The 117432-nt window shown below is 33.1% G+C and overlaps 2 protein-coding genes across 5 annotated transcripts; both read right to left on the bottom strand.

Moving 5' to 3' along the window:
* Positions 1–1123: 1123 nt before the first annotated feature.
* LOC139524913 (nephrin-like) lies at positions 1124–90816 on the bottom strand. 4 transcript variants are annotated; one of them, XM_071320080.1, is made up of 22 exons: positions 90751–90816; positions 52445–52579; positions 46553–46684; positions 24775–24960; positions 23417–23749; positions 22491–22781; positions 21363–21653; positions 19111–19236; positions 18388–18555; positions 16714–17019; positions 15725–15994; positions 14081–14362; positions 13659–13777; positions 11715–12090; positions 11005–11103; positions 9853–10011; positions 8338–8495; positions 7000–7179; positions 4823–4982; positions 4429–4511; positions 1906–2119; positions 1124–1387 (listed from the first exon to the last, which is right to left on the bottom strand). In XM_071320080.1, the coding sequence occupies exons 2-22, from the start codon at positions 52491–52493 to the stop codon at positions 1275–1277; spliced, it is 4095 nt and encodes a 1364-aa protein (XP_071176181.1). In that variant the 5' UTR covers positions 52494–52579; positions 90751–90816; the 3' UTR covers positions 1124–1274. The 4 variants fall into 4 exon arrangements, with proteins under 4 accessions (XP_071176181.1, XP_071176179.1, XP_071176180.1 ...); XM_071320078.1 differs by lacking the exon at positions 90751–90816 and adding an exon at positions 72180–72369; XM_071320079.1 differs by lacking the exon at positions 90751–90816 and adding an exon at positions 72082–72193.
* LOC139525338 (serine/arginine repetitive matrix protein 2-like) lies at positions 82761–83414 on the bottom strand. Its single transcript, XM_071320545.1, has one exon. The coding sequence runs from the start codon at positions 83412–83414 to the stop codon at positions 82761–82763; it is 654 nt and encodes a 217-aa protein (XP_071176646.1).
* Positions 90817–117432: the final 26616 nt, after the last annotated feature.

Raw genomic sequence — 117432 nt, forward strand, 5'->3', positions numbered from 1 at the left:
ACAGACAAACGTACAGATGAATGTACAAACTGAAGGACGCACAGACCAGAAAACATAATGTCCCTCTACTATCTTAGGTGGGGCATAAAAATGTATTAAAAATAAACATACAAAAACTGGAGGAAGCTTAATCCTTTCATCCTTCAGTGTTATTACAATGACTGAATCATCATCCATAATAATATATATATATGCTTAAAACAAATTCAAGGAAAAAAAGATGGATGTATCTAAATCATTTGAAGAATTCAAACAAGAAAAAGAGTATCATAAAAAAACCACTTATTCCAAATTTTGTCTTAAATTAAAAAATTAGCAAGTATGAAACAAATAATGCATTCAAACATTAACAAATCTGATATACTTAAAAAACAAATCAACGTTCAAAGCAATCAAGTGACCACATTGTTTTAATTATGATACTTAATATAACAACTTTAACAGAATCTACTAAGCAATGACCAACAGATCTATGATATGTTATACACATGATTGACTAAGGTAAATAATAAGGTATACATATGACAAGGTGGGTGTTTGGGTGTAAATAAGACAAGGTGGGTGTAAATTGGACAAAATTTGTATAAAGGAGACAATTTCATAGCATATCAATGAAATAATGGTTTTATTGCTACTCTTCATCAGGAGGTTAACCTTAAGGGTGATAGCAATTTCATTTTCTAAGTGTTTGGCAATATTTATAGAAATCTAATGGACAGTATGATATGAAGTGATAAACTGCTAATTACACAAAACATAATAAACAATGCATAATAAACTCTTCATCACAAAGATACAAAAATAAATGTAATGCATAGCACCATAATAATGTAAATAATGGTGATGATTATACTGACGTGGGCAGTGATAGTTCAGTATAATAACTGTAATACCCATATAATAATACGGGAATTATTGTCAATTTGATGAGATGGTGAACATATTTCACAGTACTTATTGAACACTATAATCACAGTCCATAGTCATTAATACTGGTCAATATATTGTTTTCTCTGTAATTATCATGCCACTAATTGTTTGGACAACAAAGATCTGTTTACAATTGACTCACAACTTTATACTGTTTCTTGTTATCATCATCAAACTAGTTCTATCGAAAAACAAGATCTGTATATAAGCACCTCAGATCTTACTTTATTATATATAAATCCAAGCCTAAAAGATAATATTGAGATGGTTTTTTGGAATGATTCTTGTAAATACGCTGGTTCTACCAGAACTAAATCACAAAGGCAAGAATCACAGACAGACTGCTACACAAGATGGCCTCTCATGTCATCTTCTTGATATGTCCGAGAGGGGGCTCTAGATATTGGTCCATTATAGGAAGGATTTGGTATAATGTTTGTGGAATAATTTTCTCCTCCTGCAAACAGAAACAGATAATTTCAAATATCAAGCAATCAAAAGGTTATACTATGTTTAATATTCAATGAATAATTCTCTCAAGAAAATAGAAATTATAAATACATGTTTTAATTGTTATAATAGAAAAGTTATGTGATATTACCTTTACTAAAGCTGATTTATTATTAATAACATACATAAAGGATTTCCCCACTGAAGTTCTTAAGTTGTCTTATGCACAAAACAAAGGTATAGTATCTCTCAAGGCAACATGCCTGTTTAATAGTTGACTTTAATTGGGAACCAAATGAAAGTTTAAACTTTCCCAAAAATGAGCAAAACTATACCCTCAGGAATATTTTCCACTTGACTTGATATCATTCAGTGAGTGTTTAATGTTAAAAGTTCTGCTAAGTGTCTCATGCTATCCACTCTGAGTTATATCCTGATATAAAAGAGGTATACTTTAAAGATAACATCATTACACTTTAATCAGTGTTTTGATTTTATAAGTGACATCAGTTAATATTAACTTACCTGGTGGGCGAACATATCGTTCATCCTCAAAAGGTGGAGGTAACTCCTCCAAGTCATAATTTCTGGCTGGTAGAGGCGGGACTGGTGATTGACAATAATGATTTGTAGCCCCTTTACTGGATGATCTGATAGGAGGCTGAGGGGGTGGAGTTTTACCGCCCAGTCTACTACTGGATGTTGTCCGACTAGATCTGTCTGAGAAATCTGTTGTACTCTACAAAAGAAAATAATGATGTCATCACCAGAATATACACAAAATATAACCAAGTTTATCAAATATTTTTTTTATAATTTATCAAGTTTTGATTAAGAATTTGAGGAGAAATGATACAGCAACCAATGTATGTAAACTAATGAGGGACACCTACATGTCAAAAAACAGTCTACTGTTAAACATGTTTAACCCCGCTGCAGTTTTGAGCCTGTCCCAAGTCAGGAGTCTCTGGCCTTTGTTAGTCTTGTATGATTTTTAATTTTAGTTTCTTGTGTATAATTCAGAGTTTAGTATAACATCCATTATCACTGAACTAGTATACATATTTTTTAAGGGGCCAGCTGAAGGACACCTCTGGGTGTGGGAGTTTCTAGCTACATTGAAGACCCATTGGTGGCCTTTGGCTGTTGTCTGCTCTAAGGTCGGGTTGTTGTCGCTTTGACACATTCCCCATTTCCTTTCTCAATTTTACTATAATGGACACTAAAAAACAATGCAGTGATTTTGATTTTGATTTTTGGTGTTTTAAGCCACTTTTAAGCACCACTTTTGGCTATTTCCTGGGGGCCAATTTTTATTGAAAGAGAAAGCTAGAGTGTCCAGTGAAAACCCTACCTTCGGTAGGAAAACTGACAATCCTAGTCAAACAAGACAAGAGTTGAGTGAACCCGCAAAAGTTGGATTGTTACTCATGCTGTTTTCTGCATTATATGTGGCATTAGGAGTAAAACAAAAGATATTTGTAAAGGGCCATAACTCTAGAACAGTTCAGGCGGAAACCCAGTTGAAATAGAACAAAAGAATCAAAGCTCTTTGTTAGAGATTAAGGCCATAAATGCTTACTGTAATGTTTACTATAGTAACAAAAATTTTAAAAGTTAATAGAAACTAAATAAAACGACAATTTTCTTCTCAATTACAAAGTGTTTTATTTTAAAAACACCATTTGTATAAGTTTTCAATTTATCTATTACATAGTAATGCAGAACAATTAGATATCAAGTCGACGACATGGGTATCTATCAAGTTGGATGTACAAATGCATAACCTCCGATCTAAAAAAAAAATTACCACTGACGGAGAACATACCAATTTATTATTTCAGTAATTTTTTAGTCTGCCCTTCCATTATGTGACTCAAGAAAAAAATCCAAAAAAAATGGTAACAATTGTATTGAAAAGAGAAAATCGAGTGCACCTTTTTATGTTAGGGCGTGTTTGAGGTGTATATTTTGTCTTTAAAACTTACAAAGCAAGAGTATTTGACATATCATTTCGCTTCAGATTCTATCATTTTTATATATCAAAGCTACAGGTTGACTTTATAACATAAAAGAATCACAGTACAAAAAGATGAAATATATGGGTCAAGTGAGATACCTATCTTATGAATCACAAAAACAGAGTAGGTGTGTTCGAATAGCTATTTTTTTACTGAAAGTACTTGACGACAGTCTTGTAAGTTGGATGATGAAAATGCATATCTTCGAAAAATATAATTTTTTGTGTGTGATAACTAGGGTTTATAATCTTTAACCACTGCCCTTCTACTTATATTTAATTAGAACTTTTTTACATGTTTAAGAATTTTTGAAAATTCCACCTGACAACAGATCAGACAATAGTTTTAAGTTGAATCAATGCAGACAAGATCATTAACCGATGATCATTAGCTAGTAGATACATTTGTCTTTAAAATAAAACTGACATATTAGGATTGTATTGGTGCTATGTGGATAAAGTTATCGGTTTTCAAGAGCAAAATTGGCAGCACGTCATCCCTACAATAGCTTCCATTTCTATGATTGTGAAAATGAACTTGGGTAATGGGGAGATAATTTAGACGAAGTGGAATCCTGACTGAGTTAAAGTAACACCCCAAAAATTCAAACTTGATCTGTGTTTTGTGGTAATAAGCATAGTGTATAAGTTTCAAAGCGTTTGGTTTAGGCATACTAGTTAGAGAATGGAAAAGAAAAATTCAGCAATTTTTCACTTTGTAAAGGGGCATTACTCTAAGATGGTTGATTGACGCCACTGAAATTTAAATTTGATCTGTGTTTTTTGGTAATAAACGTTGAGTTTAAGTTTCTTAACATTTGGTCAAGGCAAACTAAAGTTAGATAACACACTAGTATTTAAACTTGATCTGTTTTTTATGGATATAAGCATTATGTATAAGATTCATAACATTTGGTTGAGGCAAACTTAAGTTGGAGAACAGAAACCAATTTTGGGACGTACCGACGGACAAGGGTAAAACTTAATGCCCCCTCCACTTCAGCATGAGGCATAAAAACCATACTTACTTTTGGTCGAGTATCATCATCATAGCCATTGTCTATATAGTCGTCAAATGAACCTTTACCTCGACTATTAATCTTATATGGATCTGTAATATCAAAATGATTGATTGTTTAAGGATATTATTATATAGATCTCATCTAGAATATCAAATAGTTAATATCTTTAGAACAATATTATGAAGATCTGGAATATCAAAATGGTTGATTGTTTAAGGACATTATTATATAGATCTAATCTGGAATATCAAATAGTAAATTACCTTAGAACAATATTATTTGGATTGGAAATATCAAAATGGTTGATTGTTTTAGAACAATATTCAATGGTTGATCAGATGAGGTGTCATGTCTTTAGTAGAATATTATGTGTTTGTTTGTGTGTATTTTATAAACTGACCTTCATATCTCCATTGTTGTCTGTCTGGCTCATCTAAATAGGTTCTAGAATCAGAAAGGAATGTTTTATGGTTCATCATTGGAGATTCAGATTTACTGGGTGTGTATGGCCTACTCTGATAAGCTGGCGGAGGCAGGAATACACGCTTCACATCCTCGTCCTGTAATACACAATATATTGATGAATGTTTGTTCTCTGACCATAGTTATACTCCACATTATATAAAGGCAGATATCTACTCTATAATCTTAGCTTTAAGGCAAAGTGCAGAATTTGGTATAAAAGAAATAATTAAGCCATGTGCAGATTTTCTATTAAAATATACTTTACTAGTGCATTATGTATACATGTACATGTATATATAAAATATATGTATAAATATATTCTTAAATTTATCCATTACCAATAAGAAAATCATTTATTTTTATAAGACGTTTCACTCAATTACTTATTTCATTCTCCAAAAATGGTAAATTTATGTTCCTTTTAAAATTAATCCTATATGTAATAATATATAAGGGAAAGATATCAATGGACTAGATGGAAAGGAAAGGATGAAGTGTTTTAATTCATGACACATTTGAATTATCAGCTTTGCCTGAAAACATTTGTTTTATTCTGAATCCATCTCATAGATAAACAGAATGGATACATTTTTGTATGATATAGATGCTGACTTGATGTATTAGTAGTTTATTTTAATTATAGGTTACAGACTTGTAGGGTGCCATCTCCATATATTACCCCTATGTCTGAACGTTCTTCCTGTGACTATTGCCTTAGAAAATCTGTATATATGAATCTTTCCACTTATAATCTTTTCTCCTGTAAATCTCAGAACATAGACAAACAAGTATCTATCCCTTAATAACCTTCACCCAGTGACCTTCACCCAGTGCTGCCGTGCTACCTTTCCTGACAATGCAGTTATTCATTATCTGTACAAAAGAGGACTTTTAGGGTGCTACAGCCATCTTAGTTCATGTAATTACTTTTAATTATTCATTTAAAACAAACATTCATTATAATTAATTGATTATTTCTATATCAACAAGAATGTGTCCAAAGTACACGAATGCCCCACTCGCACTATCATTTTCCATGTTCAATGGACCTTGAAATTGGATAAAAAATATAATTAGGCATTAAAATTATAAAGATAATATCAATAAGAACATGTGTACTAAGTTTCAAGTTGATTGGACTTCAACTTCATCAAAAACTACCTTGACCAAAAACTTTAACCTGAAGCGGGACAGACGGACGAACGAACAGACGGACGAACGAACAGACGGACAGACGAACAAACGGACAGACAGACAGACGAACGGACGCACAGACCAGAAAACATAATGCCACTCTACTATTGTAGGTGGGGAATAAAAGCTATACTTTTACTAAAACTTTTCTAAAGCTTTTGAATGATATACTGATTCTTTGACTTCTGTATTTAAAATAGTATTAATTCCTATCCAACAAGCAGATAAGAGGTACACATGGCATTATGATAAAAATGTCCTTTGAAAGAGTCCTTGAAACCGATGATTAAGGAAAAGCATTGTTGACAATTAATGTAAAAGTAAAAATTATGATAAACAATGAAGTTTCTTCAAGATTTTCACAAAAGTTCCAATGTAATTTACTCTTGTGTTGTATTTGAAGCTAGGATGACTTTGTACATTGTTAGAGCAGATAAAAAACACAGACTATAATATTTACCTTTAGGATAATTTATTCTCAATTTGAATGAATTTTTTTTTCCGGTGTTATAGTGAATATCTTTGAAAAAGATTTTTTTTTAAATGAAGGTCCAGTGATGGCAAAAGCTGGAATGGCCTTTTACTTTTAGGCTGGGTGAACAAAAAAGTGAAAAATATTTTTTTTCAAATTAAAAAAAAAAAAAATCCTTTATCATGAAATGCTTTTGATAAAAAAAAAAGAAAAGCATCAACCTAAATTATTCATTCCTGATGCATATTATGGATGCTTTATGGATTCTTTACAATACCACAAGTGTATAGAGAGATATATCAAAGTAGTGGGGAAACTGGTGCCCTGTATATGCTGACAAAGATCAAACACTCAATGGACAAACTGGTCCCTTGTATATGGTGACAAAGATCAGATAACTCAATGGAGAACTGGCACTCTACATAAGATAATATTGTACAGTTTACCCCTGATGAGTCGTGTGGATGGCACCCTACATTAGATAATATTGTAAAGTTTACCCCTGATGAGTCGTGTGGAAGACAACAGTTTCCCTTTATCCCTCGTACACTTGATCTTACTCCGACCTTGATCTGGTAACAATTACAATGAGAACTGTTTGTACTTGTACTTTTACCATCATTTTGCTATGGAAACAAAAAGTTCAAGGTCATGCAAGTCATGCTGAACTACATGCAGGTAAAACATTGAACAGTGCTGTTTGATTCACCTGTCAAATTCTTTTTCATTTGGGCATATTTTGTTTTAACTCAACAATTCAATTTTAAAAGTTGTGAAACAATTACTTCATTCTTGTTGTTAATGTAAAAAAAAGCTGTTAAGCCAAAGCTATACTACTGATAAAATTGTGCAATCAAAGCATATAATCCAGATCGCTTGAAAAAATCAACTTTCATTTATGTCAAACATTTACATATTGTTCTAAGTTTTAAAATTGTAAAAATTATTTTAATTATTTCATAATTTAAACTCGAAATCAAAACCCTCTTTTTGTAATAAACAATCAAACAACACTGTAAATTTTGAATATTAACAATTTTGTTAAAAAAGACAAAAAAACAGGGGAGATAATTTTCCAAGGGAGGTAATTTCAAATTAAACCATGCTAGGTATAAAATTGGTAATAATTTCTTATCTCAAATATATTGGCTTCAGATTTATCATATTTCAATCTTATTTTAATATTTTTTTTTTTAAACTATTACATGAAATTTTAAGCTGGACAATTTTTTATATGAAGTCAACAGTGTATTTGTCAATAAATGAACATGATGAACCAAATACTGTGCGGATCTCTTAGATGGACATATTAATCTGAGGGTCTCCAACACAGAAATCCTTGTAAACAAATAAAGAAAATAACAAAATTAAAACACTCAGTACCTTTCTTTTTCTCTAGATAACAGAAACACAAAATTATTAACAATATGTAAACATGCTTGAAAATTATCTTTTCTAATTCTGAAACAATTCTGTAGCAAATGTTTTTTTCTCTCCCACACATATCTATAACAACTAGCATGTCATTCATGCAACAAAATTCTGATACTTTGTATAATAACATTCCTTACAGAAACTTATGATTGAAATTGATCATGCAAAATATATGGTTAATTTCAGACGGGGAACAGGTAACAAGATTCACAATTATTATAACAATGCTGGACAATATTGATATTAGCTCAAAACTGACACAATCCATTATTATATAAAACACAGGAAAATCTCACACCAGGCTAACGTCTAAAACTTCTAAAGAAAAGTGAATACAGGGAAAAATTTACCTCATAATTACTGTAATCATCAGAAAAGCCATCCATATTCTTCTCATAAGTTCCATAACTCCTACCGTCATCTGATGGAGTCATGGGATACATACTGGCTTCCTTATTTGGTCCATATAACTCTATAGTATTAGTATGACTAGTTGTATCACTGTTACCTAGAATAAATAAGTTACAATTATAACATGAAGTTATATGATTGTGATACAGATATATTATATGAAGATATAGATGTTTGGCTGTAAAGGATTCACATATCTGTACAGTATTAATGTTATCTATATAGTTATTTTTCTCTTCCTTTTATAACAAAGAACATTACCAGTCTACTGTTAACCCTTAGACTGCTGCATTCATTTCTATTGTACTTTTGTGTATTGCTGAATAAAATTTTAATCACTGATGAAATAAACATGTTCACTTACAATTGCTGTATCTTTGTAAATATTGAATATTCATCAATAAAAGTTATATAAAAAAGTATTGTTAGATTCTGTATTTTTTATTTATTTTATTTTTGTGTGAGTCTCTGGTCATTTTTTTACCTGTACAGGTGCAAATAGAGGTAAACAAAGGTAAACTTATTTTTTTCATGTTTTATTAACAAATCCATCAATGTAAAAGTATCCATGACTTCAGAATTGAACCAATATATAAAAATCTCTTTTAAGAACTAGTTCCATTGTGATTATCAAAACAAAAAAGTTTCTTCTAGAACCAACAGCCTTTTTGATGCAAATATTTTCCGGTATTTTCCTCCGACTTTCACTGCGCCGACTTTTACTTCCATGTACAAATATATTTATACGACAAGTTCATTGTTATAGCTTTCATCAATAAATAATCTTGACAAACTTAAAGTTCGGATCTATCGATGTCAGTCAATATTGATTCACATTTGAAAGGCGAAATGATAAACATCGCAAATCCTGTTTCATGTCATCCATTTTGGACAAGGTCTGGGAATCCCGGTGGTTCTCGCTTTAAAAGTCTTCTGTTCGCAGTTTTGATAGAATATTTCTATTTCCATCTATTATATCTTCTGTTCTCGTCCAAATCCTTTTTATCGGCCGCCGCTGTTAAATCGTTATCATTGAAATACTTCTGAACGTGTTGGCCATTTCTCCAAATAATATCCGCCATTTTGTCACTTTTTTCATCAAAAAATTTCACTTTCAGTTTTATCACTTATACCTGATTTAAAGTCAAGAGACACTCGAAAGAACGTAGATTTTTAACCAATCAGAATCCATACAAGTCGAAACTGCCGCAATCTCCTGAATATTGACTCCGCCCATTCCATGGTAACTGTGTAAACAAACAAGTTACGGAAAAGACTATAGTCGCGCGTAGCAGTAGCGGACTGCTTTATCGGAACGACAATAGTCGCGCGTAGCAGTCTAAGGGTTAAGAGCCAGTTGAAAGATCCAAACAATACAGACAACCAGTTCAACTAAAACTGGTTACTTTCTAATCTCTAAATCTGGTACCCTATACTTACTACCCTATACTTACTTTCTAATCTCTTTTTTCTCTTCCTAACAAAGAACAGTATCAGGCCAATATTCAGAGCCAATAGAAAGATCCCAACAATACAGACAACCAGTATTATTATCACTGGCATGTCATCATCGTCCGACTGAGCTAGCTGATTATCTCCTTCCTGTGCGGACACTGAAATGTAAATAACATGTCCTCTTCAACTTAATAAAATAAGAATACATTTCATGATTGATTAACACCTTAATGGTTCATTTTTTTTTTAATAATGATTTATGGTCACCTAGAAGTGGTATTCCCTGATTAAAAGGACATACAAAATCAGTATCTTGTTTGTGGGAATTGAAGATGTAAAATTTCCATTTGTTTTTTCAGTACAGAATTTATTTTCAGTACATTTTTTAATGTCAGTTTACAAGGAGGTTTCTGATTTGTATTGAAATGAGAAATTTTAGTTGATAATTTACAAACTATGTTGTTTTGATTTAATTACGTTCAATTTCTATTACAGATTTGTATATTAAAGTTTTCCCTTGTAAGGCCTTTTCTAAAATCAATTGTTGCTCTATGAAATGATAAGTAATTTCTTGGTACCTCTTATTAATGTCAAAAAACATAAAAGTTTGAAGAACTCAACAGTCACTTTAACACTTACAGAGTAAAACATTTATTAGGGTGGTAAAGGGCTATTTTCATGCAACCTGTTTTGCTATATTTATCAAGGTACGTTATTCACTGTGTTTTGTGAAATCCGTAAAAAGATCAAAGTGCAAGACATGTTAAATTGTTCGTTTATTGTGAAATAGCAATTTTATTTCGGATTCATCCGTGCAGATACCCCCCCTTTACGCCCCTCATTTATAAATGACAAACAAGAACACAATAGAATCTTCCCAATGCTGCTTTATATCAATTAAATGAATGATTGAATTTTTCTTAATTCCTTCTGATATTTGTACAACCTTCAACGACCTTCAGTAGGATCTAGTGTGGGAGATTATGTCTTATTATTTCTGGTCCATTTTTTGATTCTGTAATAACCTTGATGGTCCATAGAATTTATACAAATATTGACTTTTATTGGTGCAGGTTACATGATAAAGTCTTAACTCAGGTAGTTTTTAATTTGATTTAACAATTGACTTTGCTTTTACAACATGTACTTACACAAAGTCTTGGCTTTTATAGGTACAGGAGAAGATGAGGCTGGACCATGATCATTCTTGGCCTTTACTGCAATGGTGTATTCTGTAGCTCTTTCTAAACCTAAAAATAGTCCAACATGTAAATAAAGATTAGTCATAAAATAATAGCAAGACTTCCAATGTAGTCTGCATTGTACACATTTTATCTGTCCAAAGGTAATAACTAATTAAACTTTTCTTTTTTCTTAAAAATTCTTATAAATTTTTAAAGAAAAGAAGGCTGGAGAGCAAATGCAATGCAATCTCTGATATATTCATTATTTCAAAGAGGCATATCTCTTTTAAAATATGTGATTGGCACTGATTTTCAAACTTGTTCGAGACAATGATTGCATAAACCTATGATATAAGTTTCATAAAAATCTTGGTGACCATTTTCGATATTTGTCCAAGACATTGGTGATATAAACCTTTGATATTTCATAAATATATGACAAGAATACATGAGAGTGCACTGATTTTAAACTTGTCTGAGATGATGTTGATATAAAGCAATTATAGTTTGATAAAAAAACCTGTCCAGAATTGTACACGTTAGAATGCTAACAAGACTGGAAAGATGGCTGATATGTCTATGCCTCCTGCAACACATCGCAAGGGGGACAATTAAATAGTTCAGCATAGTTATTGAGATGAGTACTAAAATAATTTGAAAGTTCTTTGATTGCCTACCTTTGATTGAATAGATAGTACCATCCTCCTCTTTAAGCTCTATTGTTGTCTTGGTATTCATGTTAGATTTACGTATTATGACAATAAAAGTCTGTGTTAATCCCCCATTAAATCCTGGTTTCCATGCCACCGTTATACTGTCATGTGTAGAGTTAATGAACTTTAAGTCGTACGGAGCATCAGGAATACTGGTTCCATCAACATTTATTGTAAACATGTCTGTGACTGTCATATTTTTATTGGCCACTTCACAAATGTAACTTCCATAGTTAGCTTTCACTACATTCACTATCTTCAGTTCTCCTTGATAGAGGTTACCCTCTAGAAATTTACTGTAAACTTGAAACTGGCCTCCATTAGAAATTTCTTCATTATCCTGTAACATATCCGGATTATCTCAGATTATAGAATTCTTAAATTTAACAAAAACAGTAAAGTTCACAAATTTTAAATAAACAAAGTAATATTTCTAATGATTTTAAATACAAGTTTTTTAAAAACAGTTTTTGCAGCTATATTTACCCCTGTGTGTTTGTAATAGTGCTGTCCCCTTTGTATTTGCAGTAGGACTACTCCCTTTGTGCTTGTAGGAGTGCTGTCCCCATGTGTTGTAGAAGTGCTGTCCCCTTGTGTTGTAGGCGTGCTGTCCCCCTGTGTTTGCAGTAGGACTACTCCCTTAGTGCTTGTAGGAGTGCTGTCCCCTGTGTTTGCAGTAGGACTACTCCCCTTGTGTTGTAGGAGTGCTGTCCCCTTTGTATTTGCAGTAGGACTACTCCCTTTGTGCTTGTAGGAGTGCTGTCCCCATGTGTTGTAGAAGTGCTGTCCCCATGTGTTGTAGGAGTGCTGTCCCCATGTGTTGTAGAAGTGCTGTCCCCATGTGTTGTAGGAGTGCTGTCCCCATGTGTTGTAGGCGTGCTGTCCCCCTGTGTTTGCAGTAGGACTACTCCCTTTGTGCTTGTAGGAGTGCTGTCCCCTTGTGTTGTAGGCGTGCTGTCCCCTTGTGTTGTAGAAGTGCTGTTCCCATGTGTTGTAGGAGTGCTGTCCCCATGTGTTGTAGGCGTGCTGTCCCCTTGTGTTTGCAGTAGGACTACTCCCTTTGTGCTTGTAGGAGTGCTGTCCCCCTGTGTTTGCAGTAGGACTACTCCCTTTGTGCTTGTAGGAGTGCTGTCCCCTTGTGTTGTAGGCGTGCTGTCCCCTTGTGTTGTAGAAGTGCTGTCCCCATGTGTTGTAGGAGTGCTGTCCCCTTGTGTTGTAGGCGTGCTGTCCCCCTGTGTTTGCAGTAGGACTACTCCCTTAGTGCTTGTAGGAGTGCTGTCCCCATGTGTTGTAGGAGTGCTGTCCCCTTGTGTTGTAGGCGTGCTGTCCCCTTGTGTTTGCAGTAGGACTACTCCCTTAGTGCTTGTAGGAGTGCTGTCCCCTGTATTTGCAGTAGGACTGCTCCCTTTGTGCTTGTAGGAGTTCTGTCCCCTTTGTATTTGCAGTAGGACTACTCCCTTTGTGCTTGTAGGAGTGCTGTCCCCTTTGTGTTTGCAGTAGGACTGCTCCCTTTGTGCTTGTAGGAGTGCTGTCCCCTGTGTTTGCAGTAGGACTGCTCCCTTTGTGCTTGTAGGAGTTCTGTCCCCTTTGTATTTGCAGTAGGACTACTCCCTTTGTGCTTGTAGGAGTGCTGTCCCCTTTGTGTTTGCAGTAGGACTGCTCCCTTTGTGCTTGTAGGAGTGCTGTCCCCTTTGTGTTTGTAGTAGGACTGCCCCTTTGTGCTTGTAGGAGTTCTGTCCCCTTTGTATTTGCAGAAGGACTGCCCCCTTTGTGCTTGTAGGAGTTCTGTCCCCTTTGTGTTTGCAGTAGGAATTACCCCTATTTTTGTAGCAGTGGTGCCCCCTTTGTTTGCAATGGTTATGACCTCTTTGTGTTTGCTACAATGCTGACCCTTTTCATTTGACTGACCTTTTTCCATTTGAAATGAACTTCTGGTGATCCTTCAGCTTTACACATCAATTCAATTGTGTCTCCTTGGTCCCCTGCAGCCTTGGCATACTGTGGTGACTTATCTATCTTAGGGTCAACTGAAATAGAGAGAATATACTGTGGTGACCTATCTATCTTTGGGTCAACTGAAATATAGAGAATATACTATGGTGACTTATCTGTCTTGGGGTCAACTGAAATATAGAGAATATACTACTATGGTGACTTATCTATCTTAGGGTTGAATAATGGCTTTCATAATTATCATTGATTTCTTGCTGTCTTTGCTTTATTTGTTATTTTTTATATAGTTGCATTTCCTAGTACAACATGAGACTGGGGTCACATGTGTATTCATCCTATATCATATCTTTTTATAAATTATTTCTCTGTTAACTTACAAACAACAATAAGTTTGGCCTCTTTGGTTGACGGAGAACCTATTCTGTTGTCTGCTGTACATGTAAACATCCCTGAATCCTCTTTCGCTAGCTCGGTCACGGTCAGGTAACTTTTACCAGATGAGTCATATGTCTGCTTGGTTTTAGTCATATCAAAGCCTTGTCTAGACCATGTAATCATATTAGGGACCAATGGATTAGCTTCAGCCTCACATTCAAAATAAGCTATTCCACCAACACCTTTACTGACTTCTTCTGTAATAGTGGTAATAGAGGCAGGATCTGAAAACAAAATGACAATTAGAGTTTTACAACTTATAACAAGTAAAAGGGAGGTAAAGAGTGGTACATGTAATAGAGGCAGGATCTGAAAACAAAATGACAAATTAGAGCTTCACACCTTTTAACAAGTCAAGGGAGGTAAATATTGATACAGACACCTGTCTATTGTAATAGTTATAATAGAGGCAGGATCTGAAAACAAAATGACAACTGATAGCTTTACATCTTATAACAAGTTAAAGGGAGATACCTATCTATTGTTAATAACTTATGTTGACCACTTAATCTTTAGGCTATATGTGTTGTAGGGTTGCCATTTCATTGTCATATAACCCAAACCCACATCTCACTTTAAGCATACTGAAAGTGTGCTTGGTAGAACACATGCTAACATATGCTAATATATTACGGATTACAAATGTGTCGAGGTTTGGGATTGGATAACAACACAGAGATGTCAGTATATATTGAGGAAACTGCCGGTGTATATACGACGTTTTTTTTACCCCAATTGGAACCTAAAAAACGTCATCATAACAACCGTTACTATGTGACGTAGTCAAAAGCTATACAGAACACTAAGGAATGTCAGAGGCTCACAGAGGGAAAATACTGATGTGCTTCAGTCAATAATACATTTTTAATACAAAATCACGCAATTTACACTTTTAATACTTAAATTTAATGTTAAAGGTGTTTTTATAAATTATTACATACACGATAAAATCATGTTCACAGCAAGTTAGAAAATCCATCAAGTATGCCAAAAATATATATCAAGTTGGGTTTTTCTATGTGTTGCAGTAAAAAACAAAGCCACACACACACATACAAACACAAAATATGATATCTAAAAACCTTTTTTGAAACTATTTTTTAACGGAAAACAAATTGTCAAGATAAAAAAGGTGCATTTAAATGAATTTCTCAAAATATTAAAGAAACAATACACATGTAATGAATATACATGCTGCCTTGTGAATGTTCAACAAATACCTGCACTGGAAAATAACATTAAATCAGGGCTAATCCATAATATATGTGTAATTCAGGTCTCAGACAGGGTATATACTGTGACATTCCTGGCTTAGGTCTTATATCCCCTTCGCCTTTGGCTCAGGGGATATAAACATTAAGCTGGGAATGTCACAGTATATACCCTATTTGAGACCGGAATAACATATAATATTCATGGGCAAATAAGAAAAACAAGTTCTGTTTACTTACATGTTACATTTATAGTAAAGTTGTGGTATGTTGCCCCTTGAGTGTTTTCTGACTTTAGTGAGTAGGACCAAGAATCACTCTTAGCTATACTAGACAGTTTCAGTATACCATTACTGATGTCCACAGCTTACTTACATGTTACATTAATAGTAAAGTTGTGGTATGTTGCCCCTTGAGTGTTTTCTGACTTAAGTGAGTAGGACCCAGAATCACTCTTAGCTATACTAGACAGTTCCAGTATGCCATTACTGATGTCCACAGCTGAGGAGGAAGCCTCCACACCATCCTTGTATAAACTGTATGTAAGGTCAATAGGATTTCCCAAGGCTGTCATGTTCAAGGTCGCACTCTGACCTTCTACTATCTCTATGTGATGAGTGGCATAGGCATTAAATACTGGTTTAACTGTAAAAATAAAACATAGGCATTAAATACGGGTTTAACTGTAAAAATAAAACATAGGCATTAAATACTGGTTTAACTGTCAAAATAAAACATAGGCATTAAATACGGGTTTTACTGTAAAAATAAAATATAGGTTTAATATAATGGTTTGACTGTATATATAAAGCAAAAATATATGAAATGCTTTGCTGAGCACAATCTAATATGACTGCAGAGGTCTAACCCTGAACACAATATTCAAGCTTGATAATGTCTGAATTTTGATTGTGATCAAATTTTTGACATACTATTGGTTTCTGACACAAATTAAATGTGGTCAAAGATCTTAAAAATCTATTGCACAATACTGTGCAAATGAAGGTTTCTTCTCATGGTACAATGTCAGAGATATCCATACACTTACACACAACTCATTGTCTGGAAACTACAAAAATGCATCTTTGTGGTCCCTTTTTGACCCCATATTCCTAAACTACTGGTACCATAATCCCCCAAATCAATCCTAACCTTTCTTTTGTGGTATTGAACCTTCTTGATAGATTTTATAGATATTCATTCACTTAAACTAAAGTTATTGTCTGGAAACCAAATGTGTCTTCAGGCAACGACATCAAACCATTATACGAACCAAAAACTATTTTTGTGGTCTTGAGAAATTAAAGGAATTGCAAGAAAGGCTTATAAATAATAACATAATACTTTGATTTTTGTGAACTTACATTTAACATTGAGTGTGACTGCATCTGACCATCCTTTGTCCAGGACCAGGTTTTTAGCTTCACAGAAGAAGGCAGCTCCGTGATCGTCATAAGAAGGACTTGCTATCTCTAAGATATTTGTTGTTGTATATCCACCATGGTCTGATGGAGTATTCCCCTGGTTAGTCCCTCTCATTCTTGTACCACTCTTCACCCAGATAATAGAAGCTGCAGGATTACTTGGTCCAGAGGTACATGTCAGACGTAAAACTTGACCAGATTTAGGTTCAGGAGGTGAAAACGTAATATTTACTGACATGGGTGGAACTGAAATAATAATTTAAAACATTTAGATTTCAAAATAATCGTATTTAGTATTTTTTCTAAAGCAAAATTGTCTACAGAATTTGACTTTCTACAAGACACTGAGGAAGGTGAATCAGACATAGGGCTGAGCGAGGTAGCATACTTATTAATTATATCTCTTTGGAATAATTCAAAACTTCTTGTTTCACTGACACAAGAATAAATATTAGAATAAGGAGATGTATAGCGATTGTCATTTTATGATAATGATACACCAGAGACCAAAGAAAATAAAATGTCTGTTTTTACTATAACTCAGACTTACAATACACAGTAATGGTCAGTTTTCTTTATAACTCATAAGATAAGTATCAGACTTCCAATACACAGTAATGGTCAGTTTTCTTTATAACTCATAAGATAAGTATCAGACTTACAATACACAGTAATGGTCAGTTTTCTTTATAACTCATAAGATAAGTATCAGACTTACAATACACAGTAATGGTCAGTTTTCTTTATAACTCATAAGATAAGTTTCAGACTTACAATACACAGTAATGGTCAGTATAAGATAAGTATCGTACTTACAATACACAGTAATGGTCAGTATAAGATAAGTATCGTACTTACAATACACAGTAATGGTCAGTATAAGATAAGTATCGTACTTACAATACACAGTAATGGTCAGTATAAGATAAGTATCATACTTACAATACACAGTAATGGTCAGTATAAGATAAGTATCATACTTACAATACACAGTAATGGTCAGTATAAGATAAGTATTGGACTTACAATACACAGTAATGGTCAGTATAAGATAAGTATCGTACTTACAATACACAGTAATGGTCAGTATAAGATAAGTATCAGACTTACAATACACAGTAATGGTCAGTATAAGATAAGTATCAGACTTACAATACACAGTAATGGTCAGTATAAGATAAGTATCATACTTACAATACACAGTAATGGTCAGTATAAGATAAGTATCAGACTTACAATACACAGTAATGGTCAGTATAAGATAAGTATCAGACTTACAATACACAGTAATGGTCAGTATAAGATAAGTATCATACTTACAATACACAGTAATGGTCAGTATAAGATAAGTATCAGACTTACAATACACAGTAATGGTCAGTATAAGATAAGTATCATACTTACAATACACAGTAATGGTCAGTATAAGATAAGTATCGTACTTACAATACACAGTAATGGTCAGTATAAGATAAGTATCAGACTTACAATACACAGTAATGGTCAGTATAAGATAAGTATCATACTTACAATACACAGTAATGGTCAGTATAAGATAAGTATCAGACTTACAATACACAGTAATGGTCAGTATAAGATAAGTATCGTACTTACAATACACAGTAATGGTCAGTTTTCTTTCCAAAGGAACAGATGTAGCTTCATTGGATGCTGTACATTTAATTTCTGCTTGGTTATCTGAAGGTTTGGGAACATATATCAAATCTGATGTCACCACATTGCCAACATTCACCTGAGGTTCAGAGGTCAATTCTTCATTACCTGGAAAACAGAGAGCAAAGCATATCTTTAAACCAGAACCATTCTCCTTTATATTTAATCATATAAAACTATTTCATTATGGCATTTTGATTTTATTTAATACATTAATAATGATAATAATAGATCAGAGACAGTTGTTTTTACTTCATAACAATCAAATATGGCAGGCAGATTTTATTTTGCATACCTTTGTGTTTTTCTATGTTGTAATGCTACACTACTGTCTCAGGTTAGGGTGAAGGTTGGTGCCTATTAAAATGTTTAGACCTGTTGCATTTTTATGCACTTGTCCTAAGTCAAGAGCCTGTTGTTCAATGTTTGTTGTTTTGGTTCATACATGTTTCTCATTTTTATATAGATTGGACTATTGGTTTTCCTGTTTGAATTCATTTTGGTGCCATTTATAGCTTGCTGTTCGGTGTGAGCCAAGGTTCTGACCTATAATTGTTAATCTTTTATACATTGTGACTCAGATGGAGAATTGTCTCATACCACAGATTCTTATTTATATCTTTAAATCACTTTAGGGAAGCAAGTAAATTTTATTTTATATACCTTTGAACCACTTTAGGGTAGCAGTTGGATTTCCACCACTGGATACACATTTCAGGCTTTTGGCAGAGCCTGCTGCAATAAAATCATTGGGGTTATAACCCTCTATAGCAGGTCTTCCTGGGGGATCTACAATACAAAACAAATTTACTATGCTATACCTATGTTCCTTATCTGTCCTTCATGGTCAATGTTATTTTACTAATTTATCTTGGTAACAGTCAATGGAAAAACAGCTTCATACTTGGTTATATGTAACAACCAATGGTCATCGGGTAACAGTCAATGGAAAAACAGCTTCATACTTGGTTATATGTAGCAATCAATGGTTTAGTGCAACAGTCAATGGAAAAACAGCTTCATACTTGGTTATATGTAACAACCAATGGTTTAGGACAACAGTCATTGGAAAAACAGCTTCATTCTTGATTATATGTATCAACCAATGGTCATCGGGTAACTGTCAAAGGAAAACAGCTTCATTCTTGGTTATATGTAACAACCAATGGTTTAGGGCAACAGTCAATGGAAAAACAGCTTCATTCTTGGTTATATGTAACAAACAACCAATGGTTTAGGGCAACAGTCAATGGAAAACAGCTTCATACTTGGTTATATGTAACAACCAATGGTCATCGGGTAACAGTCAATGGAAAAACAGCTTCATACTTGGTTATATGTAACAACCAATGGTTTAGGGCAACAGTCAAATTATGGTAAAACAGCTTCATACTTGGTTATATGTAACAATCAATGGTTATAGGGCCACGGTCAATGGAAAAACAGCTTCATACTTGTTTATATGTAACAACCAATGGTTTAGGGCAACAGTCATTGGAAAAACAGCTTCATTCTTGGTTATATGTAACAACCAATGGTTATCGGGTAACAGTCAATGAAAAAACAGCTTCATACTTGGTTATATGTAACAACCAATGGTTTAGGGCAACAGTCAATGGAAAAACAGCTTCATACTTGGTTATATGTAACAACCAATGGTTATCGGGTAACAGTCAATGGAAAAACAGTTTCATTCTTGGTTATATGTAACAACCAATGGTTTTAGGGCAACAGTCAATGGAAAAACAGCTTCATTCTTGGTTATATGTAACAACCAATGGTTTTAGGGCAACAGTCAATGGAAAAACAGCTTCATTCTTTGTTATATGTAACAACCAATGGTCATCGGGTAACAGTCAATGGAAAAACAGCTTCATACTTGGTTATATGTAACAACCAATGGTTTAGGGCAACAGTCAATGGAAAAACAGCTTCATACTTGGTTATATGTAACAACCAATGGTTTAGGGCAACAGTCAATGGAAAAACAGCTTCATACTTGGTTATATGTAACAACCAATGGTTTAGGGCAACAGTCATTGGAAAAACAGCTTCATTCTTGATTATATGTATCAACCAATGGTTATAGGATAACTGTCAAAGAAAAAACAGCTTCATTCTTGGTTATATGTAACAAACAACCAATGGTTTAGGGCAACAGTCAATGGAAAACAGCTTCATACTTGGTTATATGTAACAACCAATGGTCATCGGGTAACAGTCAATGGAAAAACAGCTTCATACTTGGTTATATGTAACAACCAATGGTTTAGGGCAACAGTCAATGGTAAAACAGCTTCATACTTGGTTATATGTAACAATCAATGGTTATAGGGCAACGGTCAATGGTAAAACAGCTTCATACTTGTTTATATGTAACAACCAATGGTTTAGGGCAACAGTCATTGGAAAAACAGCTTCATTCTTGGTCATATGTAACAACCAATGGTTATCGGGTAACAGTCAATGAAAATACAGCTTCATACTTGGGTATATGTAACAACCAATGGTTTAGGGCAACAGTCAATGGAAAAACAGTTTCATTCTTGGTTATATGTAACAACCAATGGTTTTAGGGCAACAGTCAATGGAAAAACAGCTTCATTTTTGGTTATATGTAACAACTAATGGTTTTAGGGCAACAGTCAATGGAAAAACAGCTTCATTCTTTGTTATATGTAACAACCAATGGTTTAGGGCAATGGTCAATGGTAAAACAGCTTCATACTTGGTTATATGTAACAATCAATGGTTATAGGGCAACGGTCAATGGAAAAACAGCTTCATACTTGTTTATATGTAACAATCAATGGTTATAGGGCAACAGTCAATAATAATGACTCATCTTACTATCATAAACAGACTGAGGTTGATTCAGTGACAGTTATTGTTGTCTTTATATAAAACATACTTACACAATACACTAAGTTCTATGGTGCTGACAACAGTACTGTAGTTAGCTGCCTGGCACATAAACAACACAGTAGGCTCCTGGTTTGTTAGGGTAACAGTTAATGTTGATGTAGTGATGTAACCTCCCTGGTCAGAAGCTTCTACCTGTTCATTAGCTCCAGCCACGGTCAGTCCTTTAGACAGCCATGCTAGATTAGTTGGAGGGTTAGTATTTGAGGATGTACATTTGAGTTGAATCTGCTCTCCTGCCTTCCCTAACTTTTGTCCTGTGATGGTCACAGACTTCGGAGGAACTGAAACAAACAAATGTCATTTATACTCAAATCAGTCATCCTAGTGGTGGTAATTTACCACTGGACTGAAGGAGGACTAGTCAATCATTTTATCAAGGTGAAAAAAATTCATACAATAATTCATTGAGTGTTATTAAAAATATCTATTTGCATATAAGTTGGCAAATGATTTTGTTAATTTGACGAGTTGAATTCAGCTTTAGGTAATTAACTCTGCAGTTTTAAAAACACTGAAATGGTCAAATGTAAGCTCTGACCAGTTGAAGCCATATTTTAAACGTGACAAGTTTAAAACATAGATGAAATCTACAGGTTAAAAAACACTGAAAAGGTCAAATGTAAGCCTGTTTCCTGTTTCTTGTTTCTCTTTCTTTATATAGGTTAGTTTGTTGGTTTTCCGGTTTCAATGATTTACGTAGGTCATTTGAGAGGCCTTTTATAGCTTGCTGTTCGGTGTGAACCAAGGCTCTTTGTTAAAGACCATACTTTAACCAATAATGGTTTACTTTTACAAATTGTGACTTGGATAAAGAGTTGTCTCATTGGCACTCATACCACATCTTCTTATATCTATTGGATGGAAAATTGTCTCATTGGCACTAAATTATACCACATCTTCCTATATCTATTGGATAGAAAGTTGTCTCATTTGCACTCAGACAAAATCTTCCTATATTACTGACCTCTTGAAGTCAGCTTAGGTAATCTCTGCAGGTTGAAAAACCTTGAAAAGGTCGAATGTCTGATAAAACCATATCTATTTCTGGACCCTTGGTCATGGTTCTATAAATGTGGAAAATAACAGAAATATTCCTAATCATCATACAGAATACTTACAATGGACAACAAGAGTGACTTGTGTTGTCAGAGGTAACTGTGTTGCCTGATTGGACGATTCACATCTATAAATAGCATCATTGTCTAATGGATCAGCCGTAAATGTCAACTCGTTTGTAGATTTACCATGACCAATACTAAAGGAGTAGTCTAGCTTCTTATCATTCTTGAACCAAACCACTTGTGGAGCAGGATTCCCTCCTACAGACTCGCAGATCATACGAACTGTATCCTTGGCTCTTACAGGACTCTTAGACTGGTACCCTGTTATAATAGGGATGGCGGGGGGATCTGCAAAATACAAGTAAATGAAAATATATACCCTATTGGATTTTGGATTGGGGATATATTACAGTAATGTGAAATGCAGATGAAAAACTGAAATTGAGGCACTTTGCCTTTGCTTTTGTTTCATTAATTAATATACCATCACATAAAGCTTTCTTTTGCATTGAACTAAGAGTATAGTGTCTGGATAAATGTTATCAATAGATCACACACAAATTACTTGATCAAGGCTTTTCTGCCCCTGGTATGAGCAGATTACTACTAGCTCTATCTATTAGAACCTATACAAAACATGGCATAGACATTGATCTATATCATTAAGGAATTTTCATGCCATAAATAGTGGTATAATGGTAAATCAAAACTATTCACCTCTATCTACCAATTATTGCAGAAGAAAGTTACCAAACAAATATTTTTTCATAAATTCAACGTTGAGAACCAAAGCCATACAAATTAATGAACATTAAAAAATTAATCTTAGTAAAGTTTTCTTGGTGTATGTTCCTGTTTAATGAACAGCAACAAACGCAATGTTTCATCATTATATATAAATGTAATGTTGCTTTTCCCATGTCCATAGTTATAATCTAATGTTTACTTTGAGTTAACTGACTACATTTATAAATCAGACTTACAAAGAATATTAAGTGTAACCATGGTCTGTAATGTTGAGATTGTGATAGCTTCATGTGTAGCTCGACATGTGTATACGGCTCCTTGTTGCTCGTTCCTGAGATCTCCTCGTATTGATATAACACTCTTAGTATTCTCCCTTTTATCACCTGTGATTGGTTCAGTAATATTAACAATATTTGTGGTAACAAGTCGTCCATTTTTATACCATTCTATCCCAGCACCAGGTCGGGCATTCTTAGCGTGGCAAGTTAACTGTAGTAGCGGTGTGGATTCATTAACATCCACTTTTGTACCATTACTATAACCATCAATCTCAACAATGTCTGGTGGAACTGAAATTATTATTATTAATTAAATATGGAGTAAACCTGTAAACTTAGATCTCAACTGTAGTATATTTACTGTTCTTTTTCAGATATATCCAAAAGGTTTGCAATGTAGTTCACTGTTAATAGTGAAAGCCTTACTAAGAAAAAAATCACCTGTTATTGTCAGGGTAGTACACTGTAGCTCTGGACCATGAGCCATTTAATTTTCTATTAATATAATCAGCATAGTTTAAGCTCTGAGAGAAGCCTCGGTAGCTGTGTGGTCTAAGTAGTTGAACTACTATATCAATAGTCAGTCAACACTGAGGTTGTGTATTGGAACCCCATATTGGTCAAGTGCACTCGACTCTAATCTCAATTGACTATCAGTCAGTCAACACTGAGGTTGTGTATTGGAATCCCATATTGGTCAAGTGCACTCGACTCTAATCTCAATTGACTAGGATTGTTAGTTTGTTAGTTTTCCTATCAAAGGTCAGATGTTTTCTCAATGTACTCTGGGTTCCACACAAATAAAAAGCTGATCACCATGGAAATAGCACAATAGTATTGAAAGTGGCTTTCAACCCCAATCAATCAATCAATCAAGCTCTGAGTGGAGGTAACTAAGGCTCTGTACTATATTCATCAACATAATATCTACCTTATTTTGTCAGGGTAGCTCAAGCTCTCATTATGGAGGTCACTAAGGCTCTGTACCTATCTTAATCAACATATCTACCTAAAATTGTCAGGGTAGCTCAAGCTCTGTACCTATCTTAATCAACATATCTACCTAAAATTGTCAGGGTAGCTCAAGCTCTGTACCTATCTTAAACAACATATCTACCTAAAATTGTCAGGGTAGCTCAAGCTCCGGTTATAGAGGTAACTGAAGTCCTGTATCTATCTTAATCAACAGAAGCTCTGTATCTTTATTTAGCATTACAATTACATGTACCTAGTATTGTCAGGGTAGCACTAGCTCTGTGCCTATCTTAATCAACAACAGAAGCTCTGTATCTATGTTTAGCAATAATTACATGTACCTAGTATTGTCAGAGTAGCATAGGCTCTGAGTGGAGGATTGCCATCACTGGGTAAAACCTGGCATTCAAAACTTCCATCATCTGACAACTGAGTATTGACAATATGTAGATTAAACTCATTGATGTCCCCATCTGTGTTGGTTATAACAGAATACCTGGTAAAGGCAGGAATACTAGGATCAAATCCTGAAAAATAAAAGTGTGAGTATACAGATCACAGGATACTATAAATTCATTAGGTAATAGATATATAGATATAAGTTACATCTAGAATATAAGGTCAAATCCTGAAAACTCAAAATATGTAAATTTGGATGTCAGATGATGACGAGTAATATACATATTTGTTGTTACATGATAGTGGATTGTAATATTTGCAAATTGAAAAACACAAACATCAATATGAAGGTCAAAGTGGGAATGTTTGGAAATAAGATGTGTGCTTTATCAGTCCCAACCTGCTGCCTAAGTTTTCAATGAATATTTGATGGAATACACCATATCAATCAATTATTAACAAATTTTCTAACCCAAAGTGTGTTTCTGCATTGTCATTTCACTGATCTAGTATTAGACTGTATACATTTTAAGGGGGCAGCTGAAGCCCATCTTTAGGTGTGGGATTTTCTCACTGCGTTGAAGACCCATTGGTGGCCTTCAGCTGTTTTCTGCTCTTTGGTTGGTTGTTGTCTCTTTGACACATTCCCCATTTCCATTTTTAATTTTATAAGCAATATGAAATCATTTGCAGTAGTTATGGGGGTCAATACAATATGGTTTAGATATGCAGGGTGACTAGGTTCAAAGTTTTTATGCATTTCCTTAATTATCCAGTGATAATATACAGAATGTTGACAATTTTTTCTAAATAATAAAAAGACGGACTAAAAAATCCACTTTGTTTAATTCTGAGACATCCATTCTTGTTTAACCAAGGATTGGATTTGATTGTAAACACCATAAATATAATTCCTTTGAATTCAATCAAACTTTTAAACATTTAATATCACTTCACCTGACGGCAAGATCGAGGGTCAAATTCCATTCAAGGAAAATTATCACCTTGGTTACTGTGAAATTTTTCAATATGTAGTATTTAATATCTTCTTGTCCTAAGGGCTAGCAAGGTTATATGTTTGATTAGATTTCAGGGGCGAAGTTAAGATTTGAAGTTTTTTGTTTTTTGTTTAATACTGAAAATATGCCAGAAGAAATGAAATGATTTAATTCTGAAACCATCTACTGTCTATTCACTTTTATTTGTGGAAATCTAATTTAGGTTGATATTGTCCGTAAAGATAAACCTAGATTTACATGTTCAAAGAGTTGTATACAAATGTACAATTTTCCCTCAATTCCAGAAAATGTGTACTTACGAAAACTAATGAATGTTAAGTTATGAAATCATTTATATAGTTATACCAACATTTTCCATATTATCATATAATATAATTTTCCATATTTTTTATAGAATAACTAATCGAAGAATTCAAATAGAGAAAAATATTCAACGAATGACCGAACAACACATTAATTCACGAATGCGCTATGCGCATGAGTTAATTATCAGTGTTGTTTGGTCACGAGTTGAATATTTTTCAATATTTGAATTCTTTAATTAGGTCTTTCCACTTTTCTGTGGAAAGACCTATTGTTTTTCTTCTGATTATTTTTTTTTTCTTCCGCCTAATTTTGTTCTTGCGATAAATATTTGTTTCGCAATATGTCGCTTAGATATTTGGTATATGATATCGAACAGTTTATGCGCTTTTGAAATTTACCCTGCGTAACCGAATACTTTTCTTTGTAGGAGTTATCTCCCCAAACACTGTTTTCCTTGTGATCACGACTCCTTCGCAACTGTAAGAGATTATGACAAATTTATTTTATAAAATTGCTCGTTATATCCTTCGTATGATTTGTCCAATTTCGACCGAAGCAATATGAACGCTCCATATGAGAGTTATTTCCCCTTTTGGATTTGAAATTTTGAAATGTATTTTAAACTGGAACACCATAAGTGATAGAGACCTAGGATCTTTTGATTTGAGGTCCTTGGTCCAAAAAAATGAAAATTAGGTCAAGGTCAAAGGTCAAGGTCATATTCTAATTTTTTAATTAGGCTTATTTCCACTCATTTCCAAAAACCATATAAGATATCGACAAATTATTTTGACTAAATTGTTAGTTGCGACATGTCGTAACTTAATAATTTTAGTTAAAAGGGTGTGTAGAAAATGAATGGGAGTTTTTGCCCCTATCATATCTAAAATTATGTGTAAAGTGATATAACTTATTAACCATACGTATTAGAGACCTAGGGTCTTTTGATTTGATATACTCAGTTTGTGACCTTCAAATTGAGGTCAAGGTCATAGGTTAATTTGACATTCTAGATTTTGACCTTTGCTTTAAATTCATATTTATACATCATAAAGCCATATGAACTGACATTTTAGACTGATTTTAATATTTTAATATCAAAATAGATATTAACTGGTGGAAAGACCTTCAATTGTTCTCTGAACAATTGGTTTTTAATTAGTTATTCTTTTTATTACAATGGCAAATATTTTTTTTTAGGCTAGTGGTACAATCAAGTACTGCAGTAGACAGTAATGGACTCTGGCACTGATTACTTGGTTATATACTCTCAGGTGTTACAATGAGTAAGATATACAGTTGTTTATAAGTTGCACATTGTTTCAAAAAGTGCTGTTTAGAAAGTGTCTAGTGTACGACAAAGTACACTCAGCTTGGCTGCAGATAATGATACCATTCCTCACATATCAAAACAAATGTTTTTCTATTAGAAATATCTTTTAACCACAGAACCATAAACTCATTATTGATAATGGATTATGGATTATTGATTATTGATAATGGATAACATTGCATCTCTTGCCTATCTTTGATCCCTGACCTTGGCCACTGGTGTAACCTGGGATAGATAAGTGATGCAATGTATCCTTATTATCATATTGAATGAATTGTAAAGAATCTCTATTCTGAAATTTTCCAACTGTTTTCACTAATCTGTCAGCTAGTATTTCACTTTTAAGATCTACAATGAAATTGAACCATTCTGTTAGAATGATCAGATTGTTAACAGTAAGGAAGGGTGTCATGTGTACATTATTAATGGCCAGATTGTTAACAGTAAGGAAGGGTGTCATGTGTACATTATTAATGGCCAGATTGTTAACAGTAAGGAAGGGTGTCATGTGTACATTATTAATGGCCAGATTGTTAACAGTAAGGAAGGGTGTCATGTGTACATTATTAATGGCCAGATTGTTAACAGTAAGGAAGGGTGTCATGTGTACATTATTAATGGCCAGATTGTTAACAGTAAGGAAGGGTGTCATGTGTACATTATTAATGGCCAGATGCAGTTTCACTTTCTAGTAATTAGTATAAATCACATTTACAGTCATTAACTTATCACTGTATCAGTATATGACAATATCAATTGCTATTCTATTGTTAACTACTGTGTTTTCTATTATTTTGTTTATATTATTTTCAGGTACATGTTACTTGGTGGGTTTAGTTTATAGTTTAGTAAAGACATTAGAATAGACAATAGAATTATATTGAAGCCATAAATAGCCAATCAACAGTGGTAGCAGAGCTTATAAAGATGGCAACAGCACCTAGTTACAAGAACCCACCAGGTTTGACCAAAGATAAAAGTTATCAACAATGGAAAAATGAAGTTAAAATGTGGCAACTCGTGACAGATCTTGACAAGAAGAAGAGAGGTTTGGCTTTAGCTTTGTCGCTACAAGGAAAACCAAGGGAAGTAGCCCTAGAAGTAGATCCCACTGATTTAAATGTTGATGAAGGAGTAGATAAGCTGATAACTGAGTTGGACAAGCTTTTTGAGAAGGATAAAATAGATCAGGCTTATGCTGCATATACTGTATTTGATAAATTCCACAGAATAGATGATGTAAGCATGTCTGATTATATCATTGAGTTTGAGCAGAGATACAATAAATGTAAGAAATATGAAATGGTACTTCCAGATGCAATTCTAGCTTTTAAACTTCTTGACAATGCTGGGTTAAGTCAAAGTAATCTTCAGCTGGCATTAACTGCATGTTCTGACCTTAAATTCGACACAATGAAATCTGCTTTGAATAGGATATTTGCATCAAAATCTCAAAATTTTCCTGGAGAACAAGACTCTGTTGTAACTGTTAAAGAAGAATCAGCTTTTGTCAGTGATGGGTATTATCAGAGAGGTCGAAGTTCAAGAAGAAATTTTCCTCGTAATCGAGCTGATAGATCAACCAACTCTAGTAGACTTAAGACTAAAATGAATCCAGTCTTTAATGGAAATGTCTCAAGATGTAAAATATGTGATTCCAAATTTCATTGGGTCAAGGATTGTCCTCACAAGCAGCTAGATGTGAATTTAACAGAACATGAGAGTGATGAGTTAAATGAAATTGTAAATATAACATTATTTACCTCCGCACAAGAATTTAAACCTCTAACAGTGTTTGTCGCAGAAGCCTACAATGCTGCAGTTATTGATACTGCATGTTCCAAGACAGTGTGTGGTTCTAAATGGTTATACGAATTTGTAGAATCACTTGATCCAGGACTTGATCAACTTACTTGTAATGAAAGTCATGTACCATTCAAATTTGGTGATGGACAAACAGTATATTCATATCAGAAAGTGAAAATTCCAGCACTTATTGGATCAGTTAAGTGCTCAATTGAAACAGAAGTGGTGGATTGTGAAATACCGTTATTGTTAAGTAAAACCTCTCTGAAAAGAGCAAGCACTATCCTAGATCTCAGAAATGACAAGGTTACCATGTTTGGACAATTAGTGGATGTAAACCTAACTTCAAGTGGTCATTACTGTATCAACATTAAAGACAAGCAATTCACAAACAGAAATAAGAATGAGAGTGAGGAGGTTTTGATCATTGACACAAAATTATCTTTTAAGAAGAAAAAGGAGATTCTTTTAAAGTTGCATAAGCAGTTTGGACATGCATCATCAGATAAACTTTTATCCCTGTTGCAAAGTACTGGTTCTGTTGATTCTGAAACAAAGACCATTCTTAAAGATATCTGCACAAAGTGTTTAATTTGCCATAAGTTCAAGCATCCAAAAGCTAAACCAGTGGTTGCCTTTTCACATGCAAATGATTTCAATCAAATTGTGGCAATGGACCTTCATGAAATTGACCATAACTTTTATTATCTACATGTTATTGACTTATTTAGCAGATTGAGTGCAGCTGCAATCATCAGAAGAAAGGACTCTAAAGTCATTGTAGATAAGTTCATGCAGATATGGGTTGGCGTTTATGGTGCACCTGAAGTTGGTGTTTACACAGATAATGGAGGTGAATTTAATTCACAGATATTTAGAGACATGGCAGAAAACTTGAACATGTCAGTTAAAACAACAGCAGGATATAGTCCTTGGTCCAATGGTGTAGTGGAAAGACACAACGCAACGCTTACAGAAACAATCAATAAAATGAGAGAAAGTTCTAACCTTTCATGGGAGACTTCCGTCAGTTGGGCAGTTCATGCTAAGAACAGTTTGTTGAATGTCTATGGCTACAGTCCATATCAAATAGTTTTTGGAAGGAACCCAAACATGCCATCGTCTATAGTTAACAAGCCTCCTGCATTAGAAGGTACAACAATTAGTAATGTTATGGGAAAGCATTTAGTTGGCTTACATGAAGCTAGAAAAGCATTTATTGCCGCAGAATCCTCTGAGAAAGTAAGAAGGGCACTACGTAAGCAAATCCGGCCTTCAGGAGAAAAATTCAAAAATGGTGACAAAGTTTTCTTCCTACGAGACAATCAGTGGAAAGGACCAGGTTGGGTAATTGGTCAAGATAACGTAGTTGTTTTTGTAAGATATGGAGGTACATATGTGCGTGTACATGAAAGTAGAATAAAAAGAGACATTGATGTTGAAAGAAAACAAAAGATTATTCATAAGCATACAGCAAAGTCAACTCCTGTGCGTAAGCCTCAAGCTGCAACATATAACAACACTGAACCAGATCATGACTTAGTATACTATGAGAGTGACGATGAAGAGCCTCATCAAAATGATACTGAGAATGATGAAAATCAAGAAAATGTTGAAGAATCTGCAGACGAAAGTGCTGATCAAGATGATAGTCATGCTGGTAGCTTGAATGGTAGTGTGAATGGTGAAAATGGTCCTGAGTCTGAAGGGAGAGACAGTTTTGATTTGGAAAATCAGGCAGATAATGATATACATGAGGAAAGTATGGAACATAATCCTGAGTCCCAGGAAAATGATTGTATGAAATTAAAGAAGGATCAGATAGTGAATTTTAAAATCCCTGGTGAAAATGACACAAGAGAAGCAATAATTTTAGGCAGGGCAGGAAAGGCTACAACTGTTAAAAAGAGCTGGTATAATATAGAATACAATCAGCCAGAAAATATGAGAGGTGATCAGATATCAATTGATCTAAGAACAGTCAATGATTTGAAAGTTGTTAACCAGTCAGATGACTTGAATGAAGATGTACTTTTAAGTGATATTGATTTTACTGAGGCTAGAGAGGCAGAACTGGATAACTGGAGAAAGCACAATGTTTTTGAAGAAGTTGAAGACAATGGTCAAAACTGTATTTCAACAAGATGGGTTTACACTTTGAAAGAATTAGAGAACGAATTTCATAGAAAAGCTAGATTGGTAGCAAAAGGTTTTGAAGAAGACAGTCTAGATGAGATACCAAAGAATTCACCAACATGTGAAAAGCAGTCTCTACGACTAATTTTATTAATTATTGCTAGTAAAAGATGGTCAATTAATTCTGTGGACATTAAAACTGCTTTTCTTCAAGGAGAGAAAATGCAAAGAGAAGTCTACTTGAGACCTCCTAAAGAAGTTAAAGCAACTGGTAAAGTCTGGCGCCTTAACAAATGTGTATATGGTCTTGTTGATGCATCCTTAAAGTGGTATGAAAAAGTTAAAGCAACATTGCTAGATTGTGGAGGAACAGTGTCCAAAATTGATTCAGCAGTTTTTTATTGGTATAATGAAAAAGGTTTGACTGGTGTTCTAGCAGTTCATGTAGATGACTTTCTTTGGGCAGGATCCAGTACCTTTGAGAAAAGTGTTGTGTCCAGAATTAGGGATATGTTCAAGGTAGGGAAAGAATCCTGTGAGTCTTTCAAATATTTAGGTCTTGACCTCAGCCAAGAAAATGAAACTATTGTTCTCAGCCAGCAAGACTATGTCAGAATGTTAAAGACGGTTTTAATAGATAAAGACAGAGTTAAAACATCTCCTCTTTCATCATCAGAACAGACACTCATTCAGATCATCGTCCTAGTGAAAACAGCAACATTACACATATACAGCCATGTTCAGTTCTCCTTAAAGACATTTTGGTTTTTGGTGACACAGTACAACACTGTCGCATTTCAAAATGTGAGACCAAAGGCTGCAAAACTTGTGCTATTTTAATTACAGATGCTGAATTCACTAGCAATTTGACCAAGAAGTCATATTTTACCAGAAGTTACGATGATCTGAATTGTAAATCGATAAATGTCGTCTACGGATTAGAGTGCAACCTTTGCGGATTGGTATACGTCGGTGAAACGAAAGGAAGGCTAAACAAACGGATGTGCGGTCATAGATCAGACATTAACCTCAATGCTAACGACATTCTATACCAGCATTTCAATCAGCCCGATCATTCCATCGTTTCTATGACAGTTCGCATTATCGAAAAGATATACCATAGCTCTAACAATCCTAATCTTTCAACGACTCTCCGTAGACAAAAAGAAGACTACTGGATTAGACAATTGGGAACTGCAACACCGTATGGCTGCAATGACAAAATTGATGGTATAGGTATTCTATCTAGTCCTTCGTGTAACTCGGTGAATGTGATGAATATTTTCAACTCGACTCCTCGACGTAGACGCAGTCATGGTCATCGTCATTATACATCACCCTCTCTGCATGATGTCTCTATTAATGACTTGCTGCCATTCATACAAAAACCGTTAGGTATTCATCACATTCGCACGAAACTTTATTCATTACCCCTTTCAAAACTTCATTCTCTGTTCAATTTATGTTTGGAATCCACTGTTACAAACCCTCATTCAAACCAATACAAACTTCAAGCTATAATTTCGGATATTGCAAGTCACAGACTTTTCAAGCCAGTTCGCATTGGAAAAGATGAAAAAGAGAAAAGATATTTTCTAAATCTTTCCTTTGCCAACAAAGGTCTCGATGGCGTCAACCTTGGCAATATCCTTCATCATAAATTAGTTCAATCGAAAATACCTCCTTATTTTAAAGACCAGTCTGTACCAATAATTTCTTATACCTATACCAAACCTATTGCAACTAAAATTTTCAATTACAAACGCGTTTTGCAGGATCTCGATATTGACGACTTCAAGTCTAAACCTCCTGATTGCACTTGTGCTAGTTCCCAATTCACATATAATCCCGCTGGCCACGTTATTACCGGTGACCTTAACATTGTTAATAACACTTCTCTACGAAACGTGTTATCGAAAGGTCCGAAATATCGTGAGCCTAAATCCATCAATTGGAAATACAACTTTAAAATTTTGATGGATTCAGTCGAGGATTATGCCAGGCAATGGGCTAAGCGCGAGAAGGAAGACGTAGACACTCTATCCGAATGGATAAAGGCAGTGAGGTCCTTAATACAAATCAGAATTAAGAAACTGAATGGGTCCATCAATGCCCATGCTACGTCAATTTTTAAAGACCCAAACGTTGTTAAACACCTATCCGACCTCCATGATAAATATGTTGTTGTCCCCGCAGACAAAGCCCCAAATAACATCGTTTTTGTCTGTAAAAGTCATTACATTAATTGCTTGATAAACGAATTAGGTATAGACAATTCACTTGGAAACTCAACATATACCCTCACGACACTTACCAAAGAGGAAATCCTGGATAATCATAGGTCTGTTCTTTGTTCCTTTGGTATTTCAACCAAAGATGAAGAACTGGATCTTCCATCACTGTATTGGATACCTAAACTACATAAGTGTCCTTACAAACAGCGGTATATTGCTGGGTCTTCCAAGTGCTCCACAAAACCTCTTTCTAAATTATTAACATCCATTTTATCAGCAATCAAAGACGGGCTTCAAAGTTATTGTGAAACTGCCTATTCTAGAGGTGGCGTGAATCAGATGTGGATACTTAAAAATTCCAAAGATCTTTTAGAGTACATACAATCTAACTCTCTTTCATCTTGTAACAGTATTAAAACATTTGACTTCTCTACTCTTTACACAAGTATTCCACATTCCAAACTTAAAGACAAATTAAAAGAGTTGGTATTACTTTGCTTCATAAAAAAGAATGGCCAACGTAGATACAAGTATCTTGTCTTAGGGAGGGATAAATCCTACTTTGTAAAGAATCACTCTGATTCAAACAAAAAATTCTCTGAAACCGATATTATCAAGATGCTTGATTTCTTGATTGACAACATATTTGTTACGTTCGGAGGACGTGTTTTTCAACAGACTGTCGGCATACCAATGGGAACAAACTGTGCCCCTCTACTTGCTGACTTGTTTCTTTATTATTATGAGGCTGACTTCATGCAGGAACTTCTTAGGAAGAAAGATAAGAAGTTAGCAATATCCTTTAACTCTACTTTCCGCTATATAGATGACGTTCTTTCACTAAACAATTCAAAATTTGGTGACTATGTGGAACGCATCTATCCCATCGAATTGGAGATAAAGGATACTACAGATACAGTTAAGTCAGCTTCATATCTTGACTTACATCTAGAAATTGACAATGAGGGTCGGTTGAAGACAAAACTTTACGACAAAAGAGATGATTTCAGCTTTCCAATTGTGAACTTTCCATTTCTAAGTAGCAACATTCCAGCAGCACCTGCATACGGGGTATATATCTCTCAATTGATACGATATTCCCGTGCTTGCATTTCCTATCATGATTTTCTTGATAGAGGGTTACTGCTCACAAGGAAGCTATTAAATCAAGAGTTCCAAATGGTGAAGTTGAAATCATCCCTTCGTAAATTTTACGGACGCCATCACGAGTTGGTTGACCGTTATGGAATAACCATTTCACAAATGATATCGGATATGTTCCTCACGTCGTAACTACAATCCCCTTCCCTTTCATGAATTTGACCTACCGAATTAGACTATTTACCGGATTTGTAATCACATAAGCAACACGACGGGTGCCGCATGTGGAGCAGGATCTGCTTACCCTTCCGGAGCACCTGAGATCACCCCTAGTTTTTGGTGGGGTTCGTGTTGTTTATTCTTTAGTTTTCTATGTTGTGTCATGTGTACTATTGTTTTTCTGTTTGTCTTTTTCATTTTTAGCCATGGCGTTGTCAGTTTGTTTTAGATTTATGAGTTTGACTGTCCCTTTGGTATCTTTCGTCCCTCTTTTAAGGTCAAAAATAGGACAATTATTATGGTTAGCAAGACAAACACGTCCAGACATTGCGTTTGATGTTGCTGCTATTTCATCAAAAATTAAGTCTAGCACTATTGAAGATCTAAAGAAAGTCAATAAAATAATTAGGAAGGTGCAAAACGATCCCGTTTCACTGCAATTCCAGAATCTTGGACATGATGTGAAATTTATTTTGTTCAGTGATGCATCATTTGGAAATCTTCCAGATGGTGGAAGTCAGGGTGGTTATGTTGTGTTTTTGATGGGCGATGATGGTAAAGTGAACCCAATCACTTGGCAGTCTAAGAAATTAAGAAGAGTTGTACGTAGTACTTTAGCAAGTGAAGCCTTGGCCTTAGCTGATGGTGTGGACTGTGTTATATCTTTAGCAGCTCTGTTTAAGGAATTAATGCATAATGAGAACGATTTGATGCATACTCCAGTAGATTGTTTCGTTGACAACAAAGACCTTTATCATGCAATATACTCTGATAAACCTGTTGGAGAAAAGAGATTGAGGGTGGAGATCAATGCAATAAAGCAATTACTTCAAGATGGAGAGCTTAAAGAAGTAAAATGGATTCAGACAAATGAACAAATCGCCAATGTTCTTACAAAGCATGGTGCTTCTGGACAAGACATTTTACGTTGTTTTGAAAAAGGACTTTTGAATTCAAGCCTTTTGTAATTAGTGCAACTGACAATAAAAAAAAGGAGAACAAAGATCAGATAAATACTTGATACTATGACATTTTAATTGCCTTCATTTTCATTTTTATTTGGACATTAACATTTCTAGTGAAAAGAGAAAAGGATTAGATTGTTAACTACTGTGTTTTCTATTATTTTGTTTATATTATTTTCAGGTACATGTTACTTGGTGGGTTTAGTTTATAGTTTAGTAAAGACATTAGAATAGACAATAGAATTATATTGAAGCCATAAATAGCCAATCAACACTATCACCTCTTATTTCTTGTACAAATTGTATACTGTAAATTCAGAAATTATTGCGCACATTTATTATTGCGATTTTGTCATTTTACACTTGAATGCGATTTTAATTTTTACGATTTTGAGAAAAAGGCATGCTTAATTCAGTTAAAATATTACAAAATGCGAGTTTTAATTATTGCGTTTACAACTCCGTCGCATTATTGGCAATAATAAAAACCTCGCAATAATTTCTGAATTTACAGTATGCAAATGGCATTTTTGTGCAAATAGAAACAAAGAAACCTAATCTATAATTTTTTTATGTAAATTAGCTATTATGATGGGCTTTCAGAAAGTAAGCTCAACCCCATAACTAGTAAATGTAAAATCTGAAATTTATAAAAAATTGTGAGACAAATATTTGTTATTTAAATTACACAACATCTAACTTCATCCCTCTCTTGGGCAACTCTTATATGGACTCCTCATATATGAATTTACTGGTAGTATAAACATGATAATAGCCATTTACTATACTGACAATTCAATGATTGTACAAGCCTGGAATCAGATAAACCTATCACAATGGGAAGTCTATAGCAGTGAACCCAACAAAATTCCTAGCACCATCAACTCCTATAGTGTGAATGAAGAGAAAATTAATTATTGTATGTATACCTTTAGGTGCACACCATTATATCTTTATGTATGTTTGTAAACCTATTGGTGAAATGCCAAACTTCTCAATTCAATTACTCTCCTTAAAGTGTTTTTAATGATAGAAAATTACAATACCTCAAATTACAGTGGAAACTTTAGGATTAATACAGGAATTTTTGTAACTAATTATGTTGAAATCAATTGAATTCAATGTAAATTTGAAAATTTGATAATATGTATTATTTTTTTTCTACAATACATGTTTAGAGTGGTCGTGTGACAGGACTTGTGGATTTAATTAAAGTGGATAAGATATGTTAATACACCTGGATGGCAGACTAAACACCCCCACTGATACAACAACACCTGCAAATGGAATTTAACTTTTTATCTACCTCTTATGTTTGCTTTTCCAACAGGAATCTGCTAAATGTTTACTATATTCCATCTGGGGTTCATTGAATAAGTTTGCAAAATATTTGCTTGCATAATGATTTAATATAATAAACACTGGAGTTAGTAATAACATATTTCTCACTTACTTTGAGATCCCTCCTATAAAACAACATACATAAAGCCTCAATAAAAAGATCAACCCTTAAAAATAACATACTAAAGCCCTAACAAATTTATGATCACCCCTCTACAATAACATTAAAAAGCTTCAACCAATTGGAACCCCCTCAATATAATTACAAGCCTCAATAGATTCAGATCCGCCTTCAATTACATCATTGAGAGTCCCCCCTACAGCTCAGTATTTTTTCACATTTCAACAATATTTTTCTTCAATGGTCAAAATTACCATTACTGAAAGAACTGTACATATCAATATTATGTAGTCAAGTGACCTATACTGTCAATATTCATGTATAATATTGAAACCTGATACAAAATATCTGGGAAACATGGATAACCGAAAAAAAAATGAAAGTGTTAAATTGTATAGAAGTGTCATTTTTTTTATCATTCATATTTCATTAACATAAATCGTCAGAAACATGCATGAAATTTTTGCCACTGGATGTTAAGCAACAATCATCAACATATAATTGTCCTGTGTTGTGTACCATGGAAAATAAATATTTTTTTGACTTGGAAATTTTTAAAGCATTGGATCTGTTTTGTTCATAAAAAACACCATGAAGTAAATTCAGAATAATAAACCATAAGCCATCAATTAACACCTTGTAAAAAAACAGTAAATTCAGTATAAAATGGAGAAAAAAATCACACTTAATTCACTGTAATTATCAATAACAAATAATTGTTGTCACAATCTGTCAAAAAATCTATAAGTTCAATACCACAGGGCACTCTGTTACAATGGATGTTGCTGTAAATCTTAATTAATGATAGTAACATGAGTTATCTCCCATGAGCTATACATTCATGAAGAAAACATACTTCTCGTTAATTATAATCAGCCAAAATGATTAACAAAACATGAGAAAAAGCATTTCTGAAGACAACATTAATGTCCTCTCCGTATAATCTCAGTCTTATGGACACAAATATTTAAATTCACAAGCATTTGGGCCACAATTGGAACACTAGCAGATAAATATTAGCATCATGAGTGTTATGTAGAGTTATGTTTAGTGACAATATTAGAAGCCTGGTATCTTTGATGAGTTGGTGTCTGTGAGATTTAAACTTGGTTTTGAAATTATTACTGTAACTTACTGACTCGATACCATTTTTTCCCTTGGGTACGCCTCAAGTCAGGGCAATAGTAGCTGCGGAACCGTAGCTCTTAGGTCCTTATGTTATTTTTTACCGCAAATAGTCCAAAAATAACATAAGGACCTAAGAGCTACGGTTCCGCAGCTAGGGCAATAGTTGCACCTCAGAGGACAATAAACTTACTATTCCACTGCAGGTACTCAGTCAATAATTATAAATTGTTATATATCTAGAACTTCCATCTCTGAAACATTCATAGGGATAAGCTCAATTATTTGTATAATTATGTACCTAATAGTAGATTAGCAGCAGGGACATGTCTTCTGACTGGGAGAATATTCCTGTATTAAATAGAGGTCAAGAAGTTTGCGTTTCTTGCACTTTCAATATAAGCCATCTAAAGTACAGAAAAAAAGCTGGATTTCTTTATTACTAGAAAACTAAAGAACACCTGGATATTGTGTTTAATTATTAGAGAACTAATTAGGAGAAAAGGTGAATGCTCCTTATTACTTCAGATAACAATCAAACTTACAGGATTATCAATATGGTGTTTGTAATGACTAAGTTTACATTTTTCTAAAGGTTTTCATCAAAACTACACATTCATGATGATTTTTATCTTTTCAAATCATATTCTTGTGACTCAAATTCAATTTAAACTTAAAAACATTTTAATTTGAATTTAAATTCTAAAGTAGATATGTAATCATGTGAATTTTCTCACCAGAAACAAGTATTTAACTTCAAAGGTTTTCTTTTAACACAGGTAAAAAGTCACCTGGTATGGTGATGATTCGTGTGATGGACACACGTCAAACTCATGCCATTTCTTGGCCTTTGCAGCTTTAAAAAAAAATGTCAATAAAAAAACATTGGCTACTAAATAAATCCTATAAATCTCTTTGCTGGGTGTTGAATTTCTTTATATAAAAAGACATTATTTATTTTTGACATTGTTTCTAGTGTTCAATGATGATAAATAATTCTGCAACTGAAGTGCGTAAAAATCAATGAGGATTTCTAATGTCAGATAGCAAATTATTTGAATTAAAGAATCTCTGTGATAAATATGTGGTTGACTGACATGTCATTGCACACTAATTCCTTATGGAAGAAAGAACTAAGAGCTGAGTGGACATGATAAATTCTTAGGAAGAATAAGCTTGACCTCAGTGTTACACCAACTTTTGTCAGATAATTATGAATTCTAAGGTCATCATGTACAATTTCATTACAATCCAATAATATTAGCTGAAAGTTACATTCGTTTATATGTACTACAGAGAAAAACTATCAGGACTTAAATCAAGTGTAAAAACAAAGTGAAATTAGTAATGGGTTTGTAGTCTCTGTAGCCACAACAATAAGGACACAGCGTGATCAAAGAAAAGTGTATTCTGATAAATTCTCTCAATATCAAATTGGTTTATCTAAAACACAGCTTAGAAACTATAAAAAAAACATGTCTTCATAGTAAATATGATTGCTCTCAGAAAACAATTAAAACCACTATCTAATGTTGATTATCTCATGGTATACATTGTATTAAAACCACTATCTAATGTTGATTATCTCATGGTATACATTGTATATAAAACAATTAAAACCACTATCTAATGTTGATTATCTCATGGTATACATTGTATATAAAACAATTAAAACCACTATCTAATGTTGATTATCTTATGGTATACATTGTATATAAAGCAAGAAAAGGACAATTATTGTATGAAGTTGTTATCTTTTGTTTTGGCCAATCTTAACACCTTCATTAACAAATAAACAAGGAGAGTTACTCTTACATATTTTTTTTATACAATGCTAATTACTTCTTTATTTCAAAATAATCTAAAAAAAAACAATTTAATCATAAACTGGACTTAAATATGTGATTATTATGGAATACCTATCAACGATAATTAAGGGGAAAACTCTAAATTAGCACGTTAACAGATTTGATGATTATATTTCTAGCCCTATTATAGATTTCACAATAACAATTATCTTTTGATTTGGGAACAATTAGTTAATTTGTATCGTCAGCATCATAGAGTCTGAAAGACCATGTAATTAGAGGCAATATTTATTTTGCTTCAGTGGAGTGAAGAGAAAAAGTAATCTATTGAGGAATCAAGTTAGAATGGGATGATACCATGTGCTAAGAAAATACCAATATCTGCCTGCAGCATTTATCCAAATCACATTTTTGTATGCCAAATTCATTTTCCTATTAATTTCCATACAGCTTTTCCAATCTTTTGATTAACTGGCACATCTCAGATATCTGATTTGGTCGAAAATGTCCTCTTTACTTAATTGCTATTCTTCTAGAAAAATGTCTTGTCACATAAATATCCACGGGGAAAAGGAGACATTTATTCCTGATTGTTCATTTCACTTAAGAAAAAACAGAGCTAAAAGGTAACATTAATAATGAATTTACTAAGTGATAAAATATAAACAGTGCTATAGAATGCATACCGACCATGCCGTGGTGTAGTGGTTAGTATATCACACTACTAACACAAATGTTTTTGTGTGATCCCTGTTTCGTGGCGAAAATTTCAGGGACAGAATTTTGGGCTCTTCCTTGACACCATTTGTGAGTATGGTCTTGAGAAACGATGATAGCCCATTAGATTTGAACGATAAATTAAGAGAGAGCCATAATCTCTTGCACGTAAAAGACACCCTTTTTCGAAAAAGAGCAGGCTAATGCTGCTACAAGGCAGTACTTGCACCCACAAAGTGGAAAGGGATTAATACAAGGCACAATCACTTGTTTCCCAATCCACTATAAATAGATATAGGAAGATCTTGTATGAGTGCCAATGAGACAACTCTCCATCCAAATAACAATAAATATGTTTAAACTTTACCAACCATGCAAGACCCTAATGGGTACACATATAGCCAAGATTGTTAAAAATAAAACTCGTCAACTTTGCAAATTGTTTTAGGTCCCTAAAATTGTTATCATCTGACCTCTATTGTCTCTTTCCCATGACATGTTTTCAAGTTTTAGACCACTTTGTCTTTTTTATTTGTGGTAAATATATGTCAACTTAACATCTTCACATGTTTAAGTTAAATAATGACTATAAAAATAAGTATGGTTATGTTCTTCTCATATATGTTATGATGGTATGATACTAAACCCCTAACGGGAAGGATTGTACCTGATATTCATATGATAAAATCATAATCTTTCAATCAGTTTAATTGAAGTCTGGAGCTGGCATGTCAGTTAACTGCTAGTAGCCTGTTGTTATTTATGTATTATTGTCATTTTGTTTATTTTCTTTGGTTACATCTTCTGACATCAGACTCGGACTTCTCTTGAACTGAATTTTAATGTGCGTATTGTTATGCGATTACTTTTCTACATTGGCAAGAGGTATAGGGGGAGGGTTGAGATCTCATAAACATGTTTAACCCTGTCCCAAGTCAGGAGCCTCTGGCCTTTGTTAGTCTTGTATTATTTTAGTTTTAGTTTCTTGTGTACAATTTGGAAATTAGTATGGCGTTCATTATCACTGAACTAGTATGTATTTGTTTAGGGGCCAGCTGAAGGACGCCTCCAGGGGTGCGGGAATTTCTTGCTACATTGAAGACCTGTTCGTGACCTTCTGCTGTTGTTTTTTCTATGGTCGGGTTGTTGTCTCTTTGACACATTCTTAATTTTATCTGTGAACATTATTAGTTAGTTTAAGTTGACCAGCATTAGTTTGTTTACAAAACATTACTTAGTTTACAGCATGTTTATCCTCGACAAGTACATATATATACATTTATATGAACCTGATTTATGTATTCATCACATTTTTGATTAATTGATTGTTGCTTGCTTAACATCCATTAACTTTTTGATCTGAATGTCACTTATTAACCACATTTTTTTTATTAGAAATAATAGTAATAAAGGTTTTTAAGGAGTTAATTGATTTGAAAACTCAGTCTTTCAATCCCAAACTTAACAATGAAGGACTTGATTCCTTTTAAGACTGAGCACATCAATATACAATGTTATTTTTGTTATTATTGTCTGGTAGTTTATCTCTCAGTACCAATATCAGTAGGAAATCTGTTTATCTCTTTATGTCCTATTAAGAAATCAATTTAACATTGAGATCATTAATTACCAATGGAATGAAATCATCATCATCATCGGTGTCTACAAACTACTAATCATAATGTCAACCTCCTAGTCTGCCATTAACAACACTATTTATACAACAACTTTCTACAAAGATTTCTCCAAAGAAATTCTAAGGAATAGTTTACACTCACAGAGCCTGACTAATGAATGTTTATATTTTCTATCTAATACACTGATAAAAGTAGAATAATAGTAAAAAAAATATGTCACTTAGCAACTTCATTATCATTAGAACAACTGTGACCCTGATCATCCCAACTATACCATAATCACTGACCCCTGAAACTAAGGTCACATCATCCCAACTATACCATAATCACTGACCCCTGAAATCAAGGTCACATCATCCCAACTATACCATAGTCACTGACCCCTGAAATCAAAGTCACATCATCCAAACTATACCATTATCACTGACCCCTGAAATCAAAGTCAAATCATCCAAACTATACCATAATCACTGATCCCTGAAATCAAGGTCACATCATCCCAACTATACCCCAATCACTGAACCCGAAATCAAAGCCACATAATCCAAGCTATATCAAGATCACTAACCCCTGAAGTCAAGGTTGCATAATCCAACTTTACCATAAAAACTTGTCCCTGAAATCAAGGTTGCATCAACAAAAAACTAAAGGTAGAGTCTTCAAAAATAAATAACAAGAATGTGTCCAAAGTACACGGATGCCCCACTTGCATAATCATTTTCCGTGTTCAATGGAGCGTGAAATTGGGTAAAAAATATAATTTGGCATTAAAAGTAGAAAGATCATACAATAGGGAACATGTGTACTAAGTTTCAAGTTGATTGGACTTCAGCTTCATCAAAAACTACCTTGACCAAAAACTTTAACCTGAAACTTGCACTTTCATTTTCCATGTTCAGTGGACCATGAAATTGGGGTCAAAAGTATAATTTGGCTTTAAAATTGGAAAGATCATATCATAAGAACCATGTGTACTAAGTTTCAAGTTGATCAGACTTTAGCTTCATAAAAAACTACCTTGACCAAAAACTTTAACCTAAAACTTGCACTTTCATTTTCTATGTTCAGTGGACCATGAAATTGGGGTCAAAAGTAATTGGCTTTAAAATTGAAAAGATCATATCATGTGGAACATGTGTACCAAGTTTCAAGTTGATTGGACTTCAGCTTCATTAAAAACTACCTTGACCAAAAACTTTAACCTGAAGTGGGACGAATGGATGGACGGATGGACAGACAAACGGACAGACGGACGGACGCACAGACCAGAAAACATAATGCCCCTCTACTATCGTAGGTGGGGCATAAAAATCATCAGCTATAAAATATGTGACATGACAAAAACCCAATTGCATGACAAAACTGTTATAATTAAAGACTTATAAATCAGAAGAACTGCTTGAAAACATTTAAATTTATCACTTCCTATCAACATGATCAACTGCCTTCAGAATACATAATAAATTCATATTCAAACCTTTTCTCTTCGACATTTAATACTTTCAGTTTCTAACATTCTATATAAAATTTATACTGTGAAGATCAGTTTTTATGACAAGAATATGAAATAAGCTAGTGAATAAATGTTTTTATACATATATATGCAAATTAAAACAATGTAGTCATTCTGTTTTGGTTTGCTTTCTACTTTTGATGGATAGTACCACAAAAAACAACAAAAATTAAGTATTTATGATAATTAGAAAAGTCTTGTTTTTATAATCTATTTTTTATACATTAATGGCCAATTAAATTTTTTTCTAGATCTTAAAATCTACGTCTGCCATAAAAATTGACCTGAGCCATTTGTCTGTCCTGATAAATGATGATAGATTGGGAGAGGGATCGACCACATCTGAATACAAAGTAGGATTCAATATATCTATAGGCTGACGAAGAAATAAACAAATCTCCAGGTAATAAAGAATGTATATAATAACCTGAATGACGTTAAAAAACAACACTTCTACATTGTACATATTTGTGAATTAAAGTGTTGTTAGGTCTCTTGTTGAACTGTTTTTTACATTTGAATTCTTGGATCAGTGATAATTGATGTAAATATTTAGATAGGCTGTGAATTTTACTTTTTCCATACATTATAGACAACAACTATTGCTGCATGAACTTTGAACTTAGAATACAGGATTTATTAGTTTTAATTTTTTAACATATGAAAAATCAGTTTTAATTTGATGCATATGAATCACTATAATTCACTACAAGCAATGTAATTAAGCATTTAAAGTCTAAAAATCTTACTTTTCATCTTATCACAATGCATCAGAATTTCTTTAAGAATTTTGCAATGAAACTATAAATTTATTGATGAGAAACAAACTCCACTAGTATTGATGATTGTACTGTGCATACATTATACCATATAAGCCATAAGTCTGATACTCCAGACTAGTTAAATGTTTATTGGGACTAGTAAGTATTTGTTTAGACACATAATTAAATTGTTAAAATATTGGTCTTCAGACTAGTAGTTGAAATAGACTTGTAATAAGCAATTTATATTAGATTATTAGTGACTTTATTGTAGATATTCATCTTGATACTTGATTTAAGGGGTTATTAAGAGAGAAGTTGTATAATCTTGGATTTACTCTTGAGGTTCCATAATAACTGCAATGTCTTAAATGGTAGAACAATTAAGTTAAGCTATAAACAAAGTGAATATAATTATATAAGTGTTGGTTTAATTTTATTATACATTGCTGAACAAATTGGATTTTCCCATATATATGCAATTTTAGTTATATGATGAAAATTTACACTCATGATAAATCTTCTCACTAGAAAAGTTGCAAGGAGTTGCAAGGATTTAACATGTTCTACTGCACCCAACCAAATATAAATCCACTGTTTAGACTGGTAACTACAGTAACCCAGTCACATAACAAGAAAGTTGCAAGGATGAACATTTTCTACTGCACCCAACCAAATATAAATCTAATGTTAAGACTGGTAACTACAGTAACCCAGTCACACTGTAATGATTTATAAACCACATTTATAAGTAAAAAGGTAGGTGTTATTATAATGGTAACTCTTATTTCAATTTAAATCTTGAAATCTTCATAAATTGAAGTGCTTTATTATTAGAAGTCCATTAATGATTTACCAAAAAATGATTTAATCGACATTTATGAAAGTTTATTTCACAGACAGAAAATTCATGCATATTTTGCTCGTCAGATCATTAAATGACTTCACTTACCTATTAAAAGTTATATAGCCAATGTTTTATGACTCCAGAATTCACAAGAAAATGGATAAGTGAGGGTATAAATTAAGGAGAGGGTTAAATTTTAATCAAATGGATAAATAGTGGGTGTACTAACAAATTACTGATTCATTATCAATAACAGTATTATTGCTTAATTAAAACATGATATGGGAAAATGCAACTAGAATTCCCCAAAAAAGAAGAGTTAAGACAGTTTCTGAATCAATCTTATACTTCCTTCAATCCTTTCAGCATTGTTATATCACCATTGATTACGGAGAGAAGCCTCATTAGTAAGAGAACACTTCCCCTGGGGGGGGAACCTATTGATGACAAGGTCAGATAAAATGTCTTTTTACAAAGATTCCAAACTTCACTTATCAATCAAAAACTTTCAATATGTAATATATCATCTTGTAAATTATAATTTGATTTTTAAAATATATGCACATGATTTGGAAACAATATTGTTTAATGGTATTATCTGGGCCAGTATATATAGTTAGTGATAGTCAACTTTTTTGGGGGAAAATATGCAAAAGCATGTGACATTATAACATAGAACAATTTTAATAGAAACAACTATATAATATATATTGGATTGCTGTAATATTTACCTAAAGGTTCTCCATTATATATCCACTGAATTCTTCCAACTTGGTTTTTCACTTTACATTCAAATGTAACACTGGTTCCCTGAACAACTCTTTTATCTTGTGGAGTAACAGTAAATTCTTGCACAGCAAAAACTGAAAGGAGACAGCAGAAATATATCTATATATGAACTTGCAACCATCTGATTCACACATGTTAAATTAAATCTCCTCATAACAGTTCACACGGACTACCATACACAAAGTCAAATCTCCCCAAACCAGGTCCATACTGATTCTCATAGTTAAATCCAATATCCTCATAACAGTTCAAACAGACTACCATATATACAGCCAAATCTCCCCAAAGCTTGTGCATACTGATTCTCATATATATAGTGGAATCAAATCTCACCAAAACAGGTTCATAGAGATACACATAGTGGAATCAAATCTCCCCAAAACAGGTTCATAGAGATTTACATAGTTAAATCAAATCTCCCCAAAAGTTCATAGATTCACATAGTTAAATCAAATCTCCCCAAAAGTTCATAGATTCACATAGTTAAATCAAATCTCCCCAAATTTCATAGATTTACATAGTTAAATCAAATCTCCCCAAAAGTTCATAGATTCACACAGTTAAATCAAATCTCCCCAAAACAGGTTCATACTTATTCTCAAAGTGAAATCAAATCTCCCAAAAACAGGTTCATACTAATTCTCAAAGTGAAATCAAAATCTCCCCAAAACAGGTTCATACAGATTCACATGTATATATTGAAAAATCTCCCCAAAACAGTTTATACAAATTTACAGACTGGCATTTCAAATTAAATCTCCCCAAAACAGGTTCAGAGATACACATATGAAAACAAATCTCCCAAAACAGGTTCATAGAGATAATATACAAAACATTTCACATACTACAACATTTTGTACAAACTGGTATATAACTACATATACTTCATATATGTTGAATGAATCAAACATAAGAAGGAACTGACCAGGCATATTCAGTGAAACATCAGAAAGTAATTTTTAACTACTTTTTGTGTGTCTTATTTTGATTCTCCTTTTATATTTTGTCTAATGTTGTAGAGATTGATTGTAAGGATTGTTGACATAGTCATAACCTGGTTTTATTTATTTACTTAGAGATAAAAGAGATTTAAGTCAGTATATTGAGGTACTTGTGTATATTATTATGTTGACTATAGCTACTAGAGTACAGTCAAGTTTTCTCCCTTATTTGTCTTGGTAGACTACAAGTAACAATATTGATAAATCACTGTTATTACTGTTTATAACAAACTTCTTCAAGATCTAATTATATCAAAGACACAATTTGTATTACTTTATTTCACTATATGGGTTTAAAGCTTTTCTTTAAAGATAAAATATTTGCTTGTTAAAATATTTGATTTAAGTATGAGAGATTTGGCGAAATGTTTGCATAAGTTACAACCTTTGTAAAACAACAATTAGTATATTAAAGATTCAAATATCAAGAACTTTTTGGAGAAAGTCCACCACTACAAACAAATTGGAAACTAAGAGCACTCTATATGAAGATAGTCTAAGGCTATAGAGGTACCAATTCTTGTACTAGTATATTAACTCTGATCATTAGTTTGTTTGCCTTTTGGCTGCACTCAATCACCAAAAAGATTTACCATTGTGGCAAGCAGCTGTTATTTTACAATTTCAATGTGCAGCAATTTGATAATCTATCTACACAAATCATGGACTGGTATATAATTAACGCTGGTCATATTTAGGAGATATCTATAGGTTTTACTTTCAGAGGGGCAGAAGATACCAAGGGATATTCAAACTAATAAACAACAATATATACATAACAACATAGCTATCTTAAAACTTGTTCCTACCAAAAACCAGGTGCTTTGTATCAGATCCTGCTTCATATGTGACACCCATCATGTTGCTTATAAGGAAGCACAAAATCCAAAATGTCACATTTCAAGAAAAACAAGACAGAATGGTCAATAATATGCATTATCAATTAATTGGCTCTCCTTTTATTAAAAATAAAACACTTCTTAGATCATTACTTTTTATTTTAAAGAACTCATTCTGGCTCTTCAGTGTTTTGGGGAGCAACAAATTCATATAATCTATTCAGTGCAACGAAACTCTAATAGATATTAAAAGACCTCAAATAAATTGTTTTATATATGCATATATGTAAGGAATTCAAATTATTATTGAATCTGGTTTTTATGTTTAGAACAAAGAAATAATAAAACTTGAAATTTTACAGAATTAACACATAGTAAACTAATTATAAGTTTTCTAATTGAATTTTGTGCCTAACAAGGACTAATCACCACAAACATGATAAAAGATCTATTAATTTGTCTTAATTGACATAATAAACAATTTACAAACTAAAATAAACTCCTCAGCTGGAACCAATGATAGAGAACATTTGGCACAAAAGTCTTGTAATTTTTCTACATTGATAATCATGATAATGGCTGATGTAAAATGATGGAAAACTTCCAATAATTGATTTACTGTAAATTCCATCTTAATTCACAAATCAGAGGTACACCAGTTTTTCTTTTTAATTCTAGATTTAAATTTACATATATTGACCTGGGAATGAAATAGATTATTTAATGGATTTCAATCCAATATACATTTGATAACAGAATAAGTTTTATCCTACATCAGCAATGATGGTGAAGTGAATGCCTTGTTTGTTTTTGTTGTAATATTTACACAATCAAAACAACAGACAAGTAACATGAGTAAATAAGAACCACTTAATCTGTGAACCTGAACCCAACAATTCCACTTTCAATTAAGTACAGAAGGTGGCAATAAATGACACAGCATATATTGGATAATCTGATTCAAATTAAACAAACAGAAATGAAATATTTATTAAAGAAGATACAAGTGTGGACACAGATAAGTGTGGATAGTATGTTTGGATGTTTGACAGTGTCTTATGACAAAAGGAGTTCTATGTTTAAAGAAGATATAAGGTCAATCTAACCAGTCTCCTATAGTATGGCTATAGACAATACTCAGTAACAATACATCATTTCATTCATTCATGTACTGCTCTTGTCTGAAGTCATACCACAAAACATCAATACTAATAGGTGGGAGCTCTGCCCAAAATGTACATGATGAACAATATTGTAGAGCTTACTACTAAAGCAATTGTAGATCAGCAATTGTCAATGGATTAGAACCAACTCAGCTTTGCTCTGCACATTAGACATGCTAGAAGGCTCATAAGACGGAATATGCTAATTCAATTCTACTTGTTAAGATTCAATATGCTATTCACTCAGTCAAAGGAGAGAATCTATAAAACTAAGTTATCTTCTTTTTAGATTTTAAGTGAAATAAACTTTTACCCCATGTTGAATAAACCAATAACTCTGAAACTGAAGTATGCCAATGTGAACTTTACATTTCCAGGGTCGTAACTACAGATGAGGCAGATGAGGCAACTATTTAAAACAAGCCACATTTTGTATTTGCCTGTTCAAAATCAGGAGCCAAGTCAGGAGCTATTTAGTGGTTGCCCTTTGTTGCTGTACATCATATTTGTTTTTGTCATTATTTGTAAATTCAGGCTGTTAGTTTTCTCCTTTGAATTGTTTTACATTGGTCATTCCTGGACCTTGTATAGCTGACCATGCAGTATGGGTTTTAATCATTGTTAAAGGCTGAACGGTACCTATAGTTGTGAATTTCTGTGTTATTTGGTCTCTTGTGGAGAGTTGTCTCATTTTGGCAATCATACCACATGATCTTCTTATTTTTTATTGTAAGTTAAACATGTACAATTAAAAGATAAAAAAACCTAATCAGCAAACATATTTAAGAAAACTGTTGATTTCATTTCCTCAACAGGTTGAATGTGTCTACAGCTCTTATCATACATGTATACCGTATATCAACTTCTATTGACTGTGTGTCATGTAAATCCTATTTTCCCCCTTTTCACACCTCTACAAAGTGCCATAATGTACAATGTAATATACATCACTGTACACATGATATCATTGTATGTGGTATTACGATTCGAGATACTATATGTATGGTATAAACTAAGATAGAATAAATTTTACTTCCAATAGCATGAATAGAGGACACTTCTAGCACCTTTCAATAAACCGTTACAATATAGATAATACAAAATAAAATGCTTCGCTGAGCGCAGCCTGATACAACTGCAGAGGTCGAACCCTGAATACTAGTAAAATGCTTCTTTTTGGCCCCTAATTCATTTGGTAATTCTAACGTGTTTGGGGCAATTAACCCCAAACTCAATCCCAATATTCCCTTTGTTATATGAAACCTTGTGGTACAATGTCAGAGAGATCCATACAGTTACACACAAGTTACTGTCCAGAAACTAGAAAAATGTTTGCCTCACAACCCTTAAAATGAATCCCAACCGTCTACATGTGGTATTAAACATTGTGGTACAATTTGAGAGCAATTGAAATACTTATACACAAATTATTGTCCTGAAACTAGACAAATGCTTGTTTTTGGTCCCTTTTGAGCCCCTTTTTCCTAAAGGGTTGGGACCATCACCCCAAAAATCAATCCAAACCTTCCTTTTGTGGTATTGAAATTTCTTAAAAAATTCATAGAGATTCATTCACTTAAACTTAAGTTATTGTCCGGAAACCAATGTGTCTTTGGACAACACAGACAACGCAGATGATGGCATCATACCATTATACGATCCCAAATTTTTTGCAGTCGTATAAAAACTAGACAAAGCACTCCACTCTAAAGTTCGTAACACAGTAAATGTAGTAGGACTTTCTTTGAGCATGTTGAGATATATAGTATTGTTTGGGAGACACAAATGACCCCCTCCCCCCCCCTTCCCCTGCAGAAACAAAGTATTACTTTTAAGTTGAACATGGGAGCACATGCCCACAGTGTATGCTTCAATGCTGGAGGAGTTATCCAGAAAGGCTATGCACCTCTTATGCAAGTTTACACTCCTAAAATGACAAAGTTCAACCATCTCCCAAAATGGCAAATTATATAAATGAAATCAAAACCCTGACCACATGTGTTCAATATATGTACAAACAGCCAGTAAAGTGATGTATCTTAATTTATATTTTATTATTTCTATTATTTGTTGTCTGATGATTTAAACTGGTTTGTCACTGTAAAACATGTACAAGATATAATCACGGATGCTATTATACATGTTATATATTTTGTATTATGTCAATTCTATATGCTGCACTGGTTATGAACAAACAGCTATTATAATTTCCCAGCGTGTTAAGTTGTTATACATCATGTACATGTACATTACTAAGAAAAGTAAGCCAATAGAAATGTTACAATCAACATTCCATGTATCTATCTTTTTATGTAATAATTCATTGTTTTAATGTTTCCTGGTGAAATAAAGGCTAAAAGTCTGTTAAATTTTATTCCAGTTTACACAAAAAATAGCCATCAATGGCCAGTTTTAGCCAAACTATACAGATATCAATATAATGCTACATGTATGTCTTCTCACTTGTCATCCTCATCTTCTTATAAACATGATAGAGGTTACATGTTAATCCTCAGAAATGTTTGGCAAAGCATTTACATATTAGTTGTATTTGTAGATACTATAAATCTAATTTATGTAAATTACTCCAAAAATATTAATTTGTGTTTCTATATCTGCTTTATAGTTAAAGTAAAGGTTAATTTGACTAAAAGCAGATTCTGATTATGATTGGTCACAATTTACATAAACCCTCAGCACCATAATGTTTCCATCAAATTGTTTTGTTTTAAACAATTTCACTGCTATGTCCCTAATTTGGTGAAATACCATTCACATTATTATTGTGCTGATACATGTAATATTCAATTATAAACATTGATATAACTCACCTGAAGTAATAAAACATGTAATCCAAATATAATACACTGTATAATCCATTGTTATCACTATAACATAATTCACTTAAATCTCAATTGTAAACTGTGGAATCCTTGAAAAACTTGGCTACAACTCACACAGCTATTCTGAAAGAAGAAAAACACAAAAATAAAGTACATTTACAATCTAGGCAAAGGCTCCTTATAGTTATCATTGAAATATCTTGTATTAAATTCTGTAGTAAATTCTCTTTGTATACTTGTAGAGTTTGAAGATGATCAAAGTTTGGTAATTGATGACTTCCTGCAGAAAGAATACACAACACACATATTATCCATCCTTACCTTAACATTCTTGCATGCGCACATGTCAGTACACAATACTACATGGTAATCACTTGTCTTATTAATAAATCCACAATCTCTGTGTAGTGCCAAAATATGCATGAAGGCTACACCTAATTAATTATATGTTCTGAGGCCAAGCTTATATCACCTGGTTTCAGTTTCAATAAGTTTGTGAACTTTTCTATTATTTTATTTGAATATCATAAAAAATTGCTTCTTCACTAATTGATACACCTCCATCAGCTCCCAGCATGTGAGATTCTCAATAGTTTTATGAAATCATGGCAGTTATCTAACCACTGTAGAAGTAGGTTCAATTTTAGCTTTCTTTCCAACATTATAAACTCTCAAAAGGAAAACAGAGCAATAGAAACAAAAGTTAATCTCAAAAAGAAACTTGCAATGGAAAAAGTTAAATATCAAAAGGAAAACTGTGAAATGGAAAAAAGCCATTGAAAAAATTCTGAAATTTGATGGGGAAAAATATGCAAGAAAAAGTCACAATTCCAAAAAAATTATAAAGTAAAAAATTCACAGGATTTTTTTTTTTGTATTTGTAAATGAATTTTATATGATAAATTGTGTCAAACATTTAAATGATTTTATGAATCAATTACTTTCTCTGAACTACCAAATAAAGTTGCAATGTTTTTTGTAATTGAATAAACATTCTTTGATTTGTGGATGTGGACAGAAGGTTTTGGAGTATCCCAGATTGTTATCAGGTTATTTACCTAATTAACTGCCACTATATAGGTTGTCTGTCAATTGTCTACTGTCTGAACAGAGTAAACATTTATAACACTGTAAAACAACAGGAAGAAACAAATATGTTGAAAATAAAATTAAAGTTACTTCTTTCAATAATATAATATTTCATTTAAATTATCAGTAAAAGTTCAATATTATATAGATTTAATAAGATAGAGAAAAGTTAGAAATCCTCCTGAAATTCGTAAAAAAAAAGGAAATATCAAATTAACTATAAATTTATATGTTCTCTTTAGTGTGGTTTTATTTCCTGTGACATTATCTCTAACATTAAACAGTTTTATTTCCTGTGACATTATCTCTAACATTAAACAATCAACATCTTCATCATTAATAACTGTAATTCAAATTAATTTTCATTGTAATAATATTAAAAGTTTCAATTTGGTTAAATTGATAAAACATTTAATAATTATTCACTCAATCAGAAGACACAAATACTCATTTTATATAAATCTTCACACACGATTTGATTCTTGCACAGTTTGATCGTCTTACGTTAAAAAATAAATAAATTTAATAAGATTTTGAAAAATTGCCATTAAAAAATATTCTGAATTTATCTAAACATAGTATGACAATGTATGAGAAAGCTATCTAACTTTTATTAAATTTATCTTTGTTCTGATTCTAAAGAACTTCTGGAGTAAAAAATTAATAGTTATAGCACTGACACATTTATTTCATTATTTGTAAAAAAAAAAAACAAAAAAAAAACTGATCAAAGAGTATAAAATGGTTTCATCAAAAAGTTTCCGAAAAATGATTCATTTACAACAAATAAAACATAGAACAGTTATAGCTGATGATAGAAAGCATTCAAAACAATTTCATCTTATCATTCCTACAGATAGGTGGCATTAAATAATCATATATGAATTGATTGATTGGTGTTTAATACATGTACCACATTCAGCACTATTGTGTTAATTTGTGGAAGTCAGTTTTTATTGGTGGAGGAAGTAGGAGTGCCCTGTAAACACCATCAAACTTCGGTAGGAAAACTGACAATCCTAGTCAATTAATATTTGGCCCACCTGCCACATGCAGGATTCCAACTCACAATGTCAGTGTTAACAGGTAAGTCAAAATTAGTTCATCTACATAGACCACTGGGACACCAAGGCCCCAAAATAATCATATCATATATATATAATAAGGTAACATCCAAACACATTTCTTTAGAAATAACCATACTGATGAAGTAAGTTATCATCTAAAAAAATATTTCATAATTTTGGGGCCTTTTATAGCTGACTATGGGGAATGGGCTTCGCTCATTATTGAAGGCCATACAGTCACCTATAGTTGTTAATTTCTGTGTCATTTGGTCTCTTGTGGAGAGTTGTCTTTTTGGCAATCATACCACATTTTCTTTTTTATATAGATGAAATAAGGTTTCATCTGAAATCGTTTCATCTAAAACAATGATAGATGAAGTATGTAATAATTTAAACATGCAAATGCAAGCTAAAAGCAAGATGTTAAATTCAATATTTAAAGACAAAATATTTCAAATTAACAATAAGTGTAACTTAACATTACAATTTATCAACATTCTGTTATTGCAATACATAATTTACTTACCACCAAATAGTGTAAGAACAAGTCAAATAAAATATATGTAATCCTTTGTAAAATGCTTTTAGATTTCGAAAATGTGTAGGCACAAAAGACATAAATAAAATAATCTGTGCTTGTATAGACGTAGCCACAGTTGATGTCGATATTCAATACTACAGGACGATCTCTTCCTTTCTTCAGAATGTATTGGAAAAACTATGAATGCAGTTCGTGTTTACTTTAAATCCTTCAGTAAAAATCAAACACTCAACCATGCAATGAAAAAGAATTTTCACAGGTATGTTTACAAGCTTACCTTGGGTTACCTGTAATTTTACATCATTTTGTCATGCAAAGAAATACCATGGAGAAATTAAGGTTCCGTACAAAAGATTGCTATTTCCTATTTGTTGATCTAACTTCTATAGTTAAATTTAAATGATTGTTATAAAAGGCTAACATCATTAACTAAATAATGAAAATCTCCTATTTAAGAAGTACATTACTACAGGGGCTTCAAGACAGTACTCAAATTACACTATTAAACCTCGCACATAATCATCAAAAGTCATGGATATGAATTTAAATTGAGAATTAAAAACTATGAATTCAAAAATCTTTTTTCCATTTTCATTCTTAACTCACAAAAGATTTGTAATATTTTTTTTCTGTTCGTGGAAAAAAATAATTGAAGAAATCATTAAAATTGTATGAATTATTGAATTATCACTAATTGTCTTCATTGATAATTCATAAACATGATAAATGTAAAAAGTCCTCAGATATGGCTTCAGTTGTTTAGGTGTAAAAACTATAAAGTCGAAATCATTCAAATATATCTAATATCTCTATTTTTAAAAACAAACCTGACTAACTGCGTTATTCCATTTCCCAATAAATTCAAGAAAAACTAGCAAATCTTAAAATTATAGAATATAACAAGTGGATAAAAAATCATGCTATCAGCTAATCTGCATAAAATGTATTAATATTATCTGAATAATGCTGGAATTATGATAACACCTGTACCTGCCCAGAGATAATGTCACCATTGTAAGGTGTCAGAGGTGACACTGTTATTTAATTATCTAAATCACTCTCCATGTTTCCATCAAGAGGTGAATATATAATCAGGTATTAACCTTAACAAATGTTTCCTTATCAGCAATTAATTATTTCTACTATATATAGATGGAGCCTTTCTGCTGCAGAATCCAAAGCAAAAAAAAAAAAAAGGATAAAACTAAGGGCAGAACAAACCAACACCTTTGAAGAAGAAAAATCACATGGCCAAACAAAAACAGCAGTTAAAACTAAGAATTGTTGGTCTTCTTTTACTTTAGGGGTCCACTCATAAAGAGCTATATACTTAACTATTCTTAACCCCAAACCTTACCCTAACCCATTCTTAAACCTAACACTACCCCAACCCTAAAACCTAACATAAAACCTCCCCTAATCTAACCATAACTATGAATGAAGCTGAACTCTAAAGTATGGGGACCCTTGAAATATGTGAAACCATAGTATTTAATATTTCAACTCAAAATTATGCTTTAGCAATGTAGTATATATACATGCTATGTACTGTACATAATTTAAAAAAAAAGATCCTCAATAGAACATAGCCATGTAGGAAAGACTTTCAGTTTGGATTACCCTAAAATCTGGTTACAATATTGTAATTTTGTTCAAATAAAATTATTTAATATAATAGAACTCTTAAATTGATCTGTAAATTTTTAGGCAATTTTCAAGTATCAAAACGTCCACCATTAATTTTTTTAAGCCACATGGGTCTACTCTTCTGGGATCTCAGGTCAAATATCTTTTTCAACTTAATTTTATAGAAAAAAGTTTTTTCAACATAAACACTCAATGTCAATTGTCATATTTCCCCCCTCATCTTCTTATGTATACGTTTTACTTGTCTATAACTTTACTGTAAACAATTTATCTTAGAATTTAAAAAAAATAGCATTCAAAATAATAAAAACAACACTGGACCTCATTGTAAGGGGGGGGGGGGGGGGTCATTGTAGCATATCCACCAGTATTGAAACTGTTAAAGAAAACTAGGAAAGCAAAGTCTGAAAAGATAGAATTGGCATGTACAGTAGGTATTTTGGGAATGTGTCTTGTTCTCTAAGGGCAATGATACCGTAATTCAGAAACTTAAAACTTCATTTGGAAAGTGTCAAAGGGAAGTAATTTTTCAAAGCTCAATCAAGCATAAAATATATGATCTAGAATTGTTCATTTCCCGAACCTGCTTTTACATAAATTGTACTCCTTAACAACATAAAACCTAGTTCTAGATTTCCATCGAACTCAGGTCTGTTACAGCCTACAGGAAGGGGACATTTCATTGTTTCGAAACCCTCCGAGTCAGAGAACAACACAAGGGACTTAACTCATGATAAAAGGTTTGTGCTTAAACTCGAATACCTCCTGCTATTGGGACACTATAGCTATACGTGAGTGTACATGTACCTCATTTGTTTGTCTTCACAGATTCAGCAATAAAGAAATTATATTAACTAACTTTAATAGAGATATTTTACAATAAAGTGTGTTCTGACAACTATAGAAAACCTCAAACAAAAACTTTCTTTTTGTTGAGGTCTTTTTGCGGATTTGTTTGCATATTTGTCATGATTTGAATTTCAGTTATCTGTGTTTGTGCATCTGTGATATAATTATATGCTAACACAGTTCCGGCTGCTGGGTACCAATTATTGAGAAATAAAATAGAGAAACAGAATGGAAATGGAGAATGTGTCAAAGAGGCAACAACCGGCCGACCTAAGTGCAGGAACAGCCGACGGCAACCGATTGGTCTTCAACACAGCGAGAAAATTCCACACCTGGAGGTGAGCGTCAGTTCAGTGGCGGATCCAGATATTTTATAAGTGGGGGCAAACTGACTGCCCCCCCCCCCCCAATCCGCCTCTTAACAAAATGTGTATATATAATAGTTAAGTTAAAATGGACGTCATACTAAATTCTAAAACATATATAAAATGAACTTAAATTAAAGAACATACAAGACAAACAAAGGACAGAGGCTCCTGACTTGGGATAAACGGAACATGCAATGCCTAAAAAATAAAGCGTATGAAAATTATGAAATAGTGTTTTACAATACGGTGTGTACCATCAACTGCATAAAAAGTTTAAACGCCTTTCAAGCCGTTTGTCAGATTTTTTTGTATGTTATTGGGTGTTTTATTTTTATTTTTAGTCAGTTGTGTTATCAATAATTTATATGTCTGTCATGTATGTTTACAGTTTGCGATGTTGGATCCAAATTTTTGTCACGTTTACCAATAATGTTTGTTAAGGTCGCTCAACAGTTATACAAGTGGGAGGTTTTAGCTAGCTATAAAACCACAGGCACTTGTCTCAGAAAAAAATTCCTATATACCTTAATATAAAACCAGGTTTAATCTACTGATCACCTACAGAGTATTAGGAATATCTTCGTCAGATGTTTTCCATTCACTCTGCTGGTTGATATAGTCGAGCGTTTGATTTTGTCAGGTTTGGTGGATTCCCCCTTGTTAAATTTAACCTAGAATTCAGTATTCTTGTTAATACTTTTCTCTAGGAAATTGAAAAATTAGTAAAAGTACTCAAATTATCAACTGCTGGACAATATATTTTTGCGCGTTCGTCGTGCTCGCACAAACCCTGATTGAATATAACATATGACAATAATATTTTAAAGCCGATTTCGTGCGTCCGAAGCCCTTTTCGGAATTTGCCGTCCGTGATCTAGAATTAACTCAACTGCAACAATTTCTTAAAGCAACTGATGTTATGATTCTCGGCCAATTTAGTTTAAACATATTTTGTTTGTTTAAGTACAAATTGGATAAGACACAAGTCAAACAGACTCGGCCAATATCATGCCAATAAAAAAAGGTATAAGTTGAAGATGAACATACACAATGTCAAACTGGATACAATATGTGTTCTAATCAATTACAAAACTGTAAACCACCTATTCTTTTGAGTCTGTATATATGGATTTATATCTACATAAAAGTTAAAAGTATATAGATCGCGGAGCTCCAAAGTAAATGTGGATTATTACTACCGAAGGCATATCATATCAGACTGTATACTAATACCTCATAGGGATTATTACTACCGAAGGCATATCATGGCAGACTGTATACTAATAATACATAGTGGATTATTACGACCGAAGGCATATCATATCAGACTGTATACTAATACTGCATAGGGATTTCCACACATCCATAAGTAATCTACACGAGAGACAAGTTTGACAAATTAATCTGACTAAATCCATCTCTTTGATTAAAAGATTGTGTCGTGATTATATAAGCCGTCATGACCAGAATAACTGAACATGTTAAACGGACATCTTACCGAACCAGTATCAATTCATTGTTGTATTTAAATTGCTCCACTATCAGGTTATTAATCATGTCTCTTTCTAGGTTTCAATTTAAACGTCATGTTCATCTCAATTTGCCAGTATGAAATTGAAATAAAAAATAGATCTCCGTCTGCCCTTAGTGATATTGTTGTACTGAAAACATTAAACGACATGGAATCTCTCTTCAGCTATATTGTAATGTTATGGTAAAGACATTTATACTATCCCAAAATTTACACCGAACAGTTACTTTATCCATATATTCCGGGGCACACCTGACAGTTCTATACTATATCCCCAAGTTTACACATATCCCCAAGATTACACCTAACAGTTATTTCTTAGTTGTAACCGGTGAATCTAAAAGTGAAACGGTTATACCTATTTTAATCTGTCTATTCATATATAACCGTGTCATAGTAAGTTCGACGATATATATGTCTCATTCCGGCTACTTTTACAACTACACTAGTCAGAATTTTCGTCCGGCTACGTATACAACTACACTAGTCAGAATTATCGTCCGGCTACTTATACAACTACACTAGTCAGAATTATCGTCCGGCTACTTATACAACTACACTAGTCAGAATTACGGTATCGCCCTTAAATCTTTCCCTTTAAGTTTACTCCACATAGTACATTTTGTAGTATAATATGACAGCCGTTCCACTTCCAAAAGGTCTAAAACATAAATACTCAAATATGTACAGAGATTCAAACGAAAAGAATTGTCCGTGACATAGATATTAGATAAATCTAACATGATATGTACATACGTAAAATTGAGAATGGAAATGGGGAATGTGTCAAAGAGACAACAACCCGACCATAGAACAGACAAACGCAGAAGGTCACCAACAGGTCTTCAATGCAGCGAGAAATTCCCGCATCCGGAGGCGTCCTTCAGCTGGCCCCGGGCCTAAACAAATATATATATACTAGTTCAGTGATAATGAACGCTATACTAAACTCCAAATTGTACGCAAGAAACTAAAATTAAAAATTAAAAAATAAAATGTTTCTGTTAAAGTAGATGGAGTAATTAAGAATCTGTTGAAATAAACGACAAAACAGTATCTGTTGAAATAGATGACAAAAAATAGAATCTGTTGAAATAGACGACAAAAAATATTCTGTTGAAACAGTTGGAAACGACAAGAATTACTTCTGAACTCATTATCCAATGTTCGACGGCTACTTTAAACCCGAATAAGTACGTGTCACAAAATATTTATAAATATCAAATGAACTAGGAACGGTCCAATATCTATGTTAAACATTCTTTTCCTCGTAAACCGTTAACACTCCACAAAACACTTATATTGATTTCCTCGCCAACCTTTTAAATCCAAACTATACTTTAGGCAAGACCTACGTATCCTGAGAAAATGTACCAACCATATATTTATCTGGATAAAAGTGTGTGAAATTCGCACACCTCTTCTATAAAAACCTGTCTACCCTGTTATTAACCATCACTGCGCTTAACAGAACTATATCATCTACTAAGTTAAATATATCTTATGTTGACAACTGTAAAATTATTTTTGTGAAGAGGTTATATTCACAATATATTATCTAACTAAACACGGAGAATTATATGCAACAAGTATGTGAACATGCACATTTCAACCCCATTTTCAAAACAAAAACAATTGTAACTCTCAAAGGGGATGATGAAATCCTATGCAGTCTCATATGTAAATATATCATGACGAGATCTACCTATTGGCCAAATAAAGTCATGATATCTTTAAAAAACAACAGGGGGGGATGTTGAAATAAAATCAATAAAAGGGAGACAACTTCTAAAGGGGATGATGAAAGCCTACAAAGTTCATCTGGTAAAAGTTCATGAAGAGGTCTATCGATGGTTCAAATTTGGTGTTGATAACTCCAATAGAAGCGTAAGGAGAGCGTGCCAAAAAAAAGGCTGGAAGAAGAAAAAAAACATTAGAAAAACAATAAGGTCTTCCCCCGCCTAGAGTAAAGACCTTAAATTTAAAGACCTCGAACATACTTTCCTTTGATATTACTGTGAAATATCAGAACATGTACTCTAGTACGTTAAACCGATTTTAAACAGTAAAGCAAACTATAAGTACTAACCAGAGCAAATATGGTTGTCACAAACACTGTAACCCATTCAATGTAATTATAACAAAACTTTATGAATGGCAATACCGATCAATGAACCAGAAACGTTCTAAAGTGTTCCGATTTATTTGTACTGATGTAATTGATTGATATGAATGCAGATCAACTATCAGGAAACGTTCTAAAGACTTCCTATCTTACTGACGTACTTGACTGATATCAATACATATCAACTACCAAGAAACGTTCCAAAGAGTTCCGATTTATGTGTACTGATGTACTTGATTGATACGAATATAGATCAACTATCAGGAAACGTTCTTAAGTGTTCCTATCTTACTGATTTCTTGACTTATGTATATCAATGCATATCAACTACGAAGTAACGTTCTAAAATGTTCCTACCTTACTAATGTACTTGACTAATCTTAATGCAGATCAACTACCAAAAAACGTTCTAAAGTGTTCCGATATATTACCGATAATAAGTTTATACAAGTAATATACACAGAACGATATCGATGATAAGTTCATACCAGATATATACATGGGACGATACCATGATAAGTTCATACCAGTAATATACATAGGACGATACCATGACAAGTTCATACCAGTAATATACATCAGACGATACCATGATAAGTTCATACCAGTAATATACATGGGACGATACCATGATTAGTTCATACCAGTAATATACATAGGACGATACCATGACAAGTTCATACCAGTAATATACATCAGACGATACCATGATAAGTTCATACCAGTAATATACATCAGACGATACCATGATAAGTTCATGCCAGTAATATACATTGGACAATACCATGATAAGTTCATGCCAGTAATACACAGTTCACAGGACAATACCGATGATAAGTTCATGCTAGTAATATACATAGGACGATACCATGATAAGTTCATGCCAGTAATATACATAGGACGATACCATGATAAGTTCATGCCAGTAATACACAGTTCACAGGACAATACCGATGATAAGTTCATGCTAGTAATATACATAGGACCATACCATAATAAGTTCATGCCAGTAATACACATAGGACAATACCATGATAAGTTCACTATATACATAGGACGATACCATGATAAGTTCATGCCAGTAATATACATTGGACAATACCGATAATAAGTTCATGCCAGTAATATACACATAACTATATCGATGATAAGTTCATACCAGTAATATATATAGGACGATATCGATAATAAGTTCATACCATTAATATACATTGGACAATACCGACGACAAGTTCATACCAGGTCAGAGTTCAATTTCGTAGCAGCTACGTAGTGCTACGTAGAATTTTACTATTGAACGTGTAGCTATAGACTAGTTGTTATATATATATATTGATAGCAGCTACGTAGCACCTTCGTAGCTGCTTCGATATTGAACTCAACCCAGTAATATACACATTGGACGATATCGATAATAAGTTCATGCCAGTAATATACATAGGATGATATCGATAATAAGTTCATACCAGTAATATACCTTGGACAGTATTGATGACAAGTTCATGCCAGTAATATACATGGGACGATATCGATAAAATGTTCATGCCAGTAATATACATTGGACAATATCGATGACAAGTTCATACTACTGAGTAATATACACATAGGACGATATCGATAATAAGTTCATGCCAGTAATATACATTGGACAATACCGATGACAAGTTCATACCAGTAATATACACATGGGACGATATCGATAACAAGTTCATGTCAGTAATATACATTGTGCGATATCAATGCCAAGTTCATGCCAGTAATATACATTGGACGATATCAATGCCAAGTTCATGCCAGTAATATACATTGGACGATAACGATAACAAGTTCATGTCAGTAATATACATTGAACGATATCAATGAGAAGTTCATGCCAGTAATATACATTGGATGATATCGATAATAAGTGCATGCAAGTAATATACATTGGACGATATCGATGACAATTTCATGCCAGTAATATACATTGGACGGTATCGATGACAAGTTCATGCCAGTAATATACATTGGACGATATCGGTATGGTCCCAACGTGTATCAACTTCATATGATCATTGTCGTCCTATACTTAATTCGAATTGTATAATATCGGTTTTGATCATCAGAGATTCAATAAATGTTATCAATCAATCAGCAGAAACCTTATGTTTGTGTCCTAGTACAATGGACACATTGTAATAAACATGTTTAATACCAGCTTAGATAATATAATATGGCATATGGAGTGAATTAAGAGACCTTAAACCTTAACAATAACGAAGGAACTAACTTTGGAGGAGGTGTTAAACGCTAAGGGACATAGAAGTCAGAATGTCATAAAAAAGACATCAACATGTGCATCAGGATGGCTATTGATTAACCCAGAACTAGGGAGGTTATCTCTTTTAATGCATTGCTACCACTACCACTGTCTTTTATAACATATTCCAGGACAGGTCAATATCAGATTCTTTAATATTTTATATTACTTGAATGGGCTTAATATCATCCGTTGAATGAACTCTCGATGAAGTCATATAAAATTGAACCAAATAATCACTGTTCATTTGAATGATATAAAAATCATAGGAGAAGAAAATGAATATTGGTATTCATTAAAATGATTAACTATCAAATGTCACACTTTGTCTGACGAAACCGACGAAGACAATACGGAGGCAATTTCCTTCTACAGAAAGATGTTTGACATAGACGTAAGATCTGATATATAGACGGGAAGAAAGTAAAATCATATATTTCTTCTATTTTCATGGCTGACCACTTCCAATTATTATAAGAACAGTTTATCACAGATGGTCCTATATATCATCGCAGAATCATTGAAGTAATAAATCAGAACAAATTGCCTCTACATAGCATACCGGTAGCATCGACTAGAATAATGTAAATTATATATCACAGGAATCGGGGTTGAAGAGAGAATGGTTTTGAACAGGAAAAGATTCAGGGATTGGTGACAGGTGCAAGTGTCTTAGGTTTGAATCTGAGTCTAGGTTCTTAGCAATTGTAGCTTAATTTTACATAACTAGTAATTGAGAACCGATATCTCCACCATCGACTTTTCAAATAGCGATAAACTAATTTACAATACTAGTAATCAACTGTCCTATTCCATTAATAAAAAAATCACCCAAAGTTTGTAAAAATGAAAAGGATGTTTCTCCACATTATTTGGCAATACAATGTTAATCTTTCTTTTGCTTAACAATAATCTCAAATTCAGCTGTTTGACTGTGTATAGAGTTAGATGTAGTAGGCATTGGTACGAATATACATGTGCTGTTATACCACTTATTGGCATAGATCGTAAAGGGTTAAGCGCTGTTATACCACTTATTGGCATAGATCGTAAAGGGTTAAGCGCTGTTATACCACTTATTGGCATAGATCGTAAAGGGTTAAGCGCTGTTATACCACTTATTGGCATAGATCGTAAAGGGTTAAGCGCTGTTATACCACTTATTGGCATAGATCGTAAAGGGTTAAGCGCTGTTATACCACTTATTGGCATAGATCGTAAAGGGTTAAGCGCTGTTATACCACTTATTGGCATAGATCGTAAAGGGTTAAGCGCTGTTATACCACTTATTGGCATAGATCGTAAAGGGTTAAGCGCTGTTATACCACTTATTGGCATAGATCGTAAAGGGTTAAGCGCTGTTATACCACTTATTGGCATAGATCGTAAAGGGTTAAGCGCTGTTATACCACTTATTGGCATAGATCGTAAAGGGTTAAGCGCTGTTATACCACTTATTGGCATAGATCGTAAAGGGTTAAGTTATACCACTTATTGGCATAGATCGTAAAGGGTTAAGCGCTGTTATACCACTTATTGGCATAGATCGTAAAGGGTTAAGTTATACCACTTATTGGCATAGATCGTAAAGGGTTAAGCGCTGTTATACCACTTATTGGCATGGATCGTAAAGGGTTAAGTTATACCACTTATTGGCATAGATCGTAAAGGGTTAAGCATGTTATGTCGCTTTCCTTCAGTCGAGATTTTGGATTTTTAGCGATTGTAGTCGATAACTGTTTGTCATTTTTGTCATTTATTATTTTAGTATACTTGTAACCTGATCTGATCAGGTCGTTGGCTTACTCCTTTGAATTGCAATATCGGGTTTATTAACATTTCTTTTAATCAACATACTGGTCTTTGTTTTAGGTCTGGCTACATTATTCTTTATATTATATATGTTGATAGTGGTAGTTTTTGACTGTGATAGATCTGTCAACAACTGGTTTGACTGTAATTGTTCAGTTGATGACTGGTTTGACTGTAATTGTTCAGTTGATGACTGGTTAGACTGTGGTAGTTCTTTTAATTACTGTTTTGACTTTAGTTCTGTTCATGACTGGTTTGACAATGGTTATTCCGTTGATGACTTGTTTTATTGTAATAGTTTTGTTAATTGCTGGTTTGACTATACCTCTCGGTTGTTCTGTAAACTAATGGTTTTACTGTGGTAACGTGGTGTGTGTTACTCGTTAATTACACATCTATTGTAAGGTAATTTCACGGCTGTCATTTGATGCTGTGGTCATTTTTCTAGTCGATTGTCCAAATCAAACCAATATTTTAAATGCCACAATATTTTCTGACTGAAAGTACCAACCCAATGTTGTTTACTACAACTCCCAAAAACTCATTTGAGAAAACACAGAATAGTCTTAAGATAAAATGTTAAAAATATGCCACAACTTTTATTGAAAGAGAAGAGAAACTAATTAACTCTTGTTACATTAACGTGGATCTGATCAAATTGAAAGTTCAATTTAAATTTCACATCAACCACAATTTAATATGGAAAAGTAACTCAATCGATATTCATAGATAATATGTTATGTTTTATTTTAGGATTTTGTGAATTGAATACATTGAAGTGTTTGTATCTTTTCAAATAACACAGAACGAAATCTGAATTATTAAACTTCTATTTACATTTTGAAATGTGCTCTTCAAACCAACATCAAAATAAACATTCTAATGCAACAACGTTTGTAACATTCATTTTGATTGGATAACGTCACTTATTTACATGGCATCAATTGACAATTGATGCTATCAGACGTACGCTCAAGCGCAGACGGCATATGACAGATTTTAAATACATGTTTTAACGTTATTGTCTGTCAGTTTCATTAGAATGGAGATAGCAATATTGTATTTTAAGCTCCGACGGCATCAATTGGGGATTTGATGGTCGCAAATATCCGTTTACTGTCTCCACCTATAACGCGTCGCCAGTAAACTTAATTTGCGAACATCAAATCCCCAATTGATGCCGTCGTACACTAGTAAATGTGCCACGCATGATAATCATGCGAAAATCATGCGTAAATCATGCGTATTTTTCGCACGGAAAACGCCCAAATCGAGCTACATCCGATAATCGTGCGTAAACTTTACGCATGATTTTCGCATGATTCCCGCACGAAAATTATGCGTATAGAGCTACGTGCGTATTACATGGAATAAGTTTACGCATGAGAATCATGCGTTAATCAAAACACATGATTATCGTGCGTAGTCATGATAAAACTATGTAGTGAATAATTTGTTTTTAATGTCTGGATTTGATAAGTTCTTCTTTTTTTAATGTGTTGACAACTTTTGGTATTTTCTATTTTCATTTTTATACAAATATAAAGTGAAATTTTTTGGAAAAAATATATACTTGTTTGATTTTTATGTCACAGTTGTATTGCTGGAACTTGCCATGAAACAGTCAATATACTTCATTTTAAAGCAATATAATTGTGACCATGTTGACCCCTTTTCTAGATTTTTTCTTAAGAGATGTTTTTGGTAGATCATGTTGATGGTACATGTACAACCATATTTTAAATTAAATAAATGGATGACTACATGAAGAAATTAAAAAAAATCAGCGTTAAGAAAATGAAGAAACTCACAGACTTTTCATCATATAAAATAATGTGAAACTGTTGTCAAGAGAGGCTGTCCATTTTATTTTGTATATTACCATACCCTTTTCATTAAATTGCTCTATATATATTAAATTATTTTAATATTTCATATTTTTAATTAAATTAGATTAATCATGTGGTCTTTGCTGGAAAGAAATGACTCCATTTGTACTCATATATGCCAATATTTAAAGTTAAAAGCTTTAAGCAGAGATTTACAATATGCATGTACATCTGCCATGATCTGGCATGCAGAATGTTAAAAGCAAGTAAAGAATTGACTTTATATGTGCAATATCTATCATGATTTATATACAACACATGAGATTTACAACTATTACATAAATCAGATGAGTCGAGCATGATACACAAATAACTTTCTCATGTACTTAGCTTTCATGCGTAAATCATGCGTTTACAATATATGTGATACACACATGTATTTATTACGTGCGAAAACCGCATGTGAAGATCATGCGTTTAACGCATGTATTTATTACATGCGAAAACCGCATGTGAAGATCATGCGTTTAACGCATGTATTTATTACATGCGAAAACCGCATGTGAAGATCATGCGTTTAACACATACTTCAGATACCGCATGATTTTCACATGATTCACACATGATTTACGCATGTAATAGCCTTTATGCGTAAATCATGCGTTTAAGAAATCATGCGATACACGCATGTTTAAAACATGCGAAAACCGCATGTGAAGATCATGCGATTTACGCATACTTCATATTTCGCATGATTCACGCATGATCCACGCATGACTTTCGCATGTAATGGCCTTCATGCGTATATCATGCGTGGCACTTTTGCCTGTGTAGTTTAAAATACAATACAGTTATAAGTGGAAAATATACACTTGAGCACAATTAATATTCAATACAGAGAGTATAGCTTAATGCTGTCACTATTTTAGATATACATTTACATTAAAATATGAATTTCAATACTATTATCAATTTTTGTAATTCACGTTTCTAATTGTTAATGAAATTCGTGTATTGTTAAATAATTGTTGGTGTCAACAGCTTTTCTGATTAGTAATATTTGACTAGAAATAACTACAATATCAGACAGTTATCAGTCAGTTATCTGACTAGGAACCACAACAATTTCAGTCAGTTATTTGTCTAGAAATAACACCAATATCAGTCAGTTATCTGAATAGGAATAACTGCAATATCAGTCAGTTGTTTGTCTAGGAATAACTACAATATCAGTCAGTTATCTGACTAGGAACCACAACAATTTCAGTCAGTTATTTGTCTAGGAATAACACCAATATCAGTCAGTTATTTGTCTAGGAATAACACCAATATCAGTCAGTTGTTTGTCTAGGAATAACTACACTATCAGTCAGTTATTTGTCTAGGAATAACGACAATATCAGTCAGTTATCTGAATAGGAATAACTACACTATCAGTCAGTTATCTGAATAGGAACAACTACACTATCAGTCAGTTACTTGATAAGGGATAACTACAATATCAGTCAGTTATCTGAATAGGAATAACTACAATATCAGTCAGTTACTTGACTAGGGATAACTACAATATCAGTCCGTTAATTGACTAGGAAAAACTACAATATCAGTCAGTTATTTGACTAGGAACAACTACAATATCAGTTAGTTATCGACTAGGAATAACTCAATATAAGTCAGTTATTTGACTTCAATATAAGTCAGATATTTGACTTCAATATAAGTCAGTTATTTGACTTCAATATAAGTCAGTTATTTGACTAGAAATAACTTCAATATAAGTCAGTTATTTGACTAGGAATAACTACAATATTACTCGGAATCGTCATCAGCTTTGAACAAATCACAAAATGCAGAATTTTCTTAAGACACAAAATTCATTGTGAAGCTATATATGACCAATGTATAGGTCTGAATATCGTGTATGATTATAGCGTCACCGAACGATTCTTATTCAATCATACTGACTACAAGTTAAATTAAACAATTATAAAATATCAAAGAATTCGTGAATGGCTGAACGGTATGGACGCATTTAATTTGTCCGTGTTAGGATATTATAAGGTGAATGTTTGAACAGTAGGAAATCATATAATTTGTCCGTGTTAGTCTACAAGCTATTATCACGTGAATAGCTGAACAGAAGAAAAGCATCTAATTTGTCCGTGTCAGGTTAATACCAGCACAATAACGACCCCAATCAACTTAATGTCCATAAATAAGACTTAATGTCTAACAGGCCTAATCGTATAAGTTCTCTAAGATGACCAAATCATTAAAGAACAATTAGACTTCTGTCTTTATGTCCACCAGTTCTCACTTCAGGCTAACACTTACAGGTTATTATATGGTTAGATGTGTCGTTATAAATGGAGGAAAGTTGGAGGGTACTTTTGTGAATAGTTCTCTACTGGGAATCCAAATATATTATATGGATGAAGGGCAGTTTGGAGGTACCACCGCTTATATTTGTCTAGTAGCTTCACTTATTGACCAGGGTCATTTGGGAGCTATCACCGGTAATATTTGAGAACGGATGAGAGGCATTGAGAACGGCTGGGTGTACAGTAGTTAATATTAGAGAAAAGTAAGGAGATAATGGAGCTAACGTTTGCTCTCTTGGAAATATATGGCCGAATGGTCTAGCGTGTCGGATACAGTGCAAGGCGATTTCGTGTCACGATATGTCAGTATATCGAGTTCAAATCCGGCGAGGGAAGAACCAAAAATTTGCGAAAGCAAATTTACAGATCTAACATTGTTTGGCTGATGTTTAAGCGAATTATATATATATTAAAAACCAATTCTTCAGAGAACAATTGAAGGTCTTTCCACCTCGATAATAAGAATGAAATTTAAAAAACGATGTTAGAAAATGTCACTCCGTTTTGATGTAATGTGGTAAATCAAACTGATATAAAAAAATAAGATTATTAGGTTTATGCAGATGACTTAATTGTTTTATAATGAACCAGAAAGAATTTTTAGCAAAGGTCAAAATCTAGAACGTCAAATTGACCTTTGACCTTGACCTCAATTTTGAGGTCATAGGTCAGTGATCTCAATTCAAAAGACCCTAGGTCAATCACTTGTATGGTTGTGGAGAAATACTGATTTCAAATACAAAAGGGGAGAAAACTCCTATAAGGGTTTACCAAAACTCTCGACTTAAATAGGTTGAAGATGCGCCTTTTTGTAAACAGTTATTTGGTAAACACATCATATCATTTACTGTCACAGTTTCTTTGGAATAACGATAACAAGCAAAATTCAAAATTTATTACATGACCTTGACCTTTGACCTTGACCTCAATTTCCTTCAAATGAACAAGGACTATATATCAAAAGACTGTAGGCCTCTACGACTTATAACGTATGAATTTATCCAACAAATCGCCTATCTTAAATTTTCAAAGGGAAATAACTCCCATAAGATGTCTTCTGATCACTCCAGTCAAAATTAACCAAATCATTCTAAAGAATAGAAGAACAATTTGGTGAAAACAGTTTGCTAAAATCTTTTACGGTTTTAGAGATATAGCGATAACAAGAAAAAGGGGATGCGGGGAGATAACTCCTGTAAGGATAAGTGTTCGGTCACACAGGGTGAGTTTTGAAACCCCCATTACTGTACAACATCATTGGCCAAAAATCCATTCGATATGTTGTAAGACAAAAAAGCATCTCAGACGGCAAAAGACAAAAAAAATAATCAGAAGAAAAACAAAAGGTCTTTCCACGAAAAGTGGAAAGACCTAATAATGCGGTCTTCCTAATACACTTACATTTTTCGGATTCTACAGACGGAATTGAATTCCCCTCAAAGAAAACTCAGAATTCGTATGTAATGAACTGCCGTTAACCATTAATACTTTTAAAACTAAAACAAATCTGAAAAAAAACTCTGAGCCGGGTTTTATTCAAAAGTGACAAATTATTGTTCATCTTGCATACAAAACCACACACGGCATAATTATGTGATATTAGGACATTCCCAAGTGAGTTTACGGCATTCAGTAACGTCTATAATCTTGTAGATATATTACATGTCTATAATCTGGTAGATATATTACACCGAATGATTTTAGGATTAAGTAATGTTTCAGACTTACTATGTCAAGCTGAGAGTGACAATAGTAGAGTAAACAAAACTGTAATGCTAATAGTTGTTCAATAATAAAACAGTCTAAATGACGTCAGTGAAAATATCATAAACCTCTCCACGTAAAAGAGAAATCTCTTTCAGTATTAAACATATTTAAATCATGTAATATTTTTGTTAAATATATTCATCTGTATTTTGTAAAGACCTTGATTGATAAAGATTCAAGTTGGCGTTTTGCTATTTAATTTATATTTGCAATGAAGAAATCTGCACTGTAGATTTTTTAAGCATTATTCCAAATAATAAACTTTGTATAGGTTCAGCACATTGTATCGCACCCATGTTAATGTATAACATCATACTTACAATATTAATCCCCCTCCCCGAAATAATCCAGTGAAATTCACAAAGAACAGAAGTAACAAAAAATTGCGATGTCATACGAAGTTGATGAGAAAACTAACCTGGTTTGCTGGTGAAATGCCAAAACACATCATAATAGTTCACAAATTATTTTATATACATTTTGTTGTTATAAACATGTCAAATTATTTAGCATAAAACCGCTGAACCCTGACTTATTTACATCGTGGGCTTTGTCCTTTCGTCATATATATATACTTCCTACATTTTACTTAAAACCTTTTATCAATTAAATTTGAAATATTTGATTTAATAATCATACAGTTCTATTGAAGCAATGGACCGGAACTGTCTTTATTCAGCCGCCTTATACCTCAACGATTTGTGGTATTTATTTTTTTCTATTCTCCATAAACCTCACATCTTTTATTTTCATAAACTTTATGTAAAAATATATTATACTTTAATCGGTTATACACGATATACTATATGGATATCAAATAATTTATAAATGCTCAAAAAGTTGTTCAAATATTTAAAGTGTTTCAACAAAATGTATTAACACATCTTTATTATTTTTTTTTAAATCGTATCAACTTTTCCCACGCTGTTGTAACTACTAACAAGGTATTTAAAAAAAATAAAAATGAGAAGCGCACCTGTCGAAATCCTACAATCTGATTGGTTTGTCAGTCTTAACATAGATTGTCGCAATTACCTGTATCTTTGCTAAAAAGAATTACACACTAAAATTTATTTGATACAACTTTTCTCATAATTGTTTAGTAAAAAGCGAACATTGAAGTAAGGTATAAAATAAATAAATTACTAGTATATATCCAGATATGCATATTGAACGTGTTATACTAATCAACGGCGGACTCTGGAAGGGGGAGAGGAAAATGAGGGAAAAGGGGGGGGGGGGTAAATTGTAGTTTTTGTTTTAGTATGGTAGATAAGGAAGCTGTCTATTGTTGTGGTATGGTAGATAAGTTAGCCGTAGATGATGTAGTATGGTATATTAGTTAGCTGTACGTGTTGTGGTATGGTAGACAGGTTAGCAATCGATGTTGTAGATAAGCTAGCCGTATTGGTTATGGTTTGGTATATTAGTGAGCCGTTGGTCACGGTTACGTAGGTCTTGTGATATGGTAGATGAATTAGCCGTTTGTGTTTTGGTATGGTAGATGAATTAGCCCGGTTTGTGTTGTGGTATGGTAGATGTATTAGCCGTTTGTGTTGTGGTAAGGTAGATGAATTAGCCGTTTGTGTTGTGGTATGGTAGATTTATCAGCCGTTTGTGTTCTGGTAAGGTAGATGAATTAGCCGTTTGTGCTGTGGTATGGTAGACGAAGTAACCGTTTGTGTTGTAGTATGTTAGATGTATTAGCCGTTTGTGTTCTGGTATGGTAGATGAATTAGCCGTTAATGTTGTTATGTCGTAGATGAATTAGCCGTTTGTGCTGTGGTATGGTAGATGAATTAATCGTTTTTGTGAATTAGCCGTTTGTGTTGTGGTATGGTATATGAATTAGCCGTTTGTGTTGTGATATTGTAGATGAATTAGCCGTTTGTGTTGTGGTATGGTAGACGAATTAGCCGTTTGTGTTGTGGTATGGTATATGAATTAACCGTTTGTGTTGTGGTATGGTAGATGAATTAGCCGTTTGTGTTATGGTATGGTAGATGAATTAGCTGTTTGTGTTATGATATGGTACTTTAATTAGCTGTTTGTTACGTAGGTGTTGTGGTATGGTAGCCGTTTGTGTTACGTATGTGTTGTGGTATGGTAGCCGTTTGTGTTACGTGGTACGTGTTACGTGTTGTGGTATGGTAGATGAATTAATCGTTTTTGTGAATTAGCCGTTTGTGTTGTGGTATGGTATATGAATTAGCCGTTTGTGTTGTGATATTGTAGATGAATTAGCCGTTTGTGTTTTGGTATTGTAAATGAATTAGCCGTATGTGTTGTGGTATGGTTGATAAGTTATCCGTTGGTGTTACGTAGGTGTTGTGGTATGGTTGATGAAATAGCCGTTTGTGTTGTGGTATGGTAGATGAATTAACCATTTGTGTTGTGGTATGGTAGATGAATTAGCCGTTTGTGTTATGGTATGGTAGATGAATTAGCTGTTTGTGTTATGATATGGTAGATGAATTAGCTGTTTGTTACGTAGGTGTTGTGGTATGGTAGCCGTTTGTGTTACGTAGGTGTTGTGGTATGGTAGCCGTTTGTGTTACGTATGTGTTGTGGTATGGTAGCCGTTTGTGTTACGTATGTGTTGTGGTATGGTAGCCGTTTGTGTTACGTAAATATTGTGGTATGGTAGCCGTTTTAGTTCCGTAGGTGTTTTTGTATGGTAGATAAGTTAACCGTATTGGTAGTGGTATGGTATATAAGTAAGCCGTTGGTGTTACGTAGATGTTGTGGTATGGTAGCCGTGTTTGTTGCTGCTTTGGTTAATAGTCGTTGGCGTTGTTGTGTAGTTTTTTAAAATTATTTACTACAACACAATCATGTCGAGCCTGTTAAATGTATCTTTTAAAACAAAAAACACAACAACATAGACATCTAAAGATAAAATCACTTATCTAACAAACAAATATTGATCTACGGTATATTAAAATACCCCAGGATAATACATATATAGTTCGTTTACAATGAACAACATTGCGATCATAAACAGCTATTTGCAATCATAATTATACAATACATACCTTTTAAAATTATAATTCACATAATTCATAATTTAAGCCCAATTTGCAACCATTTGTTTGGTAATTATCTTATTGAAACTTGCTTATTAAACCTGAAAGAATTGCAAAGAAAACAACTCAAGTTTCATTTCCATTAGTTTGTACAAGTAATATTTGCCATGTTTATGTTCCCAAAATACTGATATACAGCCGTTAACAAATAAAACGTTATCGAAAGACTATTTTGCAGACCTTTCACAAATAAAACGCTGGTTATCGAAAGCATGGTATCCAGGGTTGCGTTCAATATCATAGCAGCTACATAGGGCTACGTAGATTTATGAATATTTAACGTGAAGCTGTCCTTGCTGCTACGTAGATATTGATAGCAGCTAGGCTAACTACTAGTTCAGGGTTGCTTCAAATACGTAGCCCTGTGTAGCCGCTACGATATTGAACGCAACTCTGGATACCTTGCTTTTGATAACGTTTTACTTGTGACAGGCCAGGGTTGTGTTCAATATCGTAGCAGCTACGTAGCTGCTATCAATATCTATATAGCAGCTAGTCTACAGCTACACGTTCAATAGTCAAAATCTACGTAGCACTACGTAGCTGCTACAATATTGAACTCAAACCTGCAAAATAGTCTTTTGGGGTCGATTAATTTGTTAACGGCTGTATATCACTCTTTTGGTGTCGTATGTAATCCAGATGAACTAGGTAACACAACCTTCATGTTATTACAACCCCGGTAAATAGTCTAATTTGGTAGGTAACATCCATGAAAAAAGAAGGAGATTGTAGTTACGACTTTAAGAACATATCCGATATCATGTGTGAAAGTTTAACGGTTATTCCATAACACTCAACCAACTCGTGATAGCGTCCGTAAAATTTACGAAGGGACGATTCAACTTCATCATTTGGAACTCTTGTTTTAATAGCCTCCTTGTGAGTAGCAAGGAAGACATGATAGGAAATACAAAGCACGGGAGTAATCAAGGTTTAAATCTGATGTACATCTTTATTAATAAATTAAGGCAGTGAGGTCGTTGATACAAATCAGAATTAAGAAACTGAATGGGTCTATCAATGCCCATTCTACGTCAATCTTTAAAGACCCAAATGTTGCAATGACAAATATGTTGTTGTCCCCGCAGATAAAGCCCCAAACAACATCGTTTCTGTGTGTAAAACTCATTACATTAACTGCTTGAATTAGGTATTGACAATTCACTTGGAAACTCAACATATACCCTCACGACACTTACCAAAGAGGAAATCCTGGATAATCATAGGTCTGTTCTATGTTTCTTTGGAATTTAAACCAAAGACGAAGAACTAGATCTTCCATCACTGTATTGGATACCTAAACTACATAAGTGTCCTTACAAACAACGGTATATTGCTGGGTCTTCCAAGTGCTCCACGAAACCTCTTTCTAAATCATTAACATCTATTTTATCAGCAATCAAAGACGGGCTTCAAAGTTATTGTGAAACTGCCTATTCTAGAGGTGGCGTGATTTAGATGTGGATACTTCAAAATTCCAAAGATCTTTTAGAGTACATACAATCTAACTCTCCTTCATCTTGTAACAGTATTAAAACATTTGACTTTTCTACTCTTTACATAAGTATTCCACATTCCAAACTAAAAGACAAATTGAAAGAGTTGGTATTGCTTTGCTTCATAAAAAAGAATGGCCAACGTATATACAAGTATCTTGTCTTGGGGAGGGATAAATCCTACTTTGTAAAGGATCACTCTGATTCAAACAAAAAATTCTCTGAAACTGATATTATCAAGATGCTTGATTTCTTGATTGACAAAATATTTGTTACGTTCGGAGGACGTGTTTTTCAACAGACTGTCGGCATTCCAATGGGAACAAACTGTGCCCCTCTACTTGCCGACTTGAGGCTGACTTCATGCAGGCACTTCTTAGGAAGACAGATAAGAAGTTAGCAATATCCTTTAACTCTACTTTACGCTATATAGATGATGTTCTTAAATATTTCAAAATTTGGTGACTATGTGGAACGCATCTATCCCATCGAACTAGAGATAAAGGATACTACAGATACAGTTAAGTCGGCTTCATATCTTGACTTACATCTAGAAATTGACAATGAGGGTCGGTTGAAAACAAAACTTTTCGACAAAAGAGATGATTTTAGCTTTCCAATTAACTTTCCATTTCAAAGTAGCAACATTCCAGCAGCACCTGCATATATACGGGGTATATATCTCCCATTTGATACGATATTCCCGTGCTTGCATTTCCTATCAAGATTTTCTTGATAGAAGGTTGCTGCTCACAAGGAAGCTATTAAACCAAGAGTTCCAAATGGTGAAGTTGAAATCATCCCTTCGTAAATTTTACGGACGCCATTACGAGTTGGTTGACCGTTATGGAATAACCGTTTCATAAATGATACCGGATATGGTCCTTACGTCGTAAATACAATCCCCTTCCCTTTCATGAATGTGACCTACCGAATTAGACTATTTACTGGATTTTTTTATCACATAAGCAACACGACGGGTGCCACATGTGGAGCAGGATCTGCGCACCCTTCCGGAGCATGTACCTGAGATCACCCCTACTTTTTGGTGGGGTTCGTGTTATTTATTCTTTAGTTTTCTATGTTGTGTCATGTACTATTGTTTGTCTGTTTGTCTTTTTCATTTTTAGCCATGGAGTTGTCAGTTTATTTTAGATTTATGAGTTTGACTGTCCCTTTGGTATCTTTCGTCCCTCTTTTTTTAATAAATGTAACATACATGCAGTCAATATATCCTGAATGTCATGTCTTATTCATCAAGTTATGTTTGCTAAGTTTCTTAGGAGATGGTTTAACAATAACTCTTTATTTTTAGCAATAATTACAAAACAAAAGTAAGGTTGATAGACTACGTTATGCATCCCTTACACATCCAAGGATCTTGTTTCATGAACTGATATTTTGTAGAAAGTGTTTTACTCATCATTTCTACGATTAACTTAATTATCAGGGTCAAATCAATACAACAGCTTCCTTGCTGATTTATGGAATTATGTGTATGTTCATATCTTCTTTAAATTTGATGAAAGCATATCGATATAGTAGTTACGACAATTGTGTCATAGCCGTCGTCATCTTTGAAACAAATATTTCATAAGAGTCATCCAACTATTGATGGCGTCTGTTCAATTTCAAAGGGATAATTTCAGCTACCCCCTTGGAACTGTTGGTTTAAAATTGTCTATGTAAGAAGTAACTCTATTTAACACATCCTGTTAGGAAGTGCATACTTCGAAATATCAACTGGGAGATATATATATATAATCCATATACAGGTGCTGCTGGAATGTTGCTACATAGTAATCGAAAGTTCCCAACTGGGAGGCTGAAATCATCTGTTTTGTTGAGGAAGTTTGTTCTCAACTGATCCTTATTGTTAATTCCTACATTTTAATCAAGACATGAAGCAGACTGTTGTCCGGTCATTAAAGATTGCATATTTTGGCGTGAATACTGAATCACTCACAGGTATTTGAGGCATGGATCCCCTTTTTTTGGACCTCACTAAAAAAAAATTGTTTCTTTTTTCACTTGGGGCTCGTATGGATAGTAAAAATGGTATTGTAATCGACTAGTAATGGATTGTTGAGACATGATATATACATTGTAAATATATAAAAAAACACCAAACAATTTTTTAAAGCAATTGCTTTTATGCCGTCGCGTATGGCCATCTTTGTGACCCAGATCAGAGACTCCGCCCAGATCAAGCCATAGTATTTTGTTAAACAGGCTCCTGGTCAGTCATTCTTTAACACCTATGTATGTTTTCTAATGCAATACATAGCTTGAAACTTTAAAAAAAAGTTAGTGGATTTAAGAAGTTTCAGAATATGTTCTTGTAGATGTATTTTTGTATTTAAAGGGTCAACCGGTTGACTATCAAATAACATAGAAGTCCGAGTGAAAAAAAAGTACATTTTTATAAATGCGATTCCGTTTTCCGCCGTTCGTACGATGTTTCAACAAAATATGGATTCATTTCAGTTGTTGATTTAGTATTGAAAATTTAACTGAATTATCTCCTAATAAATACGGTTTTTTATGTTTAATTTGTGTTTCTTTAAGAGGTCAGGTGCTCTTGTTCATTCATAAAATTATCGTTCATTCATACATTTATCGTAAAATCAAAATCCCTACACAGGTTAATGCGTAGTGTCAAATTATTACCTGTAATCTAAAAATAGACAAACTTTATTTGCGCAAATAATTTAGCGGAACGAAACCCTTGTTGAAAACACATAACAATAAGTTCGTTTTCCTTTTCTGTCAAAACTCCGTAATATTTATCGATCACCTTACTAATGAAATGGACCCGTCCAAACGTAGTAGATGCCAAGTCGGTCCAGATGAAGAGATATTTACAATTTGGAATTTTCTAGTTTATTAATACATAGATTGAAAACAAGTACGTCTTTTTAAATATCATGATCAAAACTGGGTTTGCATAACAAATGTCAGATGATACCATTATCCTCGACTTTTCAGTGAACAAGTCTACTACGTTTGTTGACACTCGACGGTCCACCGTGTTAGCAATTTTATTTCACATATTTTCGAAATATTGAAGATCATGTTTCGCAATGTTTCCTGAAAATTGATAAATATCAAAGCAACGTAGAGCTGTTTGTTCTTGTTCGTATAATAAAATTGAGAATGGAAATGGGGAATTTGTCAAAGAGACAACAACCCGACCATAGAAAAACATACAACAGCAGAATTAAGGTCACCAACAGGTCTTCAATGCAGCGAAAAATTCCCGCACCCGGAGGCGTCCTTCAGCTGGCCCCTATACAATATATATACTAGTTCAGTGATAACAATTTAATGTCATGTTTGTCTGTGATGACCCCCCTTTTCGGGATTGCATGAGAATTGTAGTTATCTCGTACCCACATGCACTTGTTTCTATCCATAGGAAGGTCGACTATCCATATAAAACTATTTATATGGATAGAAACAAGTGCCTGTGCTCGTACCGCATCAGAAGGACACATATCAACTCAGCAATAATGTTTGGAACTTAGTTTTAAAAATGATGACAAAGTAACATTATGAAATTTTTTTTATTAAGCTGAAATATACATTTATTCTTTACATGTTTATGTCTTGTAAGATATTTTATTTCTTTCCCGTTTTTTAACATTTGCGTCTGGAAAGTTGAAATGTTTTAACTTAATCATTTGTGTTAATGGTTAAATATAAATTAATAATGAAAATTGTTAAAATTAAATCAATAAAGGAAATTATTGCCAAGGAAGTTACAAACACTACCAGGGGATAATCCATGATGATTTCTTTTTGAGTTATATGTTTCAGCACATGTATATTTGACCCCAACTTTAGCCTGGTAAACGTGTTGTCTCCTTGTGAAATATAAAACATATTAAAAATGACTTTCTGCTAAAGTCTTTTATTTATATAAAGTTAAAACCTTCTTACTTTTAACTAGACAACACTCATGTCAGGTTTAATTCTTGTATATATGTGGATGAAAAATAAAAGTCCCCAAACATTAACATGGCAGCAATTGCTTTTACAGCCTTTAAGGCTTTGATTTTTTAGTGAGGTCCAAAAAAGGGGGATCCATGCCCCAAATACCTGTGGAATCACTTATAGGGTCTTTGCATCGGAACTAAACACATTTATTTAAAAACCAGTTGTTGGCATGACACGGGTTATGTTCTTCTCATATGTGTTATGATGGTATGATACTAAACCCCTAACGGGAAGGATTGTGCCTGATATTCATATGATGAAGACATAATCTTTCAATCAGTTTAATTGAAGTCTGGAGCTGGCATGTCAATTAACTGCTAGTAGTCTGTTGTTATTTTTGTATTATTGTCATTTTGTTTATTTTCTTTTGTTACATCTTCTGACATCAGACTCGGACTTCTCTTAAACTGAATTTTAATGTGTGTATTGTTACGCGTTTACTTTTTTACATTGGCTAGAGGTATAGGGGAGGGTCGAGATCTCATAAACATGTTTAACCCCGCCGCATTGTTGCACCTGTCCCAAGTCAGGAGCCTCTGGCCTTTGTTAGTCTTGTATTATTTTTAATTTTAGTTTCTTGTGTAAAATTTGGAGTTAAGTATGGCGTTCCTTATCACTGAACTAGTATATATATTTGTTTGGGGCCAGCAGAAGGACGCCTCCGGGTGCGGGAATTTCTCGCTGTATTGAAGACCTGTTGGTGACCTTCTGCTATTGTCTGTTATATGGTCGGGTTGTTGTCTCTATGAGACATTCCCCATTTCCATTCTCAATTTTATTAACTGTATCTGTAACATAATCGTTTTGTTTTCCCTTTCTGATCTCCTAGTAACATGGAAGGTGTTTTGGATATTCATCTTGTTAACATACAAGTGTGGACACAGATGAGTGTGGATAGTATGTTTGGATGTTTGACAGTGTCTTATGACAAAAGGAGTTCTATGTTTTTCCTATATGGTGTTATTAACTGTGTTGCACGATGACAACCAATCTGAGCATTAGGAGTGTTATTTATTTAAAAAATATTATGTCCAAGGCATGTAGGAGACAGTAATTACATTAGTTACCAAATTATTATGATATATTTATGTTCTACATCTTTGATTTTGGATACATTTTGTAGCTAGGAGAGCAACACATAATAGCTAGGTTCTTTTTTCACGTGTTTTTTTCTAAATGGGACATGATATCTAGTTTTGAGAACATGATATAAGGAGCCTGTAATTCAGTGGTTGCCGTTTGTTTATGTGTTACATATTAGTTTTTTGTTTATTTTTTTGATAAAAAATAAGGCCATTAGTTTTCTCGCTTGAATTGTTTTACATTGTCATTTCGGGGCCTTTTATAGATGATTATGCGGTATTGACTTTGCTGGTTTATCCCCGTACAGTGACATGTAGTTGTTAATTTTTGTGTCGATTTGGTCTCTTGTGGAGAATTGTCTCATTGGCAATCATACCACCTCTTTTTTATATGTATTTGCTTACTATTGGTATGGTTTTATTTATATTACTTTGTGGTGGATCGTCGGTATCATTAGTTAAAATTTTGTTAAAATGTTCAATTGTTCCTCAGATTAGAATACATTTATTGGTTTTTAGTAATGACAATGCCTGACATGATGCTTGGGGATAGATGAGCTAGGAAGTAAACTTCTGTGCTGATTTATATCAATTCTTTGATTATATCTCCTCCAAAGCTGGTCGAAGTAAAGAAAATTTTGACTAATATGAAAATGATTTCATCAAAAGAACTTTTGTGAGCATGCTTCAAAGACTCATAACTGCTCCAAAAGTAATCTGATAGAATTTCAAGCATGTCAAGCCAATATTATCAACATCTACTTAATTTAGTCTTAATATGTCTAAATATCTAAAAAGTCATAGTATTCAAAAGGTAATGCAAAGTTATTCCTTTTCATTTTTTGTTTGTTATATGGATACAAATATAAGTGATACATGTACCAATACAATATTTGTTGTGGTATGAAAGTGTAGTAATTATCATTTACAGTAACAATGTTAATTCACACAAATTAAGAAATAAACAAATGAATGGACCAGATGCTCCACAGAGCGCAGTTTTATATGACTGCAGAGGTCGAACCCTGAACGATCGGGGCTAGTATGGACACAACATTCAAGCTGGAAACAGATCTGAATTTGGATTGTGATTAAATAGTTGACTAAGCTTAGGTTTCTGACACAAAATGAATGTGGTCTAATGAACTTAAAATATTTTTAACATATAAGCTTTGTTTGACCTTAACCCTGGTAAAATGTAAGGTTGGTCTGACCTTCTTTTTTATATGATTGATAAATTTGACCTTCCTCTTGTTACAATGGATTCTTCATTTGACATTCATCTTATTAACGTGGCAGACTCGTTTGACCTTCCTGTTATTAACATGGTAGATTAGTTTGACATTCCTCTTATTAACATGGTAGACTCGTTTGACCTTCCTCTTGTTAACATGGTAGACTCCTTTGACCTTCCTCTTGTTAACATGGTAGACTCCTTTGACCTTCCTCTTGTTAACATGGTAGACTCCTTTGACCTTCCTCTTGTTAACATGGTAGACTCCTTTGACCTTCCTCTTATTAACATGGTAGACTCCTTTGACCTTCCTCTTATTAACATGGTAGACTCGTTTGACCTTCCTCTTGTTAACATGGTAGACTCGTTTGACCTTCCTCTTGTTAACATGGTAGACTCCTTTGACCTTCCTCTTGTTAACATGGTAGACTCCTTTGACCTTCCTCTTGTTAACATGGTAGACTCCTTTGACCTTCCTCTTGTTAACATGGTAGACTCCTTTGACCTTCCTCTTATTAACATGGTAGACTCCTTTGACCTTCCTCTTGTTAACATGGTAGACTCCTTTGACCTTCCTCTTGTTAACATGGTAGACTCCTTTGACCTTCCTCTTGTTAACATGGTAGACTCCTTTGACCTTCCTCTTGTTAACATGGTAGACTCCTTTGACCTTCCTCTTGTTAACATGGTAGACTCCTTTGACCTTCCTCTTATTAACATGGTAGACTCCTTTGACCTTCCTCTTGTTAACATTGTAAATTGGTTTGACCTTCCTCTTGTTACATGATGTATTCGTATAAACGTCCTCTTATTAACATTGTAGATTAGTTTGACCTTCCTCTTATTAACATTGTTAATTAGTTTGACCTTCCTCTGGTTAACATTGTTAATTAGTTTGACCTTCCTCTTGTTACATGATGTATTCGTATAACCTTCCTCTTGTTAACATTGTTAATTAGTTTGACCTTCCTCTTGTTACATGATGTATTCGTATAACCTTCCTCTTGTTAACATTGTTAATTAGTTTGACCTTCCTCTTGTTAACATGATGTATTCGTATAACCTCCCTCTTATTAACATTGTTAATTAGTTTGACCTTCCTCTTGTTAACATGATGTATTCGTATAACCTTCCTCTTGTTAACATTGTTAATTAGTTTGACCTTCCTCTTGTTAACATGGTTAATTAGTTTGACCTTCCTCTTATTAACATTGTTAATTAGTTTGACCTTCCTCTTGTTAACATTGTTAATTAGTTTGACCTTCCTCTTGGTAACATGATGTATTCGTATAACCTCCCTCTTGTTAACATGGTTAATTAGTTTGACCTCCCTCTTGTTAACATTGTTAATTAGTTTGACCTTCCTCTTGTTAACATGGTTAATTAGTTTGACCTTCCTCTTGTTACATGATGTATTCGTATAACCTTCCTCTTGTTAACATTGTTAATTAGTTTGACCTTCCTCTTGTTAACATGGTTAATTAGTTTGACCTTCCTCTTATTAACATTGTTAATTAGTTTGACCTTCCTCTTGTTAACATTGTTAATTAGTTTGACCTTCCTCTTGGTAACATGATGTATTCGTATAACCTCCCTCTTGTTAACATGGTTAATTAGTTTGACCTCCCTCTTGTTAACATTGTTAATTAGTTTGACCTTCCTCTTGTTAACATTGTTAATTAGTTTGACCTTCCTCTTGTTAACATTGTTAATTAGTTTGACCTTCCTCTTGTTAACATTGTTAATTAGTTTTACCTTCCTCTTATTAACATTGTTAATTAGTTTGACCTTCCTCTTGTTAACATTGTTAATTAGTTTGACCTTCCTCTTGTTACATGATGTATTCGTATAACCTCCCTCTTGTTAACATTGTTAATTAGTTTGACCTTCCTCTTGTTACATGATGTATTCGTATAACCTTCCTCTTGTTAACATTGTTAATTAGTTTGACCTTCCTCTTGTTAACATTGTTAATTAGTTTGACCTTCCTCTTGTTACATGATGTATTCGTATAAACGTCCTCTTATTAACATTGTTAATTAGTTTGACCTTCCTCTTATTAACATTGTTAATTAGTTTGACCTTCCTCTTGTTAACATTGTTAATTAGTTTGACCTTCCTCTTGTTACATGATGTATTCGTATAACCTCCCTCTTGTTAACATTGTTAATTAGTTTGACCTTCCTCTTGTTACATGATGTATTCGTATAACCTTCCTCTTGTTAACATTGTTAATTAGTTTGACCTTCCTCTTGTTAACATTGTTAATTAGTTTGACCTTCCTCTTGTTACATGATGTATTCGTATAAACGTCCTCTTATTAACATTGTTAATTAGTTTGACCTTCCTCTTGTTAACATTGTTAATTAGTTTGACCTTCCTCTTGTTACATGATGTATTCGTATAACCTTCCTCTTGTTAACATGATGTATTCGTATAACCTTCCTCTTGTTAACATTGTTAATTAGTTTGACCTTCCTCTTGTTAACATGATGTATTCGTATAACCTCCCTCTTGTTAACATTGTTAATTAGTTTGACCTTCCTCTTGTTAACATGATGTATTCGTATAACCTTCCTCTTGTTAACATGGTTAATTAGTTTTACCTTCCTCTTGTTACATGATGTATTTGTATAAACGTCCTTTTGTAAACATGGTTAATTAGTTAAACTTTTACACGAAAAGGCGGAGGAACATATACATGATTGAGAGCCAATATAAACTTGGGGATGTGGAATGACTACAAATAGTTTACACCAAAGTGCAAAGAACTATACTGTTAACATTAGCCTTCATTTTAAATTCTGTTATTAACAGTTAATTAAACAGCCATTAGAAGTACTGAAATAACAAATAAAGTACAATTTTAGATTTGTAAATACCCAATCAAATCTTACAAATTGTATTATTATCACAGAAAGATAAATAAGCCATGTTCTTTTCAAATATTTAAGAAGGTAATGTGTTGTCGGTTAGTTAAACACAAAATTTGTGTAATACTTAGAATCAATAACATAGAAGACAAGTTCCACTTGGAAACTTTTCTATAAGAAAATACATTTCCATAATGGAAAGACAAATTTGATTTTCTCATGCTATTTTTGTTGGTCTAAAACTCGATCAGATTCGTTCCGATGACTGGTCAAGATGAAATCAATAATTTACATTTTCCTATTCACTTAACAAACAATTCTTTAATGTATTATCTTAATTGCTTCAATTATTTCCATATAGACCGTTACAATTATAAAAAGATAACATTTCTTCAAAGATACAGTATGAACATTCGCCAATGATTATAATGTTGACTTAGAGATAGAACCAATTCACCTGTATATTTCACTTACAAAACCCGAAAGTTGTTCAAACCTGCTGGTACTAATTTATATGTAGTCTATCTTAACAAATAATTATTCAGTGTTTCATCTTAATTTCTTTCATTCATATTATCCCATAGAAAGCTAAAGTAAACTATTCCATATAGAGCAGTATTAGCCCGATTATATTCAGAGAGACCACAAAAGCAGTATCAACCAGGGCATTTTCAATAAGATCATATTAAAACAGTATTAACCAAAGCATATTTAAAGAGACCGACCATATTAACCAGAGTATATTCAAATGAGACCGACCATATTAACCAGAGTATTTTCAAATGAGACCGACCATACATAACAGTATCAACTTGAGCCATACATAACAGTATTAACTTGAGCCATACATAACAGTATCAACTTGAGCCATACATAATAGTATCAACTTGAGCCATACATAACAGTATCAACTTGAGCCATACATAACAGTATCAAATTGAGCCATACATAACAGTATCAACTTGAGCCATACATAACAGTATCAACTTGAGCCATACATAACAGTATTAACTTGAGCCATATAGAGCAGTATTAACCATGGCATATTCAAAGAGACCACATAGGACAGTATTAACCAGAGTATATTCAAAGAGACCATATAGGACAGTATTAACCAAGGCATATTCAAAGAGACCATATAGGACAGTATTAACCAGAGTATATTCAAATGAGACGGCCATACAGAGCAGTATTAACCCGATTACAATCAAACGGATCACAAAAAGCAGTATTAACCAGAGCATATTCAAAGAGATCATGAGAACAATATTGACCAAAAACTCAATCAAATATTGTAATCTTGTCATATCATTTCTGCGCTAATATTGCGACGTTCATCATTCATAAAATCATTCTGAGAGACTGATTAACCTTTTTGTAAAATAATTTTGTTAACGATTGTCTAATCTCAAATATGGATCATGTGTATTCAAATTAATTCACTTATTTATTAACTATATCAATATATAGTGATACTTGTTCACTTTTAGAGTCAATCTGTAACCGATATTTTCCTAAAAACTCCATGATATCTTTGTACTTTCTCTACTAATTGATAAATTCCTCAACATTATCAGTAGATGTGTAGGTCAGCCCTATGACTATTAGTTCGTCCACTTAAGATTATAACTCTTTGTGTAACAAAAGTAATAATGCAATATTACTATTTTTCCTCGGAAATGAGCGAATTTTGATAAAAATGTTTTGTTTTAGATGAAAGTCTGTTTCATATCATTCAAGTTGTATTATACCATAGACTCATCCTAAGGAGAACTACGAATGTATCATGCCACAGTTAAAGAATTCCGATGATTAAACTTCAAATTTTTACTATGACATCAAGACGTTGTTGACCACTAAGAGACATAGTATTATCCACCATTTAAAATCCTTTTTACAGTCTACACACCTTGATTTTGTTTAAAGTCCTTTTACTCTGACAATAAATAAGTGGTGAGATTTATTCCTTTCAAATGTGTCCAAATTAGTGATCACAAAATCCAGAATAATAAAATCTAAATCTTTAAACTCTGTTGTCTCTTTTTGACAACTATGTAACATATTAAACTACTGTTTTAAAGTATGGGGATTTTATTGACAAAAGTTCATGTGTATTATTTTAACCGTATTCTTACGGTCAAAATGACTATTGTGACTAGCATAGTTTTAGTGAATTAAGTAATATGTACATGCTTATATGTACATCACATAGTTAATATGGGTTCAAAATGGTATGTACAGAAAATTGGCATATGAAAGAAATGTTTGAAAAAAGTTGGATTAGAAAGAATGATAATCAAAATTTGGTGCTGTATAACTAGAGGTATTTCCTTTCGATGTGGATTTATTGGTGTTCGCTTAAGGCAAAGGGTTGTATGTACAGATACTTAATATTAGAATATCACAATACTAATAAACAAAATTAGATTAATATGTACAAACTGTAGCACTAGAGCTCTATTGAAGATGAATACCACTTTATACTTCTATGTCAAACCTATAGGTTGACCCTCGAGGTTAAAGTTAAAAAGTTTCATAGGAGAAAGTCAACCAATTCAATATTAAAACAATGGTGACGATACTAATTACAAGGCTTTCTAAACAACAAGCATACATTTTAAAGAAAGTATTTGTTATACTGTGTTGTTAGAAATACATTGAATGTTTTATTTTAATCATTTATCGATATAAGTGCATCAGAAGATTGTGAAACTGAAATTAAAAAAAATAATAATCTTTGTTGCATTTTGATATAATTCATTTGAACACTTCAATAGGATAAAATTATATCGAATGGATCAATTATTGACTAATTAGTTTATTATCTAGTATGTTTAATATCTTTTGACTAATTAGTTTATTATCTAGTATGTTTAACATCTTTTGAATAATTAGTTTATTATCTAGTATGTTTAACATCTTTTGACTAATTAGTTTATTATCTAGTATGTTTAATATCTATTGACTAATTAGTTTATTATCTAGTATGTTTAATATCTATTGACTAATTAGTTTATTATCTAGTATGTTTAATATCTTTTGACTAATTAGTTTATTATCTAGTATGTTTAATATCTATTGACTAATTACGTTGTAATAAAACATGATCTGTACCTGTATATTCACCCGACACCGTCACCCATACCCCACCCCCTCTACACGATCAAGGGAAATATATGGTGGAAAACAGGTTTTTTTTAACGTGTATAAATCTCCCTCAAATAAAATACATAGGTGGATCACAAATATTATGACTATGTACCACTATTTATTTTCTTCAGAAATTCTTACTTATTATTTTGAATACTTGGTCATTACAAGAAAATTTGTTGAAAAACATGGAACTGAATTCAATCGATTAACTATCATCCATGTGATAATGGAATAATGATAAAATCTAGTACTTTACACCATTTCTTTGTAGGTGACTGAAATCTTTTAAAGGAACAGAGATAAATGGATTGATTAAATCAAGTGAAAATCCATTATATTCCCCGTGGGCTTTGAACAATTACTAACATTTCTGAGACAAGTAGTAGTCAGGCAAGTTAAACTATCTTTGAAGTTTGCAATCTGGATTAATATTTATTTACTATTTGAAGAAGAAGAAAAAATATTTGAGACTTACATGTGAGTGTAGGTTAAGCAACTCTCTTTTGACACACTTGCTTGCATACATGTAAGCTAAGCACTCTGAGGGGAAAATGGTCCCACTACTCTCTTTTGTGGTATTAACGTGATAAATCCCTTCACCCTTCTCATGCAGTTTGAATATTTAGAAATACTCGCCCGCCAAATTATACATTTTTCTGACCAAATAATTAGACCTGTCGCTATATCAACATTACCTTATTTCATGGAGTTAAAATAGACTTCGCAAACATATGATCATGGTGCATTTACGCCGGACTCCTGTTTTTATCACACTTTTAAAAATGCATACATTTACGTCATTATCTTATTTATATAGTTGTGTCATATCGGCAACATTATTGTATATCTAATCTAAATTTCTTGCCCTTTAAGTATATAAGGAAGATTGAATCATTGGCCTGTTCAAGTGTCTCACCTCTAGCACTCAGTACATAGTAATTCAAAATCCCCACCCGAAGATTAGTTTCCCTCCCTCTATGTTTAGTTTTGATCCCCCGAAGATTAGTATCCCTCCCTCTATGTTTAGTTTCAATTGAAGTTAGCTGTTATTTGAATCTTTAACACAGATAATGTTAATATGCTTAAAAAAATGACAAATGGTTGGTTTTTAGAAAACTACAGTAGATAAATTAATAAAGTGGCGTCCAAGTCATAAAAAAAGGCGATGTGTACTATCTTGTAATAAATTCTTATCTACCACCATACTTATAAAAGAGACAATATGACGCGCATGTTAGCAAAAGACAAAATGACGCGCATGTTAGCAACTAAGGATCGCCATGGGTTCATCAAGAAGCTAAAAAATATATCGAATCGAGTACACATAGACTATTTTATTCCATACTAACTGTACAGTGCAGTATATATTATGACGCATTTTCTGTTATGAATGAAATATTCATTGAAACAATCTAAGACAATCTTATAATTTGATATAGTACATAATTATACTCATTATCGTGTAAATAAATTCACAGAATATCATCAAATATTGATGACGGAAATGTATTGAGTAGTTCTTACGTGTGATCGTGTCTGAAGACATTTATCACAAACACACAAGAAAAGAGGGGGGGGGGGGGGGGGGCTATAAATCATAAAATCTAGCTAGATAGCATTCAAGAAGGAAAAACTTTGTCACAAATTATAAAAAAAATTAATCAACAAACAGTAGAGTATAAACCTTGCTGAACGAATGGAATTACTTCATTGGAGAATATATACCATCCTGACAAATATGATTAGTTTAAACCATGTTTATATTCATTCATTCATTCGCTCATATATATACAATGCATAACTTTGGAAATTAAGTGAAAGCGAAGTCTTCCAATCAGATGCTGAAAAATATCTCGATAGTATGAATGTGCGTATATTTATGTTGGGTATTCAATTGTTAAACCATTATATTTACTTTAAGTTCTATTCTTTTCTCTGAAAGCTTCCAAAGTTTTAAATATCCGGTAACATTAAAACATGTTTTCTTTATATTCAAATACAGATTTCGTCGTTCAAAGAAAAATTCTGATAATATATATGTCTTATTTAATATCCTCTCTTACCTGGCAAAAACCGTTGGTCAAACAGATGTAGTCCGTTATTTAACTTCACAGATTGTAACATTCATAGATCTACAATGTATATTTACTGTCGATGAAAGACTAACAGACATTACAAAGTAATCTATGTATCTACTGATTGTCAATGTAAACTAATAAACTACAAAGTAAACATTTTAACAGGTCATTACTGAATCTGATTTGTATCTATTGTGATACAGGTATACACTAGGTACAGGTGTGTAATAACGGTAATTAAGTTAATGTGAAACAGCGGGTCCTATATTAAACCAGGTAGGACATCTTCTGGTCACTGTAATTATATGTGGCATAAGCATACTTATCTGGGATGAACACAGGGTAAAGTGCTAAAACTGAATTCTCACTTTAAAGTGTGAAAGTATCCAATTAATCTAGATTGGGAGGTTATCCCTGTACAGTGACGATTTCAAATTAGATAGTATATTTCTGTTTCTCAAAGTAACACAAAAAAAGATTAAAAAAAACCCGAAACATTTCTTTTTTTTTTTTTATCATTTATAGAATTTAAAATCTAGCATAGAGATATATAGTTATGATAGATCTTAACAAAATAAGTAGACTGTTCTAAGTATATTAACCAGAAATCCAGAGGACATCGAGAACATTTTTACAGTGTTTATGTATCCACATGATTGCTATTTGAGACATAAAACACAAAGAAATAAATTTGTAAGGTTTATAACCACAACAGCATTAATGATCTTTGATTTTTCAATACAACTTGAAATTAAACACCTTTTTAGTATCGTTTCATAATATGTGCAAGTATCATACCCATTTATAAATGAATGTTTATTTTCTCATAATTTATAAAATACAGGCATTTTTGTTTTCCTTTCCGCGTTTTCATCGTCAGTATAGAAATATCAAAGCATTCCATCAAAGTTTAGTTATAGATGCTAGATGTACATATGCCGTTGACACATCAATTGACATCTAATGGGTTTAAATCTTAATTTACACGATTCAACAATTCAAATAAATTAAAACGGTTATCAAGATCAAGATTACATCTAACATTACACCACAAAACAATAACAGAATAAAACGTCATAATTTCACCTTGAATGTTGATGTTTATCCAACTTCCAGGGGTTCTAACATCAATGCTAAAATAAATATTATTTACAAATATGAATAACTAAATGATATGACACCTGCAACTATTGAACTGGATAGTCAGAGGCGGCGGAACATCATACTAGTAATTATCCCACTTCTATAATATCCATCCCTATAGTATAGACCGAGGTACAGCCGGGCAATTCCCCCATGCTCTACCAAAAGATTTTTTATCTGTAAAGTATAGACCGCGGAACAGCTGGACGATTACCCCATGCTCTATCTCCCAAAACATTCCCCGTCTGTAAAGCATAGACCGTGGAACAGCCGGACAATTACCCCATGCTCTACCGAAACATTTCTCGTCTGTAAAGCATAGACCGAGGCACAGCCGGACAAGAACACCTCTACCGTAACATTCCCCGAATTGTATGAGACTGTCATACAAGTGAGAGGTTTAGCTAGCTATAAAACCAGGTTTAATTCATCATTTCCTAGATAAGAAAATGCCTGTACCAAGTCAGGAATATGACAGTTGTTATCCATTCGTTTGAAGTGTTTAAGCTTTAGATTTTGACATTTAATTAGAGACTTTCCGTTTTGAATTTTCCTCGGGGTTCGGTATTTTTGTGATTTTACTTTTTTCCACCCTCTGCAGACCATAGATGACGACGGAACGGCAGTGTTATATCGTAGGGCATAGGTGGCGGAACAGCAGTGAAATTTCCCCTATAACATCACCATTCGTAGAGTATAGGTGGCGGAACAGCAGTATAATTTCCACTATAACATCACCATCCGTAGAACATAGGTGGTGGAACAGCAGTGCAATTTACCCTTTAATATCACAATCCGTAGAGCATAGGTGACAGAACAGCAGTGCAATTTACCCTATAAAATCACGATACATAGAGCATAGGTGGCGGAACAGCAGTGCGATTTCCCCATGTATATAACATCACCATCTGTAGTGCATATGTGACGGAACAGCAGTGCAATTTCCCCTATAACATCACCATCCGTAGAGCATAGGTGGCGGAACGGCAGAGTAATTTCCCCCTTAACATCACCATCTGTAGAGTATAGGTGGCAGAACGGCAGTATAATTTCCCATATAACATCGCCATGTGTAGAAAATAAGTAGCGGAAGAAAATGGTTATTTCCCTTCTACCATAGTTTTTGTAATTTGAACCTGTTAAGTGTATTGTATAGAATTTGATAGTATGGTTATTTTAACTAAATAACTGTACCGTATTCACCTTAGTATTCACTGTAGCGCTTGCTTTGGTCAGGAAAATAATTTCGTTAAATGATATTAAATAGATAAACAAACTAATCATATACTAGGTACATGAGATTTGATTTCTTTCTTCTACCATCGATATATATATATGTGTATATATATATATATACATTATGTGATTTTTCCTGAAGAAAATGATCAATGTGAAAACTCCATTATCACCCGCTGTTAAATATATTGTTTCCATTATCGCACTGTACAGTGTATTGACAATGATGGATTACATCATGTTCCTGGCGTAATTATACAACAGGCTGATCGTAGAAATGTTAAGATAATAAGAAGATTCTTATGTGAAATGACAAACATTCCGCCATAAACTTCTTGCCAACATCATTGTCACAAATGATCATGTAAAACTATAGCCTCGTCATGTTAATTGACAGAAGGTCTATATCAAACAGTCTGTCCGTCAGTCCGTTCGTCACAAGCTGAAGGGGTTCCGATCTCTACAACCCCTTGGTTTTCAGTGATGAACTTGGCATCACTAATCACCACTATAAGAATGTCAAAAAGACGCAAACTGCTTACTAAAAGTCAATAAAACTTTATATTACAAGTCAAGTTCAAAACATGGTTCAAATTAGGCACTCCTCTGCTTTTGTAAAAAAATTCGTGGAATAGGAAAAGTTATATCACAATTTCCTTATTTCCGTGATTTGTGACACCTCTGTAATGTCTCATAGTTGTCGTCACGCAAAAAACGATTTGAAAGTCTTTACACAGTATACGTTAAAAGAAGGCGTTTGAAAATGATATTGCTATAAAGTTTTAGTATTCTATTGTAAACTGAAAATAAATAGCAAGTCACTTGCATAAATTAGATATTATTTGTAAATCGAGATGTAAACTATTCATTAATCATTCTGTCACATGTAACAAATCTAAAGTAATAAGATATTTCAACTGGGATAAAATACAGAGAAACGTTAAATTTGTTCAATTCTTGAGTTTTTAGAAAACATTGATTATTTCGTTTATTTACTGGGGTAATTTTTTAAATCTAAATATTTTAATGGTGACTTGTTGGTGTTTTACAGACATGAAATTGGAGCATTTATTAAAATCATTAACGATTGTGCAACCCCTAACGGGAAGGGTTGTGCCTGATGTTCATATGATGAAATCATAATCTTTCAGTCAGTTTATAGTTGAAGTCTGGAGCTGGCATGTCAGTTAACTGCTAGTAGTCTGTTGTTATTTATGTATTATTGTCATTTTGTTTATTTTCTTTGGTTACATCTTCTGACATCAGACTCGGATTTCTCTTGAACTGAATTTTAATGTGCGTATTGTTATGCGTTTACTTTACTACATTGGTTAGAGGTATAGGGGGAGGGTTGAGATCTCACAAACATGTTTAACCCCGCCGCATTTTTGCACCTGTCCCAAGTCAGGAGCCTCTGGCCTTTGTTAGTCTTGTATTATTTTAATTTTAGTTTCTTGTGTACAATTTGGAAATTAGTATGGCGTTCATTATCACTGGACTAGTATATATTTGTTTAGGGGCCAGCTGAAGGACGCCTCCGGGTGCGGGAATTTCTCGCTACATTGAAGACCTGTTGGTGACCCTCTGCTGTTGTTTTTTATTTGGGCGGGTTGTTGTCTCTTTGACACATTCCCCATTTCCATTCTCAATTTTATTAGAATGTTCATGCAACGTTATCGTAAACAAGTATGGTCTTCTTGGTCTTATTTCCAAACTTCTTTTATTCAGAATACTACATCAAACCATTATAAATGATAGTTCGACAAAACTAAGTTATAACATACGATAATAATTTAAAACATCAGTAATCAGATTAAACACTTCACTGATCAACAAATCTAATCATTAAGATGTTTTAAACAGAATGTCATTTAAATCAATGGTTTGTATTGATTTGTTGACTACAATGGCACAACATGTTAATCTGCAAATAAACTTGTTACTAAGGCAAACGGTCTCACTTTAAAGGTTAAACTTGTTACTAAGGCAAACGGTCTCACTTTAAACTTGTTACTAAGGCAAACGGTCTCACTTTAAAGGGGCATTAGCTGTCAAATTCATTTTCACCGATGTGACATAAATTCTCATATTCCATTTATTACATACTAAAACGTATATCCAAAAAAAGTGTAAAATAAACTATTTGCAATGAATGGCACGACAATAAGTATCAGCTCTTCGTGCGTGCTTGATTCTAGATGCCATCTAGTTAACCATCAATGGAATATCCAAAGACTTATGACGGTCATATAAACCGATATAAACATGAATATAGATTCACATGTATTTGGGTTAATTGAAACTGAGTCTTTGTACCTTTGTACCACTGTTGTAGGGGAGGCTTTAATTGTATCTAAGTCATTGTACCTTTGTACCAATGATATGGGGTGGGGGGGGGGGGGGGGGGGCTTTACTTGTATATAAGTCTTTATACATTTGTTCAACTATTGTAGGGGAAGGCTTTAATTGTATCTAAGTCTTTGTACCTTTGTACCGCTGTTGTAGGGGAGGCTTTAATTGTATAAAAGTCTTTGTAACTTTGTATCACTATTGTAGGAGAGGGCTTTAATTGTATCTAAGTCTTTATACCTTTGTATCACTGTTGTAGAGGAGGCTTTAATTGTATTTAAGTCTTTGTACCTTTGTTCCAATGTTGTAGGGGAGGCTTTAATTGTATCTAAGTCTTTGTACCTTTGTACTGCTGTTGTAGGGGAGGCTTTAATTGTATCCAAGTCTTTGTACCTTTGTACTGCTGTTGTAGGGGAGGCTTTAATTGTATCTAAGTCTTTGTACCTTTGTACTGCTGTTGTATGGGAGGCTTTAATTGTATCTAAGTCTTTGTACCTTTGTACCAATATTGTAGGGGAGGCTTTAATTGTTTCTAAGTCTTGTTACCTTTGTTTCACTATTGTAGGGGATGCTTTAATTGTATCTAAGTCTTTGTACCTTTGTACCACTGTTGTAGAGGAGATGTTCATTGTCTGTAAGTCTTTGTACCTTTGTTACCAATATTGCAAGGGGGGGGGGCTTTGTTGTCTTTAAGATTTTGTACCTTTGTTACCAATATTGTAGGGGAGGCTTTCGTTGTCTTTAAGTTTTTGTACCTGTGTTACCAATATTGTAGGGGAGGCTTTCGTTGTCTTTAAGATTTTGTACCTGTGTTACCAATATTGTAGGGGAGGCTTTCGTTGTCTTTAAGTTTTTGTACCTGTGTTACCAATATTGTAGGGGAGGCTTTCGTTGTCTTTAAGATTTTGTACCTGTGTTACCAATATTGTAGGGGAGGCTTTCGTTGTCTTTAAGTTTTTGTTATCAATATTGTAGGGGAGGCTTTCGTTGTCTTTAAGTTTTTGTACCTGTGTTACCAATATTGTAGGGGAGGCTTTCGTTGTCTTTAAGTTTTTGTACCTGTGCTACCAATATTGTAGGGGAGGCTTTCGTTGTCTTTAAGATTTTGTACCTTTGTTACCAATATTGTAGGGGAGGCTTTCGTTGTCTTTAAGTTTTTGTACCTGTGTTACCAATATTGTAGGGGAGGCTTTCGTTGTCTTTAAGATTTTGTACCTGTGTTACCAATATTGTAGGGGAGGCTTTCGTTGTCTTTAAGATTTTGTACCTGTGTTACCAATATTGTAGGGGAGGCTTTCGTTGTCTTTAAGATTTTGTACCTGTGTTACCAATATTGTAGGGGAGGCTTTCGTTGTCTTTAAGATTTTGTACCTTTGTTACCAATATTGAAGAAGAGGCTGTCAAAGTCTTTAGTCTTTGTTATCAATATTGTCTGTAAGTCATTGTACCTTTGTACCAGTATTGTAGGGGAGGCTTTAATTGTCTGTAAGTCATTGTACCAGTATTGTAGGGGAGGCTTTAATTGTTTGTAAGTCATTGTACCTTTGTACCAATATTGTAGGGGAGGCTTTAATTGTCTGTAAGTCATTGTACCAGTATTGTAGGGGAGGCTTTAATTGTCTGTAAGTCATTGTACCTTTGTACCAATATTGTAGGGGAGGCTTTAATTGTCTGTAAGTCATTGTACCTTTGTACCAGTATTGTAGGGGAAGGCTTAAATTGTCTGTAAGTCTTTATACCTTTGTTACCAATATTGTAGATAAGGATTTCATTCATGGTCTGTAAGTCTTTGTATCTTTGCTACCACTTTTGTATGAGAGGCTTTAATTGTCTTTAAGTTTTGGTACCTGGTATCGTCGTTACTAATATTGTCGGGCAAAGCCGTCACAATATCTTTATTTATCGTCATACAACATCCATCGTCTAGATTACCACGGATATGATACATTTCTCGTAGTCTCAATCTTGTCCTGGTTTAGATTACTGACTGCGACTCCACTACCAATTGTTGTACTTATAAAAGGAGGTCGTCTGGTGTCACTAGAAATGCAGGATCAACTGACCCTTCCTGAGCACCTGCCTTAACTCACAGTTTCTAGAGGGGTCTATGGTGTTCAATCTTTGTTGTAAAACTACCCCTTTACAACGGGAGGAAGCGCCAGCGGGGTTCTGACACCTGCGTCATCTTTAGTTTCCTAGGAAGTGTTTCTTGAACTATCATTTACAAGTTAGTTCTTTTTATATTTACTACAGTTCTAGTATTAATTTTCTGTTTTTGGTACATATAATGTTTTTTTCTATGCTCGAATGTATTCCTCTTTATCATTATTAATCTGATCAGAATTATAGTCAAAGAATGTAAAGCATTTATAACCATATTATTATACAAGTATGAACTAAAACTGAATACGTCGATGGCTCAATGGTACTAAGCAAGTTTTTAAACAAGTTATCTAGAAGTTGTAATTAATGATATATAAAAGGATGATACATAGTTTTAAATAGGTAGCATATAACCTCCTCTAATCTTCTTTTCGCTTGATTTATAAAATGATACGGAGAATCATTAAGATATATCTATCCTTTCGACTACTTATAAGTGTTTCCTTAAGCACACTTCAAACATTTGTTTACAATCTAATTGAAGACAAGCTTACTGAGCAGACACGTCGTAAAACTTGGGAATATTGAAATGGGAATTTAATTTAAAAATAAGTATTTCAAATCTTTTTTTCAGACCTTTACATTGTGAAAATATGCATTATTGAAACGTTTGATAATTGTTTATATAAAAAGTCCTATTTCATATTTCCTTCTTACTTTTAATCTAAAGTTCAACTAGATTTTATAAGAGCAAATAATCAGTACTAAAGCTTCTCTATTTTATTTTAATATGGTTGCTGGTGACTATTATACGATTATTATAAAGTAAATCATAGTACTGAAGTACTGAACATCGGATGACCGCAAGTTCTTGTGGATTGCGAGGAGCTCTTAGTTTTTAAGAGGGTTAGTGTGGCTTAGTCTTTAGTTTCTGGGCTGTGTTTTGACTACTATTGTTTGTCTATTGGTATTTCCTTTTTAGTCATGGTGTTGTCAGTTTGTTTTCGACTATGAGTTTGAATGAACGAAGTATTAATTATCGATGTGTCTTCTTCTATTTTAACGTTAGAGTTGTCTACTTTTATAAAATGCTACAAGTAAACTATTTGTCTACTTCAATAGGAATTCTAGGGAATTAAGATTATGACTTTAACAAGAACGGCAACAGTGTAGAGTCAAAAATAGACAGATAATCAAGATTAACTAAATACAAGAGTGTCAAATGTTACTGCTGTGTATTTAAAAATGAATTTAAATTTCATTAAATGTGACAAGACAATGTAATAAAGATATGAATTATCAGCTTATTTGAACACAGATTAACTGTAATCCCTTTGTAAACTCCCAGTGTGTCCATGATAAACTATTGGGAAGCTTGTTAAATCTTAAAATCAATGTCGTTATCTGGTAAATGGCTATGGAATGTCATAGTTTTAACATCCGTGTTTGTCATGGGATTAAACTACATAGAGAAGATATTGATGAACAGTAAATAGGAATACTTCTTGTTGTAACTATATAAATATGTTTTGATGAATGTTCACACCTTCTATCCGTGGAGGACTTATTTTGTCTATGTTGTTTGTCAGAGCCTCGATGGTCTAGTAGTCTAGAACTTACATCTATAGCGACCAATAGCATGTTAAATAACACGACGGGTGACACATGTGGAGCAGGATCTGCTTACCTTTCCGGAGCACCTGAGATCACCCATAGTTTTTGGTGGGGTTCGTGTTCTTTATTCTTTAGTTTTCTATGTTGTGTCATGTGTACTATTGTTTGTCTGTTTGTCTTTTTCATTTTTAGCCATGGCGATATCAGTTTATTTTAGATTTGTGAGTTTGACTGTCCCTTTGGTATCTTTCGTCCCTCTTTTTTTCAACACTGATGGTGTAAGTTCATACCTTCTGTCTGTGACAGATGCGCCTGACTCCAATCATGTAATTGCTTACAAATACCAGTCGGTTCTCTTTGGATTTCTCGACCGACAAAATGTTAGCCGACGCGATATAGCTTAGAGTGTTGGAAGTGGCATTTATCACCAGCATTCAATCAATCGTTGTCTAGCGTTGAAATACGGTCTTTCCAATGCAATCCTCGTCTTTTGAATATATTTGTATAGTATTTTCCTCATGGTTTTCTACTTTTGCAGAAGAATAGGAATTTTTAAAATAAAATGTTATTTTCAAATTTTTCGTATTCTGCATTCGTTGCAATCTAAGTAATTTAGATTCAGATACTATAGTATTTATTTCAAATTGATTTGCTTGTAGACTAGGCTAAGTTTTGTCACAACGAAGTAATAATATCACACCACAAACATCATTAGAAACTTCAAAATGTCAATCACACTAGATACAAAGTTATTCTTCTATGCAAGGCGTGTTTCAATAACACATTAGGGTCTCAAATTGTAAAATAGCAACCATTTAATACTGAAATCAAGTAATCATTTCAAGACCATACCTTTACAAAAAGTTAATTCAACTTGTAATTGATTTTCCGAATTCATCCCAAATGGATTAACATTAATTCTTCTTGAAGATAAATGGTACACTTAACTGATGAAGTTTAACACTCATCATTATTCTTATTGTATTCAGTGTCAATGACAGAAAAGTAAATGAAACCGATTTTAATTTCTACTTAATCGCCTACGAGGGTTGCATAGTTTACCCATCTTCCCCTACGAGGGTTACAGAGTTTACCCGTCTTCTCTACGAGGGTTACAGAGTTTACCCATCTGCTGAAGTCCTACCCTACGAGGGTTACAGAGTTTACCCATCTTCTCTACGAGGGTTGCATAGTTTACCCATCTTCCCCTACGAGGGTTACAAAGTCTACCCGTCTTCTCTACGAGAGTTACAGAGTTTACCCATCTTCTGAAGTCCTACCCTACGAGAGTTACAGAGTTTACCCATCTTCTGAAGTCCTACCCTACGAGGGTTACAGAGTTTACCCATCTTCTGAAGTCCTACCCTACGAGGGTTACAGAGTTTACCCATCTTCCCCTACGAGGGTTACAGAGTTTACCCATCTTCTGAACTCCTACGAGGGTTACAGAGTTTACCCATCTTCCCCTACGAGTGTTACAGAGTTTACCTATCTTCCCCTACGAGGGTTACAAAGTTTACCCATCTTCTGAACTCCTTCGAGGGTTACAAAGTTTACCCATCTTCTGAACTCCTACGAGGGTAACAGAGTTTACCCATATTCTGAACTCCTACGAGGGTTACAGAGTTTACCCATCTTCCCCTATGAGGGTTACATTGTACAGAGTTTACCCATCTTCTGAACTCCTACGAGCGTTACAGAGTCTACCCATATTCTACGAGGGTTACAGAGTTTATCTATCTTCTTCGAGGGTTACAGAGTTTACCCATCTTCTGTACGAGGGTTACAGAGTTTACCCATCTTCTCTACGAGGATTACAGAGTTTACCCATCTTCTCTACGAGGGTTACAGAGATTACCCATCTTCTGAAACGTATCATTTCCAGAATAACTGAATGATAAAGTTAGAATTCGAGTAGTAGTTTGCCTTAATCTCACACACAAATAGATATGGAAATAAGAAGATGTGGTATGAGTTCCAATGAGACAAATTTTAAACTCTCAATCCAATTCACAATTTTTAAAAGGAAAGCCGTTATAGGTCAAAGTACGGTCTTCAACACGGAGCCTTGTGACATACCGAACAAAAAGCTAAAAGGGTCCCAAAAATGACTAGTGTAAAACCATTCAAACTGGAAAAGCAACAAGTCTAATCTATAATATAAAAACAACAAGAAACGCGAAACACTTATTAGTTATGAACCTCAGCAACAAACGACAACTATTGAATATCAGTGTCGTGACTTGGGACACATACAATAAAAAATTAATTTTAGTATACATCCTGCTTTTCTTTGTAAGTTTGAAAAACACAGTCAATTAACCCAGTAATAAATAATATAGTGAAATTATTATATTTTAAGCTCTGACAAATCTCTTGTATAATGTATGATCTATCGTACTGAAAAGCAACAGAGGGATCAACAACTTTCAATTGTGGCAAATCACCATGGATTCTTATTTTTTTCCGATTGAATTATATGTTGTAGGAAATTATTAGAACGTTTGAAATTGTAATATGACATTTTTTTTGTATATCAAGTCACACGTAATATGTTTGGTTACTTATTATCCCCGCCTATGTTTTATCAGAAGATGTGTTCTGTTCATTATTGTTCTTACGTATGTTTTATCAGAAGATGTGTTTTGTTCGTTATTGTTCTTACGTATGTTATATCCGAAGATGTGTTCTGTTTGTTATTGTTCTTACGTATGTTTTATCAGAAGATGTGTTCTGTTCGTTATTGTTCTTATGTATGTTTTATCAGAAGATGTGTTCTGTTTGTTATTGTTCATACGTATGTTTTATCAGAAGATGTGTTCTGTTCGTTATTGTTCTTACGTATGTTTTATCAGAAGATGTGTTTTGTTCGTTATTGTTCTTACGTATGTTTTATCCGAAGATGTGTTCTGTTTGTTATTGTTCTTACGTATGTTTTATCAGAAGATGTGTTCTGTTCGTTATTGTTCTTACGTATGTTTTATCAGAAGATGTGTTCTGTTCGTTATTGTTCTTACGTATGCGTTATCAGAAGATGTGTTCTGTTCGTTATTGTTCTTATGTATGTTTTATCAGAAGATGTGTTTTGTTTGTTATTGTTCTTATGTATGTTTCATCAGAAGATGTGTTCTGTTCGTTATTGTTCTTACGTATGTGTTATCAAAAGATGTGTTCTGTTCGTTATTGTTCTTACGTATATTTTATCAGAAGATGTGTTCTGTTCGTTATTGTTCTTATGTATGTTTTATCAGAAGATGTGTTTTGTTTGTTATTGTTCTTATGTATGTTTCATCAGAAGATGTGTTCTGTTCGTTATTATTCTTACGTATGTGTTATCAAAAGATGTGTTTTGTTCGTTATTGTTCTTACGTATATTTTATCAGAAGATGTGTTTTGTTCGTTATTGTTCTTACGTATGTTATATCCGAAGATGTGTTCTGTTTGTTATTGTTCTTATGTACGTTTTATCAGAAGATGTGTTCTGTTCGTTATTGTTCTTATGTATGTTTTATCAGAAGATGTGTTCTGTTTGTTATTGTTCATACGTATGTTTTATCAGAAGATGTGTTCTGTTCGTTATTGTTCTTACGTATGTTTTATCAGAAGATGTGTTTTGTTCGTTATTGTTCTTACGTATGTTTTATCCGAAGATGTGTTCTGTTTGTTATTGTTCTTACGTATGTTTTATCAGAAGATGTGTTCTGTTCGTTATTGTTCTTACGTATGTGTTATCAGAAGATGTGTTCTGTTCGTTATTGTTCTTACGTATGTGTTATCAGAAGATGTGTTCTGTTCGTTATTGTTCTTACGTATGTTTTATCAGAAGATGTGTTTTGTTTGTTATTGTTCTTATGTATGTTTCATCAGAAGATGTGTTCTGTTCGTTATTGTTCTTACGTATGTGTTATCAAAAGATGTGTTCTGTTCGTTATTGTTCTTACGTATATTTTATCAGAAGATGTGTTCTGTTCGTTATTGTTCTTATGTATGTTTTATCAGAAGATGTGTTTTGTTTGTTATTGTTCTTATGTATGTTTCATCAGAAGATGTGTTCTGTTCGTTATTATTCTTACGTATGTGTTATCAAAAGATTAGTTCTGTTCGTTATTGTTCTTACGTATATTTTATCAGAAGATGTGTTTTGTTCGTTATTGTTCTTACGTATGTTTTATCCGAAGATGTGTTCTGTTTGTTATTGTTCTTACGTATGTTTTATCAGAAGATATGTTCTGTTCGTTATTGTTCTGACGTATGTTTTATCAGAAGATGTGTTCTGTTAGTTATTGTTCTTACGTATGTTTTATCAGAAGATGTGTTCTGTTCGTTATTGTTCTTACGTATGCTTTATCAGAAGATGTTTTTTGTACGTTATTGTTCCTACCTATGTTTTATCAGAAGATGTGTTCTTTTCGTTATTGTTCTTACGTATGTTTTATCAGAAGATGTGTTTTGTTTGTTATTGTTCATTCCTACGTTTTATCAGAAGATGTGTTTTGTTTGTTATTGTTCCTACGTATGTTTTATCAGAAGATGTGTTCTGTTTGTTATTGTTCTTACGTATATTTTATCAGAAGATGTGTTCTGTTCGTTATTGTTCTTACGTATGTTTTATCAGAAGATGTGTTCTGTTCGTTATTGTTCCTACCTTTGTTTTATCAGAAGATGTGCTCTGTTCGTTATTTTTCTTACGTATGTTTTATCAGAAGATGTGTTCTTTTCGTTATTGTTCTTACGTATGTTTTATCAGAAGATGTGTTTTGTTTGTTATTGTTCATTCCTACGTTTTATCGTTCTTACGTATGTTTTATCCGAAGATGTGTTCTGTTCGTTATTGTTCCTACCTTTGTTTTATCAGAAGATGTGTTCTGTTCGTTATTGTTCTTACGTATGTTTTATCAGAAGATGTGTTTTGTTTGTTATTGTTCATTCCTACGTTTTATCAGAAGATGTGTTCTGTTCGTTATTGTTCTTACTTTTGATTTATCAGAAGATGTGTTCTGTTCGTTATTGTTCTTATGTATGTTTTATCAGAAGATGTGTTCTGTTCGTTATTGTTCCTACCTTTGTTTTATCAGAAGATGTGTTCTGTTCGTTATTGTTCTTGCGTATATTTTATCAGAAGATTTGTTCTGTTCGTTATTGTTCTTACGTATATTTTATCAAAAGATGTGTTCTCTTCGTTATTGTTCTTACGTATGTTTTATCAGAAGATGTGTTCTGTTCGTTATTGTTCTTACGTATGTTTTATCAGAAGATGTGTTCTGTTCATTATTGTTCTTACGTATGTTTTATCAGAAGATGTGTTTTGTTCGTTATTGTTCTTACGTATGTTTTATCCGAAGATGTGTTCTGTTTGTTATTGTTCTTACGTATGTTTTATCAGAAGATGTGTTTTGTTCGTTATTGTTCTTACGTATGTTTTATCAGAAGATGCGTTTTGTTTGTTATTGTTCTTATGTATGTGTTATCAGAAGATGTGTTCTGTTCGTTATTGTTCTGATGTATGTTTTATCAGAAGATGTGTTTTGTTTGTTATTGTTCTTATGTATGTTTCATCAGAAGATGTGTTCTGTTCGTTATTGTTCTTACGTATGTGTTATCAAAAGATGTGTTCTGTTCGTTATTGTTCTTACGTATATTTTATCAGAAGATGTGTTTTGTTCGTTATTGTTCTTACGTATATTTTATCAGAAGATTTGTTCTGTTCGTTATTGTTCTTACGTATATTTTATCAAAAGATGTGTTCTGTTCGTTATTGTTCTTACGTATGTTTTATCAAAAGATGTGTTCTGTTCGTTATTGTTCTTACGTATGTTTTATCAGAAGATGTGTTCTGTTCGTTATTGTTCATACGTATGTTTTATCAAACGATGTTTTCTGTTGTTCGTGATAATTTTTCACAAAAAGAGTCGAGTTTCATTGTTTAACCTGGTGGAGAACAATTTGCTGCTTGCTGTTATCCTTTATATCTGTATTTTGATCTGTTGTGTAATTACATATTCTCCTTTCATGTATACTATACGAATATTGTACATGTGAAGGAATGCTGTACAACAGGTTAATATTTAACAGCAAAGTTCAATTAAATGATGATGTGATAACAATGAAAAAATAGGAAAATAAATTAATCTGTTTGCAAATAAACGATTTGAGGGACACTTGGAATGTCATGACATGAATCAGAGATTTGCTAGGTGTAGTATCTAACCATTTCTTGAACTAACACCACCTTACATGACATATTACTATACCCTATTAAGTCTTCCATACATTCATGCTCACTTTCCATGATACTGTTATATGAATCATGTTATAGTAAGGACCTTACATTTCACATAAATGATCAAAAGCCGACTAATATTTGTACGTCAATACATTTTGATTTGCTATTATAGATGGATGACTCTGACCCAAGATTAACTCTCATGCATTTCTCATTTTTCTCAGACGGTTGGTGTATCATCATAGAATGCCAATCATAATGACAAGCCAAGTCTCGTGGTAATTGACAAGATAAAATCTCCATTCAATTTTCTATTTTACGTTGGAATGAACATCAAATATTGAAAAGAACCTCATCAACCCTACTGTCAAAGCTAAACAATATATAAATAACCTTTTCCTCACAGAATAAGCTTTGTAATTAAAGTAATGCATAGAAGCGCCTGTTATAAATACCAAAATGGTTATCCTATGCCAAAATATAATCATAGATCCTGTACATATCTAACAGAAGCTATTCAAAATTCGATCCTACTACAAGTGTTATAGAATAGGAATCGTATTTTATTAGTGTATTTTACTTATGGTGTGTTTCTTCTTATTTAAACCTCGTATCTATAACATTTGTTCGGGGGTATGAAGTGATCCCATAATTTGGTTTGAACGTCCCTTTGGTATCTTTCGCCTCTCCTGGAAATACATCTCATACGCTTTAGGACGAGGCTTCATGAGGTAAACACATATATTATTGATCATAAAACTGACCAACAACTGAAACTACTAATTACAGAAAGCTTTGTCCCTAATTCCAAACATTAGTTAAAATCAGATATTTTCTATTAAAAAGCAACGTATGATCAGAACTTACAAAAAAGTAATTTACAATTTACTATCCGACGGAGTTCATCAAAGAAGAACGTTGGTTCTAACCTATATAAAGCATTCGTTCATTGTTTGTTCTAACCTATATACAACATTCGTTCATTGTTTGTTCTAACCTATATACAACAGTCGTTCATTGTTTGTTCTAACCTATATAAAACAGTCGTTCATTGTTTGTTCTAACCTATATAAAACATTCGTTCATTGTTTGTTCTAACCTATATAAAACATTCGTTCATTGTTGGTTCTAACCTATATACAACATTCGTTCATTGTTTGTTCTAACCTATATACAACATTCGTTCATTGTTTGTTCTAACCTATATAAAACATTCGTTCATTGTTTGTTCTAACCTATATAAAACATTCGTTCATTGTTTGTTCTAACCTATATAAAACAGTCGTTCATTGTTTGTTCTAACCTATATACAACAGTCGTTCATTGTTTGTTCTAACCTATATACAACAGTCGTTCATTGTTTGTTCTAACCTATATACAATAGTCGTTCATTGTTGGTTCTAACCTATATACAACAGTCGTTCATTGTTTGTTCTAACCTATATACAACAGTCGTGCATTGTTTGTTCTAACCTATATAAAACAGTCGTTCATTGTTTGTTCTAACCTATATAAAACAGTCGTTCATTGTTTGTTCTAACCTATATAAAACAGTCGTTCATTGTTTGTTCTAACCTATATAAAACAGTCGTTCATTGTTTGTTCTAACCTATATAAAACAGTCGTTCATTGTTTGTTCTAACCTATATAAAACAGTCGTTCATTGTTTGTTCTAACCTATATAAAACATTCGTTTATTGTTTGTTCTAACCTATATAAAACATTCGTTCATTGTTTGTTCTAACCTATATAAAACATTCGTTCATTGTTTGTTCTAACCTATATAAAACATTCGTTCATTGTTTGTTCTAACCTGTATACAACATTCGTTCATTGTTTGTTCTAACCTATATACAGCATTCGTTCATTGTTTGTTCTAACCTATATACAACAGTCGTCATTGTTTGTTCTAACCTATATACAACAGTCGTTCATTGTTCGTTCTTACCTATATAAAACAGTCGTTCATTGTTGGTTCTAACCTATATACAACATTCGTTCATTGTTTGTTCTAACCTATATACAACATTCGTTCATTGTTTGTTCTAACCTATATAAAACAGTCGTTCATTGTTTGTTCTAACCTATATAAAACAGTCGTTCATTGTTTGTTCTAACCTATATAAAACAGTCGTTCATTGTTTGTTCTAACCTATATAAAACAGTCGTTCATTGTTTGTTCTAACCTATATAAAACAGTCGTTCATTGTTTGTTCTAACCTATATAAAACATTCGTTTATTGTTTGTTCTAACCTATATAAAACATTCGTTCATTGTTTGTTCTAACCTATATAAAACATTCGTTCATTGTTTGTTCTAACCTATATACAACATTCGTTTATTGTTTGTTCTAACCTGTATACAACATTCGTTCATTGTTTGTTCTAACCTATATACAACATTCGTTCATTGTTTGTTCTAACCTATATAAAACAGTCGTTTAACATTCGTTCATTGTTTGTTCTAACCTATATACAACATTCGTTCATTGTTTGTTCTAACCTATATAAAACAGTCGTTCATTGTTTGTTCTAACCTATATAAAACATTCGTTCATTGTTTGTTCTAACCTATATACAACATTCGTTTATTGTTTGTTCTAACCTATATAAAACATTCGTTCATTGTTTGTTCTAACCTATATAAAACAGTCGTTCATTGTTTGTTCTAACCTATATAAAACAGTCGTTTATTGTTTGTTCTAAACTATATAAAACAGTCGTTCATTGTTTGTTCTAACCTATATACAACATTCGTTCATTGTTTGTTCTAACCTATATACAACATTCGTTCATTGTTTGTTCTAACCTATATACAATAGTCGTTTATTGTTTGTTGTAACCTATATACAACATTCGTTCATTGTTTGTTCTAACCTATATACAACATTCGTTCATTGTTTGTTCTAACCTATATAAAACAGTCGTTCATTGTTTGTTCTAACCTATGTAAAACTGTCGTTCATTGTTTGTTCTAACCTATATAAAACAGTCGTTCATTGTTTGTTCTAACCTATATAAAACAGTCGTTCATTGTTTGTTCTAACCTATATAAAACAGTCGTTCATTGTTTGTTCTAACCTATATAAAACAGTCGTTCATTGTTTGTTCTAACCTATATAAAACAGTCGTTCATTGTTTGTTCTAACCTATATAAAACAGTCGTTCATTGTTTGTTCTAACCTATATACAGCATTCGTTTATTGTTTGTTCTAACCTATATACAACAGTTGTTCATTGTTTGTTCTAACCTATATAAAACATTCGTTCATTGTTTGTTCTAACCTATATAAAACAGTCGTTCATTGTTTGTTCTAACCTATATAAAAAATTCGTTCATTGTTTGTTCTAACCTATATACAACATTTGTTCATTGTTTGTTCTAACCTATACAAAACAGTCGTTCATTGTTTGTTCTAACCTATATAAAACATTCGTTAATTGTTTGTTCTAACCTATATACAACATTCGTTTATTGTTTGTTCTAACCTATATACAACAGTCGTTCATTGTTTGTTCTAACCTATATACAACATTCGTTCATTGTTTGTTCTAAGCTATATAAAACAGTCGTTCATTGTTTGTTCTAACCTATATAAAACATTCGTTCATTGTTTGTTCTAACCTATATACAACATTCGTTTATTGTTTGTTCTAACCTATATACAACATTCGTTCATTGTTTGTTCTAACCTATATACAACATTCGTTCATTGTTTGTTCTAACCTATATAAAACAGTCGTTCATTGTTTGTTCTAACCTATATAAAACATTCGTTCATTGTTTGTTCTAACCTATATACAACATTCGTTTATTGTTTGTTCTAACCTATATAAAACATTCGTTCATTGTTTGTTCTAACCTATATACAACATTCGTTCATTGTTTGTTCTAACATATATACAACATTCCTTCATTTATTGTTCTAACCTATATAAAACATTTGTTCATTGTTTGTTCTAACCTATATAAAACAGTCGTTCATTGTTCGTTCTAACCTATATAAAACAGTCGTTCATTGTTGGTTCTAACCTATATACATCATTCGTTCATTGTTTGTTCTAACCTATATACAACATTCGTTCATTGTTTGTTCTAACCTATATAAAACAGTCGTTCATTGTTTGTTCTAACCTATATAAAACAGTCGTTCATTGTTTGTTCTAACCTATATAAAACAGTCGTTCATTGTTTGTTCTAACCTATATAAAACATTCGTTCATTGTTTGTTCTAACCTATATAAAAGATTCGTTCATTGTTTGTTCCAACCTATATAAAACAGTCGTTTATTGTTTGTTCTAACCTATATAAAACATTCGTTTATTGTTTGTTCTAACCTATATAAAACATTCGTTTATTGTTTGTTCTAACCTATATACAACATTCGTTCATTGTTTGTTCTAACCTATATACAACATTCGTTCATTGTTTGTTCTAACCTATATAAAACAGTCGTTCATTGTTTGTTCTAACCTATATAAAACAGTCGTTCATTGTTTGTTCTAACCTATATAAAAGATTCGTTCATTGTTTGTTCTAACCTATATAAAACAGTCGTTTATTGTTTGTTCTAACCTATATACAACAGTTGTTCATTGTTTGTTCTAACCTATATACAACATTCGTTCATTGTTTGTTCTAAGCTATATAAAACAGTCGTTCATTGTTTGTTCTAACCTATATAAAACATTCGTTCATTGTTTGTTCTAACCTATATACAACATTCGTTTATTGTTTGTTCTAACCTATATACAACATTCGTTCATTGTTTGTTCTAACCTATATACAACATTCGTTCATTGTTTGTTCTAACCTATATAAAACAGTCGTTCATTGTTTGTTCTAACCTATATAAAACAGTCGTCCATTGTTTGTTCTAACCTATATAAAAGATTCGTTCATTGTTTGTTCTAACCTATATAAAACAGTCGTTTATTGTTTGTTCTAACCTATATAAAACATTCGTTTATTGTTTGTTCTAACCTATATAAAACATTCGTTCATTGTTTGTTCTAACCTATATACAACATTCGTTTATTGTTTGTTCTAACCTATATACAACATTCGTTCATTGTTTGTTCTAACCTATATACAACATTCGTTCATTGTTTGTTCTAACCTATATAAAACAGTCGTTCATTGTTTGTTCTAACCTATATAAAACATTCGTTCATTGTTTGTTCTAACCTATATACAACATTCGTTTATTGTTTGTTCTAACCTATATAAAACATTCGTTCATTGTTTGTTCTAACCTATATACAACATTCGTTCATTGTTTGTTCTAACATATATACAACATTCCTTCATTTATTGTTCTAACCTATATAAAACATTTGTTCATTGTTTGTTCTAACCTATATAAAACAGTCGTTCATTGTTCGTTCTAACCTATATAAAACAGTCGTTCATTGTTGGTTCTAACCTATATACATCATTCGTTCATTGTTTGTTCTAACCTATATACAACATTCGTTCATTGTTTGTTCTAAGCTATATAAAACAGTCGTTCATTGTTTGTTCTAACCTATATAAAACATTCGTTCATTGTTTGTTCTAACCTATATACAACATTCGTTTATTGTTTGTTCTAACCTATATACAACATTCGTTCATTGTTTGTTCTAACCTATATACAACATTCGTTCATTGTTTGTTCTAACCTATATAAAACAGTCGTTCATTGTTTGTTCTAACCTATATAAAACAGTCGTCCATTGTTTGTTCTAACCTATATAAAAGATTCGTTCATTGTTTGTTCTAACCTATATAAAACAGTCGTTTATTGTTTGTTCTAACCTATATAAAACATTCGTTTATTGTTTGTTCTAACCTATATAAAACATTCGTTCATTGTTTGTTCTAACCTATATACAACATTCGTTTATTGTTTGTTCTAACCTATATACAACATTCGTTCATTGTTTGTTCTAACCTATATACAACATTCGTTCATTGTTTGTTCTAACCTATATAAAACAGTCGTTCATTGTTTGTTCTAACCTATATAAAACATTCGTTCATTGTTTGTTCTAACCTATATACAACATTCGTTTATTGTTTGTTCTAACCTATATAAAACATTCGTTCATTGTTTGTTCTAACCTATATACAACATTCGTTCATTGTTTGTTCTAACATATATACAACATTCCTTCATTTATTGTTCTAACCTATATAAAACATTTGTTCATTGTTTGTTCTAACCTATATAAAACAGTCGTTCATTGTTCGTTCTAACCTATATAAAACAGTCGTTCATTGTTGGTTCTAACCTATATACATCATTCGTTCATTGTTTGTTCTAACCTATATACAACATTCGTTCATTGTTTGTTCTAACCTATATAAAACAGTCGTTCATTGTTTGTTCTAACCTATATAAAACAGTCGTTCATTGTTTGTTCTAACCTATATAAAACAGTCGTTCATTGTTTGTTCTAACCTATATAAAACATTCGTTCATTGTTTGTTCTAACCTATATAAAAGATTCGTTCATTGTTTGTTCCAACCTATATAAAACAGTCGTTTATTGTTTGTTCTAACCTATATAAAACATTCGTTTATTGTTTGTTCTAACCTATATAAAACATTCGTTTATTGTTTGTTCTAACCTATATACAACATTCGTTCATTGTTTGTTCTAACCTATATACAACATTCGTTCATTGTTTGTTCTAACCTATATAAAACAGTCGTTCATTGTTTGTTCTAACCTATATAAAACAGTCGTTCATTGTTTGTTCTAACCTATATAAAAGATTCGTTCATTGTTTGTTCTAACCTATATAAAACAGTCGTTTATTGTTTGTTCTAACCTATATACAACAGTTGTTCATTGTTTGTTCTAACCTATATACAACATTCGTTCATTGTTTGTTCTAAGCTATATAAAACAGTCGTTCATTGTTTGTTCTAACCTATATAAAACATTCGTTCATTGTTTGTTCTAACCTATATACAACATTCGTTTATTGTTTGTTCTAACCTATATACAACATTCGTTCATTGTTTGTTCTAACCTATATACAACATTCGTTCATTGTTTGTTCTAACCTATATAAAACAGTCGTTCATTGTTTGTTCTAACCTATATAAAACAGTCGTCCATTGTTTGTTCTAACCTATATAAAAGATTCGTTCATTGTTTGTTCTAACCTATATAAAACAGTCGTTTATTGTTTGTTCTAACCTATATAAAACATTCGTTTATTGTTTGTTCTAACCTATATAAAACATTCGTTTATTGTTTGTTCTAACCTATATAAAACATTCGTTCATTGTTTGTTCTAACCTATATAAAACATTCGTTCATTGTTTGTTCTAACCTATATAAAACATTCGGTCATTGTTTGTTCTAACCTATATAAAACAGTCGTTCATTGTTTGTTCTAACCTATATAAAACATTCGTTCATTGTTTGTTCTAACCTATATACAACAGTCGTTCATTGTTTGTTCTAACCTATATAAAACAGTCGTTTATTGTTTGTTCTAACCTATATAAAACATTCGTTTATTGTTTGTTCTAACCTATATAAAACATTCGTTGATTGTTTGTTCTAACCTATATAAAACATTCGGTCATTGTTTGTTCTAACCTATATAAAACAGTCGTTCATTGTTTGTTCTAACCTATATAAAACATTCGTTCATTGTTTGTTCTAACCTATATACAACAGTCTTTTATTGTTTGTTCTAACCTATATACAACAGTCGTTTATTGTTTGTTCTAACCTATATAAAACAGTCGTTTATTGTTGGTTCTAACCTATATAAAACAGTCGTTTGTTGTTGGTTTTAACCTATATAAACAGTCGTTTATTGTTGGTTCTAACCTATATAAAACAGTCGTTTATTGTTGGTTCTAACCTATATAAAACAGTCGTTTATTGTTTGTTCTAACCTATATAAAACATTCGTTCATTGTTTGTTCTAACCTATATAAAACATTCGTTTATTGTTTGTTATAACCTATATACAACATTCGTTCATTGTTTGTTCTAACCTATATACAACATTCGTTCATTGTTTGTTCTAACCTATATACAACATTCGTTCATTGTTTGTTCTAACCTATATACAACAGTCGTTTATTGTTGGTTCTAACCTATATAAAACAGTCGTTTATTGTTTGTTCCAACCTATATAAAACATTCGTTCATTGTTTGTTCTAACCTATATAAAACATTCGTTCATTGTTTGTTCTAACCTATATACAACATTCGTTCATTGTTTGTTCTAACCTATATACAACATTCGTTCATTGTTTGTTCTAACCTATATACAACATTCGTTCATTGTTTGTTCTAACCTATATACAACATTCGTTCATTGTTTGTTCTAACCTATATACAACATTCGTTTATTGTTTGTTCTAACCTATATACAACAGTCGTTCATTGTTTGTTCTAACCTATATACAACATTCGTTCATTGTTTGTTCTAACCTATATAAAACAGTCGTTCATTGTTTGTTCTAACCTATATACAACAGTCGTTCATTGTTTGTTCTAACCTGTATACAACATTCGTTAATTGTTTGTTCTAACCTATATAAAACATTCGTTCATTGTTTGTTCTAACCTATATAAAACAGTCGTTCATTGTTTGTTCTAAGCTATATAAAACATTCGTTCATTGTTTGTTCTAAGCTATATAAAACATTCGTTCATTGTTTGTTCTAAGCTATATAAAACATTCGTTCATTGTTTGTTCTAACCTATATAAAACATTCGTTCATTGTTTGTTCTAACCTATATAAAACATTCGTTCATTGTTTGTTCTAACCTATATAAAACATTCGTTTATTGTTTGTTCTAACCTATATACAACATTCGTTCATTGTTTGTTCTAACCTATATAAAACATTCGTTCATTGTTTGTTCTAACCTATATACAACATTCGTTCATTGTTTGTTCTAACCTATATACAACATTCGTTTATTGTTTGTTCTAACCTATATAAAACATTCGTTCAGTGTTTGTTCTAACCTATATAAAACATTCGTTCATTGTTTGTTCTAACCTATATACAACAGTCGTTCATTGTTTGTTCTAACCTATATACAACAGTCGTTCATTGTTTGTTCTAACCTATATACAACATTCGTTTATTGTTTGTTCTAACCTATATAAAACATTCGTTCATTGTTTGTTCTAACCTATATAAAACATTCGGTCATTGTTTGTTCTAACCTATATAAAACAGTCGTTCATTGTTTGTTCTAACCTATATAAAACAGTCGTTCATTGTTTGTTCTAACCTATATACAACAGTCTTTTATTGTTTGTTCTAACCTATATACAACAGTCGTTTATTGTTTGTTCTAACCTATATAAAACAGTCGTTTATTGTTTGTTCTAACCTATATAAAACAGTCGTTTATTGTTGGTTCTAACCTATATAAAACAGTCGTTTATTGTTTGTTTTAACCTATATAAAACAGTCGTTTGATACGGTGCTTTTTGTCCGCAATTCGCTTTTTGTCCGCTTTTGCTTTTTGTCCGATAATTTTGCTTTTTGTCCGAAACTTTTGCTTTTTGTCCGTTGCTTTTTGTCCGTTTTGCCTTTTGTCCGATTATTTTGCTTTTTGTCCGAAACTTTTGCTTTTTGTCCGGTGCTTTTTGTCCGTTTTGCTTTTTGTCCGATAATTTTGCTTTATGTCCGATATAAAATGTGTATATTTTTGGCAGGTTTCATTTTGAACTTCAAAATACCATGTCCTTTTAGGAGTTAAATACAGACCATACTCACATTATAAATGATTTGTACATGAAATTTCATGTCTTTTACAATATATCGCATTACCTCTAAAATGGCTCGAAGCACTAATATCCTAGACCCGTAGGTGTTGGTCAACAGAGGGCAAGGGGAATACTCTTGTATATCCCTAAGTCTAAAAAACAACTATTGAAAGCTGGCTAAACTAAGACATACTCCAGGTAGGCCATTATACCAGAAGAAGAGGTAGTCAAACCCTTATAAATGGCTTATAGCACTTATGTCCTGGATCTACACGAGTTTATCAGCAACGAATTAAAAGGGGCATGAGTTTCGCCGGTATATCACGAAGTAAAAATAAACCTCATTATTGCCAGCTCTTCAAACTAAGAGATTCTCCACGTTGGCCATTATACCAGAGGTATAGGTAGGCAGTGCCTCTTAAATGGTCCATGGGCCATGGCACTTATGTCCTCGACCCGTACGAGTTGGTCAGAAGAGGGTAAGGGGAATACTCTAGTATATCACACAGTCCACCAAAAATAGTGACGGCTGCCTAAACTAAGACATTTTTAGGTGCGCCCTTATACTAGATGTTGGAGTAGTCATTCTCTTAAAAATGGCTCATAGCACTTATGCTATAGACCCGAACGAGTTTGTCAACAATGAGTTAAAAGGGGGATGAATTAGCCCGGTATATAACGAAGTTGAAATAAACTGTTGCCCGCTGGCTAAACTAAGAAATTATACACGCGGGCCATAATATTAGAGGTAGAGGAAGGGATTGCCTCTATAAAATGACCATGAGCACGTATGACCTAGAGTTAGTCAGCAAAGTGTAAGGTTGGTACCCTAGTATATAATAAAGTCGAACTAAACTATTGCTGGATGGCTAAGAGATTCTCCGCGTGGGCCATGATACCAGAGGTAGAGGTTGTCATTGCCTCTAAAATGGCCTAAATCACTTATTCCCTAGAGAAGTACGCGGTATCATCAAAGGGTTTAAAAGGGAGTTGGAACCTCTGTTTACAAAGTAGTCGAAATAAATTATTGCCGGCTTGCTTACGAGTTTTGTCCAAGTTGGCCATTAATCCTAGGTTAAATGTGTGCATTGCCTTTTAAATGGCTGATAAAACTAACGCGCTAGACCTGTACGAGTTTGTCAGCAAAAGGTTAAAGGGGGGATGCGATGCCTCTTTTTACAACGAAAATATAAATTAAGCAGACTGGCCTAACTAAGAGATTCTATACGCGGGGTATTATATCAGAGGATGAGGTAGGCATTACCTCTAACATAGCCATAACACGTATGTCCCAGACCCGTGTAAGTTAATCAGCAAAGGGTAAGGGGGGTACCTAAGTATATCACAAAGTCGAAATAAACTATTGCTGGCTGGCTAAACGAAGAGATTCTCCACATGGGCCATGATACCAGAGGTAGAAGTGGCCATAGCCTCAAAAATGGCCACTTATGCCGTAGACCCGTACCAGTGCTTCAGCAAAGTGTTAAAAGGGGGAGGTGGTATCTATGTTTACAACGAAGTCGAAATGAATTATTGCCGGCTGGCCAAACAAAGAAATTCTCCACATAGGCCATTATTACAAAGGTAGTGGTGGACATTGCATCTAAAATGGCCCATACTTCTTATTCCATTGATCTGTACGAGTTTGTCAGCAAAGGGTAAGGAGGGTACCCTGGTATATAACAAAGTCGAAATAAACTATTGCCGGATGGCCAAAAATAAAAGATGATCCACGTTTATCATACCAGAGGTAGAGGTGGGCCTTGCCTTTAAAATGGTTTATAGCACTTATGCCAGCAAAAGGAAAGGAGGATATTCTAGTATATCGCAAAGTCGTTATGAAATATTGCCGGCTGTTCAAACTACGAGATTCACCACATGGTCCATGCTACCAGAGGTATAGGTGGTCATTGCCTTTAAAATAGCCTATAGCACTTATATGGCATATACCCGTACGAGTTTGTCAGTAAAGAGCTAAAATGAGGAGGTGGTACCTCTGTTCACATTAAAGTCAAAATAACTGTAGCCGGTAGGCCAAACTCCGGGATTCTCTACGTGGATCATTATACCAGAGGTAGAGGTTTATTTCGACTTCGTTGTAAACAAAGGTAACACCTTTTATTTTTAACCCCTTGCAGGCAAAATCGTACAGGTCTTTGGAATTAGTGTTATATGCCATTTTAAAGGCAATTACTATATCTATCTCTGGTAAAATGGCCTACGTGGAGAACCTCTTAGTTTGGCCAGCCG

The sequence above is a fragment of the Mytilus edulis genome, chromosome 5 (genome assembly GCF_963676685.1).
Source record: "Mytilus edulis chromosome 5, xbMytEdul2.2, whole genome shotgun sequence".
Lineage (NCBI taxonomy): Eukaryota > Metazoa > Mollusca > Bivalvia > Mytilida > Mytilidae > Mytilus > Mytilus edulis.

Coding starts and splice junctions, on each gene's coding strand:
- LOC139524913 (XM_071320080.1), bottom strand. CDS start 52,493: ATGGATTATACAGTGTATTATATTTGGATTACATGTTTTATTACTTCA. Junction 46,685..52,444: donor TACATGTTTTATTACTTCAG/GTGAGTTATATC, acceptor GTCTCCTTTCAG/TTTTTGCTGTGCAAGAATTT. Junction 12,091..13,658: donor TTCATTTCAAATGGAAAAAG/GTCAGTCAAATG, acceptor GATATGTTACAG/GATAATGAAGAAATTTCTAA.
- LOC139525338 (XM_071320545.1), bottom strand. CDS start 83,414: ATGTTAACAAGAGGAAGGTCAAAGGAGTCTACCATGTTAATAAGAGGA.